The sequence below is a fragment of the Silurus aristotelis genome (assembly GCF_946808225.1).
Source record: "Silurus aristotelis genome assembly, chromosome: 27".
NCBI classification, from domain to species: Eukaryota; Metazoa; Chordata; class Actinopteri; order Siluriformes; family Siluridae; genus Silurus; species Silurus aristotelis.
In genome coordinates, this window is record NC_139600.1 from 9346486 (window position 1) to 9490664 (window position 144179).

The 144179-nt window shown below is 39.6% G+C and overlaps 13 protein-coding genes, 1 long non-coding RNA gene and 1 pseudogene across 18 annotated transcripts in view; 11 read left to right on the forward strand and 4 right to left on the reverse strand.

Moving 5' to 3' along the window:
• The window catches only part of LOC310721221, a 126404-nt gene extending 108018 nt beyond the window's left edge, over positions 1–18386 (forward strand). Inside the window, exon 2 of the long non-coding RNA XR_014531965.1 lies at positions 18177–18386. This is a non-coding gene — a long non-coding RNA (uncharacterized lncRNA). The remainder of the gene's footprint in view (positions 1–18176) is intronic.
• A 36515-nt stretch (positions 18387–54901) lies between these two features.
• Positions 54902–55714, forward strand: LOC310721605 (gamma-crystallin M2-like). Its single transcript, XM_083533393.1, has 3 exons — positions 54902–54977; positions 55071–55316; positions 55393–55714. The coding sequence occupies exons 1-3, from the start codon at positions 54963–54965 to the stop codon at positions 55666–55668; spliced, it is 537 nt and encodes a 178-aa protein (XP_083389519.1). The 5' UTR covers positions 54902–54962; the 3' UTR covers positions 55669–55714.
• Positions 55715–58970: 3256 nt separating this feature from the next.
• On the forward strand, positions 58971–59767 carry LOC310721604 (gamma-crystallin M2-like). Its single transcript, XM_083533392.1, has 3 exons — positions 58971–59048; positions 59144–59389; positions 59490–59767. The coding sequence occupies exons 1-3, from the start codon at positions 59034–59036 to the stop codon at positions 59763–59765; spliced, it is 537 nt and encodes a 178-aa protein (XP_083389518.1). The 5' UTR covers positions 58971–59033; the 3' UTR covers positions 59766–59767.
• A 4655-nt stretch (positions 59768–64422) lies between these two features.
• LOC310721471 (gamma-crystallin M2-like) lies at positions 64423–65184 on the forward strand. The gene is made up of 3 exons (XM_083533193.1): positions 64423–64471; positions 64561–64806; positions 64907–65184. The coding sequence occupies exons 1-3, from the start codon at positions 64457–64459 to the stop codon at positions 65180–65182; spliced, it is 537 nt and encodes a 178-aa protein (XP_083389319.1). The 5' UTR covers positions 64423–64456; the 3' UTR covers positions 65183–65184.
• Positions 65185–69809: 4625 nt separating this feature from the next.
• LOC310721472 (gamma-crystallin M2-like) lies at positions 69810–70473 on the forward strand. Its single transcript, XM_083533194.1, has 2 exons — positions 69810–70061; positions 70162–70473. The coding sequence occupies exons 1-2, from the start codon at positions 69843–69845 to the stop codon at positions 70435–70437; spliced, it is 495 nt and encodes a 164-aa protein (XP_083389320.1). The 5' UTR covers positions 69810–69842; the 3' UTR covers positions 70438–70473.
• Positions 70474–72287: 1814 nt separating this feature from the next.
• LOC310721464 (gamma-crystallin M2-like) lies at positions 72288–73049 on the forward strand. Its single transcript, XM_083533184.1, has 3 exons — positions 72288–72336; positions 72426–72671; positions 72772–73049. The coding sequence occupies exons 1-3, from the start codon at positions 72322–72324 to the stop codon at positions 73045–73047; spliced, it is 537 nt and encodes a 178-aa protein (XP_083389310.1). The 5' UTR covers positions 72288–72321; the 3' UTR covers positions 73048–73049.
• A 1851-nt stretch (positions 73050–74900) lies between these two features.
• LOC310721491 (gamma-crystallin M2-like) lies at positions 74901–75694 on the forward strand. The gene is made up of 3 exons (XM_083533233.1): positions 74901–74947; positions 75037–75282; positions 75383–75694. The coding sequence occupies exons 1-3, from the start codon at positions 74933–74935 to the stop codon at positions 75656–75658; spliced, it is 537 nt and encodes a 178-aa protein (XP_083389359.1). The 5' UTR covers positions 74901–74932; the 3' UTR covers positions 75659–75694.
• A 4075-nt stretch (positions 75695–79769) lies between these two features.
• Positions 79770–80559, forward strand: LOC310721492 (gamma-crystallin M2-like; annotated as a pseudogene). The gene is made up of 3 exons (XR_014538295.1): positions 79770–79816; positions 79906–80151; positions 80248–80559. The product of XR_014538295.1 is annotated as a gamma-crystallin M2-like (transcript).
• Positions 80560–82416: 1857 nt separating this feature from the next.
• On the forward strand, positions 82417–90956 carry LOC310721204 (gamma-crystallin M2-like). 3 transcript variants are annotated; one of them, XM_083532613.1, is made up of 3 exons: positions 82417–82462; positions 89746–89991; positions 90091–90956. In XM_083532613.1, exons 1-3 carry the CDS (start codon positions 82448–82450, stop codon positions 90364–90366), a joined length of 537 nt encoding a protein of 178 aa, XP_083388739.1. In that variant the 5' UTR covers positions 82417–82447; the 3' UTR covers positions 90367–90956. The 3 variants fall into 3 exon arrangements, with proteins under 3 accessions (XP_083388739.1, XP_083388738.1, XP_083388740.1); XM_083532612.1 differs by lacking the exon at positions 82417–82462 and adding an exon at positions 85912–85963; XM_083532614.1 differs by lacking the exon at positions 82417–82462 and adding an exon at positions 89550–89615.
• Positions 85914–86757, forward strand: LOC310721205 (gamma-crystallin M2-like). Its single transcript, XM_083532615.1, has 3 exons — positions 85914–85963; positions 86086–86331; positions 86431–86757. The coding sequence occupies exons 1-3, from the start codon at positions 85949–85951 to the stop codon at positions 86701–86703; spliced, it is 534 nt and encodes a 177-aa protein (XP_083388741.1). The 5' UTR covers positions 85914–85948; the 3' UTR covers positions 86704–86757.
• On the forward strand, positions 89563–93295 carry LOC310721208 (gamma-crystallin M2-like). 2 transcript variants are annotated; one of them, XM_083532622.1, is made up of 3 exons: positions 89563–89615; positions 92650–92895; positions 92972–93295. In XM_083532622.1, the coding sequence occupies exons 1-3, from the start codon at positions 89607–89609 to the stop codon at positions 93245–93247; spliced, it is 531 nt and encodes a 176-aa protein (XP_083388748.1). In that variant the 5' UTR covers positions 89563–89606; the 3' UTR covers positions 93248–93295. The 2 variants fall into 2 exon arrangements, with proteins under 2 accessions (XP_083388748.1, XP_083388747.1); XM_083532621.1 differs by lacking the exon at positions 89563–89615 and adding an exon at positions 92470–92568.
• A 2312-nt stretch (positions 93296–95607) lies between these two features.
• Positions 95608–96382, reverse strand: LOC310721201 (gamma-crystallin M2-like). Its single transcript, XM_083532610.1, has 3 exons — positions 96359–96382; positions 95994–96239; positions 95608–95898 (listed from the first exon to the last, which is right to left on the reverse strand). The coding sequence occupies exons 1-3, from the start codon at positions 96365–96367 to the stop codon at positions 95623–95625; spliced, it is 531 nt and encodes a 176-aa protein (XP_083388736.1). The 5' UTR covers positions 96368–96382; the 3' UTR covers positions 95608–95622.
• A 3758-nt stretch (positions 96383–100140) lies between these two features.
• On the reverse strand, positions 100141–104378 carry LOC310721541 (uncharacterized protein; the record flags this gene model as incomplete). The annotated part of the gene is made up of 6 exons (XM_083533325.1): positions 104302–104378; positions 103890–104135; positions 103504–103778; positions 100946–100988; positions 100511–100756; positions 100141–100416 (listed from the first exon to the last, which is right to left on the reverse strand). Exons 1-6 carry the CDS (start codon positions 104308–104310, stop codon positions 100141–100143), a joined length of 1095 nt encoding a protein of 364 aa, XP_083389451.1. The 5' UTR covers positions 104311–104378.
• Positions 104379–107208: 2830 nt separating this feature from the next.
• Positions 107209–107963, reverse strand: LOC310721617 (gamma-crystallin M2-like). Its single transcript, XM_083533403.1, has 3 exons — positions 107901–107963; positions 107577–107822; positions 107209–107485 (listed from the first exon to the last, which is right to left on the reverse strand). The coding sequence occupies exons 1-3, from the start codon at positions 107913–107915 to the stop codon at positions 107210–107212; spliced, it is 537 nt and encodes a 178-aa protein (XP_083389529.1). The 5' UTR covers positions 107916–107963; the 3' UTR covers position 107209.
• Positions 107964–113778: 5815 nt separating this feature from the next.
• Positions 113779–114603, reverse strand: LOC310721616 (gamma-crystallin M2-like). The gene is made up of 3 exons (XM_083533402.1): positions 114525–114603; positions 114201–114446; positions 113779–114109 (listed from the first exon to the last, which is right to left on the reverse strand). Exons 1-3 carry the CDS (start codon positions 114585–114587, stop codon positions 113834–113836), a joined length of 585 nt encoding a protein of 194 aa, XP_083389528.1. The 5' UTR covers positions 114588–114603; the 3' UTR covers positions 113779–113833.
• Positions 114604–144179: the final 29576 nt, after the last annotated feature.

A 144179-nucleotide genomic window follows, 5' to 3' on the forward strand; every position in this document is an offset into this window, starting at 1 on the left:
TCTCTCTCTCTCTCTCTCTCTCTCTCTCTCTCTCTCTCTCTCTCTCTCAGTCACTCTGTAATTCATTGCATTCCCTGAATATGCAATGAACACCTGCAAAGCAAGATCTGAATTAGGATTCCAGACCATTCCACACACTCTTAATTATGGGAGTTTCACATGCTAATAATGTGCACACCATGGGTGCACATAATGACTAAACCATGGCACAAACATAATTTTTCTGTTTTCCTACGATTTAAAATGTATAATCAGACCCCACCGCCACCCTCTATAACACACTCTTTCTCTTTTTCTTTTACTCTTGCTCTCTTTCTCTCACTCCCCTGCTAGCTTTGGGCACTTAAGTTATGTGACAAGGACACTGATATATGGAATCTCACTATACCCAGTTTATTCTCTCTTATTACCATAGCTATCATAATCTTGCCTGCGTACATCTCAACTTGCAGAGCAGATTTAGCATTATATAGAGCAATTCCATTTTTACGTTGGCTCCTTTTAGCCAGTCCGAGACGCTCATTAAATAGCCCACACCATAGCCGGCAGACCTCCCCATGGGGCAATTTTAAAAGCCTGTCTCGATAAGTCATCAATAATTAACATTAGATTAAGCAAAAATGTTCAGGCTTGAGTATTCAATGCTGAGCTGAGAGACAGCTCAGAAGATGCCTTTAAACCCAGGAAGAGCAGCAACAAACACGAAAGGCAAGCAGTTATGCTTTAAAGTGTAAACCAAATGAGGTTTATCACATAAAATAGCTCCAGTGCATTCCCTAAATTCCCAATGAACACCTGCAAACATATAACCAGAATACAGATATGGGTTTATTCTATCAGGAGATGTCTGACATCTTTAACTTAGCATTAATAGCTGGCTGTAGCTTTAAGATTATAAATGTAATCTTGCTGTGTGTGTGTGTGTGTGTGTGTGTGTGTGTGTGTGTGTGTGTGTGTGTGTGTGTGTGTGTGTGTGTGTGACGGAAAGAGAAAAAAACTGATCAGCTGGATTTACTCAAATGAGAAACAACTGATTTCACTCCACAGGGTTTAGGATAATAACTGCATAATAGCTTTTCTACAGTAAACATTGCAATGAAATACTGGAGGTCCTTCTTAAAACTTTGTCTGTTTAGAGAAAACAACAATGTACAGTTTACATTTACTGTAAACTAATGATGAATAGATTAGATGTAATGTGCCAAACATGTATATTTTAAATATCGCTTAAATTTTAAAAGTAATAATAATGTATGTGTCTGAACTGAATCCACAGATTTTGCTGAGGGAATATTATTTTCAATTTCAATAGCTAAGACGTAGGTGTACAAAATGTAAAGGTGGTCTACACTTTACCTACAACTAGTAGTTTGTTAAGAAAATCAACTGCAAATGCTCTAAGCAAATGAAAATATCCGAAATATGCAGAAATGTGTCATCATTCTCATTATAAATCAAATATAAGATTGTTCAAACAGTTTTTGATACTGTAACACATTTCAAGCTTTATTTTTATTTATTCTACTAGTAAAAAAAAATATCAAGTTTGAAACTACCGTAATTTCCGAAATATTAAGCGCACCCAAATATAAGCCGCACCCACTGAATTTGACAAAGATTTTTATTTTGACCATAAATAAATAAGCCGCAGGTGTCTACTCTGAAACTAATGAACTTTACACAGGCTTTAACAAAAGACAGTGTCTGTTACACGGTGTAACGGGTGAAATATGTTACGACTTTAAGAGTAGAGCGGTATATTGGGAATAGCCTGCCGCTGGATTTTTCCGCTATTACTGCATGTGTGCAAGACAGAGGAATATGTCATTATTTTCTGATGCTCATTTCTAAGTTTCTTTGACTAACTCGTAACGCTTTTGCCAAGAAAAATACGCGTTAAAACGGCTTGTATCGACCAAAAAAGTCATTGTCATTGTTCACTGTTTTCCTCCTTCCTTTCACAACAAAGTTTTTCTTTTGGCATCAAAAGGAAAATTGGCATAAATTAGCCACTTCGTTGTTTAAGCCGCGGGGTTCAAAGAGTGGGAAAAATGTAGCGGCCTATAGTCCGGAAAATACGGTACATGTAGTACAATGTGTAGAAATAGGTTTAATAATTCAGTTGCATTTTTTCAATTCAATTCAATTCAATTCAATTCAATTCAATTCAATTCAATTCAATTCAATTCAATTCAGAATTATTTGCATAGCCTATGGATATTTTCCCAAAGCAGCTTTACAGAGATAAATAGGTTATAACATTGTAATGTATAAGTTAAGCAGCTTTAAGTTTGCTCCTTTTAAGTTTATCCATAATAAGCAAGCCAGTGGTGACAGCGGCAAGGAAAAACTGTCTGAGATGGCAAGAGGAAAAAACCTTGAGTGGACCCAGATTCAGAAAAGAACCCGTCCTTGAGTTTTTCTTCTAAAACACCACTCAGTTTAAGCACAGTGGTACTGTCATGCTAAAACAAGTTTGGGCTTCCGGTGAAGGGAAATTGTAATGTTATAGAATATTAAGACATCCTGTACAATTGTGTGTAGTCCAAATCAAAGTTTTATACCTCATATAATAAAATATATAGTTATGATCTGATCACTTTTAATGTTTATTTTCCACGTTGAATTTCAGGAACTGGGAAAATAAATAGATAGTAGAAACAGTGAACGAATGTACACCAGCACCAGTTATATAAGTGTATATTGGAGAAGTGACACTAATTGGTTTGGCGAATGTCCAGGCAGTGTTCAGGTTCTCAGTTCTTTTTTCAGCTGATTCTTTCCTTTAGGAATTTGCAGTTGACTGCAACTAATGCAATGCATCATTATTTCTCCTTCCATACCCTTTAGTCTACTCCAGGGGGGGTGGGTCGGTCTGTCTGTCTGTCTGTCTGTCTGTCTGTCTGTCTGTCTGTCTGTCTGTCTGTCTATCTATCTATCTATCTATCTATCTATCTATCTATCTATCTATCTATCTATCTATCTATCTATCTATCTATCTGAGGAGAAAACCTTCAGAGGAACCACATTCAAGATTCAACTGTTCACTGCTGGACTTTTGAATGTGAACCTGTTCATGGCTAATTGTAGCACTAAGGCATTGTAGCAGTTTATATTAGTTTATACTGTTTATATTTTAGCACGCTACTCTGCAATAAAAGATAATGCTTATTTTATTTTGTTTATTTATTAAATGTCTCTCACTTGATTATTTACATCCAATGTAAGAAATATTTTACTAATTTGCCGATATAAATTAAAGATTAACCTATCTAAATTTTTTTATTCATTCTCTTCCTGTTTCTATTCTCTATGTCTCTATGTTTTGTGTTTTTAAGCCAAACTGTTTAAATGAATTAAAATCACTTTTTTCATTACAAAAATCCATAAACTGTCTTTATATGTTTATGTCAGAATGCAGATCAAACAGTATACATATCATTTTATTAACTTTTCTCAATATTGATTTATACTTTACATTAAGCCCTAAAAAAAGACCTGTAAAGCTGCTGGAATGACGGCGATGATATTGTAATTAGTCCCTATTGTACGTCTCTCTATCGTCTAAAAAGCCATATGTTCCTAATAGAGCCAATCCATCACATGCTTCCCCCTTGACTGGTGGAGTGTGGACTCTTGTCTCAGTGTTTCTGTGTAGTGCACGGTGTGTAGCATCGATGGTGCCATGTGTGAGGGTGTTTGGTCGGTCAAGATGAACAGAAGAGAAGGGAGCCATTAGAATGGCATATGTCTGCCCCCTCTGCTTGTAACCAGCTTATTAATTAGCTGTCAGGTGGACAGCCTCAGGTGTGGGGAGCAGATGGGGCAGGTAGTGCTTAGTGAGCCGAGAGGGAGGAGATGATGTACACATGCACACACAAACACACACACACACACACACACACACACACACACACACACACACACACACACACACACGCACACACACACACACACGCACACACACACACAGACGCACACACACACACACACACACACACACACACACACACACACACACACACACACACACACACACACACACACACACACACACACACACACACACACTCTAGACACCAGGCCATTTTAGAGTGCTCCAAATAATCGAAGACACAGTATTTTCCAGATGCTCTTTATAATCAACACAAGTGTTTTCCAGAGTGTTTATCAAACACGATTGAATAGCAAAAGACTCTAGACATATGGTACACTTTTAAATGGTAAACACTGCTGGATATTTAATGAATTAAAAAGTCAGCACTGATTCAATATAATAAAAGATTCAAAACAGTTTTAGTGCAATATTTTAGCTAAAGTTTGTATAAAGTTTTTAATTATATATTTAAATTGTTTTCCCTATGTGATTTGTGTGTGTGTGTGTTCATATGAAATCAGACTTTACCCCTACAGAAACACTGCAGCATTAAGTAATTATAATGACTCTTTTCTGCTTGCTTAAGGATTATCTAGTATTAGAACAGTGTGTTTATTTATATATAGTCTGAACACGTTTAGGCACATCAATTTGGGTGAAGTCAGAGATGTATATGAAACAAGAGATCAGAATTTCAGCATTACATTCCTGATATTATGTCCAGAAACTAAAAACATGACACCTTTGGTGGCAGACCACACAGTTTTTTGCTGAACAAATGTATTGAAACAGATCTTAACGTCAACTCATTTATATAACACATGATACCTGTATTTGATTATATATTTCTGACATGATCCCAGATAAGCTTGCAGGTTTTGGATCATAATCAGATACTTTCTTTCTCCAGACTCTGGCCTTTTTATAATTTTGGTAAAGGTTACTCTTCCAAAAGAGTTTTAGACTGATAGTATTCTTAGTCTGTGCCCTAATGATCCAGCATTATTGATGACTTGCTTAAGGGCATTTGCCAAATGCCATAAAGTGAAAAGTTTTAGGACTTGTGTGGCTCATCTGTGTATTTCTTTGTAATATTCAGTTTGGCATTCCGATTCTTCCTGCTGATTAGTGGATTTATAGTTCTGCTCTTGATGTCTTACTTGAATGGTTGTTGGTACACCTACATTTTTCTTCTTTTATCAGCTTCAGAGTAGTTTGTTTTTCTCCCCTAGAGCTTGCTGACGTTCATTTTGGTTGATCTTTTAACGACAAATGCAGTATTCATAGATAAACCTAAAATCAAACCAAAACAAACCAAAGGTATATATTTTCTGAGCTATTGTATTATTTGTTAAATGCTCAATTTAATTTAAGTTTCTATACTGCTTTTAACAATGGACGTTGATTCAAAGCAGCTTTACAGAATGTTTGAATTATAGAACAAAGTTCCCTTATATTTAAATGTATGTGCATTGATCCCTGATGAACAAACCTGTGGTGACTGTGACAAGGAAAAACCTCCTTAGATGGTATCAGAAGGAAATATTGAGAGGAACCAGACACAAAAGTGGAACTCACTCTCAATTGGGTGACACCAAGAGTGTGATTATAAATCATTAAAACATTACAAACAATGTACTTTATACAGTAATGTACATTGTACAGTCTTATAAAGTGAGTTGGAGTTCTGGAACCAGGTGCTTCTGAGCAACTTTAAAATTAGCTCAGCATCTGAGATCATTACAGATTCAACACCAATTCCTCCATGCCAGAGCCTTTAAAAGTTCAATGATGGAGAAACAGCATATGTAGAGTCTAATTTTGAGTAATGATTAAGAGTGTCAGGAAGTAGACTGGGTGAGCGAGTACCCAAATGCAGGATCCAAGTAGGTGTATGATAAAAAAAAAAAAGGTTTTAATGAAGAGCAATAAAGGGCAAAGCAGAAACACAAACCGAAAACCAGTCCAAAAATTTGAGAGCCAGGAGAAAAAAACAAAAATCAGATTCCAACAAACAGTCCAATATCCAAAAGCTAGCAAAGAAGAAAATCAAATCAAAGGCACAGCAAAAACAAAAACACCAAAACAAAACCAAAGTCCAAACCGGTTAAAGGGAGACAGAGCAGAACAGGAAAAGGATCAGAATCAGAATCAGAATCAGAATCAGAATCAGAATCAGAATCAGAAACAGAATCAGAATCAGAAACCAGAAACCATAACAGTCAGTGTGGCAAGAATAAACTAAGGGTTTAGGAAGCCGATAAAATATTCTGGCTCTGAGCTAAAGTCTTAATGCCCTTTATACCGGGTGGCGTCGGAAAAACGGCAAGATGGCCGAAGGTGCGTGCCGCCAAACCGAAAGGTCCTAACAAAGAGGTTGTTTTTTCTTAAAGTTCAACGTTGGTAACTGGAGCTGGGACAATCTTTACATGCCTCAGTATCTTCACAGGGTCGGTATCTTATTTTTTAAGATTTGAAAACTTCATGAGGTGGCGAACAGCTGAAGCTGGCCCAATCCAACAGACAACATCGATAAAACACCTGTAGGTCATGGTTGATCACATGTAAAATTGGGGGTTTAGGGAAGCGAAAAGTGTAAGTTAACCTAACTAAATATATACAGCAAAATAGAAAAGAAATGGATTAATAAAACAAATAAATGTAGGTAAATTTAACATCTTTTGTGAAGACACAAATAAAAATCCACTAAGAAAAAAATTATAATCCAGCCCTGATATTATAAAGGCAAGCAATGGTAACACTGTCTTTACAGGCTGTCCACTTTCCTTGCCAAATCAGAAATATTATGTCTAGGAAACTTTAAGCGGAGAGTCCAACATAGCATGAGGATTTTATTTTGGCAGTTTTGCTAAAAAGAGCTTGAAAAATGGTCAAGGCTTGAACTGTGTCCAATCAGCTGGCAGTCTGATTTCAGCTCATGCTCTCCTAATAAGGGTGCAGTCCCATTTTCAACCATTGATCCCTGACAGTAATACTTTCTATTATTTCCCTTTTCATGTTGAATGTCTATTACATGACACACTGCTAAAATGCACAGTCCAGCAAGCATTTAAATCCCCTCACACTTAGTTCACTTCACTGCTGTGCAGATGAATTTGCCATGTGATATATAATATGCCTTACAAGTAGAAGCTTTCCATCCGATGTGTCACTTTAAGAGACTACATTAAGCATGAAGAGATATACTCATGCTGGGCAGAATGTAAAATCCATCATCAGATCTGAGTTTTCAATTGTGTTGGGTTTTTTTAGTATCGTTTGGTTTTGATTTAATCTGTCATGTTTTTTTGCTTCAGTAGTAGGAAACTAGAGTAAAGCCAAAGAATTTCTGCAAGAAAAATCCTAATACAATATTACAATAATACAATACGTTTTTATAATAACTATGCTCTTTCCCACCTCCAGACTTTTTTTTCCTGGCATTTTACTTTAAGGTAACTACCACTTCCCCCTCTCCTGGTTGTGAAAATAGCACTGGGCGTATTATAACTTTCAATTCCAGTATTGAAGGGGTTTTTGGTGCAGACTAATCAATTCAAAGGAGAGACTTTGAAATATGATACATAACTGAATGCACACGTCAATTGAAAAGCACACTGTTTAAGGCTAAATTATTCAATAAGCCTAGGTAGGTATAATCTGAGAAAGAATTCCAAGAAGTGTATGCTCAGCTTGTGAAAGTTCAACATTCATAGTCTTGCAATTCACATGAGCCTTTTCTTCATTGTTCTCTATTTGAGATCATCTAGAGTAGCAATCATATCAAATGTAAAATTGACAGTGAATACAATACATGTAAGTATTCCTTTAATATAGAGGAACAGAATTTTTATTTTCTAAGCAAATAAATAAAATGGAATCAAGCTTTTGTATTATGCTCGCATTATTAAATATTGCCATGATCGGATGTTGTAGACTAGTTGGCTCATGTTGTGTATTTTGAGATGCTTTTCTGTGCACTTCCGTTTCATGACGGTTTGTTATTTAACTTACTACTGTGTTCCTGTCAGCTCAGACCAGTCTGCCCATTCTCCTTTCAACTTTTTCCACCACTCATTTCTTTTGCTCTCTGGATGTTGTTTTTCACACCATTATGTGTAAACACTAATGACTGAAATAAGTGACAATCCCAATACACAATCGAAATAACTGAAATGATGTTTTTTTATAAATAATAATTGGAATGTCTTACAGTTAATGTGATTGTAAACCTCTTAGAATTTCATGACTATCTGCAAAAACAAAGACAATTTTTCAGGTCTGAATTTCTGAGTAAATTAGGCTCTTATTTCAAAAGGATGAAATCTGTAATGCTAGAAAGTAGTGGTGAAGAATTTCTAGCAACTCATACCACACACACACACACACACACACACACACACACACACACACACACACACACACACACACACACACACACACACATCATACATTAGATATGTCTCCTTCTGACCTGATGACCAACCTTCCAGTTTTTGAAACACACCTTCTATTATATCCTTCAGTCAAAAGCTTGATAAAATATTGTACTGGTATGAAAAAAAGTGGGATTGCAACTAATTAACAACCATCACTGAGACATTCTGAAATGGCTTTCTTTATTCTATTCATTGGCATTACAGTGCACTAATGAAAAAATCCTGTAGATTTTCTGCTAAATCTTTTCTAGAGAGAGTCATGATTACTCTCCTAGCATTGAGCTCAATAACCAATATCTCTCCTCAGGGGTGGCAGAGCTCGGGTAAATGGCGTAGCTGAAATTGGCTTCATCTCTTTCAAATACTTCATTTTATTCTATCTTAAACACATAAAGATGTTGGAGCTGGTGAACTTATAGTTAACCTAAATGCCTTTCTGGCCCTTGCCAGGTGCTATTACACAGGAGACAAAGTCATTGCAGGGCTTTTTAGTAATGATGTCCTGGTTGTTACAGTTTGAAACCTGGACTGTTGCACATCGGGAATGAAGTACAATACATTTCACACAAATAAATCAAATCTCTACTGAAATGTCATATATTCTGAAAGCAATAAAATAACGTATGTAAAACAATTTGAATATTCATAATGTAGAATTTTGCTGACCTAAACAAAAAAAAAGCTATTTTTAAGGCTCTACCATTTGATCAGGTGATCATCTTGATAAATCTGCACACAGTGTGGGACTGAAACTCGACGGGAGACACATGAGATTATGGGTTTTTCTGTTCTGACAGGAAGAAACTTTACTCTATTTTTTTTTCTTTTTTTCCTCTAGAAGTGGGTATAAAGATATTAAAGAGCTGCCTTTTCTGATTTTCTTTTGGGATACAATAATGAGTTACAGATTTTTTGGATTTAATTGCTTTGCCTATTAAGTACAAGCTTAATTAATGTGTACTGTGAATGGAATGCTCACTGATATGCTACGGGACATTCTTTGCCTTGTCTGTGAGATGTTTTGTGGTTTCTGTGCTCTGGGGTCTTTGTGCTTTTGTCTCTTTTCCTTGTTGGTATTTTTAGAACATTCTTGTTAAAAATCATTACACCAAGGCTTAGGTTTCAGAGTAGCTTTTTTTTTCTTTCTCTACATCCTCTTCTCGGCTTTGACTGAAATCAAAGCATGACAGGGAATGAAAAAGAAAAAACCCACACCAAAAACCCAAAAACAAAGAAAATTCTTTCATGTTGTCAGGTTTTCTCGCGAAATTATAGAAGGCGTCTCAAATTATCCGTGACTGAAAAAGCACAGGATTAAGGTCGCTGTTGTGACTCGTGATCTATCATTCTGGAACGGCACAATGACTGAGGGCTGCTCCGCTCTATCGGATTACAAATAATGGCTGTAGATCAGACCGATATTTAAGCACGTCACCGAGTGATTACGGTTTAATTGCTTGTGAGGAAGCAATGGTACAGAATAATAGAGATAACACCACAATAGCAGGAGTAGCTGTGTGAAGGAAGAGGAAGAAAGAGATATTGATATAACAGACGAGACTGACGAAATATAAAGCTTTCATAGACACTGATTACATGAGAGGGGCATTATAAAGACAGACTGCATTGACTGACTAAAGAGGAGCGAAGAAAAAATACAGCTGCTGGTATGAATGTTTTGGAAGACATTGTGTAGCACAGTTTTATGATTTTAAAAATGAATACTGAAGAACTTGACCTTTAATACACTTCTTGAATAAAAATGTATTATATTTCAGTATCTCTTCCTGATTGTTTTGTTCAAGTTTTGTTTTGGCTGGAGGTAACTGTTTGCGAATGATGTTTCATGTTAGCTGCAGTACTCGATTGCAGGTACAATACATTTTTAGTCCTAGAATCCACAATCCATTTGAATGAAAAGTTGTTAGAATTTACCAACACAGTAACACTATTTAAAACAGCAAACTATAAGATAGCTGGCTAGCAATATTATCCAGGTGGACATGTCTCCTGCTATCTTATGACAGCAGTGTTAAGAGAAGCTATGCAGTAAAATCATTTGATTTCCATGAATATTATCCCAGGATACCACGTATACCATGTTTATATCAAACCGTGAAAAAAAACACCTTTAAAGTATTGTCCTGGTTTAAACTTTTATTTTTATGCCTGAATAGTCAGGAATTCTCTTGCGCACCTGAGGTGAGCTTGTGTTTAACACTAAGGTTAAAAAAGGAGCAAGACAGGATTTCAGGTTTACAAAGTGATCCACATCTATCCTCACTTGGTGTTTTTTTTGCTATAGAACTTTTGAACGATCTCTCCCTTGAACCACAATGTAGATAAAATCATCACTAGTCTTTCTCTCTCAGGCCTTCAGTGTAGCATCTATCCTCTCAAGGTCAGAAGTGCTACACCTCGAAAAAACACTCCATGATTGCCTCACTATTGATCATTCAGCCACCCCTACCCTACTCAATTTTCTCTACTTCTCTCTCTCTCACACACACACACACACACACACATACACACACACGAACACACACACACACACACACACACACACACACACACACACACACACACACACACACACACGTCTACCTCGAGTATCAGTTCATCCCTGAACTGATCTAATGACCTTTGTTACTTTTGGTCCTGTTATGATGGATTACAGAGATATAATAGTTAACAGATTATTCTTTGTCCTCCCATTTCTGTATTTAACTATTTTTTAATGAAGCATTAATTAAAACCGTGGTAGGCCTTACTTTAGATGTATGTTTATGATCTTTCTTTCAGCTTCTCCCATTAGGGGTCGCCACAGCGGATCATCCGCATGTTTGATTTGGCACATGTTTTTACGCTGGATGCCCTTCCTAACGCAACCCTCCCCATTTATCCGGGCTTGGGACCGGCACTAAGGCTTGTGCAACCCTAATGGCTGGGGTAGGTTCCTTGGCCAGGGATCGAACCCAGGCTGCAGCGTTGAGAGCGCTGCATCCTAACCACTAGACCACCAGGAAACCTAATTTACTAAAGACATCAACTACATCCTGCTGTACATTCTGTCCTGCCTTCAAGTCACATGTCCATCATTTTACTATAGTCATGTCATCATACACTTGATCACTACACTTAAATATATATCACATGAAGCACAGTGTTAATATGAAGTTGTTTTCTGACATGGTTAATGTGATGTTTCCCTCCACATTATTCATTAATTACATTGTGTAATCACGGTTCACTTCATTAGAATTTTGATATGTTTCACATTTGTTTTCTCATGTAATGGACATCATATGACAGTGTTTTACTTCGATTTATATTCACACACTTGTGATTTTATTACTCCATTCATTTATCATGTAATTATAGCACGATTCACTTACTTTCATGCGTGATTTTATCATGTGACTCCTTTACTTTCACATGTAAACGTCTCACACGATCTATTTTACTTTACGATGTGATTTGTCACGGTTTTATGATTCACTTACTTTCACATGTGATTTGCTGTCACAGATTTTGTTTTCTGATGTACTGCACCTTTTATTTCATAAGGTCATGCGTTAATAATTGACTGCCATTGGTTGATACATGATTTAGTTACTTTTAAATGTGATTTTTCTTCACTATACACTGACAACATAATTTTTTAAAGCACATGATTACTTGATTATGTTTCCATGCGATTTGTCATCATTTATTATGTAAATAACACAAAATCACCTATTGCCCATATGATGCAATACTTAGATTTTACGTGTAATTTCATGTTGAACTGAACTGTTATTCATGTATTCACATAAAACATTCATAGTTTGCAATTTGTGCATTGTAGGGTATATAGTGTATAACTGAAACTAAATAACACAATGTGATCAGTCATTTTTTTCACTCTAATTTATTTACAGTACTGTTTACTTAACATTGTCACCTCTCCCACGTGTGCTGTAAATCCGAAACCAATAGCTCCATTGAGCAAAATGTTTCCTGAGTATATAAATCAATTTTTTTTTCTTTTTCTACTTGCTCTCTGTCTTAACATCCTCAGTAATCGTTTTATAGTTTATTTCTCTTTTTTCCACCAGCCTTCCATGGAGTAGGCACTCATTCCCTTGTGCAATAACTGACAATATTGGTCTGAGAGTGTGTCAAGAGTTCTCCAAGCTATATTGGAGGCCAAAATGTAATAACTTGAAGGGGCTGCACTCGTGAAGACAAGTCTAACAGACAGTCGCCCAAACTGGAAGCTTCCTGGGGTTGTGTACAGACCTATAAGCTTAATTCCAAGTTTATTCCGCAGAGTATTGTACTGTAGCAATTGCATACCTTTTTTTTGCACCTCTTTATGCACATATATTTATATATTTTCATACAATATAGTACATGGTATGAATAGTCATCTTTATTTTTATTTATAAACATTCAGACATATAATAATGTCCTATAATGTTAATTTGCACCCCCAGACATCTACTTTCTTCTAACATAGTGCCCATGAACACTTACTGTGCCTGTTGCTGTCAACTGAAGTGTGAACTGAATTATAGATATCTAATTTCAGCTCAACCTGAGGCCACAAGGCATTTGGTGAACACCATGGATATTTTATCACTGCTCAAGAAATAAATAAAAGCAGCACGGGTTCACACAGAGCAGATATTATGCATTTGTTATGGGACAGAAATGAAAGAACCAAGCTGGGAAAGGAAAAAGCAGAAATTGACTACAATCAGCTTTTAGTCACCAGAATGACAATTACAAAAAAAAAATTCCATTGATTGTAAATATTACTTAATTTTTTTCCCCCCATCGGGGTAAAGCCACCCAGGTCAAGAGTCCACTTGACTGCAGTAACAAACGGCTAGTGAGTGAAAACCTTTGCTCAGACATCGCTAACAGGCTTTGTGGGTTATAAAAAAGACCTTATGCTGAAAGGTTAAAGCAATTTCACACTGTGTGACAGTGAATAGCGTTCCCTTTCTCATCTTGGTTTCCAGCCGAGCTCTCGACATGGGCTATTACCCACTGCATAATGTCAGTACGCTACCGCTAATTAGCCCTCTGCATGAAAACACACCATTAACATACAAATATTTATATTTATCAATAACCAGGACTGCGTGTGTCTGTTGTTGATAATGGCTATGAAAGACCTCTCCTTGAGCAGATGAAGATAAAATTAATTTTAGCTTTGATGATGCCAATCTAAGATGAATTAGCATGAATGATACGGCATTGCAAAAAGAAGTGATCAGCTGTAATGAAGATAATCATGGTGGCATAAAAAAGAGGTGCAGATGAGCAACTGTAAATACAGGAAATGTCTTATAAATAATATTTAAGTTGTTTTTATGCTAATTACAGCAAGAATACCTGATTAGTTTGGGTATTGATAGCTGTTTAATGGCTTATCTGTATTTCTAACACTGCAGATGCTGACATGAACGATTAGAAATTATCTCTTTTGCCTTTTAAGATATAATCATCTCTCTGATGATCGATATCAAGTTTACGACATGCGAGTTGCTTTATACGTCCCCGTGCTCAGGCTAAATGAGGTTTCCGGCTTCAGGTCATAAGCGTAATAGAAATTTCCACAGGATTATCTCATAACTATTATTTTTCAAGTCCGTAGCCTAAGGTAAGTGAGATCAGAAGGCCATTTCCCTACATTAAATGTCCTGTAATATATTTCCTAGAGCAGAATTTAATTTATGAACCCCTAAAAGCAGTTTGTACAAATCTATTAACGTGCATGCTTAAGCACTTTTATGGACCTTATATATGTTCGAGTGTCACAGTGTGACTCGTAACATTTTACAACCCTCTGCAGCTCCTGTCCCATCATCTTGATCACAAACTCACACAACCTCTATTTTCTATTTTCTCTCTTTGTCTCTCTCTCTCTCTCTCTCTCTCTCTCTCTCTCTCTCTCTCTCTCTCTCTCTCTCTCTCTCTCTCTCTCTCTCTCTCTCTCTCTCTTTTCTCTCTCTCTCTCTCTCTCTCTCTCTCTCTCTCTCTCTCTCTCTCTCTCTCTCTCTCTCCTACACATTAGATTATAGAAAAAAATATTGGGACACCTGAACTTTCCAGCATATGATGTTCTTCCCCAAACTGTTGCAGGCTCACAATTGTATAGGATGTCTTTGGATTTGTTAGCATTACATCTTCCCTATATTTAAAATAGGAGACCCAAACCTATTTCAGCAGGATAATGTCCCTGTGCTCAAAGCCAGCTCCATGATGATATGGTTTACATGGGTTAGAGTGAAAGATCTGAAGTGACCTGCTATACAGTAGAGCTCGGATGTCAAAAACACTCCGAAATTTAAAATGAAAGTTTTATCTGCCATAACACATTCATATAGAGTACGACATGTAGTGAAATGCGACTGTGAAAAACTAGAAATAGAATAAAAAAAAGTATAAAAGTATATATAAATATAACAATAAAGTATGAAAATAAGTTTAAGAAAAATATAATATATATACAGAGAGGAAAATAAGTATTTGAACACCCTGCTATTTTGCAAGTTCTCCCACTTAGAAATCATGGAGGGGTCTGAAATTGTCATCGTAGGTGCATGTCCACTGTGAGAGACATAATCTAAAAAAAAATATTCAGAAATCACAATGTATGATTTTTAAACTATTTATTTGTATGATACAGCTGCAAATAAGTATTTGAACACCTGAGAAAGTCAATGTTAATATTTGGTACAGTAGTCAAACGTTTCCTGTAGTTTTTCACCAGGTTTGCACACACTGCAGGAGGGATTTTGGCCCACTCCTTCACACAGATCTTCTCTAGATCAGTCAGGTTTCTGGCCTGTCGCTGAGAAACACGAGTTTAAGCTCCCTCCAAAGATTCTCTATTGGGTTTAGGTCTGGAGACTGGCTATATATACATATACACACACACACACACACACACACACACACACACACACACACACACACACACACACACACACACACACACACACATATATATACAGTGAGGAAAATAAGTATTTGAACACCCTGCTATTTTGCAAGTTCTCCCACTTAGAAATCATGGAGGGGTCTGAAATTGTCATCGTAGGTGCATGTCCACTGTGAGAGACAGAATCTAAAAAAAAAAATCCCCAAAGCATGATCCTACCACCCCCATGCTTCACAGTAGGGATGGTGTTCTTGGGATGGTACTCATCATTCTTCTTCCTCCAAACACGTTTAGTGGAATTATGATCCAAAAGTTCTATTTTGGTCTCATCTGACCACATGACTTTCTCCCATGACTCCTCTGGATCATCCAAATGGTCATTGGTAAACTTAAGACGTGCCTGGACATGTGCTGGTTTAAGCAGGGGAACCTTCCGTGCCATGCATGATTTCAAACCATGACGTCTTAGTGTATTACCAACAGTAACCTTGGAAACGGTGGTACCAGCTCTTTTCAGGTCATTGACCAGCTCCTCTAGTGTAGTTCTGGGCTGATTTCTCACCTTCCTTAGGATCATTGAGACCCCACGAGGTGAGATCTTGCATGGAGCCCCAGTCCGAGGGAGATTGACAGTCATGTTTAGCTTCTTCCATTTTCTAATGATTGCTCCAACAGTGGAACTTTTTTCACCAAGCTGCTTGGCAATTTCCCCGTAGCCCTTTCCAGCCTTGTGGAGGTGTACAATTTTGTCTCTAGTGTCTTTGGACAGCTCTTTGGTCTTGGCCATGTTAGTAGTTGGATTCTTACCGATTGTATGGGGTGGACAGGTGTCTTTATGCAGCTAACGACCTCAAACAGGTGCATCTAATTTAGGATAATAAATGTAGTGGAGGTGGACATTTTAAAGGCAGACTAACAGGTCTTTGAGGGTCAGAATTCTAGCTGATAGACAGGTGTTCAAATACTTATTTGCAGCTGTATCATACAAATAAATATGATACATCATAAAAATCATACATTGTGATTTCTGGATTATTTTTTTTTTATTATGTCTCTCACAGTGGACATGCACCTACAATGACAATTTCAGACCCCTCCATGATTTCTAAGTGAGAGAGAGAGGACCTTCAATTTAGAGGTTAGCGTGGAGGGTGGTGTTAAACTCTGAACTGTAGTCCACAAACAGCATTTTCACATAATTCCTTTTTCTGTAGTCCATGTGGCAGAAAGGGGAATTAATAAATAATCTAGTGGAATATATTCCCAGACGTTTACGACAGCAAATAGGGACTAAACGTGGAATTGGATGTTACTTTATGATAAGCACTTATGATTTGATCAGGCTTCTACAAAGTTTTGTCTATTGGACTTAAGTAATGACAACTTTTTATGCTCAGGTATTATTTCGAGGTATTAAAATTTTATTGAGTATTAATACAATATTTGAACAAAAACCAAACAAAAATTCCGGTTTAAGCTTCTACACTCTACTAAGATCTTAGTACTGATGTTAACATATATGGCATTGGCAGGCATCCATATCCAGAGCAACTTACAATGATCTCATTTATATAACTAAACATTTGAGTGCCTTGTTAATGGGTCTTGCAGTGACAGAAGTCCACTATTTGAGCAAAAGTGTCTTAACCACTGAGCTGCTATATCCCCCTACAATCTACAATCACATCACTTCATCATCTGTGGTGACTTTCTTGTGCTATACAATGTAGTTATCAATACAGCTATCCTAAAAAATATGGATAAAACACTGCAGTGTTGAACTTGATATGATTTTAGTAAAATGTTTAAGTTTGCTGTAGTAAGCAAACGCTTGCATAAAATGAGATTTTCTTTTCCGCATGACAACATGAACTAGATTAATATTAAACATCATAGTTAGGTAAGTCTTTGCCTATTCGCCAAAGTTAAATAGCTGTATTTAACTTAGCTAAAGGCAGATTAGACTGATATTAATTTCAGTAGTTTGCATGAACTGGCAGGGCTGCAAGTAAAATCTGATGGTATTAAATATATTGCTTATTCACTTGATATTTTACCTCTGATCCATTTAATGGCCACCTACATAGCATTAATTATGCATGAAATGTCTTCATGAAAATACTGTATATTACATGGAAACAATATAAATTCACTTAAATACACAGGTTAAAACTTGTCAGTTTTTTTATACCTAAGTAACAACCTATTGAAATTTAATTAAGTATTTTTTGTCTGGATAATTTCTTATATTTATTAATATATTAACACGTTAGGTGTAAGTTTTCCATTTAAAAAAAAATCACCAGTATTTAAAAACAGACTTGATGTAGTTTTTCCTCTGGTTTTTCCAATAGGTAGTATATGCATAGAGTCTGGTGAGTCAGTCTCCTGAGTGGCATCATACCTTGTGGATGTGCATGGCATTTGTGCCGTGCATGTGAATTTGGCAATTTTTGGTCTTCAATCTTCATGGCAGAAGTTAAAGAGCAGAATTGTGATTTTTTGTTTGTTTGTTTTAAAAGCATGCCAGCATAGGACTGTATTGGAAATCTTGCTCTAGTGCAGTCATTGCTTCAGAGCAAAAAAAAAAAAAAAAAGAACAGCATTTTGCACATTTTTTGCACAAATATTTATCTATGGTTTATGCTCAAAGTGAAACTAATAGGATTAGATAAAGCGCCCTAGTGTGCATATGAGACAGAGAAAGAGAGAGGACTCTATGCTGGGAGTCGGCAGTATCTATACAGATCAATACTGAGAGCAAGCACAGAAGAACAGCTAAAGGAAACAGTTATGCTTGCTTGGGACATCATGGCTGCCACAGTTTGTATGCCCCTTTGCTTTTATTGATTGATCTGAAACCCTGCAACTTTATGTGTTTACCTCTGTCTTTTTGTCTCTGTGTCCCTGCCTTTAAAACCAGGTCATACCTAATGGATTTGGAGCAGATTGAGGTGACTGTTCTGATGCCTCTCAGAAAGGAAGGACCAAATGCACATGCACGCAAGAGACACAAAGACAAAGAAAGTGAAAAATCTAATATCTAAAAATGCTGATGAAAAAGATGATCTGATATGAGGATTTAAGGCAGACTTGACATTTTCTCTGAGAAATACAGCATGTTTGCTGAGAAGCTAAATCTGGACATTTGTGGTTGGCAACTCTTTTTCCCTCAGTCTCACATTTCTCTGCACACTTTTACGTTTTCAATGCTCCTTCACACCTTAGTAAATATATAAATAAATGCTGTAGTAATAAATAGATGTTTTAGGTGTTTGTTAAAGGACTAAGTGGTGTGGTATACACTATAAACATAAACAACTCATAAAATATACTTTTTGTGCATAGTGCAAATGTTTTGTCTCAATCTACCAAAAGAAAATCATCAATAAATGTAAGTGCAGGTTAGAAGCACTTCCCATGTCTGTAGCTGTAGTATCTGACAATTTTTTAACATTTTTGTTTGTATTATTGATTGCAATTTTGCAAGCAGTATTGTAGCAGCTTACATCTTTTTGAAGAATAAAATAAAACAGTGATAAAAGAATTGTATGTAGGTGTTTGTGTGTGTGTGTGTGTGGGCAGTTAAAAGAGTTCTAAATATTTAATGTATAAATATCTAATGTGTTTAAAAATAGACAGATGGGAAATGTTGGGCTATTTTATTGGAGTATTGGTATGATTGTATAATTATGTAGCTGTCTTGTTAAATCCTGTGAAAACCGAATGCAATATCAAGGCTTTTATTAAATTTTGAAATTCCATGCACTTAGTGTATAGGTGAGTGTGGGATTGTGTGTGTGTGTGTGTGTGTGTGTGTGTGTGTGTGTGTGTGTGTGTGTGTGTGTGTGAACTTTACAAAAAAGCGAAGCCTGGATTTGGGTTAGACACAGAAATATTCCAATATTATTTATATGGATAGATGATGATGATGATGATTATTATTATTATTACCTTTTTACTATTTGTAACTCATATTAGAGCACCATTATTATTATTATTATTATTATTATTATTATTATTATTATTATTATTATTATAACTCCAACTGAAGCACCATTTAAGCTCATTGTCACCAAGTTCCTCATACTATCATAAACATACTAGTCTGTTTATTAAAGCAGCCTTTAAACCATACAGTAAAAAATTCTTAACTGTTGTGAGAATTTGAAGCCCTTAAAATGGGGTCACGGTACAAGTCATGTTCAGAAACCCTGACCTAGGAGCAACAGAGGACCTACAGTATCAAAGCATGATGAGTGATGCAACAGAAGCAGAACCAGCTGACATAAGGATCTACCATGGTCTGGTGTCCTCTACAGTGCACACTGTATATCCTGTTCTACTGTATGTCTGGCATTTCAAGGAAAATCTTTTACTTAACTCTGTTCTAACATCCATACCTCATTTATATCACATCTACCTCATATGTATCGCATCTGACCTCTGCTATGTCTAATGTCTACTTTTTATTTTTTTATGTGTAATGTTACTCTTACTGTTTCACACTCTATGCACCATGATACGTAGTAACGGTATTTCGTACATTTAGTATCCTGTGTATGTGGAAGAATGACAATAAAGCTTGAGTTGAGTTCTATTTTAGGAAATCACATTTTATGGTTGTATAAGTGAATATATTTCTATACATTTAAGCAATATTCCAGCTGGAAAATATATTTATTTCACACCTCACCACCTCTCTCTCTCTCTCTCTCTCTCTCTCTCTCTCTCTCTCTCTCTCTCTCTCTCTCTCTCTCTCTCTCTTTCTCTCTCTCACTTTCTTCTTGTCTTCTCTAAAAACCTTGGCTGAGGATTAGCAAGTGCCCAGTTTATTTTTAACTCTGTCTGTAGGCATGAGCATGATCTGTGCATGTGTGCAAAATGCTAAACTGTAGTCTGCAAAAACAATGCAATTCTGCCTCAATTAACAGATCAAGTCGTAACCTCTACAGTTTGTTGAATGCCTAATCAAATCATTTATGCTCCATGATTGGTCCAAAAAGGATAAATACAACATATTTGTCCATTTTTGTTTCTATTTTCCAAACCAGTGTTTTGCCTATTCTCCCTGACTGAATTTCTCAGCTTCAGTCCCTGATGATGGATCCAGTAAATGAGGTTCAGAAATCCAGAAATGACCCATCTATCATGTATTCGTAGTGAGCCCTGCAATTCGTACTCAGGATAGAAAGAAAGGTCACCGCGTCTCCCCTGGAAGGTCACAAATGTCACTCGCACAGACTACGTAATGAAAAACCAATGCATATCCACTTACACTCATCAATGTCTCACGAGTGTGTGCATGTGTGCGCTCACATTCTCAGATATCCTAAATACAAAAACCGATGAGTCCGTTAAGTTAACCACATCAGCGCTATGACATGAAGAACAACTCGTGTGCTGATGATCAAATCACCACAAGCTTGTCCTTTCAGCTCTCTAGCTGACATTCAGTGGGTACTGGATCTGACCTGCAGGATGACATTTGTTAAAATATGAATTGAATTTGATATCCGCCTGCTCAAAAGGTGATACAGAAAGTTGACACAGTTTGAAAATCTCTTATTTTCTATTCATTTTCTAACAAATAAATAAATTAGATTTACTCAGCTAAAAAGACTCTTCTGCAAAAATGTGGCTTTAGTGAAGCCTGTAGAGAAAAAGAACACAATGAAGCACACTGCTGTGCATCTGAGAACACTTATATAGCCCAATATAGCCATATAGCCCAAAATAAATAGTTATAAATGATTGTAAATATATAAATCAGTCATATATAAATAAATATACAGTATATATACACACACATTTATATTATTGCTTGCAACTGTGTTCATATGTTTTAAAAGTTGCAACTGCAACTGTCAGTTTTTCCACTTGCAAAGCAAATGAATTGACACAAAGCAGAAATTAAACATGATGTGGATAATGCTTCTCAGATGTACTGTTACCTTGCTAGCTGGGTAGTTATTTTCTTTGAACATAAACATAATAGCTCTAGTCAATTATTTATTGACTAGAAAACAAAAAATATTTTTTTCATTGATTTCCTTTATTATCAGTAATCACTTTGGGTCTCCAGGGGGATCCAGAGACTGTCCTGGGAACACTAGATGTGAGGCTGGAATACACCCTAAGCCAGACGTTTACACACTTATTCACACTCTGGAGCAATTTATAGACACCAGCACATTTGGGGGGGGGGTGAAAGGAAACCAGAGAACCCATAGTAAACCCGTGGGAAGAACATGCAAAACTCCCCTCGGACTGTAACCTGAGACAGTAATGCTGCTCACTGTACAATTATTTTTTTTTACAAATTTCTTTAATGTTATTTTTATTCTTTTAAAACAAATGCTTTTATATGTGTGCAGGGGGCCATGAGTTTCAATTAATTGCTTTGTATTGTAGCAAAAGTGATTTTGCTAAGAAAAGCAGATAAAAAGCTAATATTTCACGTTTTCCAATTTGTTAAGAAAAATATTATTACATCTCAGAGATTTTGAGAATGAGGGTATATTATTATTTTGTACGTGTTTTTTATATTTAGGCAAAATGGTTTAAAAGGTTGTGGTCTTTCAGGGATCCACCAGCCACACCTTGACCAAACTTACCTATCACACTATCATCCTACTAACCACCTGCACCTGGCACTCATCAGCCACCACCCGATGTTTCCCAACTAGCTCATTGTCCGTTCTACAGTTTAGGCTGAAGACCCACGGCGGACTACCCAAGCTACAGAGATCCTGTCCTGTGTTGGATTACTGTTGTTTGCTGGATTTCCTAAGTTCTATGAACTCTCTGCTCTTTGCATTCACCAGGTCTATTTAAACCTGGAGTTTCCGTTTGGTTCACCATTTTCTGCCTTTTGCTTTTCATTAAAACCTTCGTTTTGTTGCACTTCAGTTTCTGGCACTTTCTTCCACCCGACTTGGTCATAATGTCTTTATAGTTCGCTTTTGGATTGATATATGTATATAAATAAAGCAGGTCATGCGCCTATACAAAGTTAACTACAGATCACTGTGCATTTATTTAGAAACATTGTCCTTACTTAAAAGTCTGATAAAATATTCCTTTTTCCCTTTTCCCTATTCAAATATCCATTCATTTAAAACTAATGCTTTGAAAAGCTGCTGGTGTTTTTTTTAACGGCAGGTTGACTGGCAGCTGTTAGTTAAACACTCAACAACATTTGCAAGGCCGTCTGGCATCCTGGTGCTCCTAAAGACCTGTATCGAGTCATGTCCATGTCAGGAAATGACACTCTTTCAGCTACAGTGCGCATCACGTAGGCTCAGTCAGCTCAGTGAAATTGACTGATTTTTAGACATGAATAAATATTTCAGTGCTTGAAATAAATATTCACTCTTATTCTTACAATATCCATTTGCCTTAAGCTACAAGGCATATTGCCTGCTCTGGGTTTTCGATTTCCATTATGGGTCTGTTATTGACATTATCCTTTGATTGAGCTCCAAATCTGGCTTTGATGGAGATTTTCTAAAATCTCGTCTTCTTGCTGTGGCAGCAATGTTTATGACCTCTGTGTGCTTGAAATTTGAAAAGACTCAAAAAAACTCTGTTATATTTTTCCTTACACAGAGCAGAAGGTCTGGGTTGCAAAAGTTCAGAAAACTCCCAGAAAACTTTCACCGGTTGCTTTAAAGAACATTTTTTAAATTTTGAAGGTATGGCTGCTCCCATTGTGAGAGGGGAAAGCCCTGCAGAGAATGGTGAGAACTACCCAATCCTTTACTGCCACCCATCTAACTGCCATTGAGCATCTAAACCAAAGTAGATGTCTGCATACAGTACGTATAATCATCAGTTGTAAACTGTTCTATCCAGAAGGGGATCCATCATGTAATTCTGCTCTAATCTGCACATTCTGTATCATCTCTCCATAATTATAATGTATTTAATTGCAAATTCATAGCATATCCTAGTTTATTTTATATCTGTATACTACTGTGAATTGTCTTGATACCTTGAATACCAATGTACAGTGGGTACGGAAAGTATTCAGACCCCCTTAAATTTTTCACTCTTTTTTATTTTGCAGCCATTTGCTAAAATTATTTAAGTTCATTTCTTTTCCTCATTAATGCACACATAGCACCCTATATTGACAGAAAAACACAGAATTGTTGACACTGTTGCAGATTTATTAAAAAAGAAAAACTAAAATATCACATGGTCCTAAGTATTCAGACCCTTTGCTCAGTATTTAGTAGAAGCCCCCTTTTGATCTAATACAGCCATGAGTCTTTTTGGGAAGGATGCAACAAATTTTTCACACCTGGATTCAGGGATCCTCTGCCATTCCTCCTTGCAGATCCTCTCCAGTTCTGTCAGGTTGGACGGTAAACGTTGGTGGACAGCTATTTTTAGGTCTCTCCAGAGATGCTCAATTGGGTTTAAGTCATTGCTCTGGCTGGGCCATTCAAGAACAGTCACAGAGTTGTTGTGAAGCCACTCCATTGTTATTTTAGCTGTGTGCTTAGGGTCATTGTCTTGTTGGAAGGTAAACCTTCAGCCCAGTCTGAGGTCCAAAGCACTCTGGAGAAGGTTTTCGTCCAGGATATCCCTGTGCTTGGCCGCATTCATCTTTCCCTTGATTGCAACCAGTCGTCCTGTCCCTGCAGCTGAAAAACACCCCCACAGCATGATGCTGCCACCACCATGCTTCATTGTTGAGACTGTACTGGACAGGTGATGAGCAGTGCCTGGTTTTCTCCACACATACCGCTTAGAATTAAGGCCAAAAAGTTCTAACTTGGTCTCATCAGACCAGAGAATCTTATTTCTCACCATCTTGGAGAACTCCATGCAGGTTTTCATGTGTCCTGCACTGAGGAGAGGCTTCCGTCGGGCCACTCTGCTATAAAGCCCCACTGGTGAAGGGCTGCAGTGATGGTTGACTTTCTACAACTTTCTCCCATCTCCCGACTGCATCTCTGGAGCTCAGCCACAGTGATCTTTGGGTTCTTCTTTACCTCTCTCACCAAGGCTCTTCTCCCCCGATAGCTCAGTTTGGCCGGTCGGCCAGCTCTAGGAATGGTTCTGGTCGTCCCAAACGTCTTCCATTTGAGGATTATGGAGGCCACTGTGCTCTTAGGAACCTTAAGTGCAGCAAAAGGTTTTTTTGGAACCTTGGCCAGATCTGTGCCTTGCCACAATTCTGTCTCTGAGCTCTTCAGGCAGTTCCTTTGACCTTAATGATTCTCATTTGCTCTGACATGCATTGTGATCTGAAAGGTCTTATATAAACAGGTGTGTGGCTTTCCTAATTAAGTCCAATCAGTATAATCAAAAATTTCTGGACTCAAATGAAGGTGTAGAACCATCTCAAGGATGATCAGAAGAAATGGAGAGCACCTGAGTTAAATATATGAGTGCCACAGCAAAGGGTCTGAATACTTAGGACCAAGTGATATTTCAGTTTTTCTTTTTTAATAAATCTGCAAAAAGGTCAACAATTCTGTGTTTTTCTGTCAGTATGGGGTGCTATGTGTACATTCATGAGGAAGAAGAATGAACTTAAATGATTTTAGCAAATGGCTGCAATATAACAAAAAGTGAAAAATTTAAGGGGGTCTGAATACTTTCCGTACCCACTGTACATACCTCATATGTACATTTAAGATAGCTTATATAGTTATCTCTCTATCTACAGTGCATCTGGAAAGTATTCACAGCGCTTTACTTTTTCCACATTTTGTTATGTCACAGCCTTATTCCAAAATGGATGTTCATGGAATAAATTCATTATGTTCCTCAAAAGTCTACAAACGATACCTCATAATGACAACATGAAGTGTTTTTGAAATCTTGAAATTCTTTGAAAGTCTGTACATAAGTATTCACAGCTTTTGCTCAATACTTTTTTGAAACACCATTAGCACCAATTACAGACTTCTTAAGCTTCATCAGGTTGGATGTGGAGCGTCAGTGCACAGCCACTTTCAGATCTCTCCAGAGATGTTCTATCGGGTTCAACTCTGGGCTCTGGTGGGGTCACTCAAGGACATTCACAGTGTTTTTCTGTTGACACTCCTTTGTTATCTTAGCTGTGTGCTTATGGTTCTTGTCCTGTTGGAAAATGAAGCGTCTCTCCTGTCTAAGGTCCAGAGCACTCTGAAGAGATTTTTCTTAAGGATTTCTCTGTACATTGCTGCATAACTTTTTCCCTCGATCCTGGCTAGTCTCCTAGTTACTCCAACAGCATGATGCTGCCACCACCATGCTTCACTGTATGGATGGTATTGGCCATGTGATGAGTGGTGACTGGTTTACTCCAGACATGATGCTTGGCATTCAGGCCAAACAGTTCAATCTTTGTTTCTCATAGTCTGAGAGTACTGGGACTTCAACCGGGACCGTGTGTGTTGGTCAGATGAGACTTGGATAGAGCTTTTTGGCAACAAACACTCTAAGTGGGTCTGGTGTAAAACAAAAGATGAGTATGCGGAAAAGCACCTCTTGCCCACAGTGAAATATAGTGGAGGATCTGTGATGCTGTGGGCCTGTTTCTCTTCCAAACGCCATGGGACGCTTGTTAGGGTGCATGGCATCATGAACTCTTTGAAATACCAGGACATTTTAAATCAAAATGTCAAAACCTCATGATGGCCTTTGTCAGAAAGCTAAAGATGGGTCACCATTGGGTCTTTCAGCAGAATAATGTCCAGAAAACATGTGACAAAATCTACACAAAAATGGTTTAGCAGACACAAAATTAAGCTGCTCCCATCGCCATTTCAGGCCCCAGACCTCAACCCAATTTAAAACCTGTGGAGTAAGCTGAATAGGAGAGTGCATAAGAGAGGACCCAGGACCCAGGACCCTGGATGATCTAGAAAGATTGTGCAAAGAGGAATGGTCAAAGATTTCTCACTCTGAATTATTCAATCTTGTGAAATGACAATAATGTGTGAGGTGCCAATAATTGTGGCACACATGATTTCATTCAGGATTTTTCTCTTTTTTTTGCATTGTGGTTCTATATTGTTAAAAAAAATGATTGTGGAGGGCGCTATATATATATATATATATATATATATATATATATATATATATATATATATATATATATATATATATATATATATATATATATTATTGTGTTGTAAATGAACATTCTGTAGGTATGTTTCAGATAGTGCTACCAGGCTTCTAGTTACTACTGACTATTACATAAAGCATAAATCACTGTGTGTGTGTGTGTGTGTGTGTGTGTGTGTGTGTGTGTGTGTGTGTGTGTGTAATCTATAGATGCATAAAATAAATAAATAAATGCATCTTTCTTGTTTTGACCTCAAGGAAACCCATCTCCTGTAGTGGCACACTCAAATATCTTCATTACCTCCTATCAAAACCTGCTGTCTATCTCACCCTTTTATCTCCCCCGAATCTATCCTGCGAATATGGATGTGAGTATAAGTCCTGAGGTTTTTTTTTACACTCACCCTATACATGTCTCACACCTCTAAATGCTACAATTAGATGGCATGCGTTAGCTATTATAAAAAGGAAATAATGTAGAGAAAGCAAAACCTTAAACAAACAAGAGCAAGCGATCAACAAAACATGAAGAATGTATATACAGTGCATTTGCATTGCAAAAAGTTTTCAGAGCACTTTCATTTTTTTCAATTTTGTTATGTTGCAGAATGATACTACAATCACTTTTTCTCTTAATGAGATTTATTTTCTCATTAATTTACACTCAGTATCCCATAATGACAAATTCAAAATACATTTCTAGAAATGTAAATTCTTTTTTTTTTTTTTTTTTTTTTAATACTGGACTATCACATCTACTTAAGAATTTACACCCTTTACTTAGTACTTAATTAGAGCCTCTTTGGCAGCAATTATTGACTTGGATCTTTTTGGGTATAAAACAACAAACTTTGCACACCAGGATTGGTGGATTTTGTGCCATTCATCATGGTAAATCCTCTCAAGGTGTGTCAGGTTGGATGAGCCTGTCGGTGGCCAGACACTTTCTGGTCCCTCCAGAGACGTTCGATAGATTTTAAGTCTGGGATCTGGCTGGGCCACTCTAGGACATTCACAGAGTTGTCTGTAAGCCACTCCTGTGTTGTCCTTGCTGTGAGCTTAGGGTTGTTGTCATGTAGAAAGGTGAACCTTTGGCCCTGATTGAGGTTTTGAGTGCTGTAGAACAGGTTTCTATTAAGGATATCTCCGTACTTTGCTCTATTCAGGTTTCCCTCAACCCTGACCAGTTGCCCAGTCAGTGCTGCAGAACTACTCCCCCACAGTATGATGCTGCCACCATCATTCTTCAATTATGGGCTGGCTTGCAATAATCTTTCATCAATTCAGTCTCTGAGCTCTGCAGGTAATTTATTTTACCTCATGGCTTGGTTTTTGCTCTGATATGCATTGTCCTACTGAGGCATATACCCTTCTGTGGCATATCAGACCTTTTATTTAGGTGTGTACCTTTCCAAACAACGTCCAATCAATAAACTTATTTAACAGGTGGACTATAATGAATGTGTTGAAACATTGCAGTGACTAAGAGAAATGGGAAGCACCCGAGCTCATTTAAAATGCAAAGGGTCTGTAAAAAAATTACAAGACATTTTTAGAATTTCTTTTTCACTCTGCCATTATGGGGTATTAAGTGTATATTAATGAGGGGAAACAATCACTTTGAATGGTTGTAGTACCAGGTTGCAACATAACAAAATAGAAAAATGTATATAGCCTCCACAATCACCCAATCTAAATACAGGTGAAATGGTATGGGATGAGTTGGACCGAATAGTAAAGGAAAAGTCAAGTCAAGTCAAGTCAAGTTTATTTGTATAGCGCTTTTCACAACAGACATTGTCTCAAAGCAGCTTTACACAAATCAACAGTTAAGGTGAATGGTGTGAATTTGTCCCTGATGAGCAAGCCATGGCGACTGTGGCAAGGAAAAACTCCCTTAGATGTTATGAGGAAGAAACCTTGAGAGGAACCAGACTCAAAAGGGGAACCCATCCTCATTTGAGTGACATCAAGAGTTTGATCATAAATCTTTCAACAATACAGAACACTGGAGAGTGAGAACTAACATGATTACTAGAGTATAAGATTATAAGTGATGCTAGTTTTATAAGCTCAGCATTTGTGATCATCACAGATCCAGCATCAGCTTCTCCATGCCAGAGCCTTTAAACACTCCAGGAGGTCCAAAAAGCAGCCAACAAACACTCATCACCTCTGGGAACACCTCAAGATTGTTGGAAAATAATTCCAGATGACTACATCTTGAATCTGATGAGAGAATGCAATGTGTTTGCCAAGCTGAAATTGCTAAAGCTGAAGGTAGCTACTTCGGACAATCTAAAATTCAAATGATATTCTGGTCTATTCACAATTTTTTCGTTAGCTACATAATTCCATGTGTGCTCTTATATAGTTTGGACGTCTTCAAAATAAATCATTCTTAAGAAAAAACACAGAAGAAGATTGTGTGTCCAATACTTTGTTTTATAACAATTTTACATCCTGATGTCAGGGAACCACCAGCTTCTACTCCCCTCAACACCCCGCCTGCACGGAGTGAATCACCATCCTACTATGTACCGGCACCTGACGCTCATTATCTCCAGGCCTATATAAACCTCTCCCTGCCTAAGTGCCATCGTCCGTTCTCACAGGTTATGCTGGAGGAACGCCTTCTGATCCTCCTCGTGCGTTCTCCCGTTTATTCGGACTCAGTGGGCCTCACCATCCCTGGGCGTACCACGGATTACTATCCTTGCTTTCCTCATAGGACAAAATCTGTTCTAGTGACTTTTCCGGTATTACCCTTTCTCTGCTATTTGTTTCAAACTGATTAAACTTTATATATTACTACTACGGCTTTTGTCTGTGTTCGTCTGGCCTGACACCTATTATCTTCTGCTGTATTATGTTAATTTGATTTACAGTTTAAGCAAAATAATATAGGATGGGACAGACAGAGGAAAAGAAACAGAGCAAGGTGTGTTCAAGACAAAAGATAAGGAGAGAAAAAGTAAGAAAGGCAAGTGAGAAGGTACCAACCATGATTCAGTTATAATCAATTCAATCAGAGGCAACAGGAAGCCAGACTGATTTTCTGTAAGAAGCCTAGACACGCTCGCTCCTAAAATCCCTGGGCATCACTAAACATACAGAAACACAATAGAGCTCTCATGACACGTCGATAGGGCATGCACCACAACTCTACATGAAACTCTAAACCCCAGGTTATTAATACCGCCCACCTAATAACCGAGAAACCCAAAAGCACTCTTCTATTTCTCACTCCTTCAAATCTCATGTCCTTTAATGTTCCATAGGGCTAATGATTAAAAGATTATTTCTTTGGTGTATTTGCTTTAGCTAGAGCAAAGGTGAGAACTGCACTGATGTGTAAATGTGTTGCTTATTTTATACTGAAATCATGAACCTGTTCAATGTACAATGGATATAAAAAAGTCTTAAAATCCATACTGATATTTCAATCATAGAAGAACCAAAGAATAAACAGAACCAGAATTTCAGAACCATATTTTCTCTATCTTGACCAGAGAACCAGTCCCAGGTAAAGAGAAGCAGCCCAATAGCATGATGCTGCCATCACCATGCTTCACCATTTGTACTGTATGGTGTTCTTTGGGTGATAGGCTGCTCTGTGTTTGTACCAAACCTACTGTATCTTTCAGAATTATGATTAAAGAAGGCCACACTGATGGTGAAGCATGAAAGACAGTAGATAGTGTCGTGCAAATTGTGTAATTATGCTGCCCAGCATGTCACCCATTTCATATAATAAAAGAATAGCACATATATCTGACTAATAAAACTCATTGCCCAGACAACATGATCAAATTTACTGAGACTTATTCACCAAGTCTTTTCTCTTTTAAAAAAAATGAAGAAAAGAAACAAATAAAAGGAAAAAATTAATAATGAGCATGCTTGACATGAGGATATTTGTCACTAAACCCTCTTACATAAGGACACTCATGCAAGCCAAAATGCTGTAAAAATGAAATTTTGAAAGATGACTATTCATGATTTATATTTAATTTTCATGTCGTGGATCATTTTTAAAAAAATTTTGTTTGTTTTTCTAACAGAGTAAGAGTGTCTGCCTTTGTGTTCCTCTAACTAGCTGTGTGGTAATTTAGTAATTATGTTTAAGTGGAGTCATCATCCCTCTTATAGAAATAGTGCACGTGAGAGAGAGAGAGAGAGAGAGAGAGAGAGAGAGAGAGAGAGAGAGAGAGAGAGAAAGAGAGAGAGCGAGAGAGAGAGAGAGAGAGGGTGATGCAAAGAGTTGGAAGTATATATTCAAAATTGGCAAATTTCTGTTCTCTGTTTTATGTGTTTATCCTGCTAAAAACCATTTAAACGTGTGGGATATTAATTTAAACACAAGCATTATGGTGTTATTCATTTAGGAAGGTTTAGAAATGTAAAGAAAATAAAAGATTTGACAAAAAAAAAAAAAGAAAAAAAAAGGCAACACAATTCTTTTGTGCATCTAATCTACTTTCTACGTTGTAAAATCTACTTTCATACAAATCTCTGGTCTGGGAGAATGCCATGACCCACTTACATAAACCTGACTTAAAGAAATGTGAGTATATATGTGTGTGTGCGTGTGTGTGAGTGTGTGTGTGTGTGTGAGAGGGTTTATGTGTGTGGGCTCGCATTCATTCATGCTGGTGTAAATGTCTCATTCTGACAGGTAAGAAATTTATAATCTCTTCTTCCTGTCAAGGTGACATCTGAAATATCTGACAGGTCCATGAATGCAGCAAATAACGTTCCAAATTATTTCCAAAAACTGGCCTTATTTAGCAATTGTAATTTGCTTTTCAGAAAAAAAGTAATTAAAGCTCTAAATAAGATATTAATTAAAGGAACAATTTCTAAATAACCACTCATAAAAGTAAATAGTAAATAATGCTTGGCATAAGCTTCATGTGTAGCAGAAAAATAATTACATGATTCTAATTAAAGTAAATTAAAAAAAGACATGAAGAGACTGAATTTAGGAGACAGACAATATTCAGCAAGACTATCAGTACTATCATACCAATGTGCTGTCAGACCAGAGGCAATAAAACATGGCAGTTTTTAATTATTTTTCATTAAAACACTAAATTGGAAGCAAATGAGTGGAACTAGTAGATGAGGTTTAACTGTAAAAACTGAATGAACGCAATGAGATTGAGAGTAATGTCTAAATACATTGTTTGTGCATTCATGGTGGATTTGGATGTAACAGTTAGAGCAGAAGGTTAGGCATCTTTATCAATGATACAGAGAGTGTAGTAGCAGTGGTACACCAAACAAAAGCACTAAACTCATCTTTCAAGTTGGACATACCTATTTAGCCATTGTACACTCATATCCAACACCAATCCAATTTATTGTCTATGAAAGATACCGTCTCTAGGTTATGTATGTAACCCTAGTTCCCTTTCAGAAACTTAAGCTGCATCGGACCGCTTTGGGAATGCGTTGTCCATGCTCTGAGTAATGATTCTCATCAGTCAAAATTGAAGACACGGGTAACGTCACAACCAGAGAGTATAAAGCGCACCTGGAGAGAAGACGGCTTCAGCTTCTGTAACCATGAAGGAATCGCTGAATGGGTGCCGGAGAGGTGTGGCTAGAGACACATTGTCTTGTTCCCTCAGGGAACTAGGGTTACATACGTAACCTAGAGACGTTTCCTTTCAGGTACTCGAGCTGCAATGAACACTTTGGGAACAAGAGTCCAATAACACCACACCGACCAATCCCTGACTAGTGTAAATGAGCACAACTGAGTCATCTTGGAGAGACAATCCAGAGGACCAAGCCTTAGAGGCTGCCACACTCCGAGTTGAGTAAGCTCTGACCCCGAATGGAGCAGAGAGACCAGAGGCCCCGTAAGAAGACGCAATAGCGTTAATAACCCACCTCCTGAGCTTCTGCTTATGAGCAGGAAGACCTCTCCTCGGAGGGCCGTAGCAGATGACCAGTTGTTCCAACTTTCTCCAGGGACTCGTACGGTGGACATAACAGTCCAGCGCTCAGACCGGGCACAGCCGGTTCAACCACTCCTGGTCTAGGGTCAGGAATGGAGAAGGGTTGAATGCCTGGAGTCTGACAGGTCATGGGACGACCTAGGGCACCTTGTGGACGTAACTCATTTTAGGGTGCAGGAAGGCACTGGTCATGCCTGGAGTAAACTCCAGGGAAGAGGGGACCACAGAGAGGGCCTGTAAATTCTCACAAATTCTCTCCTCAGAGAGCAGATTGCCGGCAAGAAAGCAGTCTCGATGGACAAGTGCCTCCACGAAGTCATGGCCAAAGGCTCGAAGAGGGACTCGGATAGATCCACCAACACTACAGCCAGGTCCCAACCAGGCACTCTGGGACGCACCGGAGGCCCCAGCCTCTGGATGCCATGGAGAAAATGTGTCAGAAGTGGGTATCTGCCGAGTGAATGCCCAGACACGGGGGCATGATACGCCAAAATGGCGGACCCGTAGACTTTAATGGTGGACAGAGCCAACCCTTTTGCAAACTGCTCCGGCAGAAACTCCAGCACTGAATCAACCGGGCAGTGGACTGGGTTTAATTTGTGCTGAGAGCACCATGCAGTGAACAGACGCTATTTCACGGCATACAACCTTCTCGTGGAGGGAGCTCTGGATTGAAGAATGGCTCCTTCAGGCCTGTTCGGTAACGCGGTTGATTCGGTAGTCGACAGGTTCCAGGAGTCCAAGAGACAATTGGCAGCAGTATTTTTCACGCCGCTGTAGCCAGGCTTTGGTCCTGGAACGAGAAGTAGATACTCTCCTGAGGAAAGAGGCTATCAAGGTGGGCCCTCTGTCAGACAGAGAGTCTGGGTTCTACAGCCGGTACTTCATACTTTATAATTCATACTTCATGAGGCTCTGGTTCAGGATACTGATCCTCAAGCAGGTTGTGTCTCAGATCAGATCCGAGGATTGATTTGTCACAGTAGATCTATTGGATGCGTACTTTCACAAACCCATCCTCCCTTCTCACAGGAAGTTCCTGAGGTTTGCTTTTGGTTTCAAAGCATTGCAATATTGGGTCCTTCCATTCGACCTTGCCCTGTCACCCTGCACCTTAATAAAGTGTGTCAATGCGGATTTGGCTCCCCTGAGACTTCAGAGCATCTGTATCCTCAATTATATTGACGATTAGTTAATATTAGCTAAATCAGAGCAGTTAGCGGTCCGGCATCAAGATGTCATTCTCGCTCACATGAAAAAGCTGGGGTTTAGGCTGAATACCGGAAAAAGTGGGCTTTCTCTGTCACAGAGAACCACCTATCTCTGCGTCATTTGGGATTTGGTGACTATGCGCACGCAGCTTTCCCCTGCCCGCATATCGTCGATCCTCACGGCGGTTAGGAAGGTCAGAGAAGGGCAGTCACTCACTGTCAAGCAGTTCCAGAGACTGCTCGGGCGAATGGCAGCAGCGTCCTATGTCATTCCACTTGGCCTCCTGTTTTCTTGAAAGGGCAATCCCCTCCACATGACCAAGGTCACACGGCAATGCCTACATGCCTTAGATGCGTGGAGAGATCCCGGGTTCCTACTTCAAGGTCCCGTGTTGGGAGTTCCTGGTCGTCGCATTGTGCTTACGATGGATGCAACCCTCACAGGATGGGGAGCGGTCATGAGTGGCTGCTCTGCACAAGGTCTATGGGACAGTGTCCATCTGAGATGGCAGATCATATGCCTAGAAATGCTGGCCTTGCTTCTGGCTTTGAAGCACTTCTTCCCGGGCCGTCCATGGTTCACGGTTGGAGCCTCAATGGGAAATTCCTCTTTCAATCAGGGGGTGCAATAGTTCACCCCCACCCTAAGTTGTAAAATCTGTGGCTGTGGCCCCTGAAGGGGCACAGCTCAGAGGCTCGGGTCTCTCCACCGAGGTGGTAGAGACCATTCTTCAATCCAGAGCTCCCTCCACGAGAAGGTTGTATGCCGTGAAATAGCGTCTGTTCACTGCATGGTGCTCTCAGCACAAATTAAACCCAGTCCACTGCCCGGTTGATTCAGTGCTGGAGTTTCTGCCGGAGCAGTTTGCAAAAGGATTGGCTCTGTCCACCATTAAAGTCTACGGGTCCGCCATTTTGGCGTATCATGCCCCCGTGTCTGGGCATTCACTCGGCAGATACCCACTTCTGACACATTTTCTCCATGGCATCCAGAGGCTGGGGCCTCCGGTGCGTCCCAGAGTGCCTGGTTGGGACTGGCTGTAGTGTTGGTGGATCTATCCGAGTCCCTCTTCGAGCCTTTGGCCATGACTTCGTGGAGGCACTTGTCCATCGAGACCGCTTTCTTGCCGGCAATCTGCTCTCTGAGGAGAGAATTTGTGAGAATTTACAGGCCCTCTCTGTGGTCCCCTCTTCCCTGGAGTTTACTCCAGGCATGACCAGTGCCTTCCTGCACCCTAAAATGAGTTACGTCCACAAGGTGCCCTAGGTCGTCCCATGACCTGTCAGACTCCAGGCATTCAACCCTTCTCCATTCCTGACCCTAGACCAGGAGTGGTTGAACCGGCTGTGCCCGGTCTGAGCGCTGGACTGTTATGTCCACCGTACAAGTCCCTGGAGAAAGTTGGAACAACTGGTCATCTGCTACGGCCCTCCGAGGAGAGGTCTTGATGGGTAATGTCGGTGGTTTTAGGGAAGATGCCACACACAGGGATAGATAGCATGCTAGCGTTTCTTTAACCCATGGGATGACACTATAGCCATAATCCCTAAGCCCTGAGACGTTGGAATAAATCGCAATCTTGGGGCTGAAGGGGCGGGACAAGAAAGGTCGTGGCCAGGACCTGGACACCTTGGTGCAGGTCAAGAAAAAATGACAGCCCCAGGAGGCTGATGTGATGTGATGCTGGGAGCAAAAAACGCTCATCAAGCTTGCCCGAGGGAGGGGCTTTATGCTCACCCGCCGGCCAAGCTATATCGAGCTTTTGAACGGTGCATGTCACAACCTCATGGAGCTTCTTGCTATCAGGTTTGTACGAGCCTGAACCACCCCCGATAGACATATTAGACTCATTACTGAGAGCATGGACAACGTAGTCGCGTTTCCAAGGCGTTCCGACGCAACTGAAGTTCCTGAAGGAAATTATGGAAAAGCAAATGATAATGTTTACTTTGGTCACATGATCAATTCAGGCATCCTGCCAGTGGCTGTGATGCAGGCTGCAGGCTGATCATTAATTAAACATTTGCCAAGACTTGTTAGTTTATCCAATCACCCATCGTTAGACACATTTCAGATGGTCCAAGCTTACACATGTCCAAATCCAATCAGTTTGAAAACAGAATGTGTTTGGTTAACAACACAATGTATACCAAAAAGAGAAACTGGAAAAAAAATTCAAGCACAAGTATTAGGGATGTGCACCTCCATAACTGTTGCAATTTGCATCTCAAATCTGGCTTTGAAGCACTTCTTCCCGGGCCGTCCATGGTTCACGGTTGGAGCCTCAATGGGAAATTCCTCTTTCAATCAGGGGGTGCAATAGTTTACCCCCACCCTAAGTTGTAAAATCTGTGGCTGTGGCCCCTGAAGGGGCACAGCTCAGAGGCTCGGGTCTCTCCACCGAGGTGGTAGAGACCATTCTTCAATCCAGAGCTCCCTCCACGAGAAGGTTGTATGCCGTGAAATAGCGTCTGTTCACTGCATGGTGCTCTCAGCACAAATTAAACCCAGTCCACTGCCCGGTTGATTCAGTGCTGGAGTTTCTGCCGGAGCAGTTTGCAAAAGGGTTGGCTCTGTCCACCATTAAAGTCTACGGGTCCGCCATTTTGGCGTATCATGCCCCCGTGTCTGGGCATTCACTCGGCAGATACCCACTTTTGACACATTTTCTCCATGGCATCCAGAGGCTGGGGCCTCCGGTGCGTCCCAGAGTGCCTGGTTGGGACCTGGCTGTAGTGTTGGTGGATCTATCCGAGTCCCTCTTCGAGCCTTTGGCCATGACTTCGTGGAGGCACTTGTCCATCGAGACCGCTTTCTTGCCGGCAATCTGCTCTCTGAGGAGAGAATTTGTGAGAATTTACAGGCCCTCTCTGTGGTCCCCTCTTCCCTGGAGTTTACTCCAGGCATGACCAGTGCCTTCCTGCACCCTAAAATGAGTTACGTCCACAAGGTGCCCTAGGTCGTCCCATGACCTGTCAGACTCCAGGCATTCAACCCTTCTCCATTCCTGACCCTAGACCAGGAGTGGTTGAACCGGCTGTGCCCGGTCTGAGCGCTGGACTGTTATGTCCACCGTACGAGTCCCTGGAGAAAGTTGGAACAACTGGTCATCTGCTACGGCCCTCCGAGGAGAGGTCTTGATGGGTAATGTCGGGGGTTTTAGGGAAGATGCCACACACAGGGATAGATAGCATGCTAGCGTTTCTTTAACCCATGGGATGACACTATAGCCATAATCCCTAAGCCCTGAGACGTTGGAATAAATCGCAATCTTGGGGCTGAAGGGGCGGGACAAGAAAGGTCGTGGCCAGGACCTGGACACCTTGGTGCAGGTCAAGAAAAAATGACAGCCCCAGGAGGCTGATGTGATGTGATGCTGGGAGCAAAAAACGCTCATCAAGCTTGCCCGAGGGAGGGGCTTTATGCTCACCCGCCGGCCAAGCTATATCGAGCTTTTGAACGGTGCATGTCACAACCTCATGGAGCTTCTTGCTATCAGGTTTGTACGAGCCTGAACCACCCCCGATAGACATATTAGACTCATTACTGAGAGCATGGACAACGTAGTCGCGTTTCCAAGGCGTTCCGACGCAACTGAAGTTCCTGAAGGAAATTATGGAAAAGCAAATGATAATGTTTACTTTGGTCACATGATCAATTCAGGCATCCTGCCAGTGGCTGTGATGCAGGCTGCAGGCTGATCATTAATTAAACATTTGCCAAGACTTGTTAGTTTATCCAATCACCCATCGTTAGACACATTTCAGATGGTCCAAGCTTACACATGTCCAAATTCAATCAGTTTGAAAACAGAATGTGTTTGGTTAACAACACAATGTATACCAAAAAGAGAAACTGGAAAAAAAATTCAAGCACAAGTATTAGGGATGTGCACCTCCATAACTGTTGCAATTTGCATCTCGATTCATAGCCAAGGATACGATACATTAGAGATATATTAAGCAACCGTATTATACTGCAGTGCAATCTGAATTCCATTTGATTCGACACAACATCAGTCAATTCGAGATAATGCATTAGAAAAATATGTTGCTATGCAAATCAATATGGTACTTTTATATTGTTTGATTCAGACAGACAGCAAATTATCAACTTAGTTAAGTGCAATTTAACTTCTAATGCATGGTCTTTGTAGTGCAAAAAAAAACCCTATGAAAAATTATTTAATAAAGCCAGACGTTCTATTCATGTTCTGTCCCAAGATGCAGCTCTACCTCTGCCATGTTAATCTATATTCTACATATAAAATATTGGTCACAAATTATTGGTCACTTCCTAATTAATAAAAGTATAGAACATCTACTTATAATTATATATTAACAAATCATATTTATTAATATGTGATTAAACGATGCATCGGGATACAAATGCCAACTTGTCTCCAATGCACACTTTTAAATTGACGCATCACATCGTTAACTTTTATGCTGATGCACCGATGCGAATTGGTGAACCTGACAATCCCTAACAAATATAGTAGAAGCTATTACAATTTCCATTGTTGCATTTGAAGTGTACATACTACAGTATGTAATTGAATAAATATGCTCAATATGACTAGAAATAGCTTTTTTTCATGCTGATGGAAGACTTTGTAATAAGGTACAAGTGTGCGTGTGCGCGCGCGCGTGTGTGTGTGTGTGTGTGTGTGTGTGAACATGGATAAGTAATGACATGTCTGCTATTGCTCACCACTCAAGCAGAGACACAGATATGTCATCCTCCATTCTTGCATCACACACAGCACATACATATGAACACACTGTTATTCATGCACATCCCAGCCAGTAACACGTTCTGTACCCACTCTAATTGCTAACGTGACAAATTCGTTTCTTAGCAGAGAGAAATTACAGACGCACATATCCATGCTGATGTAAATGGTGCGATATGTAAGTGCAACCCAATTAACCACCCCCATAAAGTAGGCATGTAACTGTATGAATATTTCAGGTGTCAGAACAGAGAACAGAGAACAGTATGGACTTATAAGGGCATGGTATGTTTGTTTCTGTGTGTGTGTGTGTGTGTGTGTGTGTGTGTGTGTGTGTGTGTGTGTGTGTGTGTGTGTGTGTGAAAGCACAGTGTTTTTTTAAACCCAGAGATGAAGCAAGAAGCTTAGTAAGGCTCCCCCAAAGAAAGACTCAGTACCTCCAGTCTTTGCCTCCTGGCTTGGAACTAATTGGTGCAAGATTAAGTTTCTGAGGGATGTAATAACCCAGGGCACAGCTCTGTCCCGGTGCATAAAGAGAAACAAAAAGAAAACACGACTTTGCGTTGCAGCTATACAAATCACTGCAGACATTTAATCAGAACTTTTATAATTCATATCTTTTATATTCAAGCTTCTCAAAATCTTTAAGAATTTGCTAATTTAATGAAAAGATTATTTTTGTGGATTTGCATAAAGAGTCAGGTAGAGCAAATAAAGTGAAATCCATTTTTTTTTCTGGTTTAAAATAATGCATAAATTATGAGCCCTTTCCAAAAAAATGCCTGCCAGCTTAAACAGGTCTGTGTTAGCTAACTTGGATTGTATAATAGAAGTTCTTTTAAAATCTGAATTTAATATTAATATTACCAGAAAAAAAGGCAATAAGATTTGAAGTCTTTACATTTTCTTTCAAATTAGCAAATGTCTTCTCAACAAAGTGCTTAAAAACTAAAAGAGCCGTAGTTCAGGAACAGTATTATCAACCCTAGATGATCCAAATTATGGTCTCCAGCAGAGAAAAATAGATGTTGCTGAGAAACTGTTATAGTACCATGTAACATCAATTCATCCTTTCAAACAATCTCAGCAGTACGCTTAAAAAACCACAAATACCCAGGATAAGTCAGCACACAAGCTTTTTAAAAGATCACATTAATATTTATGAGACAACAGAGCTAAGGTGCTCAACGTTAGTCATATTGCATCAACCTTATCCCCAAACACCTCCATTCCCAACCACACCCACACCTGCCCCATCGCCGTAATAGTCGTGATTCACAGGCACTCATTCTCTCACATTGATGCACATGTGTGAGAGAGACAGAGAGAGAAAGAGAGAGGTGGAGAGACTTGTTTTCTCTCTCTTTTTATATCTCTCACACAAACACACACACACACTCCTTTTGCTGCTTTTTTGTAAGTGTAAAGTGACATCATTTGTATGAGCGCAGTTCATTACAATAAGCTTTAAATCTTTGTTGGTCAAAAACCTTTGTTTTCCACTGTACATTAAAACATCAGAAAGGTTGTTTAAAACCCCCTTGGATTTTCACATACCAAGATATGTCTTTAGTTTACACAGAAAGGTTAAATAAAAATGATAAATAAAATTACCTTTATTAACTATAGTGAAAAGAAATGCATCTTAGATGACACTTGGGCAGAAACAGCATGACGACAGCATCAGGTTCCACTCCTGTGAGCTAAGACAACATTGCTGCAGCAAAATATGGAACTATAATTAAGTAACTATAGGAGGTCTGTCAGACTTGAACAGGAAAAGATATGCGATTAATATTTCGCATTACACATCAAACATCTTTATCTAATGCCCTTATTGCTGACAATTAATGAAGCAAACTTCATCACATCCCCACAAATTATTTTGATTTATATTCTTCCTGTATAACTAATTTGCAACGAAGTTGGACCAGAGTGAATATAAAAGCACTTTCTAGATTTTTGGTGAATTTTAAATACGCATTTAATATTTCAATGAATATTCAGTTTTGTTTGTGGTTCCATCAGCATCAACATTCACCATGTGGACTATATTCTAGTAGAATGCACCAGTGCTTAGATAGTTCTCTAACAGAGGATCTATGCTTTAGTACAGTACCTCACTTCAGGAACACCATCAGTCTCTCAGACTCTACACTCTTCATGTCAGAGTTTAGCTCATATAATTGCTTCTGTTGTCTAAGCAGTTGCATGAGATACGTCTCTACTTTTCCATGCACTGTTAAATGAAAATGCTTAAATGTGGTTGAGGAGAGGAAGTCAAGGATTCATCACTAAAGAAATGGCTTTATGAACTCACTGTGAGCAATGAACATTACTCCTACTTCTTAACGTAAAACATAGGGTTACTTTAAACATGTCTTCTTTTATTACCTTTATACACAAATGTACTATACAACATGTATTTAAAACAAGCAACACAGACAGAAAGGGAAAAAGAGTTTATGTACATCCAAAATGGTTTGAAAAGGTTTTCCATTTGCGAGAAGCTTTCAAATGGAAACTAATAAAAAATATCTTTATATATCAAATAAAAAAAATTCAGGAACATCCAAAAACCATTAGTACTTATAAAAGGTTTAGCTCTTTTCAAATCACTTGAAAGTTATATACCCTATGTAGAATATAATGCTATATAACATATTCCACCCCTTTGTACTGACACAGCTTGAACCACCTCTGTTATGTTGACTCATAACCCAAAAGTAACATCCTGGCAGCTTAAGGGATTCATAAGTTAAAAGAAAATTTATCTGTAACATTATTGGTGAAATGTGTCCTCATTTAGAATGGATGAGGGAGGTGGAGGTTGCTGCTCTTGCCCTAATTCGATGAGAGTCCAGGTGCTGGATGTGGAGCAGACATCCTCACACAGCGATGTACAAATGGAGAGTTAAGCAGGGCCTGGCCGAACGTTTTTAGTCGATTTCCGGTGCCTTGTTTGTCAGCAAGAACATTTGTCAACAGCCATATTGATTTAGCAATATGGCAGAGATTGGCTGGGAGTTAGAGCACTGTAAATCAGGTTACAAATCAAGATAGCTGCGACACGCTGGAGTGCACGCCACTTCGAACGCTCTCACTGAGATGAAGGTTATACGCTAGCACATAATCAGGAACGAGCCTGCGAAGTGCACAGCCTGAGAGTTTATTTAAAAATCATTGGAAAACTTAAAACAAGTTGATTTCTATCTGTTTTTGAATGTATATATGTTGCTGCTAATGGGTTTTGAATATGAATATTTTGTTGACATGTAAAAATACACTGTTAAACACGCATTACTCTAGGGAAATAATTAAAAAAGTTGACAAGTTAAGAAACTTTTATTTGTGTGTGGGGGTTTGCTGATGCGTGTGTGTGTGTGTTTGTGTGTGTGTGTGTGTGTGTGTGTGTGTGTGTGTGTTTGTGTGTGTCTACACTGAAGGCAAAAGACCAATTATATCTGGCATGAGGCTGACAGAATTCACCTGAATGAGAAAAGCACACCTACTCTCCATCTAAGATGACTTCGAGCAGCACAATCAGACGCTCAAACACTACACACGCTTGCGCACTTCACAGAGCCTCTTTTTAGTATACAGATATTATAAGGCGCAAACACATTCAAACACCAGAGATCATTTAGATTCAGGTAGCCGTCGGCATGAAGAAACACATCTCCCATCATCCTGTCTCAGCTTCACACTGTTGGCTAGAAGGCCTTTAAGAGTTTGTCATGTCATGTGAAAGACATACCTCCCACAAATCACATACAAGACCATGTTCGAGAGAACACAGAAGAATTAGCCTGTATAAAATAACAACATTCAAGACAAATTCTAGGAGAATGAAACAACTGGCACAATGGTTGTCCCAGATTGAGTTAAAAAAAGATTGCTGTCCCACAAAAGTGTTAATATTGTTGCAAATATTTCTAAAGCCATACTTTAATGCATAGTATCTACAGTAAGTGCTATATTTAGTAGAAAAACACTGAAGGTTTCAAGTTAGCAAAAAAAAAACCCATGCATCATATCCAGCTTAAACCTAATCATCAGTGTTGACTGAATGTACAGATAACAGACAGACAGGCTGAAATGCTTTCCACAAAATATGCTAGATCATTCACAGCACATCGCTGTCAACATGCACAGGGATGAAAACTGCATTCCATTCAATCTTAATGAAAATCAATAGAAATCTTTTGAATTAGCAATGTTCTGCAATAATAACTTAATGAGTTAGGTAGATCAAAAGCATGCATTCTAGGTTATGTATATAACACTGGTTTCCTGAGGGAACGAGATGCTGCGTCAACAAAAATTTGGGAATGCTTCCATGTGACCATACTTTGAATCACGTGTGTAATCTGTCCAACGGAACAGTAACGTCACATCCAGGAAGCTATAAAAACACATCCGCAAAAGGGCGCGGGAATGCCAGAAGACTCATAGAGATAGCATCTACAATCCACCTGCTGTGGGTCTGCTTGTTTGCAGGGAGTCCCTTTTTATAGCAGACAAACACTGCACACAGCTGGTTAAGCTTTACGTAGTCAGGGGCCTGAAAGGTGGAGGATAAAATGTCTGAAGCAGGACAGGTGTGAGGGAACCAAAAGTACTTTGGCAACATACCCCAGTCTAGGTTAAAGAAAAGCACTGGCCATGCCTGAGGTAAACTCCAAAAGAGACCGGGGCCATGTAGAAGACCTGAAGGTCCCCAAACCTCTTTAGAGAGAAAATGGCCAGAAGAAAGACGGTCTTAACTGTCAAAAATTTTACGGACCCCTCAGTCAAGGGCTTGAAGGGAGGTTTAGACAGGGCCGCCAGAAAGATAAGCAGGTCCCACACAGGCAATCTATGTTCTCAGCCACTGGGTACCACGGTAAAAACGGGTCACTAATGGGTCCTTGCCCAGCGACTGCTCAGCAAGTGAAGCACGATAAGCCACAGTAACAGACACAAAACCTTTCAGGGTGGAAGGATACAACCTTGTAGCGAACTGTTCCTGAAGGAATTCCAGCACTGAACCAATGGGGCAGTTAACTAGATACGATAAGTGAAGTTCACACCATACAGTAAACAGGCCTCCTCATGGAGGTAGCTCTGTGTTGGAGAATGGTCTCTACTCCATCGGCTGAGAGAATAGAGACTAGGAGCGGTTCCCCCTTCAGGGGCTACAGCCACAGCCTCCATGGCTCTGGGTGGGGGTAAAACAGTGTGCCCCCTTGCCTGAGAGAGAAGGTACCTCCCGGGAGGAATCTCACAGAGAGGTTGCACAAGGGGGGCTACCAGGGATTGTTGAACACAGGGTTTGTTGGGTCCAAGCAGAAGTGATGAAAAATGAACAGAGATATTTGCTTTGAAGAGCAAGTAAGTATAAAACATTACAATGAATATGAGTGAACATTTCTTTAGGTAAAATTGCGTGTCTAGTAAATCGTCTCTAGGTTACGTATGTAACCCTAGTTCCCTGAGGGAACAAGAGGCTGCGTCGAAACGCTTTGGGAACGCGCCTGAGTGTTCATGTTCTGAATAACATGTGTAATCAGTCAAAAATTGGACGCTGGCTGTCACCGATGAGGTGACATCACGACCAGGAGTATAAAACGCATATGAGAGAAGCCAGCGGCAGCTTCTGTAAGGGAGAAGGAAGCGCCGCAGGGACGCCGGAGGTGTGGCACAGAGACGCAGCGTCTCGTTCCCTCAGGGAACTAGGGTTACATAAGTAACCTAGAGACGTTCCCTTCCAGGAACTCGAGCTGTGTCAAAATGCTTTGGAAACAAGTGTCCAATCACGCCAGACTGACCAGTCCCTGCCCAGTGTGTATGTGACCACAGCTAGAGGAGGACCGAGGAGCCAGGAGTGGCACTGCGGTCCAGGTTATAGAACCGCACAAAGGTCAGTGGGGCGGACCAACCCGCAGCGTCACATATGTCTTGGAGGGGAACTCCAGAGGACCAAGAATTAGAGGCAGCCACACTCCGGGTGGAGTGAGCTCTGACCCCGAAGGTAGCGGGGCGACCAGAGGACTCATAGGATGATGAGATAGAGTCAACAATCCACCTGCTCAGAGTCTGCTTATTAGCAGGCAAGCCTCTCTTGGGAGGGCCGTAGCAGACAAACAGCTGATAGGACCTTCTCTAAGGACCCGTCCTGCGGACATAAGTGTCCAGAGCACGCACCGGGCAGAGCCGGTTAAGCCTCTCCTGGTCTGGGGCCTGGAATGGAGGAGGATAGAATGCCTGTAGCCTAACGGGCCGTGGGATGACCGAGGGCACCTTGGGGAAGTAACCCATACAGGGGTAAAGGAGGGCACCAGCCATACCTGGGGTAAACTCCAGGAAGGAGGGGGCAACAGAGAGGGCCTGCAGGTCCCCTACTCCTTTTATAGAGCAGATGGCCAACAAGAACGCGGTTTTGATAGAAAGGTGCCTCCAAGATGCCTCGGCTAGAGGCTCGAAGGGGGGCTCAGAAAGGGCCCCCAAAACGACGGCCAGGTCCCACCCAGGCACTCTAGGCCGTAACGGGGGCCTCAGCCTCCGGGTGCCGCGGAGAAAACTTGTTACAAAGGGGTCTCTGCCCAGAGATTGCCTGGCCACAGGGGCATGATTGGCTGAAATGGCAGACGCGTAGACTTTTAGGGTGGACGGAGCCAAGCCCTTGGTGAACTGTCCCTGGAGAAATCCAGCACTGAACCAACTGGGCAGTGGACTGGATCCAGCCAGTGGTGCTCACACCACGAGCAGAACAGACGCCACCTGGTGGCATACAACTTCCTAGCGGAGGGAGCTCTGGAGTGGAGAATGGTCTCTACCACCTCAGTGGAAGGACCAGAACCTCGGAGCCACAGCCTCTGGGCCGGGTGAAATATGGCACCCCCTAGCTGAGAAAGGAGGTCCCTCCTCAGAGGAATCTCCCACGGAGGGTGCTCGAGGTGAGCCACCAAGTCCACAAACCATGGTTTGCGCGGCCACCTTGGAGCTACCAGGAGGAGACTGACTCCATTCCGGCAAACTCTCTCCAGAACTCCCGGAAGCAGCGCGACGGGGGGGAAAAGCGTACAGACGCAGCCTCGGCCACGCCTGAGACATAGCATCCAGAGGGGCCGGAGGTGTAAGGAAGAACCAGAGGGGACAGTGTGACGTCTCTCGAGACGCAAACAGATCCACCTGGGCTCTTCCAAATTTCTCCCAAACCTGCTTCACCACATCGGGGTGGAGCCGCCATTCCCCGGGCCTCAACCCCTGCCTCGACAGGGCGTCTGCTGCCTCGTTCAACCGGCCTGGGATGTAAACCGCCCTCACAGAGAGGAGTTGTGTTGTCCGTACGGACCAACACGTAGTGACCTCTGAGGTCTGAGAGGAAATGCTTCAAAGCTAGACGCACGGCCAGCATCTCTAGGCAATTGATGTGCCACAGTAGATGAGGCCCCTCCCACAGACCTCTGGCGGAGCGACCACTCATGACCGCTCCCCACCCCGTGAGGGATGCATCCGTCGTTAGCATTAAGCAACGACCGGGGACTCCCAGCACAGGGCCTAGAGATAGGAACCGGGGATCTCTCCAAACATCTAAGGCACGTAGGCATCACCGCGTGACCTTGATGGTGCGGAGCAGATTGCCCCTCCGTGAGAACCCGTGGGTCCTGAGCCACCACTGAAGGGGCCTCATGTACAGCAGGCCAAGTGGAATCACACTGGACGCAGCTGCCATAAGCCCTAGCAGTTTCTGGAACTGCTTGACAGTGAGAGGCTGCCCTTCTCTGACCTTCCCGATGGCTGCAAGGATGGCCAAAATGTGGGCAGGAGAAAGCTGCGCACGCAAAGTAGTCGAATCCCATATGACACCGAGATAGGTGGTTCTCTGTAAAGGAGAAAGCACACTCTTCCCGGCGTTCAGCTAAAACCCCAAAGCCTTCATGTGGGCGAGAACGACATCTCGATGCCGGACCGCCAGCTGCTCTGACTGAGCTAGGATCAACCAATTGTCGATGTAGTTGAGGATGCGGATGCCCTGAGACCTCAGGGGAAGCAGAGCCGCATCCACACATTTCGTGAAGGTACGGGGTGAAAGGGCAAGGCCAAATGGAAGAACCTGAAATTGGTAAGCTTTGGCCCCGAAAGTGAACCTCAGGAACCTCCTGTGAGAAGGTAGGACAAACACATGAAAGTATTCGTCTCTTAGATCCACCGTGACAAACCAGTCCTCGGATCTGATTTGAAGCACGACCTGCTTGAGGGTCAGCATCTTGAACCTGAGTCACATGAGAGAGCGGTTCAGCTGACGTAGATCTAAAACGGGGCGTAACCCACCATCCTTCTTGGGAACTATAAAGTACCGGCTGTAGAACCCGGACTCCCGTTCTGATGGAGGGACCACCTCGATGGCCCTCTTCCTCAGGAGAGTATCTACTTCCTGTTCCATGACCAAAGCACCCTGAGACGGTTTTAGGGGAGGCGAGATCTCCCGGACCACAGCGATGCCGGGTGGAGCCCAAGGAGAGAGCTCGCTGGAGCTGGCCGTGCCCTGAAGCACCGAGGGTGGCAGGGTTAATGGACCAGGTCCCTGAGGGGGCTGGGACAGGGCGGGCACTGGAAAAAGCGGTGTGACACCCCCCCCCCCTACAGCCAGATTCCCAGAAAGTTCTGTGTCAGGATCTTTTTGCCGAAGCCTTTTTGTTGGAGATGACAGTCCTCAGATCTGTCACCTCACCAGGCTTCGACGCCGAGCGCCGCGCAGGATTCCTCACAGGGGGAGAGAGAGTCGCGACACTGCGTTTCTGAACCTCCCGATGGGAGACGGAGGGCTGTGGCTGGACCTGAGCCCGCTGAGCAGCCCCCTGTGAGCGGCGTGGGAGGTAATGCTGGAACACCGCCGCTTGTTTCCTATTTTCCTGAAACCTCTCAACCACCGAATGTACGGAATCGCCGAAAAGGCCAGAAGGAGTTAGCAGTGCGTCCAGTATTACAGCCCTGTCCCTATCAGACATGTCTGACAGTGTGAGCCACAGGTGCCTTTCTGTAGACACCAGGGCAGCCATAGACCGGCCCTGTGGTCTCCTTAGTGGCTCTGAGAGCCAGATCTGCCGTACGGCGCAGCTCATCAAAATGGCCATCCACGGCACCCCCCACATCCAATTCACACAGCAGGTCAGCCTGATATGCCTGCAACACCGCCATGGTGTGCAGGGAAGAAGCAGCTCGACCTGCTGAAGCATAGGCTTTATCCAAGAGCGCAGAAGTGCTGCGTAGGGGCTTTGTGGGTAACGTCGGGGTCTTAAGGGAAGAGACGACTCCGGGAGAGAGATAGGTGGCAAGTGTCTCTTCAACCTGAGGCATAGCCTCATAACCATATTCTTTCCGCCCAAATATGTGGGAATACACAGTAGAAGTGGGGGTGAAGGGGCGGGCCGAGTAAGGTTTAACCTACAACCTAGACACCTCGGTGTGTTGATCGGGAAAAAATGGAAGACCCCTGCGCAGAGGTTGTGACACGGGTCATCTAATTTACTGGATAAAAGCACTTCCTGCTCATAAGCCGGCCAAGTTATATCGAGCTTGGCAACGGCACGCGTTACAACCTCCGTAAGCTCCCCGGCTTTCGTATCGCATGCGCTCGCGGCAGGGGGAAGAATCCGCCGAAAGGCGTGCTTCCGAATCCTGCGAGCGAGCGCTAGACAGAGCAGGTGAGGCTGGAGATAGGGAAAAACCTGTCTCGAAACCCTCTGCAAGGTCCATCTGCGAACCCCAGGATCTGGCACGCCGCTCTGCCTCAGCGAGAGCGGGACCAGACCCGGAAGGAGTTAGAGCACCCATTTCATTGAAAAGAGCCGAGCGAGCGCGGAGCGAGCGCAAAGACATGCGAGCACAGTGAACACACTCAGCTCCCTCTTCGAGAACCGATCTCGCATGCTCCGCACCCAAGCAAGCAACACACAAGCTGTGCGAATCCCCCCCGTAATATAGCGGGGGCAAGGAGGAACGCACGGCTGAAAACTGTGCTTAATTTTTCCGCCTGCTTTCATTATTTCTCTGCTTTTTTTTTTTTTTGACAGACAATATGACGAACAATGTCACACAAACACACAAAGAGCTTTCTGAAAACACAGAAGCTGCCGCTGGCTTCTCTCATATGCGTTTTATACTCCTGGTCATGACATCACCTCATCGGTGACGGCCAGCTTCCAATTTTTGACTGATTACACATGTTATTCAGAACATGAACACTCAGGCGCGTTCCCAAAGCGTTTCGACGCAGCTCGAGTTCCTGAAAGGGAATTATATTTGTTGCTGTGTAAATAGTGTATAGTGTATAGTATAGCTGAATAAAAGTCAATTATTTAATTTCCAATTAAATATTTGTATCCTTTTTTGTACTCATGTGCAGCAAAGGAGTTAAAGCTTTTTTTGTCAAATCCAAGGACTAGCGAAGAACAAGCTAAAACAGGGTGCTGCCTCGTTTGAGGCAAAGTCATAATTTACTCCTGAGGTAGCTGTGACCAGTGTTCCTGTTCCTTTCTGCTCCTCTGATCTGCCTGGTTCGTCCCGGCTCTCTGCCTCTGGATGGGGTTTTTCTTCTACAGAAGGCTACTCTGTGCAGATGGGGATGGTTTTGCATCAATGGCTAGTGGATCTTTGAGATTACGGAGCAACACAGGAGCTTTAAGACTGGACTTGGACTGTAGTTAATGTCAACAGTCTGCTACAATGGCTCAGGACCACAGGTTGCATTTAATCATCACTGCAGACCTTAACAATGATTAACTGTAATTAACAATCATTTGGTGCCACCCAGATGATGATAGATTTTTTGAGTCTGATAATGACCCTTTTGTGTCTGGTTCCTCTCAAGGTTTCTTCCTCATGCCATCTCAAGGAGTTTTTCCTTGCCACAATTGTTAATTTCTTGTTAATTAGTGAATTTAATAATTTGTGTCAAAATAAAAGTAAATCCAAGTCAAGATTTATACCTAAAACCATAAAATTCCCTATATCACCAAGTTTTTATTTAAGGCTCATCAATGTCAAAATAACATTTGAAATTCTCCTGACAAATTCACTTCAATATAAAAAATGTGTGGAAACCAGACTAGAGTAAAATGTAAACGATTGTGTGACAACAAAACAGATTTCAACATTGAAGGTTCTAATAAAAGTCAGACAATCCCAACAGGAACATGGAGGTTTCTGAGGAAATCAGAAGTATGTCATAATTTGTCCAAAATTATGTATAGCCTAAGGAACAGGAGTAATAGGATTGCAGATGAATATAAGGAACTCATGACAAACAAACACAACACAACAAAATTAGTGTAGCTTTACAGATCTAACAAAGGCTTATTGTAATAAATGAGGTATAGGGAAAAGTGGAGTAAAGGCAGGATTGATGCAAGAATGAAGAATTTTGACACCTTCCAGCTACTTCAGTGCAAAATCCACGTTTTAAAGCTAAATAACAAACGTGCTACCATCTGCATACTATTATAATAGTAATTCAATTCTGTACTTTAATGCTGCAAAACATATTCAACACCAAGCATAAGATTCTATGATCTATTTCAAGACAGAGAAAGGTGCTTTGCATGATGACATTCTTGTGTAACACAAAACATATTCCACTCTGGATGCTGCTTCTGTAAAATCATGTCGTAGCTTTCTCCAGTACACACATGAGCATGCCAAATACTTTACTATTCTAGGGTTAAAAATAAAAGCAAGGATGAAAAAAGTACACTTTATTTACTCTTAAGAATTGTTCAAATTGAGATTATTTGGGGAAGCGTTTTCTTTTCCATCCTTAGGGTGTGCATTATGTAAGACAAAAGACTGTTATAAATCCCACAGCTGTCATGCTTTGCATTAAAAATAAAATGCTGTTTTGGACTGTTTTCTGATATTATGTAAGGCGCATTTCATCCTCTTGCACAGCATTCAAATAAAACTTTTGTTTGCTATCACACTATTTTTATTCCTATCCAATATACTGCATGTTGTGCCCAAGTTTCTGGAGGCGGAGGCGGAGGTGGAGGCGGTCGGCGTTGTGCTGCTGTTTTATGTGCATTATTTTTCCATTAAAGAAATAGAAGTTGATCCATAAGACACGCGCATTAACAGATGGAAAGCTCTCTGCTTAAGCCTCAAATACACAAACACACCAATTTAGTCATGTTTACTGCGAACAAAAATCCTTGCTCCAACCACACACCTTACTCATCTGCTAAGCATGTGTTTTATCGATCTAAAAGGAAGGGTAATAAATTAACACTGAGATCATCTGTGATGTATTTGCAACTAGCTGTCACAGCTTGATCTTCTGACCTTAGATACACGAACACACCCTTTATTGAATCCTGGCAGGAACAGGTCCTTCTCTAGCCATTCCTGAGGGAATGCAGTGATTATCTTTAAGTCTCTCTGTGTGTCGCTGACTGCTGCCTTTCATCTGCTCTTAACACTCATGTGTCTCCACATGAAGACAGATGAGTGTGTTAAAACGCACAGTCAGACCACCTCGAGGGGAAAAAGCACCACTCGGGGAACAGCTTAACTTACTTAACACTTGACCTTGGTCATTAAAGAGCTGGTGGAAAAAACGGTCATATATCTGAGGAGCTTCCATTGGGACATACACACACCCACACATACACACTGTCGTAACACACGAGCCTATCATGCTAACATTTTATACAGAAGATGTTTTGTCTTTCAGAGGCCATGAATAAATGCTGAGGCTGATGTGCACAACTGTCTCTTTTCATACAGGTATACAAACAATAGATTTTTTGTGTGTGCTTCTGGAATAAGATGATGCTGATTTGTTTCCATCCATCTCACTCAAATTCAGCTTACAGGCTGCTCTGGGCTGTTTACTGTCACTGGACTGCACGGTGGATGATGGAAGGCCAACAAAAATGCTATCGATAGACTAACAAAATGAGCCAAAATTATGACTAAGCCTAAATATGCAAACATACAAATATCTCTCTTGAGGGTTAAATAAATATGATATTGAAAGTCTTGAATGTGACAAATAGATTTTTGATATTAAGTTTATAAAACCAATAAATATTATGCCAGTTTTGCCAGTAAAATATAAAAATTAAAAGTCTTTTAACACAGACTGTATTGTAAACTAATTTTGTTACTGTACTTAAATAATTTTGGGTGCTTTCTAGTATTTGGCTTAAAAAGATACAAAGATACATAGAAGCAACTTTGACTCTTTACTTAACTACATATTTAATTCAATATACACTGACCAGGCATAACTTAATGGCCATCGATCAGGGATAACATTATGACCACCTGCCTAATATTGTGTTGGTTCCATTTTTGCTGATGAGACAGTTTTGACCCATCTAGCATCAACAGCATTAAGTTCTTTAGCAATTTGAGTTACAGAAGCTTGTCTGTTGGATTGGACCCCATTTGCATCAATGAGCTTTGGCCACCCATGACCCTGTTGCCAGTTCACCACTGTTCCTTTCTTTTACCACTTTTAATAGATTCTGACCACTGCACAACAGGATCATCCCACAAATGCTGCAGTTTTGTAGATGCTCTGACCTAGTAGTCTAGCCGTCACAATTTGGCTCTTGTCAAACTCACTCGAATCCTTACGCTTGCCCATTTTTCCTGCATTTAACACATCATCTTTGAGGACAAAATGTTCACTTGCTGCCTAATAAATCCTATTAACTAACAGGTGCCACGATGTAGAGATAATCAGTGTTATTCACTTCAATTGCTAATGTCATAATGTTACAGTGCATCCGGAAAGTATTCACAGCGCTTCATTCTCGAGATGTTTCAACAACTTGATTGGAGTCCACCTGTGGGAAATTCAGTTGATTGGACATGATTTGGAAAGGTACACACCTGTCTATATAAAGTCCTTCAGGAACAGTCTGTAGACCTCAGAGACAGGGTTGTATCAAGGCACAGATCTGGAGAAGGGTACAGAAAATTCTCGGCAGCATTAAAGATCTTAATGAGCATAGTGGCCTGCATTGGCCTGTCATTTGGAACCACCCGGAATCTTTCCAGAACGGGCCACCTGGCTAAACTGAGGTGAGAAGGTGAGAAGAGCCTTAGTCAGGGAGTCTACCAAGAACCCAATGGCCACTCTGAAAGAGCTCCAGCATTTCTCTGTAGAGAGAGGAGAATCGTCCAGAAGAAAAACCATCTCTGCAACACTCCACCAATTAGGCATGTATGGTAGAGTGGCCAAACCGAAGCCACTCCTTAGACACCAGAACTAGAACTAGAAAAACTCTTAGACACTAGAACTCTTTGGCCTGAATGCCAAGCATTATGTCCAGAGGAAAACAGTCACTGCTCATTAACTAGCCAATTCCATCCCTACAGTGAAGCATGGTGGTGGCAGCATCATGCTATGGAGATGCTTTTCAGTGTCTGGAACTGGGAGACTAGTCAGTCTTTTCGAGTAGCTATTAGAGGTAGTGACCCATGCCGTAGCCATGATTGAGATAGATTGGCCGGCCGATCAGCAGAAGCTCACACTTCTTGAAACCCGCGTCGCTGCCTCTACGCCGGGGTCTGCCACTTTTATCAGAACTGCACACCTCGGTGTCCAGGTCTTGGGTGAAGCCTAATTCAGCCTGCCCCTTTAGTCCTAGGGTGTTGGTATATTGGTATATGCTAATGCAGTCAGACTGAAAGAGTAAGGTTATGGGACGGTTGTAGAGACGCTGGCTAGCTATCTCTCCTTAGGTGTTGCGTCATCCCTATAAAAAACCCTGGCACTGTCCTCCAAGCCCCTTCAAACTACCTTGACGCTGGTGTGCAAGACTTATGCCTCAGCAGGTCAAGCTGCTCGCTGTCTGCACACCATGCTTGCAGCAGGCCTATCAGTCTGACCATCAGGAGATCTGAGGGCTCCGCTGTGCAACAGACTTAGCTCTCAGGGCAACTAAAGAGACCGCAAAGGCCATTGGCCAGTGCATGGCCACTCTTGTGTCTACTGAAAGGCACCCGGTATCTCCCATGCCGCTTTTGTGTAGCTGCTCGGCAGGCTCAGCAACAACCACAACCCTGCAAAAAGCAAAGCGTCGTGACTTGCACTTCCCCTTCTAGGAATCCGGTAGCAAGGCCATAGCCTCGTGAGCTGATGGGTCTGAGGACTGTCAACTTTAATAGGGGAGCTTCGGCCAAAAAGTCCTAATATAGAATCATCTGGGTTCTCCCCCAGGAAGGAGCGCAGTGCACCTCAGTATACGTTGCCCGCCCCGCACCGTGCCCTCAGGGAGCTGGTTTGTTAACCCTGCCACTTTCATCGCTTTAGGGCATGGCCAGCTCCATCGAATGCCCTCCTCTGCTCTTAGCTTAATGGTGTATAAACACAGTTTTAACAATTTTAGAAAGTCTATATTATTGATTGCCACAAGAACATTGAGCCCAATATATTATTGATTAATTATCAAGTAAAATGTTTCAGTATTGTAAATCCATCATGCTACAATTACTATAGGCATATATAAAATTATGGATTCACATTTGTGGAGTAACCATAAAATTTAATGCTGGTAATTGTGTGTATAAAAAGTCCTGCAATATCAAATTTGCATGTTGTGTAAATAGGTGTACTACTGCATCAAGAACCATTTAAAATGCTATCAGTTGCTTGTACTTATAAAATTAATGTGTGTTGTGTTAGACTAACAATCCAGTTTATATTCTTATCTTTTAATTTACACAAAAAGTATTATTTCTCTTTTGCTATTTCTTTTTTATTTGTACATTCATAATTTTCTGAGAATTAAACTAGTAATTCCTAATGAAAGGATGGGCAGACTAGCCCCAAGAATGCACTAAAAAACATGACATATTGTGAGGGGGGAAAAGTTTTTTCTATTGCATGCCATCGCATCATGCAGTGCTTATTTTATCCTCATGGAGACAATGCTACTGTACGTCCAAATAAATGCTGAAATGTCTTAGCCCTGAACAGTCAACAGCAAAAGTTTCAATACCAATTCTTCTGTCAAATAATATTAAAGTTGTTGATTGTACTTTTACATGGAATAAAAAGAAAATCTATTTTTTAATTTGAAATGCATGTATATTTTGTTGTAAATAGTATATGTGCTAATAACACTTGTGATAATCAAACAGAGGAGCATTTAATGGATCCATCATATCATAAAGATTATTGTACAATGGTGAGAGTTTAATAAATTTTAAAATAATTTAAAAATAAATAAATGTGCAGCCATGTCTTTTAGCAAAGCAGTTGCGGAAAACAAATCTACACAATGCATTCTGTAATGGATAAATAGCCTTTCTGTGCAAGTGCAATCTTCATGTCATTATCTCTTTATAAGTGTTTCAAAATGGCTTGTACCTCACTATCACTAACAAAAACAAAAAAAAGCTGAGTACCAATGCTATATTTAAAAGCAAAATGGTCATGTCTACATTCAACACTAAATTCTACAACATTTACATGTAAACAAAACAGTCAAATACCTACCGATCCATTGTTCTGAATGTTTCTGGAGCTGTTTTTCTCCTAAAAATGTACTGAAAGCTCTTTAGCTCTCCATGGGCCTCTGGACTGTGTTGCTTGGTCAGGAGTTTTTACAATAGTAGACCTGTCTCATTCTTTAGTCCTGGTCAGGTATAAATTCAAGGGACAAACCGGTCAGGATGTCAGTTCACCAGCTGAAAACTGCTCGAACAAACCAAAACAGCCACCATGACTATGGGCAAGGTGATCATTACAGATAAACTTATTTGTGTTTAAATACTGTGTTTGCTTGAACAATTTTGACTCATAGCCCATTTGATCCTTATATTCAAACAGGTGATCTTCTATGAGGACAGGAACTTCATGGGGCGCTCCTATGAGTGCACCAGTGATTGTTCCGATATGTTCTCCTACATGAGCCGCTGCCACTCCTGCAGGGTGGAGAGCGGCTGCTGGATGGTCTACGACCGCACCAACTACATGGGAAACCAGTATTTCATGAGGAGGGGCGAGTACGCTGACTACATGAACATGTGGGGCTGGGGCAACAACTGCATCAGGTCCTGCCACATGATCCCCATGGTATGTTAATGTGAAAATTTGGGTTTTAAAATATTGTGCATTTCTTAGTTAACTGACTCTTACATTTTCCAAACAGCACAGAGGATCTTACAGAATGAGGATCTATGAGAGGGACAACTTCATGGGACAGATGAATGAGGTGATGGATGACTGTGATTCCTTCATGGATCACTACCACTGGTCCAATGGCTGCATGTCCTGCAATGTGATGGATGGTCACTGGCTCATGTATGAGCATCCCCACTACAGAGGCAGGATGTGGTACTTCAGGCCTGGAGAGTACAGGAGCTTCAGGGACTACGGTGGCATGAGGTTCATGAGCATGAGGCGTATCATGGACTCTTGGTATTAAATGCAAACTATCAGTAAAAGTGTCAATAAACATATTTTTAAAAAAATCCAGCAAGTCAAGTACATCATTTCTTTGCCACCACAGACTGATTTATTTATTTATTTATTCTTAGTAAACACATTGGTCTTGGATCAGAAAATGGAATATAATTTGGTATAAAAATTAAACCTCAGCTAAAATGCAATCCAATTTCAAATTCAACTGAATATTGTATTTCATATTAAAGTATTTAAATTCTAAAAAATCATACCATTTTAGATATCATATTAGAAATTCAACAATATTTTTTAATTGTAAAAAATACTTTGAATATTGATCCTACATCACTACAAATGCTACAAATAAAATATCTGTACTTTTGCTCTACTGGCATTAAAACATGCAAAATGTGCAATCACCACTATATAAATTGCTCATGAATTTAACTATTCTCTATAGACTATTTCATGACAATGCTAATTTTTGTGATTATACTGATCAATCTTGGTTTAGCAACAAACTAATAGTAAAGTACACAGTGCATTGTTCATTGTTAACATGTTTAATAAGCCTTTGTCTCAGCTTGATGTATGTTACATAAAACAATAGCTGGCTAACTCTACTTTTATATTAAATTCTATCCATGATTTCATATACAGTGAGGAAAATAAGTATTTGAACATCCTGCTATTTTGCAAGTTCTCCCACTTAAAAATCATGGAGGGGTCTGAAATTGTCATCGTAGGTGCATGTTCACTGTGAGAGACATAATCTAAAAAAAAAAAAAAAAATCAGAAATCATATATATGATTTTTAAACTATTTATTTGTATGATACAGCTGCAAATAAGTATTTGAACACCTGTCTATCAGCTAGAATTCTGACCCTCAAAGACCTGTTAGTCTGCCTTTTAAATGTCCACCTCCACTACATTTATTATCCCAAATTAGATGCACCTGTTTGAGGTCGTTAGCTGCATAAAGACACCTGTCCACCCCATACAATCAGTAAGAATCCAACTACTAAAATGGCCAAGAACAAAGAGCTGTCCAAAGACACTAGAGACAAAATTGTACACATCCACAAGGCTGGAAAGGGCTACGGGGAAATTGCCAAGCAGCTTGGCTAAACATGACCGTCAATCTCCCTCGGTCTGGGGCTCCATGCAAGATCTCAACTCGTGGGGTCTCAATGATCCTAAGGAAGGTGAGAAATCAGCCCAGAACTACACGGGAGGAGCTGGTCAATGACCTGAAAAGAGCTGGGACCACCGTTTCCAAGGTTACTGTTGGTAATACACTAAGACGTCATGGTTTGACATCATGCATGGCACGGAAGGTTCCCCTGCTTAAACCAGCACATGTCCAGGCACGTCTTAAGTTTGCCAATGACCATTTGGATGATCCAGAGGAGTCATGGGAGAAAGTAATGTGGTCAGATGAATTCCAAAATAAAACTTTTGGGTCATAATTCCACTAAACGTGTTTGGAGGAAGAAGAATGATGAGTACCATCCCAAGAACACCATCCCTACTGTGAAGCATGGGGGTGGTAGCATCATGCTTTGGGGGTGTTTTTCTGCACATGGGACAGGGCGACTGCACTGTATTAAGGAGAGGATGACCGGGGCCATGTATTGTGAGATTTTGGGGAACAACCTCCTTCCCTTAGTTAGAGCATTGAAGATGGGTCGAGGCTGGGTCTTCCAACATGACATGACATGGCTCTGTAAGAAGCATATCAAGGTTCTGGCATGGCCTAGCCAGTCTCCAGACCTAAACCCAATAGAGAATCTTTGGAGGGAGCTCAAACTCCATGTTTCTCAGCGACAGGCCAGAAACCTGACTGATCTAGAGAAGATCTGTGTGGAGGAGTGGGCTAAAATCCCTCCTGCAGTGTGTGCAAACCTGGTGAAAAACTACAGGAAACGTTTGACCTCTGTAATTGAAAACAAAGGCTACTGTATCAAATATTAACATTGACTTTCTCAGGTGTTCAAATACTTATTTGCAGCTGTATCATACAAATAAATAGTTAAAAAATCATACATTGTGATTTCTAGATTTTTTTTTTTAGATTATGTCTCTCACAGTGGACATGCACCTACGATGACAATTTCAGACCCCTTCATGATTTCTAAGTGGGAGAACTTGCAAAATAGCAGGGTGTTCAAAATACTTATTTTCCTCACTGTAAATAAAAATAAAACTGAATAAAGATGGAATGAAATTGTTTTACATTGCTTCACTTTAACTGTTCATTCAAAATTTCTGAACTCCACAATCATGATGGCTATTTCTTGTTACAATGTTAATAATATTTCAAGTCTTGTCACACAAACAGATAACTAACAAACAAAGGAAAGATATATAGAAAGAGTTAGACTCAACAAAAACAATAAAGGCCTACTTGTAAATAATTTTTAATCAACAGCAAATGTTAAAAATGTCTCAAAATTGCACAAATGTAAATATATATGTGTGTGTGTGTCGCTCAGGAAGTGGAGTGTGTGCAGATTAAACTTTACTTACAGAATTCTAATAAAATGTAAATGTTAAATTATATGTGCAATGAGCCTGCTATACGTATATTTATTTTTTACTATCAATTTGATTTCACACATTGTATTTTAGCATGTTAGTGTTACATTTCAACTTTTCATAGGCATTGTCTGCAAATTTAATTTACAAAGCTAAGCCATATTGTCTTTGAAGAACGATTTGATTACACAGGAACGTAGTATAAATGAAGCACTATTTATAGGATTTATTGAAGCACTATTCATAGGATGGTGGACATTTATTTAAAAATAACTACGGTGAAATAATACTAATTCTATTAATATGAATAGTTTTCCTAAAAGCTATTTGCTGTTTATTAAAATAAAACACCAGATGTAAAGCGCTGCAAAATAAAAACATTAATAAACATGTAAATTACTACAAAAAGTCATAATTGCTTGTTTTCATAATTAATTCATTTTCTACATGGTGCAGAATTCTACAATTTTCCACATTGTGAATTCTTGTAAAACAATATGAACTGTTGTCAATTGGCATCATATTTCACAGTTTATTCATTCTAATTTTCCACCCAGCAAAATACAGCAATTAAATAAATTTCAACTGCCACCTCTCCTGCCAGTCTTTTAACCATTTTACAGGATTTATTAATGGTGTATTTTTTATATTTTAAAGGAAAATAACAGCTTTTTGTTGGTTTCTCTGCCTTTTTGTAGACTAACACTGTGCTATGTTGCTTGCTCAGGAGTTTTAACAATAGACTTTCATATTCTTTGATGCCACCCTGGTATAAATACATGAGAGAAAACAGGCAGCATTTCAGTTCACCAGGTAGAAACTGCTTAAACAAACCGAATTAGTCATCATGAGTAGAGGCAAGGTAAGAAAATGAAGTTTTTCGAGTTAACATTTTAATGTTGCTTGGTTTGTATAGAAAATGGTGTTTAATTCATTTTAATACTCAAATCCAAACAGGTTATCTTCTATGAGGACAGGAACTTCATGGGGCGCTCCTATGAGTGCACCAGTGATTGTTCCGATATGTTCTCTTACATGAGCCGCTGCCACTCCTGCAGGGTGGAGAGCGGCTGCTGGATGGTCTACGACCGCACCAACTACATGGGAAACCAGTATTTCATGAGAAGAGGTGATTACGCTGACTACATGAACATGTGGGGCTGGGGCAACAACTACATCAGGTCCTGCCGCATGATCCCCATGGTATGTTATTAGGTCTGAGATATAAATTGAGAACTGATTGTATATGCATGTCAGAAGAAAATAAAAATTATATGTAAATGATGCTTTTCTTCCCAAACAGCACAGAGGATCCTACAGAATGAGGATCTATGAGAGGGACAACTTCATGGGACAGATGAATGAGGTGATGGATGACTGTGATTCCTTCATGGATCGCTACCACTGGTCCAACGGCTGCATGTCCTGCAATGTGATGGACGGTCACTGGCTCATGTATGAACAGCCCCACTACAGAGGCAGGATGTGGTACTTCAGGCCTGGAGAGTACAGGAGCTTCAGGGACTACGGTGGCATGAGGTTCATGAGCATGAGGCGTATCATGGACTCTTGGTATTAAAATGCAACCTGAGTGAGAGTATCAATAAATATATTTTCAATAAAACCCAGAAATGTGTATCATTTTTTTGTCTGTACAACCTCCCAAGCAGCACTGCAAAGTCAGTCACAGATCATAAGTGCATATAATTTGATAAAAAAAATTATAACCCTAACCCTATCAAGCATTGTACAAGCCACATACAATACAAAAGCAAATCTTAGTAAAAAAGAATGAAATTTCCTGAATGTTATGTTAATTGTGCAATTAAACTATCAAATGGTAACTGATAATCTGTCTGTCTTCAACAAACCTGGGCCCAAATTAAACTTGTAAATATTTTGTTGACTTTATGTTGAATTTTATAAGATCAAATCCCCATTTAAAATTTAGAAATCATTTAAAGGCATGTTAAAATTAATGTCTTTTTTCAAGGGGTGAATTTGGTACTTCTAAGAAAATGTGAACGCAGAAAAACCAAATTTACTATCAGAAATGCATTATTTTATGTTTAATGACAAACATCATGTTACCTTTAACTTTATGGCAATTTTAGGCTGCAGTCACATAGCAATGATCATTGTAATTCATTAGAACAAAATCAGGTTCCAGCCTACAATCTTCTAAAACTGTGTTTGGGTTACTAAGATTCTCTATTATTAGAGACACTATTGTGTTTTTATTTTAAACAGTGGGTTAAAAGTCCAGCCTCATATTCAACACCTCCCTGTGACATAAATGTCTTAGTTCACTCAAAAAAATAAAAACAACAATAAATTATTTACCCATACCATATAAAACGTAACATATAAAATGTGAAATTTGAATCAGGTCATGTCATATTCCAAACAAAACTTTATATAATTAAGAAATAACAAAAAGGGTTATTATATTAAAATAAATATCTTATTCAATTATTTAACCCAGCCATTAGGGGGGCACAAGCCAGTGCACTCTTAGTGCCGGTCCCAAGCCCGGGTAAATGGGGAGGGTTGCGTTAGGAAGGGCATCCAGCGTTAAACATGTGCCAAATCAAATATGCGGATCACAAATGAGAATTTCATACCGGATTGGTCGAGGCCCAGGTTAACAACGACCGCCACAGGTATCGTTAGCCGACAGGGTACCGGTGGAAATTGGGCTACGGTTGGCCGAAGGAGGAGAAGGAGAGGAGGAAGACGTCTACAGAGATGGCAGGAAAAGGAGCATTGTAGGAGAGTAGAGGTTCGGGTTGGTACTTTAAATGTTGGTACTATGACGGGTAAAGGGAGAGAGGTAGCTGATATGATGGAGAGAAGAAAGGTAGATATGCTGTGTGTTCAGGAGACCAAGTGGAAAGGGAGTAAGGCCAGGAACATTGGAGGTGGGTTTAAACTGTTTTATCATGGTGTGGATGGGAAGATAAATGGGGTAGGGGTGATTCTGAAGGAAGAGTACAGTAAGAGTGTAGTGGAGGTGAAGACAGTTTCTGATAGGGTGATGATTGTGAAGGTGGAAGTTGAAGGGATGATGACAAATGTCATCAGTGCCTATGCTCCACAAGTTGGCTGTGAGATGGAGGAGAAGGAACGATTCTGGAGTGAATTAGATGAAGTGGTAGATGGTGTACCTAGGAAAGAACGATTGGTGATTGGGGCAGACTTTAATTGGCATGTAGGTGAAGTGAACAGAGGTGATGAGGAGGTGATGGGTAGGTATGGTTTTAAGGAGAGGAATGTGGAAGGGCAGATGGTGGTAGATTTTGCTAAAAGGATGGAAATGGCAGTGGTGAACACGTATTTTAAGAAGAAGGAGGATCATAGGGTGACGTATAAGAGTGGAGGGAGGTGCACACAGGTGGATTATGTTCTTTGTAGGAGATGCAACCTGAAGGAGATTGGAGACTGTAAGGTGTTGGCGGGGGACAGTGTAGCTAGACAGCATCGGATGGTGGTCTGTAGGAAGGTTTTTGGAGGCGAAGAAGAAGAGGAGGAAAGTAAGGATTGAAAGAAGAATAAGATAGTGGAAACTGATGGAGGAAGAGTGTAGTGTTAGGTTTAGGGAAGAGGTCAGACAGGGGCTTGGTGGTGGTGAAGAGGTGCCGGATGATTGGGCAACTACTGCAGGAGTGATCAGGGAGGCAGCTAGAAAAGTACTTGGTGTGACATCTGGAAATAGAAAGCAAGACAAGGAGACGTTGTGGTGGAATGAGGAAGTGCAGGAGAGCATTAGGGGAAAGAGGTTGGCAAAACAGAAGTGGGATCGACAGAGTGATGAGAAAAGTAGGCAGGAGTACAAGGAGATGCGGCAGCAGGTAAAAAGGGATGTGGCGAAAGCCAAGGAAAAGGCATATGAGGAGCTGTATAAGAGGTTGGACACTAAGGAAGGAGAAAAGGATTTATACCGATTGGCCAGGCAGAGGGACCGAGCTGGGAAGGATGTACTGCAAGTTAGAGCAATAAAGGATGGAGAGGGAAATGTGTTGACTAGTGAGGAGAGTGTGTTGAGAAGATGGAGGGAGTATTTTGAGCAGCTGATGAATGAGGAAAATAAGAGAGAGAGAAGGTTGGAGGATGTGGAGTTGGTGAAGCAGGATGTAGATAGGATTAGTAAGGAAGAAGTGAGAGCAGCGATTAAGAGGATGAAGAATGGAAAGTCGGTTGGACCAGATGACATACTGATAGAAGCGTGGAGATGTTTAGGAGAGATGGCAGTGGAGTTTTTGACCAGATTGTTTAACAGGATTCTGGAAGGGGAGAGGATGCCTGAGGAATGGAGAAGGAGTGTGCTGGTACCGATCTTTAAGCATAAGGGAGATGTGCAGACCTGCAGTAACTACAGGGGAATTAAGTTGATCAGTCACACCATGAAGTTATGGGAAAGAGTAGTGGAAGCCAGGCTGAGAGAAGAGGTGACCATCTGTGAGCAACAGTATGGTTTCATGCCGAGGAAGAGCACCACAGATGCCTTATTTGCTTTGAGGATGTTGATGGAGGAATTGCATTTTGTATTTGTGGATTTAGAGAAAGCGTACGACAGGGTGCCGAGAGAGGAGTTGTGGTATTGTATGAGGAAGTCAGGTGTGTCAGAGAAGTATGTGAGGGTGGTGCAGGACATGTATGAGGACAGTGTGACGGCAGTGAAGTGTGCAGTAGGTACGACAGACTGGTTCAGGGTGAAGGTTGGACTGCATCAAGGATCGGCCCTGAGCCCTTTCCTGTTTGCAGTGGTGATAGACAGGTTGACAGACGAGGTCAGACAGGAGTCTCCCTGGACTATGATGTTTGCTGATGATATTGTGATTTGTGGTGAGAGTAGAGAGCAGGTTGAGAAGAGCCTGGAGAGGTGGAGATATGTGCTGGAGAGAAGGGGAATGAAAGTCAGTAGGAGTAAGACAGAGTACATGTGTGTGAATGAGAGGGAGGGCAGTGGAGTGATGCGGTTGCAGGGAGAAGAGGTGGAGAAGGTGGAGGAGTTCAGGTACCTGGGGTCAAAAGTGCAAAGTAATGGAGAGTGTGTTAGAGAAGTAAAGAAAAGAGTGCAGGCAGGGTGGACTGGGTGGAGAAGAGTGACAGGAGTGATTTGTGATAGTAGGGTATCTGCAAGAATGAAAGGGAAAGTTTATAGGACTGTGGTGAGACCCGCGATGTTGTATGGATTAGAGACAGTGGCATTGAGTAAAAGACAGGAGGTGGAGCTGGACGTAGCAGAGCTGAAGATGTTAAGGTTTTCGTTGGGAGTGACAAGGATGGACAAGATTAGAAATGAGTTTATTAGAGGGACAGCACATGTAGAATGTTTTAGTGACAAGGTGAGGGAGGCGAGATTGAGATGGTTTGGACATGTGCAGAGAAGGGACATGAATTATATTGGTAAAAAAATGCTGATGATGGAGCCACCAGGTAGGAGGAAAAGAGGAAGGCCAAGGAGGAGGTTCATAGATGTGGTGAGGGAAGACATGCAGGTAGTTGGTGTGAAAGAGGCAGATGTAGAGGACAGGGTGGTATGGAGACGGATGATCCGCTGTGGCGACCCCTATTGGGAGCAGCCGAAAGAAGAAGAAGAAGAAGATCTTATTCAATTATTTTAATTCAATTCATTTTTTTTGGCACATGTACAATATCAATAATAATAAAAAAGGCTCTTAAATACAACTCTAAGATATCCTTTATTTATTAAACAGCTTACATAGGGGTAAAATAAAAAGTAGGTTTAAACGTTTATATTGTTTTTCCATTACAAATAAAGCCAAAAATATTTAAGTTATTTATTAAGATTTTTTAATTATTAAATTCAGTATGCAGGTCATGTATAAAGAAAAGGTACTACATTATTTTAAATAAATTGTTAAATATGTATTTGTCTTAAAATTTTGTCAAGATGTGTGGTTTGCCCTGCAGGCATTATGCTTTTTTTTCCTAATGTATTTGTGATGAGTACAGTATGAGTATATCTCAATCTTATCAAAGTAGGCAAAGTATAAATTCAGTCTAAAGAACTGAAAAGTATTTATGTGCTGTATTACAATGGAAAGCATTCAAAAGCCTTCTGGCGATAACTGGAATAGCAAAAACTCTTTAGATCTTTTCTGTAGATCCACTGTGCTCGTTTGCTTATTCATGATTTTTCACAATAGGAGTGTCATAGTCTTTAGTCCTGGTCAGGTATAAATGCAAGCGTTAGAGCAGGGAGGACGTCAGTTCATCAACTGGAAACAAACCAAACCAGCCATCATGACTATGGGCAAGGTATCATTATATGGTATAAACATTTGGATTGTACTCTGTTCGCTTGGACAAATATGTCTAACTCACTGTGATCCTCATCACCCAAACAGGTGATCTTCTATGAGGACAGGAACTTCATGGGGCGCTCCTATGAGTGCACCAGTGATTGTTCCGATATGTTCTTCTACATGAGCCGCTGCCACTCCTGCAGGGTGGAGAGCGGCTGCTGGATGGTCTATGACCGCACCAACTACATGGGAAACCAGTATTTCATGAGAAGAGGTGATTATGCTGACTACATGAACATGTGGGGCTGGGGCAACAACTACATCAGGTCCTGCCGCATGATCCCCATGGTATGTTATTAGGTCTGAGATATAAATTGAGAACTGATTGTATACGCATGTCAAAAGAAAATAAAAATTATATGTAAATGATGCTTTTCTTCCCAAACAGCACAGAGGATCCTACAGAATGAGGATCTATGAGAAGGACAACTTCATGGGACAGATGAATGAGGTGATGGATGACTGTGATTCCTTCATGGATCGCTACCACTGGTCCAACGGCTGCATGTCCTGCAATGTGATGGACGGTCACTGGCTTATGTATGAACAGCCCCACTACAGAGGCAGGATGTGGTACTTCAGGCCTGGAGAGTACAGGAGCTTCAGGGACTACGGTGGCATGAGGTTCATGAGCATGAGGCGTATCATGGACTCTTGGTATTAAAATGCAACCTGAGTGAGAGTATCAATAAATATATTTTCAATAAAACCCAGAAATGTGTATCATTTTTTTGTCTGTACAACCTCCCAAGCAGCACTGCAAAGTCAGTCACAGATCATAAGTGCATATAATTTGATAAAAAAAATTATAACCCTAACCCTATCAAGCATTGTACAAGCCACATACAATACAAAAGCAAATCTTAGTAAAAAAGAATGAAATTTCCTGAATGTTATGTTAATTGTGCAATTAAACTATCAAATGGTAACTGATAATCTGTCTGTCTTCAACAAACCTGGGCCCAAATTAAACTTGTAAATATTTTGTTGACTTTATGTTGAATTTTATAAGATCAAATCCCCATTTAAAATTTAGAAATCATTTAAAGGCATGTTAAAATTAATGTCTTTTTTCAAGGGGTGAATTTGGTACTTCTAAGAAAATGTAAACGCAGGAAAAACCAAAATTACTATCAGAAATGCATTATTTCATGTTTAATGACAAACATCATAATATCTTTAACTTTATGGCAATTTTAGGCTGCAGTCACATAGCAATGATCATTTAAACCTCATCGGGCAAGTTGCGGTTGTCCAACAGTAAATGGAGATTGACGCATGTTTTACCAAAATCAATTACATTCATTTATGACCCCAAGTTGCAATGTTAAAAATATAAGGTTACAAATTAACAATGTACTACAGAGGGGTTTTGATGCTGGAAACTCACTAGTCAGTAGCCAACTAAACTGTAGTTTTCATTACCTTAAGTTGTTAAATCAAACAGGGGCAAGTGCAATTTGTTAGTTCAACACCACCTGTATGAAGCATTTATCATTTTTTCACATTTGTTGTTTTCATGGACAGAAAGACATGAAGTGATTTGTGGGGTTTGTAATTCATTAGCACAAAATCAAGTTCCAGCCTACAATCTTCTAAAATTGTGTTTGGGTTACTAAAATTCTCTATTATTAGAGACACTATGCTAAAACAGTGTTTTTATTTTAAACAGTGGGTTAAAAGTGCAGCCTCATATTCAACACCTCCCTGTGCATAAATGTCTTGGTTCACTCAAAAAAATTAAAACAACAATAAATTATTTACCCATAACATATAAAACGTAACATATAAAACGTGAAATGTGAATCAGGTCATGTAATATTCCAAACAAAACATTATATAATTAAGAAATAACAAAAGCGTTATTATATTAAAATAAATATCTTATTTAATTATTTTAATTCAATTCTTTTTTTTTTGGCACATGTACAATATCAATAATAATAAAAAAGGCTTTTAAATACAACTCTAAGATATCCTTTATATATTAAACAGCTTACATAGGGATAAAATAAAAAGTAGGTTTAAACGTTTATATTGTTTTTTCATTACCAATAAAGCGAAAAATATTTAATCCATCCATCCATCCATCTTCTCACGCTTCTTCTCCCGAGGCCGGGTCGCGGGGGCAGCAGTCTAAGCAAAGATGCCCAGACTTCCCTCTCCCTAGCCACTTCTTCCAGCTCTTCCGGTGGACACCAAGGCGTTCCCAGGCCAGCCGTGAGACATAGTCTCTCCAGCGTGTCCTAGGTCTTCCCCGGAATCTCCTCCCAGTGGGACGCACCCGGAACACCTTCCCAGGAGGCATCCGGAACAGATGCCCGAGCCACCTCAGCTGACCCCCCTCGATGTGGAGGAGCAGCGGATCTAATCTGAGCTCCTCCCGAGTGACCGAGCTTCTCACCCTATCTCTAAGGGATCGCCCAGCCACCCTGCGGAGAAAGCTCATTTCGGCCGCCTGTATCCGGGATCTTGTCCTTTCGGTCATGACCCAGAGCTCATGACCATAGGTGAGAGTAGGAACGTAGATTGACCGGTAAATCGAGAGTTTTGCCTTGCGGCTCAGCTCTTTCTTCACCATGACAGACCGGTACATTGACCGCATTACTGCAGAAGCTGCACCGATCCGTCTGTCAATCTCCCGTTCTACCCTTCCCTCACTCGTTTACAAAACCCCAAGATACTTAAACTCCTCCACTTGCGGCAGGAACTCCCCACCAACCTGAAGTGGGCCAGCCACCCTTTTCCGACTGAGGACCATGGCCTCGGATTTGGAGGTGCTGATTCTCATCCCAGCCGCTTCACACTCGGCTGCAAACCGTCCCAGTGCATGCTGAAGGTCCTGGTCTGATGAAGCCAACACGACAACATCATCTGCAAAGAGCAGAGACAAAATCGTGTCGTCACCAAACTGGACACCCTCCGGCCCCTGGCTGCGCCTAGAAATTCTGTCCATAAAAATTATGAACAGAACCGGTGACAAAGGGCAGCCCTGCCGGAGTCCAACATGCACCGGGAACAAGTCTGACTTACTGCCGGCAATGCAAACCAAGCTCCTGCTTCAGTCGTACAGGGACCGGACAGCCCTTAGTAAAGGGCCCTGGACCCCATACTCCCGAAGCACCCTCCACAGGCCGTAGCGAGGAACAAAGTCGAATGCCTTTTCCAAATCCACAAAACACATGTGGACTGGTTGGGCAAACTGCCATGAACCCTCCAGCACCCCGTAGAGGGTATAGAGCTGGTCCAGTGTTCCACGGCCTGGACGAAAACCACACTGTTCCTCCTGAATCCGAGGTTTTATTATCGGCCGTATTCTCCTCTCCAGTACCCTGGCATAGACTTTCCCAGGTAGGCTGAGAAGTGTGATCCCCCTATAGTTGGAACACACCCTCCGGTCCCCCTTCTTAAAAAGAGGCACCACCACCCCGGTCTGCCATTCCAAAGGCACTGTCCCCGACCGCCACGCGATGCTGCAGAGGCGTGTCAGCCAAGACAGCCCCACAACATCCAGAGACTTGAGGTACTCAGGGCGGATCTCATCCACCCCCGGTGCCTTGCCACCGAGGAGTTTCTTTACTACCTCGGTGACTTCAGCTTGGGTGATAGACGAGTCCGCCTCTGAGCCCTCAGCCTCTGCTTCCTCAATGGAAGACGTGACGGCGGGATTGAGGAGATCCTCGAAGTATTCCTTCCACCGTCCAACGACATCCCCAGTTGTGGTCAACAGCTCCCCACCTCTACTGTAAACAGCATTGGTGGGGCACTGCTTCCCTCTTCTGAGGCGCCGGATGGTTTGCCAGAATCTCTTCGAGGCCAGCCGATAGTCCTTCTCCATGGCCTCACCGAACTCCTCCCAGGCCCGAGTTTTTGCCTCGACAACCACCCGGGCTGCAGTTCGCTTGGCCTGCCGGTACCCGTCAGGTACTGCCTCAGGAGTCCCACAAGCCAACCAGGCCCGATAGGACAACTTCTTCAGCTTGACGGCATCCCTTACTTCCGGTTTCCACCACCGGGTTCGGGGATTGCCGCCTCGACAGGCACCGGAGACCTTACGGTCACAGCTCCGAGCGGCCGCTTCGACAATGGAGGTGGAGAACATGGTCCACTCGGACTCAATGTCTCCGGCCCCCCTCGGGATCCGGTCAAAGCTCCGCCGGAGGTGGGAGTTGAAGATCTCTCTGACAGGAGACTCGGGAAAACGTTCCCAGCAGACCCTCACAGTACGCTTGGGTCTGCCAAGTCTGTCCAGCTTCCTCCCCCGCCATCGGATCCAACTCACCACCAGGTGGTGATCAGTTGACAGCTCCGCCCCTCTCTTTACCCGAGTGTCCAAGACATACGGCCGCAGGTCAGATGAAACGACCACAAAGTCGATCATCGACCTACGGCCTAGGGTGTCCTGGTGCCATGTGCACTGATGGACACCCTTATGCTTGAACATGGTGTTTGTTATGGACAAACTGTAACTAGCACAGAACTCCAATAACTGAACACCGCTCGGGATCAGATCAGGGGGGCCGTTCCTCCCAATCACGCCCCTCCAGGTGTCACTGTCGCTGCCCACGTGAGCATTGAAGTCTCCTAGTAGAACAACGGAGTCCCCAGTCGGAGCACTGTCCAGCACCCCTCCCAGAGACCCAAAGAAGGCCGGGTACTCTATACTGCCGTTTGGCCTGTAGGCACACACGACAGTGAGAGACCTCAAAAATATTTAAATTATTTATAAAGATTTTTAAATTATTAAATTCAGTATGCAGGTCATGTATAAAGAAAAGGTACTACATTATTTAAAAAAAAAATTGTTAAATAAGTATTTGTCTTAAAATTTTGTCAAGATGTGTGGTTTGCCCTGCAGGCATTATGCTTTTTTTTCCTAATGTATTTGTGATGAGTACAGTATGAGTATATCTCAATCTTATCAAAGTAGGCAAAAATATAAATTTAGTCTAAAGAACTGAAAAGTATTGATGTGCTGTATTAACAATGGAAAGCATTCAAAAGCCTTCTGGCGATTACTGGAATAGCAAAAACTCTTTAGATCTTTTCTGTAGATCCACTGTGCTCGTTTGCTTATTCATGATTTTTCACAATAGGAGTGTCATAGTCTTTAGTCCTGGTCAGGTATAAATGCAAGTGTTAAAGCAGGGAGGATGTCAGTTCATCAACTGGAAACAAACCAAACCAGCCATCATGACTATTGGCAAGGTAACATTATATGGTATAAACATTTGGATTGTACTCTGTTCGCTTGGACAAATATGTCTAACTCACTGTGATCCTCATAACCCAAACAGGTGATCTTCTATGAGGACAGGAACTTCATGGGGCGCTCCTATGAGTGCACCAGTGATTGTTCCGATATGTTCTCTTACATGAGCCGCTGCCACTCCTGCAGGGTGGAGAGCGGCTGCTGGATGGTCTACGACCGCACCAACTACATGGGAAACCAGTATTTCATGAGAAGAGGTGATTATGCTGACTACATGAACATGTGGGGCTGGGGCAACAACTACATCAGGTCCTGCCGCATGATCCCCATGGTATGTTATTAGGTCTGAGATATAAATTGAGAACTGATTGTATATGCATGCCCTAAGAAAATAAAAATTATATGTAAATGATGCTTTTCTTCCCAAACAGCACAACGGATCCTACAGAATGAGGATCTATGAGAGGGACAACTTCATGGGACAGATGAATGAGGTGATGGATGACTGTGATTCCTTCATGGATCGCTACCACTGGTCCAACGGCTGCATGTCCTGCAATGTGATGGACGGTCACTGGCTCATGTATGAACAGCCCCACTACAGAGGCAGGATATGGTACTTCAGGCCTGGAGAGTACAGGAGCTTCAGGGACTACGGTGGCATGAGGTTTATGAGCATGAGGCGTATCATGGACTCTTGGTATTAAAAGCAAACTGAGTGAGAGTATCAATAAATATATTTTCAATAAAACCCAGAAATGTGTATCATTTTTTTGTCTGTACAACCTCCCAAGCAGCACTGCAAAGTCAGTCACAGATCATAAGTGCATATAATTTTATAAAAAAAAATTATAACCCTAACCCTATCAAGCATTCTACAAGCCTCATACAATACAAAAGAAAATCTTAGTAAAAAAGAATGAAATTTCCTGAATGTTATGTTAATCGTGCAATTAAACTATCAAATGGTAACTGATAATCTGTCTGTCTTCAACAAACCTGGGCCCAAATTAAACTTGTAAATATTTTGTTGACTTTATGTTGCATTTTATAAGATCAAATCCCTATTTAAAATTTAGAAATCATTTAAAGGCATGTTAAAATGAATGTCTTTTTTCAAGGGGTGAATTTGGTACTTCTAAGAAAATGTGAACGCAGAAAAAAAAAATTGACTTTCAGGAATGCATTATTTTATGTTTAATGACAAACATCATGTTACCTTTAACTTTATGGCAATTTTAGGCTGCAGTCACATAGCAATGATCATTTAAACCTCATCGGTCAAGTTGCGGTTGTCCAACAGTAAATGGAGATTGAGGCATGTTTTACCAAAATCAATTACATTCATTTATGACCCCAAGTTGCAATGTTAAAAATATAATGTTACAAATGAACAATGTACTACAGAGGGGTTTTGATGCTGGATACTCACTAGTCAGTAGCCAACTAAACTGTAGTTTTCATTACCTTAAGTTGTTAAATCAAACAGGGGCAAGTGCAATTTGTTAGTTCAACACCACCTGTATGAAGCATTTATCATTTTTTCACATTTGTTGTTTTCATGGACAGAAAGACATGAAGTGATTTGTGGGGTTTGTAATTCATTAGCACAAAATCAAGTTCCAGCCTACAATCTTCTAAAATTGTGTTTGGGTTACTAAAATTCTCTATTATTAGAGACACTATGCTAAAACAGTGTTTTTATTTTAAACAGTGGGTTAAAAGTGCAGCCTCATATTCAACACCTCCCTGTGCATAAATGTCTTGGTTCACTCAAAAAAATAAAAACAACAATAAATTATTTACCCATAACATATAAAACGTAACATATAAAACGTGAAATGTGCATCAGGTCATGTTATATTCCAAACAATTAAGAAATAACAAAAAGGGTTATTAAATTAAAATAAATGTCTTATTCAATTATTTTAAATCAATTCATTATTTTTGGCACATGTACAATATCAATAATAATAATAATTATAAAAAAGGCTCTTAAATACAACTCTAAGATATCCTTTATTTATTAAACAGCTTACATAGGGATAAAGGAAAACGTAGGTTTAAACGTTTATATTGTTTTTTCATTACAAATAAAGCAAAAAATATTTAAATTATTTATAAATATTTTAAAATTATTAAATTCAGTATGCAGGTCATGTATAAAGAAAAGGTACTACATTATTTAAAAAAAAATTTTTTAAATATGTATTTGTCTTAAAATTTTGTCAAGATGTGTGGTTTGCCCTGCAGGCATTATGCTTTTTTTTGTTTCTAATGTATTTGTGATGAGTACAGTATGAGTATATCTCAATCTTATCAAAGTAGGCAAAAATATAAATTCAGTCTAAAGAACTGAAAAGTATTGATGTGCTGTATTAACAATGGAAAGCATTCAAAAGCCTTCTGGCGATAACTGGAATAGCAAAAACTCTTTAGATCTTTTCTGTAGATCCACTGTGCTCGTTTGCTTATTCATGATTTTTCACAATAGAAGTGTCATAGTCTTTAGTCCTGGTCAGGTATAAATGCAAGCGTTAGAGCAGGGAGGACGTCAGTTCATCAACTGGAAACAAACCAAACCAGCCATCATGACTATGGGCAAGGTAACATTATATGGTATAAACATTTGGATTGTACTCTGTTCGCTTGGACAAATATGTCTAACTCACTGTGATCCTCATCACCCAAACAGGTGATCTTCTATGAGGACAGGAACTTCATGGGGCGCTCCTATGAGTGCACCAGTGATTGTTCCGATATGTTCTCTTACATGAGCCGCTGCCACTCCTGCAGGGTAGAGAGCGGCTGCTGGATGGTCTACGACCGCACCAACTACATGGGAAACCAGTATTTCATGAGAAGAGGTGATTACGCTGACTACATGAACATGTGGGGCTGGGGCAACAACTACATCAGGTCCTGCCGCATGATCCCCATGGTATGTTATTAGGTCTGAGATATAAATTGAGAACTGATTGTATATGCATGTCAGAAGAAAAGAAAAATTATATGTAAATGATGCTTTTCTTTCCAAACAGCACAGAGGATCCTACAGAATGAGGATCTATGAGAAGGACAACTTCATGGGACAGATGAATGAGGTGATGGATGACTGTGATTCCTTCATGGATCGCTACCACTGGTCCAACGGCTGCATGTCCTGCAATGTGATGGACGGTCACTGGCTCATGTATGAACAGCCCCACTACAGAGGCAGGATGTGGTACTTCAGGCCTGGAGAGTACAGGAGCTTCAGGGACTACGGTGGCATGAGGTTCATGAGCATGAGGCGTATCATGGACTCTTGGTATTAAAATGCAACCTGAGTGAGAGTATCAATAAATATATTTTCAATAAAACCCAGAAATGTGTATCATTTTTTTGTCTGTACAACCTCCCAAGCAGCACTGCAAAGTCAGTCACAGATCATAAGTGCATATAATTTGATAAAAAAAATTATAACCCTAACCCTATCAAGCATTTGTCAAGCCACATACAATACAAAAGCAAATCTTAGTAAAAAAGAATGAAATTTCCTGAATGTTATGTTAATTGTGCAATTAAACTATCAAATGGTAACTGATAATCTGTCTGTCTTCAACAAACCTGGGCCCAAATTAAACTTGTAAATATTTTGTTGACTTTATGTTGAATTTTATAAGATCAAATCCCCATTTAAAATTTAGAAATCATTTAAAGGCATGTTAAAATTAATGTCTTTTTTCAAGGGGTGAATTTGGTACTTCTAAGAAAATGTAAACGCAGGAAAAACCAACATTACTATCAGAAATGCATTATTTCATGTTTAATGACAAACATCATAATATCTTTAACTTTATGGCAATTTTAGGCTGCAGTCACATAGCAATGATCATTTAAACCTCATCGGTCAAGTTGCGGTTGTCCAACAGTAAATGGAGATTGACGCATGTTTTACCAAAATCAATTATATTCATTTATGACCCCAAGTTGCAATGTTAAAAATATAAGGTTACAAATGAACAATGTACTACAGAGGGGTTTTGATGCTGGATACTCACTAGTCAGTAGCCAACTAAACTGTAGTTTTCATTACCTTAAGTTGTTAAATCAAACAGGGGCAAGTGCAATTTGTTAGTTCAACACCACCTGTATGAAGCATTTATCATTTTTTCACATTTGTTGTTTTCATGGACAGAAAGACATGAAGTGATTTGTGGGGTTTGTAATTCATTAGCACAAAATCAAGTTCCAGCCTACAATCTTCTAAAATTGTGTTTGGGTTACTAAAATTCTCTATTATTAGAGACACTATGCTAAAACAGTGTTTTTATTTTAAACAGTGGGTTAAAAGTGCAGCCTCATATTCAACACCTCCCTGTGCATAAATGTCTTGGTTCACTCAAAAAAATAAAAACAACAATAAATTATTTACCCATAACATATAAAACGTAACATATAAAACGTGAAATGTGCATCAGGTCATGTTATATTCCAAACAATTAAGAAATAACAAAAAGGGTTATTAAATTAAAATAAATGTCTTATTCAATTATTTTAAATCAATTCATTATTTTTGGCACATGTACAATATCAATAATAATAATAATTATAAAAAAGGCTCTTAAATACAACTCTAAGATATCCTTTATTTATTAAACAGCTTACATAGGGATAAAGGAAAACGTAGGTTTAAACGTTTATATTGTTTTTTCATTACAAATAAAGCAAAAAATATTTAAATTATTTATAAATATTTTAAAATTATTAAATTCAGTATGCAGGTCATGTATAAAGAAAAGGTACTACATTATTTAAAAAAAAATTTTTTAAATATGTATTTGTCTTAAAATTTTGTCAAGATGTGTGGTTTGCCCTGCAGGCATTATGCTTTTTTTTGTTTCTAATGTATTTGTGATGAGTACAGTATGAGTATATCTCAATCTTATCAAAGTAGGCAAAAATATAAATTCAGTCTAAAGAACTGAAAAGTATTGATGTGCTGTATTAACAATGGAAAGCATTCAAAAGCCTTCTGGCGATAACTGGAATAGCAAAAACTCTTTAGATCTTTTCTGTAGATCCACTGTGCTCGTTTGCTTATTCATGATTTTTCACAATAGAAGTGTCATAGTCTTTAGTCCTGGTCAGGTATAAATGCAAGCGTTAGAGCAGGGAGGACGTCAGTTCATCAACTGGAAACAAACCAAACCAGCCATCATGACTATGGGCAAGGTAACATTATATGGTATAAACATTTGGATTGTACTCTGTTCGCTTGGACAAATATGTCTAACTCACTGTGATCCTCATCACCCAAACAGGTGATCTTCTATGAGGACAGGAACTTCATGGGGCGCTCCTATGAGTGCACCAGTGATTGTTCCGATATGTTCTCTTACATGAGCCGCTGCCACTCCTGCAGGGTAGAGAGCGGCTGCTGGATGGTCTACGACCGCACCAACTACATGGGAAACCAGTATTTCATGAGAAGAGGTGATTACGCTGACTACATGAACATGTGGGGCTGGGGCAACAACTACATCAGGTCCTGCCGCATGATCCCCATGGTATGTTATTAGGTCTGAGATATAAATTGAGAACTGATTGTACATGCATGTCAGAAGAAAAAAATAATTATATGTAAATGATGCTTTTCTTCCCAAACAGCACAGAGGATCCTACAGAATGAGGATCTATGAGAAGGCCAACTTCATGGGACAGATGAATGAGGTGATGGATGACTGTGAATCCTTCATGGATCGCTACCACTGGTCCAACGGCTGCATGTCCTGCAATGTGATGGACGGTCACTGGCTCATGTATGAGCAGCCCCACTACAGAGGCAGGATGTGGTACTTCAGGCCTGGAGAGTACAGGAGCTTCAGGGACTACGGTGGCATGAGGTTCATGAGCATGAGGCGTATCATGGACTCTTGGTATTAAAAGCAACCTGAGTGAGAGTATCAATAAATATATTTTCAATAAAACCCAGAAATGTGTATCATTTTTTTGTCTGTACAACCTCCCAAGCAGCACTGCAAAGTCAGTCACAGATCATAAGTGCATATAATTTTATAAAAAAAATTATAACCCTAACCCTATCAAGCATTCTACAAGCCTCATACAATACAAAAGCAAATCTTAGTAAAAAAGAATGAAATTTCCTGAATGTTATGTTAATTGTGCAATTGAACTATCAAATGGTAACTGATAATCTGTCTGTCTTCAACAAACCTGGGCCCAAAATAAACTTGTAAATATTTTGTTGACCTTCTGTTGCATTTTATAAGATCAAATCCCCATTTAAAATTTAGAAATCATTTAAAGGCATGTTAAAATTAATGTCTTTTTTCAAGGGGTGAATTTGGTACTTCTAAGAAAATGTAAACGCAGGAAAAACCAAAATTACTATCAGAAATGCATTATTTCATGTTTAATGACAAACATCATAATATCTTTAACTTTATGGCAATTTTAGGCTGCAGTCACATAGCAATGATCATTTAAACCTCATCGGGCAAGTTGCGGTTGTCCAACTGTAAATGGAGGTTGACGCATGTTTTACCAAAATCAATTACATTCATTTATGACCCCAAGTTGCAATGTTAAAAATATAAGGTTACAAATGAACAATGTACTTCAGAGGGGTTTTGATGCTGGAAACTCACTAGTCAGTAGCCAACTAAACTGTAGTTTCATTACCTTAAGTTGTTAAATCAAACAGGGGCAAGTTAATTAAGAAATAACAAAAGCGTTATTATATTAAAATAAATATCTTATTCAATTATTTTAATTCAATTCATTTTTTTGGCACATGTACAATATCAATAATAATAAAAAAGGCTTTTAAATACAACTCTAAGATATTCTTTATATATTAAACAGCTTACATAGGGATAAAATAAAAAGTAGGTTTAAACGTTTATATTGTTTTTTCATTACAAATAAAGCGAAAAATATTTAATCCATCCATCCATTCATCTTCTCCCGCTTATCCGAGGCCGGGTCGCTGGGGCAGCAGTCTAATCAAAGATGCCCAGACTTCCCTCTCCCTAGCCACTTCTTCCAGCTCCAGGGGAGACACCAAGGCGTTCCCAGGCCAGCCGTGAGACATAGTCTCTCCAGCGTGTCCTAGGTCTTCCCCGGGGTCTCCTCCCAGTGGGACGCGCCCGGAACACCTTCCCAGGAAGGCGTCCAGGAGGCATCCGGAACAGATGCCCGAGCCACCTCAGCTGACCCCCCTCGATGTGGAGGAGCAGCGGATCTAATCTGAGCTCCTCCCGAGTGACCGAGCTTCTCACCCTATCTCTAAGGGATCGCCCAGCCACCTTGCGGAGAAAGCTCATTTCGGCCGCCTGTATCCGGGATCTTGTCCTTTCGGTCATGACCCAGAGCTCATGACCATAGGTGAGAGTAGGAACGTAGATTGACCGGTAAATCGAGAGTTTCGCCTTGCGGCTCAGCTCTTTCTTCACCACGACAGACCGGTACATCGACCGCATTACTGCAGGAGCTGCACCGATCCTTCTGTCAATCTCACGTTCCGCCCTTCCCTCACTCGTGAACAAAACCCTAAGATACTTAAACTCCTCCACTTGCGGCAGGAACTCCCCACCAACCTGAAGTGGGCAAGCCACCCTTTTCCGACTGAGGACCATGGCCTCGGATTTGGAGGTGCTGATTCTCATCCCAGCCGCTTCACACTCAGCTGCAAACCGTCCCAGTGCATGCTGAAGGTCCTGGTCTGATGAATCCAACATGACAACATCATCTGCAAAGAGCAGAGACGAAATCGTGTCGTCACCAAACCGGACACCCTCCGGCCCCTGGCTGCGCCTAGAAATTCTGTCCATAAAAATTATGAACAGAACCGGTGACAAAGGGCAGCCCTGCCGGAGTCCAACATGCACCGGGAACAAGTCTGACTTACTGCCGGCAATGCGAACCAAGCTCCTGCTTCGGTCGTACAGGGACCGGACAGCCCTTAGTAAAGGGCCCCGGACCCCATACTCCCGGTGCACCCTCCACAGGCCGCCGAGAGGAACACAGTCGAATGCCTTTTCCAAATCCACAAAACACATGTGGACTGGTTGGGCAAACTCCCATGAACCCTCCAGCACCCCGTAGAGGGTATAGAGCTGGTCCAGTGTTCCACGGCCTGGACGAAAACCACACTGTTCCTCCTGAATCCGAGGTTCTACTATCGGCCGTATTCTCCTCTCCAGTACCCTGGCATAGACTTTCCCAGGTAGGCTGAGAAGTGTGATCCCCCTATAGTTGGACCACACCCTCCGGTCCCCCTTCTCAAAAAGAGGGACCACCACCCCGGTCTGCCATTCCAGAGGCACTGTCCCCGACCGCCACGCGATGCTGCAGAGGCGTGTCAGCCAAGACAGCCCCACAACATCCAGAGACTTGAGGTACTCAGGGCGGATCTCATCCACCCCCGGTGCCTTGCCACCGAGGAGTTTCTTTACTACCTCGGTGACTTCAGCTTGGGTGATGGACGAGTCCGCCTCTGAGCCCTCAGCCTCTGCTTCCTCAATGGAAGACGTGACGGCGGGATTAAGGAGATCCTCGAAGTATTCCTTCCACCGTCCAACGACATCCCCAGTTGAGGTCAACAGCTCCCCACCTCTACTGTAAACAGCATTGGTGGGGCACTGCTTCCCTCTCCTGAGGCGCCGGACGGTTTGCCAGAATCTCTTAGAGGCCAGCCGATAGTCCTTCTCCATGGCCTCACCGAACTCCTCCCAAGCCAGAGTTTTTGCCTCGACAACCACCCGGGCTGCAGTTCGCTTGGCCTGCCGGTACCCGTCAGCTGCCTCAGAAGTCCCACAAGCCAACCAGGCCCGATAGGACACCTTCTTCAGCTTGAAGGCATCCCTTACTTCCGGTTTCCACCACCGGGTTTGGGGATTGCCGCCTCGACAGGCACCGGAGACCTTACGGTCACGGCTCCGAGCGGCCGCTTCGACAATGGAGGTGGAGAACATGGTCCACTCGGACTCAATGTCTCCGGCCTCCCTCGGGATCCGGTCAAAGCTCCGCCGGAGGTGGGAGTTGAAGATCTCTCTGACAGGAGACTCGGCCAAACGTTCCCAGCAGACCCTTACAGTACGCTTGGGTCTGCCGAGTCTGTCCAGCTTCCTTCCCCGCCATTGGATCCAACTCACCACCAGGTGGTGATCAGTTGACAGCTCCGCCCCTCTCTTTACCCGAGTGTCCAAGACATACGGCCACAGGTCAGATGAAACGACCACAAAGTTGATCATCAACCTACGGCCTAGGGTGTCCTGGTGCCATGTGCACTGATGGACACCCTTATGCTTGAACATGGTGTTCGTTATGGACAAACTGTAACTAGCAGAAAAGTCCAATAACTGAACACCGCTCGGGTTCAGATCAGGGGGGCCGTTCCTCCCAATCACGCCCCTCCAGGTGTCACTGTCGCTGCCCACGTGAGCATTGAAGTCTCCTAGTAGAACAAGGGAGTCACCAGTCGGAGCACTGTCCAGCACCCCTCCCAGAGACCCCAAGAAGGCCGGGTACTCTATACTGCCGTTTGGCCCGTAGGCACACACGACAGTAAGAGACCTCAAAAATATTAAAATTATTTATAAAGATTTTTTAATTATTAAATTCAGTATGCAGGTCATGTATAAAGAAAAGGTACTACATTATTTAAAAAAAAATTGTTAAATAAGTATTTGTCTCAAAATTTTGTCAAGATGTGTGGTTTGCCCTGCAGGCATTATGCTTTTTTTTCCTAATGTATTTGTGATGAGTACAGTATGAGTATATCTCAATCTTATCAAAGTAGGCAAAAATATAAATTCAGTCTAAAGAACTGAAAAGTATTGATGTGCTGTATTAACAATGGAAAGCATTCAAAAGCCTTCTGGCGATTACTGGAATAGCAAAAACTCTTTAGATCTTTTCTGTAGATCCATTGTGCTCGTTTGCTTATTCATGATTTTTCACAATAGGAGTGTCATAGTCTTTAGTCCTGGTCAGGTATAAATGCAAGCGTTAAAGCAGGGAGGATGTCAGTTCATCAACTGGAAACAAACCAAACCAGCCATCATGACTATGGGCAAGGTAACATTATATGGTATAAACATTTGGATTGTACTCTGTTCACTTGGACAAATATGTCTAACTCACTGTGATCCTCATCACCCAAACAGGTGATCTTCTATGAGGACAGGAACTTCATGGGGCGCTCCTATGAGTGCACCAGTGATTGTTCCGATATGTTCTCCTACATGAGCCGCTGCCACTCCTGCAGGGTGGAGAGCGGCTGCTGGATGGTCTACGACCGCACCAACTACATGGGAAACCAGTATTTCATGAGAAGAGGTGATTATGCTGACTACATGAACATGTAGGGCTGGGGCAACAACTACATCAGGTCCTGCCGCATGATCCCCATGGTATGTTATTAGGTCTGAGATATAAATTGAGAACTGATTGTATATGCATGTCAGAAGAAAAAAAAAAATGTAAATGATGCTTTTCTTCCCAAACAGCACAGAGGATCCTACAGAATGAGGATCTATGAGAGGGACAACTTCATGGGACAGATGAATGAGGTGATGGATGACTGTGATTCCTTCATGGATCGCTACCACTGGTCCAACGGCTGCATGTCCTGCAATGTGATGGACGGTCACTGGCTCATGTATGAACATCCCCACTACAGAGGCAGGATGTGGTACTTCAGGCCTGGAGAGTTCAGGAGCTTCAGGGACTACAGTGGCATGAGGTTCATGAGCATGAGGCGTATCATGGACTCTTGGTATTAAAAGCAAACTGAGTGAGAGTGTCAATAAATATATTTTCAATAAAACCCAGAAATATGTATCTTTTTTTTGTCTGTACAACCTCCCAAGCAGCACTGCAAAGTCAGTCACAGATCATAAGTGCATATAATTTGATAAAAAAAAAATTATCATCCTAACCCTATCAAGCATTGTACAAGCCTCATACAATACAAAAGCAAATCTTAGTAAAAAAGAATGAAATTTCCTGAATGTTATGTTAATTGTGCAATTAAACTATCAAATGGTAACTGATAAGACATCTGTCTTCAACAAACCTGGGCCCAAATTAAACTTGCTAATATTATGATGACTTTATGTTGAATTTTATAAGATCAAATCCCCATTTAAAATTTAGAATTCATTTAAAGGCATGTTAAAATTAATGTCTTTTTTTAAGGGGTGAATTTGGTACTTCTAAGAAAATGTGAACGCAGAAAAACCTAATTTACTATCAGAAATGCATTATTTTATGTTTAATGACAAACATCATGTTACCTTTAACTTTATGGCAATTTTAGGCTGCAGTCACATAGCAATGATCATTTAAACCTCATTGGGCAAGTTGCGGTTGTCCAACAGTAAATGGAGATTGACGCATGTTTTACCAAAATCAATTACATTCATTTATGACCCCAAGTTGCAATGTTAAAAATATAAGGTTACAAATGAACAATGTACTACAGAGGGGTTTTGATGCTGGGAACTCACTAGTCAGTAACCAACTAAACTGTAGTTTTTATTACCTTGAATTGTTAAATCAAACAGGGGCAAGTGCAATTTGTTAGTTTAACACCACCTGTATGAAGCATTTATCATTTTTTCACATTTGTTGTTTTCATGGACAGAAAGACATGAAGTGATTTGTGGGGTTTGTAATTCACTAGTACAAAAACAAGTTCCAGCCTACAATCTTCTAAAATTGTGTTTGGGTTACTAAGATTCTCTATTATTAGAGACACTATGCTAAAACAGTGTTTTTATTTTAAACAGTGGGTTAAAAGTCCAGCCTCATATTCAACACCTCCCTGTGACATAAATGTCTTAGTTCACTCAAAAAAATAAAAACAACAATAAATTATTTACCCATAACATATAAAACGTAACATATAAAACGTGAAATGTGCATCAGGTCATGTTATATTCCAAACAAAACATTATATAATTAAGAAATAACAAAAAGCGTTATTATATTAAAATAAATATCTTATTCAATTATTTTATTTCAATAATTTTTTTTTTGGCACATGTACAATATTTCAATTCATTTTTTTTTTGGCACATGTACAATATTGATAATAATAAAAAAAGGCTTTTAAATACAACTCTAAGATATACTTTATTTATTAAACAGCTTACATAGGGATAAAATAAAAAGTAGGTTTTAAACGTTTATATTGTTTTTTCATTACAAATAAAGCCAAAAATATTTAAATTATTTATAAAGATTTTTAAATTATTAAATTCAGTATGCAGGTCATGTATAAAGAAAAGGTACTACATTATTTAAAAAAAAATTGTTAAATAAGTATTTGTCTTAAAATTTTTGTCAAGATGTGTGGTTTGCCCTGCAGGCATTATGCTTTTTTTTCCTAATGTATTTGTGATGAGTACAGTATGAGTATATCTCAATCTTATCAAAGTAGGCAAAAATATAAATTCAGTCTGAAGAACTGAAAAGTATTGATGTGCTGTATTAACAATGGAAAGCATTCAAAAGCCTTCTGGCGATAACTGGAATAGCAAAAACTCTTTAGATCTTTTCTGTAGATCCACTGTGCTCGTTTGCTTATTCATGATTTTTCACAATAGGAGTGTCATAGTCTTTAGTCCTGGTCAGGTATAAATGCAAGCGTTAAAGCAGGGAGGATGTCAGTTCATCAACTGGAAACAAACCAAACCAGCCATCATGACTATGGGCAAGGTAACATTATATGGTATAAACATTTGGATTGTACTCTGTTCGCTTGGACAAATATGTCTAACTCACTGTGATCCTCATCACCCAAACAGGTGATCTTCTATGAGGACAGGAACTTCATGGGGCGCTCCTATGAGTGCACCAGTGATTGTTCCGATATGTTCTCTTACATGAGCCGCTGCCACTCCTGCAGGGTGGAGAGCGGCTGCTGGATGGTCTACGACCGCACCAACTACATGGGAAACCAGTATTTCATGAGAAGAGGTGATTACGCTGACTACATGAACATGTGGGGCTGGGGCAACAACTACATCAGGTCCTGCCGCATGATCCCCATGGTATGTTATTAGGTCTGAGATATAAATTGAGAACTGATTGTATATGCATGTCAGAAGAAAAGAAAAATTATATGTAAATGATGCTTTTCTTCCCAAACAGCACAGAGGATCCTACAGAATGAGGATCTATGAGAGAGACAACTTCATGGGACAGATGAATGAGGTGATGGATGACTGTGATTCCTTCATGGATCGCTACCACTGGTCCAACGGCTGCATGTCCTGCAATGTGATGGACGGTCACTGGCTCATGTATGAGCAGCCCCACTACAGAGGCAGGATGTGGTACTTCAGGCCTGGAGAGTACAGGAGCTTCAGGGACTACGGTGGCATGAGGTTCATGAGCATGAGGCGTATCATGGACTCTTGGTATTAGCTAAAATGTGATATAAAGTGACAATAAACACATTTGAAACATTACTCAGTACAAATGAATTGTGCCTTTTGTCCAATTTATTCTTAGCTAATGTTACTTTCTGCCAGAATTGTCAGCCTACTACAGTATATGCTCTTAACAAGTTTTTATTTTTGAAAGGTGAAACAATTGTTCTATTTTAGTTAAAATGGTACTTCAAAATAATTGTTACACTAATGACATCAACACTTATTTCCGATTTGTATTGCCTTTATAAATCCAGTAAGCAGTCCAGACATCCACCGTGCTGCTCTGATTGTTTATCTCACAGTTTGGCTTTTCATTCTTCTTCTGATCACAGCCTGCCCAGCCAGAACTTCATGCTGAGAATGAGTGTTGCAGCTTTTGACTGTGAAAGACCATGGGTCTGTGCTGTTTCTGGAAGCTTTTTTTAGGTTCACAGAGCAGAAGAATAAAGCTAACTGGTGGCAATTGCATGTTAAGGGCAGCTGCCTTCACTGAACCTAGCAAATACATGGTATCAGTACAGTCAATTTGTCATGCACATATGAATTATTTGCAGGGGATATGAAAAGTCTACTGTATATTTAGCTTCACACATCATTTGAAAGTATTAAACTTGGCTTGGAGATTCAGAATCCATTTGTGTCAAGTCCAAAATGTCAGTGGCTCACTCCTTAATAAAGGTGTCATGAACACAAGTATAGCAAGTTGCTCATTCTTTAAAGTATCATCAGTTTGATCTACCAAAACAGAGACAAACCGTCTTCTTTATTTCACATACAGTTTCTTATATTGCAAAAATCGAACTGTTTTGTGGATGAATACTAATCTCAGAATCTTTGGTTTTTGTATTATCTATATCAGCAAGTACCTATGGGATTTTAGAATTGTTTCCTTGATTTTTTGAGTCATCAGTCACATTAGTTTTGAAAATAAATTACCGTATAAAGCGCACCCATATATAAGCCGAAAGCTGAATTTTCAAATATTTTCATTTTGAACATAAATAAGCCGCACCTGTCTATAAGCCGCACTGTCTACACTAATGTACTTTACACAGGCTTTAACGAAAGACACGTTACACACGGTGTAACAGGTGAAATATTTTGCGCTTCCTTTAGGAGCATAGCGGTATTTTGGGAATAGCCTGGCACTGCATTTTTCCGCTATTACTGCATGTGTGCAAGATGAGGATTACGTCCTTATTATTTTCTGATGCTTATTTCTAAGTTTCCTTTAACTAACCCGTAACGCTGTTGCCAAGAAAAATAAAAAAGCACGAGTTTTGGAAACCTGTCTGTGCTTATATGATTTTTGTTGTAACTGGAGTTAGCGAGCTCTCCCTTCACCCAGACTCAACGCGCTACAACGGCTTGTATCTAAACAGTAGCCTACCAAGTAAGTCATTGTTCACCGTCTTCCTCCTTCCTTTCACAACTATTTCTCTGGAGAGTTTATCTTTTGGCATCACCGTGCGTTTAAAAAAAACTTTTTTTTCTCCCGATGCCGTGCAGCTCAGAACACAGGTGAAGTGCGTTTTTTAGTTTCCGTTCGGAAATTTAATTGGTCTAATGTTATGGGGCTCAGTTTTTTGGCTTAAAGTTTGTGAAACCGGGAAAAACCCAGGAAAAATTCACAAATAAGCCCCTTCGTTGTTTAAGCCACGGGGTTCAAATCATGGGAAAAAAGTAACGGCTTATAGTCCGAAAAATACGGTAGTCTTCCATTTAATAGTGCACTTTGTCTAAAATCCGATTTCATTTGAGATAGTGTCAGATTGCAAGACTGAAATAGTCTACAATTAGTCTATGCAAATACTCATTCAAATTCCGATCCACAGCCAAGTTATGGAAACTGCTACATGCTGCCATACTCAAATTACACCTTGGGTTTAAAGTCTGAAAATGTCAAACTGATTCTAAGAATGCATGAGGAGAATATGTCCTGATTTTAAGCTGCATTTAGCATCAAGAAGAACTCACGGTATAGATTCAAATTTGTTTTATTGTACACATTTTATTTTTTATTTCTATCAGAAATTAGATGCTGTCAATCAAACTCACTTCATGAAATAAACATAAGTAATACAACTGTAACTTTATTTTCCTTTTTTTTTTTCATATTTATTTTTCATATTTTTCATAATAAGTCAATTTAATAATGACTATAATAACTTACAGGAACTCTGAGTACCCAAAATTAGGCTGGTAAGTTTATGAGTATGAACTTCAGTTTAAATGTTACCCCCATTTTTTCCCATTAAATTAAATATGTCAGCACATAAAATCTGTAATCAAAGCCAATAATGAATTTAAAAGAAAATAAAAAAAAAATTTAATGCAAGATTTTTGGGATATTTGTGAAAAACCATTAAACCTCAATAAAAGGTACTGAACTGAGAGAACAACTGCAACGACATCACAAAAAAATGGAAGGTCATCTAACCTACTCATTGAGAAACAGTAATTATAGAGCATTTATAACAACTGAAAAAGCAATGAAGTAACGAAGTTAGATATGGTATTTTCTAAAAGGATGACGATGCAAACAAGTGAAAAGTGAATAGTCCTGTATTACAAAAGACAATTGCAAAGTGTTTAGAATAGCATCAAAGCTCCGTATGTCCACAGTGTTCTCTTTTGCTTGCTCCGTAGTTTGCACAGTAGATGTGCCATATGCTTTCGTCCTGTCTAGGTATAAATACAACAGTTGAAACAAGCAGGAGGTGAGTTCACTAGTTGGAAACGGCCTGAACAAACCAAATCAACCATCATGACTATGGGCAAGGTTAGTACCATAAGATTCGTTTGAAATAATTTTTAGATGTAAACTAGAAATGAATAGCTATGCTACTGTGTTTGCTTGAACAAATTTCCCTTAACTAATTTTGTTCCTCATATCCCAAACAGGTGATCTTCTATGAGGACAGGAACTTCATGGGGCGCTCCTATGAGTGCACCAGTGATTGTTCCGATATGTTCTCCTACATGAGCCGCTGCCACTCCTGCAGGGTGGAGAGCGGCTGCTGGATGGTCTACGACCGCAACAACTACACGGGAAACCAGTATTTCATGAGGAGGGGCGAGTACGCTGACTACATGAACATGTGGGGCTGGGGCAACAACTGCATCAGGTCTTGCCGCATGATCCCCATGGTATGTTATCAGATGTAATGTCTGTTTTAGGATACCTACAGTATACCCCAGTAGATGTTTTTACCCTAAAATGACACTGTTTGTTTTCTTCCCAAACAGCACAAAGGATCCTACAGAATGAGGATCTATGAGAAGGACAACTTCATGGGTCAGATGAATGAGGTGATGGATGACTGTGATTCCTTCATGGATCGCTACCAATGGTCCAATGGCTGCATGTCCTGCAATGTGATGGACGGCCACTGGCTCATGTATGAGCAGCCCCACTACAGAGGCAGGATGTGGTACTTCAGGCCTGGAGAGTACAGAAGCTTCAGGGACTACGGTGGCATGAGGTTCATGAGCATGAGGCGTATCATGGACTCTTGGTAATAAAAGCCAATGGAGCTAACAACAAATGCATTGGAAATAAATCCACAAATTGAATGCAATGTATGGTTTCTGATTTTATTTTTTTAAGTACCATATCTTTAAAAATCAACTCAAAATAAAATTTCTTTATACCACACCTGGCAAAACAGGTTGTTAATTTGAAAAAAATGATTTATTCCAAAAGAGCTACTAAAAAATAAAGTGATTCAAGCAGCTGTGAGTTAAAGGCTTTGCTCAAGGGCTCAATTTTGAATAAAAAATTAGTTGACAATTAAACATTTAAATTGGGGAACAAGTTCCAAATCTTTTCAAGGCAGGCAGTTTCAGTTCTTATACTGGGGAACTAATATTGTGTGCTCTGTGTAATTTTCGATTACTTAGGTGAAGCTATAGGGCTAGAATTGCACTTATGTCTTACTCTTTTTTGTTTAAAAGACTAAATGTTCATTAGAGAAATACTTAGTGTAAATATGAATACCATTAACTTTTATAACATGAAAAAACCCTAGAACCAGAGATGGTTAGACATAAGTGTGTGGTCTTTATGTTGTGGATATTTATAGTAAAGTACTGTCAGGGCCTGTGGCTGCAATAGATTGTGAGTGGAAGACTGACAGGTTGAAATCAGTGGCTAAGCTGAAAGCTGAAACAGAATCAGAGACTAAGACAGAGCTGATGATAGAAACTAGAAGGAAGACTAAAGATGACCTACTGTAACAATGATTGGAGGAAATACAGGTTTGGAGACCATGACCAAGCCATGCCAGTACAAAAAAGTAGTCAATTAATAAAGAGTAGTTAAACAGGGACTGAGACTGAGAGTGAGGAGCGAGGACAAAATTAAATTAAGGATCTAGAGAAAATAAGACCCAACAATAACAAGGATAGGAATAAAAGCCAAAGATAATAAATAATCATAAAGGAAATGAGCCAGTAGAAGTTGTTGAGTTATTAACAAAGGGATAAGGAGATTTTGGCGAGAGGTGGTGATTTTGACAATATATTTAAGAAGCTGTGACTCATGACAGGACCAAACTCAATGAAGGTGAACCTACCAAGGAACCACTCTAGAGGATCCTTGCCTAAGACAGGCAATGAAGTAAAATTTGTAAGAATCATGTTTCTCACCTTATCAGTTAAGACTTTAAACTAAATGATGGTTTCCCCGCACAAATAGACAAAGGCACAATGATCAAAGCCACAGGTCTTGAAACAGAGGCTGGGTGGAATATCAAAAATATGTATTGTAGAATAGGTAGCTAAGAGGCGATTTTACAGTCAGGATTCTCTGAGGTGTAGGGGGATCATGGCCTTGGAAAAATTACAGCAGTAAAGGGTTCCTGGAGGCAAGAATTGTTGAAAATTAGTAGCTCCTATATCAAGCACGCCAAATGTTATGGAGTTTCAAGCACATCCTACTATTAAAAGTGGGAAAAAATAAACATGTAAAAGCAAAGGAAGGTGTTTGCCTGTAAACTCTCCTAGTGGGCTGTGAGGGAATATTTGTCACTCAGCTCATGAGCTCACCTATTTTGTACAAACTCTTTAACTTTAAGTATGAATGATCAATGACTAAAGTTTAATGATGAATAATAAATGGTTGGGGAAAGTTCAATTCTAGTTGAATCCAAGTGAATTTAAAGAGCAATGCTCTTTCAAGTGAATTAAAAAGTGTCTGGTTTACCTATAGACCATTGTGATTATGTTTATAAGCCAGAAAGACAGTCTCTTTTTGATATAAAAACTCCACGTCTTTTTCTTCAAATGAAGACGTCCAGCCACTGTCTGGTCTACATACAATAGCACTTTAAGAGAGGATAAGATAAGATAAAATATACCTTTATTCATCCCACAGTGGGAAAATTTCTGTGTTACAGCAGCAAAGAAAAAGAAATGTGCAAATATATAAAAAGTATTATATAAAACATAATACAGTTTATACAACACAATGTATAAATACAATAGCAGAAAAAGAGACCGCCAATAAGTATTTACGCTATCAAAGATATTGCACATAGGTAATATTGCACAGTTTAAAATGATTGTTATTGCACATTTATTGCATATAAAAAAAAATCAATAAATAAAAAATGTTATTTGTGAATTTTACACCCTCGTGAACAGCTTCTATGTCAAGCGATAGTTTAACAAAAGTAGATCTTATTTTTGGCAAGAAAGACCTAAAAATAAATTTTTTACATCCAATTTAACATCCAATTATATGTTTGGTTATCTCTGGAATACTTTCATAATAAACTAATGCTAAACATCTCTTTAGCACAGATACTACTGTTTGCATCTATTCTTTTATACTGGTATATTGTAATGATTTATATTTCCACTATCTGGTGTCATCAGGACAGAATGGTATTAACTTTTGATCCTTGTTCCACTCAAAATTTCTTTAATTAATTATTTTGTGAAGTTTATTTTATTGCCAATGGTGATTTTGACTTAGACAGTTTATTTGACATTTAGTATAAATCTGTTTTAATGCATGAACAAGTGGATAAGATGTGACTTTAGTGAAAATCTTTGGTAAATTTACATAAAAATTTTAAAACCATCAAAGCTAATAGACAGCTGAAAGCAAGATTTACATCTAACAAAAAATTAATTAAAATAAAAGTAAATGGCTCAAAGAGGTACTGTATATAAGATACAATGCCTAAAGTATTAGAATAAAAGTTCTATTGTGGAAGATTCTAAAGACTTCTGGAGACCTGGCAACTTTCAGCTTTTCATGGGACACTCACTGTTGCTTAGTCAGTTGTTTTGTACAATAGAAGGCATATAGTCTTTAGTCCTGCTCAGGTATAAATGCAAGGGTTAAATCAGGCAGGACAGGAATTTAGCAACTGAAAACAGCTGGGACAAACCAAACCAAACCAACCATCATCACCATGGGAAAGGTAACCACTTTGTTTGAAAGGATTTTTAAAAAAATCTTAATTTTGTTGAACAAATTTGCATAGCTGATTTTGACATTTACCCTCCGGTACCCTTTTTTTAATGCTAATTCTGATCCTCAACACTCAACAGGTTATCTTCTATGAGGACAGGAACTTCATGGGGCGCTCCTATGAGTGCACCAGTGATTGTTCTGATATTAACTCTTACATGAGCCGCTGCCACTCCTGCAGGGTGGAGAGCGGCTGCTGGATGGTCTATGACCGCACCAACTACATGGGAAACCAGTATTTCATGAGGAGGGGCGAGTACGCTGACTACATGAACATGTGGGGCTGGGGCAACAACTGCATCAGGTCCTGCCGCATGATCCCCATGGTATGTTATTAGATGTAATGTCTGTTTTAGGATACCTACAGTATACCCCAGTAGATGTTTTTACCCTAAAATGACACTGTTTGTTCTCTTCCCAAACAGCACAGAGGATCCTACAGAATGAGGATCTATGAGAAGGACAACTTCATGGGACAGATGAATGAGGTGATGGATGACTGTGATTCCTTCATGGATCGCTACCACTGGTCCAGCGGCTGCATGTCCTGCAATGTGATGGACGGTCACTGGCTCATGTATGAACAGCCCCACTACAGAGGCAGGATGTGGTACTTCAGGCCTGGAGAGTACAGGAGCTTCAGGGACTACGGTGGCATGAGGTTCATGAGCATGAGGCGTATCATGGACTCTTGGTATTAAAAGCAATTAGGTTTATTCATGTACACTTTGCAAATTGTACACTTAATAAAAAACCTTATCAAAAAAGCTAATCTGTATTATTTTAATTATTTTTTTATTCTTTTTTTAAATGTGGAGAATTCACTTAGATGTGTTCAGAACTAAATCTGGGCAACAGCCAAAAATTATGAAAAGTTGGAATCTGACCAAAAATGAAGTAATTAAGAAACATAATTAAGAAACTTAAACCTACAACTTCAGCAAATCAATTTGGAAATATTTGTATTATTATACTTTCTATTTTCTGCCAAGTCTGCATACAAAATAAAAACCAATTTGATAAAGAGGCAGTTTATCAAACATAATTGTATAAACATTGAGTCTGCCTGAATATTTGCTGGTCTACAGGACAACTATGCTCAGTAGCCATACATACTATGGTGTTAAAATTCTTTAAATATAATCCCAATGCATGCTTAACACAGATTCATTTAGAACACTGAATAGAGAGAAATGGGCAGAAAGAAATTCACACCAGTATGTGTAGTAAATCTGGCAGCTGAGGTTTATTGTATGTACAATGTACCAATAAAAATATTACTTATTTTTAATTGTACTTTCAATGACTAAATGCCCTGCCTGACCTGGTAAATGCAATACTGCACAACTCAAACTGCACAGAAGTACAAACATATACATACAATATTAGTAAGATATGCAGTTTTTATAACACAAAGATTTAACTAGCATGAAGTACAAGAACAATCATTAAAAATGATAAGTCAGTATCTCAATCTTTAACACAGCAAAACACTTTAAATAGTGTAATTACTGACAATATTAAGATACTGTTTATGGAGAGGCATTAATAATAATAATTATAAGTAATATATCATAGTACAGTATAAGATAATTTAAAAAAAAAAGGTTTACCAAAAGTAATTAATAAATGATTATATTTTTAAAATAGAATTTTCAAAATGTTGCTACTGAACATTAAAAAATGCCAAAAATAAATAAGAAATAGAGAAATAAACCTAAATGATTGAGTGTGTAGATTAGTAATTAATTATATGGATCCATGTCTGGTCTAGAAGCCTCAAGAAGTCCGCTACTGAATCCAGTCTGTAGGTTGTATCACCAACCAGCCACCTGATTACTAACCACACCTGTTACCTGTTTAATCATTTTTCATCAGTCTAGCCAGACTTTGGAAGGTATTGAAGCTCTCATATAAATAACACTTAAGCATTCTTTGTGTTTATAGATTCTTGCTTTTCTCCTTAATGTATAATTGTGATTTTCCTGTGGTGTTGTATATTTGCCCAATCGACCCCTGCCTGCTTACTCTTAAGGATTTATATATATATATATATATATTTGCATGTTTAAATAAAGGTCATGCTTCATAACATTGTGTATTGTGACTATAACTCTCATCTTTTGGGAAATGTTATGTTATATTTAGAATACACACTTAGACCTTTGGTAAAATATCTGTTTCTAGATGTTTTTTCCTTAGAATGATTAAAAAGGTTTAACAATAAATAATAAAAAGAAAAATAATAATAATAATAATAAAAATAAAAATCCTTATTACAAAAGACATTTTTGTTTCAGACATACTGTATGTATACATAGAAGGATAAATGTCAGAATATTTGTATTTTTTTAAATTGTACAAATTCTGACAAATACAAATGTTCATTAACCTTTTACTAGTACAGTATGTTGCAGATCCCCCCCCCCCCCCCCCCCCCCGAAAAGAATGAAGTTTGCTTTGGGCTTATTATTACCTTTTATTTGCATGTAATATGTGCAAATAAAAAAGCAATTTTAAAAACATTTTAAAATATGAACAAATTAGTCTTGCATGAAAAAAAGAAAATCCTGGATGTTTGGATGACATTACTTTCAATAGAAGTAACATGTCAAAATAGCTCATATATGTATTGAGGATGAAAGAAAACTAAAGAAAAAAGTACCATATGCTTTTTTTCCAGAAAAGAAATTCTAAAGACTTCTGAATGACCTTTTTACAGGTAAATGGAGCAAAAGCTGTATAGTTACTGATTGGCTTGTGTGACTTGTTGCTTGGTCAGGAGTTTGCATAATAGGAGGCACCTAGCATGTGATCCTGCCCTTGTATAAAAGGCGGGTTTAAACCAGGCAGGATGTCAGTTCACACTTGGGCACTAAACAGCTGTCATAACGATGGGGAAGGTAAAGATTTGTTTGATGTAAAAATAATAGTAACAGATTAAATGTAATATTAAATTCAACTGTTTACTTTTGCTCAAACAGGTGATCTTCTATGAGGACAGGAACTTCATGGGGCGCTCCTATGAGTGCACCAGTGATTGTTCCGATATGTTCTCCTACATGAGCCGCTGCCACTCCTGCAGGGTGGAGAGCGGCTGCTGGATGGTCTACGACCGCACCAACTACATGGGAAACCAGTATTTCATGAGGAGGGGCGAGTACGCTGACTACATGAACATGTGGGGCTGGGGCAACAACTGCATCAGGTCCTGCCGCATGATCCCCATGGTATGTTAATGTGAAAATTTGGGTTTTAAAATATTGTGCATTTCTTAGTTAACTGACTCTTACATTTCCCAAACAGTATAGAGGATCTTACAGAATGAGGATCTATGAGAGGGACAACTTCATGGGACAGATGAATGAGGTGATGGATGACTGTGATTCCTTCATGGATCGCTACCAATGGTCCAACGGCTGCATGTCCTGCAATGTGATGGACGGTCACTGGCTCATGTATGAACAGCCCCACTACAGAGGCAGAATGTGGTACTTCAGGCCTGGAGAGTACAGGAGCTTCAGGGACTACGGTGGCATGAGGTTCATGAGCATGAGGCGTATCATGGACTCTTGGTACTGAAAAACCTTTCACTGAAAATTTTTTAATAAAATTTCCATAATCATAAAATCAGTATTTTTTGTCTGTGTTTTTATTTTCTCACAAAAGCACACTGTTAAAATAAGTATAAAATAGCAGTAATGGGTGTTAAGTTTGTATTAACTATGTGTGCATCATAACCAAAAAACACAGACACTTTTTATTTATTTGTATTTAAGTAGACTTTTTGCAACAAAAATCCTGCAAAAAATATAAAATTTTCTTTAGAATAATTTAAGCAAAAAAAAAAAACTTGAATTTCAGTATTTTATTTATTTGAACAAATTAATGCATATTCAAGCTTCATACTCACCTTTAATTGAAAGCACATGGCATCAACTTGAATAGCCAACATATAAAGTGTCAAATGCTGTCCCTTTCACTCTCTCGAAAAGTCCCCATAACCTAGAAACACATGCTCTAATCACATTTTTCATATTACAGTCCCCAACTTACAATGGATATACATTACAATGACACCATCAAAAATCTAAAATATTTTCCAAAAAAAAAGTGCTTACCTTCCCAAAAATCTTAAAGAATGGTGCTCATTATAGGTTAGTATACTGTAATTTGCTTTTAATTTAACAAATGCCAGTACATATCTTTATCGTAATGTATAAACTTTACAGTGAGTAGTGGAAGCTAGGCTGAGAGAAGAGGTGACCAACTGTGAGCAACAGTATTGTTTCATGCAGACTAAATGCACTACAGACACAATATTTGATTTGAGAATGTTGATAGAGAAGTAAAGAGAAGGTCAGAGGGAGTTGCATTGAGTGTTTGTGGATTTAGAGAAAGCATACGACAGGGTGCCGAGAGGGGAGTTGTGGTACTGTATGAGGAAGTCTGGTGTGGCAGATAAGTATGAGATGGTGGTTCAAGGTGGAGGTTAGACTGCATGAAGGATCGGCTCTGAGCCCTTTCCTGTTTGCAGTGGTGATGGACAGGTTGACGGACGAGGTCAGACAGGAGTCTCAATGGACTATGATGTTTGCGGATAATATTGTGATTTGTGGTGAGAGTAGGGAGCAGGTAGAGAAGAGCACTGAGAGGTAGAGGTATGTGCTGGAGAGAAGGGGAATTAAAATCAGTAGAACTAAGACAGAGTACAAGAGTGTGAATGAGAGGGAGGGCAGTGGAGTGGTGCGGTTGCAGGGAGAAGAGTTGGTGAAGGTGAAGGAGTTTAAGTACCTGGGGTCAACAGTGCTAAGTAATATAAAGTGTGTTAGAAAGTGAAGAAAAGGGTGTGGGAAGGGTAGAGAAGAGTGGCTGGAGTGATTTGTGATAGAAGGGTAAAAGTAAAATGGAAATTTATAGGACTGTGGTGAGACCTGCGATATTGTTGGTTTAGAGACAACGGTGTTGACTAAACGACAGGAGGTGGAGCTGAAGGTAGCAGAGCTGAAGATGTTGAGGTTTTCATTGGAGTCATCAAGTGATGACGATGTACAGGATTATAAATTCGTTTTTTAGAGGGACAGCGCATATAAGGACGTTTTAGGGACAAAGCAAGATAGGCCGATTAAGATGGCTTGGACATGTTCATAGGAGAGACATTGTATATATCGGTAGGAAAATGCTGAGGATGGAGCCACCAGGAAAGAGGTAAAGAGGAATGCCAAGAATCAGGTTTATGTATGTGGTGAAGGAAGACATGCAGTTAGTTGTTTTGAAATAGTACCTCTTTATTGGTTTTGAGTTTTTGCCTGATTCTTTTTATTTTGGATGTTGAAAGCTTTCCTTTTCTCAGTGCTTGGCCATTGGCTAAGATATATCTTCTTATTTTGCTAATAAAATGCTTACTTTTACCAACCCTCTCACTATGTAATTTCTAGAGTAAACCTTATAAAACCTTTTCAGTAGTTACAGTAACTCTACATCTTATGCGGTCGCTAGTAGGACATCTAAAGCCAAACAAATGTTAGTTTGTTAAATGTATGTTAAATGTCTTCTGCTACAGAATAATCTAAATCTACAAAGACCTTTAAGGTTTTCACCAGAAGGGTAACCAAATAATTTTTGAAAAAGCCTTTAGACAGATGACGAATTTAAAAAGCCAATATTATTTGTCTTAGTATGATGTTGTTCACACACTGTCCGAACATCTTTAGAATGCTATAGCAAATAATCTACAATTCTCTATGACTACAAAACATGCCAACAAAATGTCCCCCTACAGCATAACAGTTATTTTGTTTTCGTTTGTGACCCATCAGTACCCATTTAGGGTTTAGACTTAAAGAAAAGATTATTCGAAAGATTTATTTAAGAAGGAAAAACAAAACCATTGATGTAATAATAGATGCACATTTTATTAAAAATAAGCTTGTTGTCACCACCGAAAACCTAAGAAATTAATACCAGGAGTCCATGATACGCCTCATGCTCATGAACCTCATGCCACCGTAGTTCCTGAAGCTCCTGTACTCTCCAGGCCTGAAGTACCACATCCTGCCTCTGTAGTGGGGCTGTTCATACATGAGCCAGTGACCGTCCATCACATTGCAGGACATGCAGCCATTGGACCAGTGGTAGCGATCCATGAAGGAATCACAGTCATCCATCACCTCATTCATCTGTCCCATGAAGTTGTCCCTCTCATAGATCCTCATTCTGTAGGATCCTCTGTGCTGTTTGGGAAGAGAACAAACAGTGTCATTTTAGAGCCAAAACATCTACTGGGATAATATGTATCATAAAATGGATGTTACATCTAATAACATACCATGGGGATCATGCGGCAGGACCTGATGCAGTTGTTGCCCCAGCCCCACATGTTCATGTAGTCAGCGTACTCGCCCCTCCTCATGAAATACTGGTTTCCCATGTAGTTGGTGCGGTCGTAGACCATCCAGCAGCCGCTCTCCACCCTGCAGGAGTGGCAGCGGCTCATGTAAGAGAACATATCGGAACAATCACCAGTGCACTCATAGGAGCGCCCCATGAAGTTCCTGTCCTCATAGAAGATCACCTGTTTTGGTTACATGTGATTCAAAGTTTTATAGCAATGCAGTCCTCAGTGGCCTATTTTCTTACTATTTTAAATGTTTTTTTATACATATAAAAATTGTAATTGTATTCGGTGCTTACCTTGCCCATGATCGCTTGCTTAGCTTTCAAAGAAATTGACATACTGTCTGGTTTAACCTTTGCTTTTATACCTGTCCAGAACCAAAGAGTCTTTGATTCCTATTGTAAAAACTCCTGACCAAGCAACACACCACAGAGGCCCATAAAGAGCTGAAGAGTTCCACATTCTTTACTTCTCCAGAAGTCACCAGAGTGACTAGAAAAGATAATATATGGAAGCTTTACACAAAACGGACATTTTAATGTATATGTTTTTGCAGTGGTGATTAGAAGAATAGGAACTAAAACATTCCATCTATTGGATGTTGATCTAATTAACCAAAGCCTTTTAGAAGTAAAGAAACAATAAAGGAAACTACATGTCTTTGTTAAAAGACTAATAGAATTGCTTGAATAATTGTATGGCTATTAAGTCATAAAGTATATATAAACGTGTTTTTATATTTCAAAATGTATACAATTTTCAGCATTATTATTTAACACACTGTACCAGAACACCTAAATATCTATACTCTGTCACTATTGCAGCACTATGAACAGACACAATGCATATAAACCTTATTGATATTGTTTATAACACGGTTAATAGCAAAGTTTGCAAAGGGTTTTCACCATTACCAAGTTCGTTGAAAGGCAAACTCAGATCTTAGTCTGTTGCAACATGAGTTCAGATGAAGACACTTCAAGACATTCATGCAAACCCAAACCTCTCTCCATAAGCAACATTTATGGAGTTTATTATTTATCAAAAATGTTCAAAGAAAGTTTTTGACTCTCAGTAATTCCACTAGGGTTTGTGGTTAGCAAAGAATGTTTGCATAACCTGTACAAACCATTTAGACATGAAATTCATGCAATAACTTTTGCTCATTTAAAATAAAGAAAATCTTGGTTAAAAGGAATGGCTCAGAGTATTAAGTATCGACATGCAAATTAATAATAATAATTGATAGATAGCAGTTATCCAGTCATGTTTTTTTTAAATGTATTTTAACCAATATAACTTTCTGTTAAACTCACAGAAGCCACAGCTGATGTGATCGCTTCAGTAATCACTGGGGAATTAAAAGATCTTGCGATATTTGTAAAATAAGCTATAAACAGTACATATTTTTACAATACTAACATAAAAAAATCACTCCAGTCCAAATCAGACACAGATCATACTTTCAAATAAACAAGCCAAAATTTATATTCTGTTTTCACTTACTATTAAGCCTTACACACAGAAAGCCAATGAAAACCAAGAGGGATCAGGCTGTTGAACCCCTATCACCTTTACTTCATTTTTATGTTAAGACTCCATAACTAATGTGGGGCACTTGATAGTAGAGTTTGGTAATGGCACAACCTCTGCTGCTGACACCAGAACTGATTACTTGGACCTTCAATGTTATGAGACTGAGCCCGAGTGATTATACTTACAGAACAAAAATAAAGGGTCCTCCTCAATAAGCTCCTTATCCATTGCCTCTTTTGGCAAGATTTTCTGCTTAACCCAGCCATGTATGTTGCTGCCTGGAAGAGTCTTGACAAAATTATTTCTAGTTCAGTATCCTCGGATGGATTGGGTAGGATCTGCTCATTATTTTATTTGAGTAAATATTTTCAGAATGACCCAAAACTCTTGTTCAGGAAAAAATCACTAGTTTACCTTTAATGTGTGGTCAGGCCTTTCGGCCTTGTCCATTAATTTTCTAAAAATGCTTCCCTTGCCATTAGAAATCCAGTTGTGTTTCAGGTTTTGTGACTAAGCATAGGTGGATGAGTGGGCTTTATAAACCATCTATATCAGTAATACTTTAATTTTCCTCTGTTTTTTATTATATTTTGCACTGTTCCTGTTTGTACTGTTTGAATGTCTCTGTTTTATGTAAAGTATTTATGTGAGGTCAATGGACATTCAGATGACTTCCTTCAAAATGTTAGTTAAATGTAAGTTTATATAGGTAGTATTTTTATACAGATCAGGCATAACATTATGACCTCTGACAGGTGAATAGAATTACACTGATTATCGCTTCATCATGGAACCTGTTAGTGGGTGGGATATATTAGGCAGCAAATGAAAATTTTGTCCTCAAAGTTGATGTGATAGAAGTTAGAAGCAAGTTTGACAAGGGCCAATCAAAAGTGGTCCAAGGAAGGAACAGTGGTGATCCGGTGACAGGGTCATGGACGGCTAAGACTCATTGATGCACGTGGGGAGCGAAAGCTAACAGACGAGCTACTTAACCTCAAATAGCTGAAGAAGTTAATGCTTTTAATGCTCGACTGGCCAGGATTGTTTTGCCAGCAAAATGGGGACTAACACGATATTAGGCAGCTGGTCCTTATGTTATGCCTGATTAGTGGCCATAAAGTTATGCCTGATTGGTGTATTTGCAAGTTTATATAGGGTATGTGTTTATATAACCTCTTTATGTTTTATGTTTATATTCTTATGCCTATATACATGCATACCTTTCTCCATATATGGTGGAATGACAATAAACTAAGTTTGAAATCGCAATAATAAATGGTGTAAATTGTGACGCCTTTGTGAGTAAACTTGCATTTATTAAATTTGGCCAAAACTAAACAAAATTGTAAATCAGCTTAACATAGCACAAGTGCACTGGCTACAGACCAGTTAAATCAGAATAAGATGAAGAACTCTTTTCTATGCTTTAGTGGATGTATTCATGTATATTATTATAAATAGTTCAATGCTGGAAAATTCTGTTAAGCCCCTTTTTACCATAAAACTCCAATATATGGTCATACCTTTTGCTCTAAAAATGCCTCCACTTTGCTACCTTTCAGCAAATATAGAATTTCTGACTAGTAATTTTGAGGTGTATGTAACCTGGTGACCTGGTGATGCATTTAATTTAATTGGGCATTGAAAACATCTGTCTAAAAGACGCTTACCTTACATGAAATTTAGCAAAGTGCAAGTGCTTACTATTTTGGGAAAGCACATCCAGCAGGGTCAGGTGTGGGCAGCTGATGTAAAGGTGTTTGCCATTATTTGCTTCCCCTTGTCACATTTGGCTTGTGTTATTATTGTGCTTCTGTACATGCTGCTCAGTGTTGTTTTTAAGGTGGTGGTATTTACTGTGTTTTTATTCATAATTAGGTCGTTTCAGCAATGTTGCAAGAAAAGTTGAGATGTGAAGCTTATTTGCATTTGTTTTGAAACAACCAGATTGAAGACTCTAGTTGTGATGTTTACTTTTCACTATTTTGAGGTTTAACCAGTTGCTTAACAATAGTACAGCAAAAATTGTGGTCTGTACTAATCTGGACCACGTGCATGTTGTGCACCCATGTTTATTTTTTGCTTTTTCAAGTAATTAAACAATAGACTACACCACACAGATGGTAATCCATTCTATTATATTTAGAAAAGATCTTAGGTCTGATTCAGATGGTCTATAACAGGAAAATTATAAAGAGTGTAAAAACTGGATTTGCTTTGTTAGAGCAAAACTTATACTGGCTTTTGCTCCCAACATTAGAGTGAAAACAGCAAGCTTCTGGAATTTTTCTGCCTTTTTGTGCAAACTTGTGCCTTTCTTAAATACTTAACCAATATTCAGCTCATCCTGATTTGTGATTACTGAATCTGCAATGATAAGCACAAACATTTTTTTAGTTTTTTTACCTCAGCATTAAGTTTAGGCTAAGAGTGTAGTATTAATGTTTAATAGCACTTTTTTCAGGGACAAAGTTCACACTTCAGGGATTTCCTTAAATGACTTTATTGGAAATAATATTTTACTTAGATTTGATTATTTTTAATACCAAGAGTCCATGATACGCCTCATGCTCATGAACCTCATGCCACTGTAGTCCCTGAAGCTCCTGTACTCTCCAGTCCTGAAGTACCACATCCTGCCTCTGTAGTGGGGCTGCTCATACATGAGCCAGTGACCGTCCATCACATTGCAGGACATGCAGCCGCTGGACCAGTGGTAGCGATCCATGAAGGAATCACAGTCATCCATCACCTCATTCATCTGACCCATGAAGTTGTCCTTCTCATAGATCCTCATTCTGTAGGATCCTCTGTGCTGTTTAGGAAATAAACAAACAGTGTTATTTTGGCGCTAAAACATCTACTGGGATATATGTTTCATAAAAAGGTTGTTACATCTAATAACATACCATGGGGATCATGCGGCAGGACCTGATGTAGTTGTTGCCCCAGCCCCACATGTTCATGTAGTCAGCGTACTCGCCCCTCCTCATGAAATACTGGTTTCCCATGTAGTTGGTGCGGTCGTAGACCATCCAGCAGCCGCTCTCCACCCTGCAGGAGTGGCAGCGGCTCATGTAAGAGTGAATATCAGAACAATCACTGGTGCACTCATAGGAGCGCCCCATGAAGTTCCTGTCCTCATAGAAGATCACCTGTTTGGGTAGAAAATATAAATATAGTTTCAAAGCAAATTTGTAAATTGTAACTTAGTAGCTTTAAATATATATATATATATATATATATATATATATATATATATATATATATATATATATATATATATATATATATATATATATATATATAATTCACTAGACAACTGTTTAAAATGTGATGCTTACCCTCCCCATGGTTTTGGTGACTTTTTTGGTTTGTCTCTTTCCACTTGTGGTTTGACAACCTGTCTAGCCCTGCTATTTATACCCAATAGTTCCAAACTGACACGTATTGTAAAAAAATCCTGACCAGTAGTAATGTTAAGAGGTGAATAGGGACCATGTCCTATTCTTTGTTTGTCATATACAAAGGACAGTTATTTAAATGGCTTACATTGGCAAGAGAATGCACATGTATTTACACCCTTCAGGAATTTTCCTTATAACAATTTGTGGTTTTGTTTTCTTGTATCAGATCTGTTGTTTATTTGCGAGGCAAAATGTGTTTGCAAAGACAGGATGTTGGGAGCACAAATTAATATTGTTGCCCCCTAAATTTAGTGCTATATTTGAGAATATTGGGTCCTCAGAGTATCAAGCAGCTGATTTTCAAAATTTAAACGATGGACAGTGGAGAGAGAGAGAGACAGAGAGAGAGAGAGAGAGAGAGAGAGAGAGAGAGAGAGAGAGAGAGAGAGAGAGAGAGAGAGAGAGAGAGAGAGAGAGAGAGAGAGAGAGATATTTTAAATGCTGGTTCCTATCTTGTCATTATTCTATTACATTTGAGCTAATCCTGTGTAAATGAAATCCCATGCTACACTTTACAATAGTATCACCCAAACAAATCCTTCTACTGCTACAGTTTTCCTTCATAAAAGAGTAAAGAAACCTTTCTAGAAAACTCGAACACGGCTGAAGTTTCATTCCACTTTAAACGAAATGTGTCAATTATTGATCATAGTGTGTAATCCCACATCATATTAAACAATATATTCTACACTAAAGTTAAAAAAGGGTAGTAGCTCTAGGTCTGTATTGATGGCTGTTCATGCTTGCTGTTAAAGCAGCTATCCAGTGCTTCCAATCAAAATATAGCACCTAAAGGCTGTATATATACCATATATAAAGTGTGTTGCATTGCTTGTGAGATTACCCCAGCCATTATAAATAATGTACTGTAATACTTCATATACTATATATGTGGGGACATCTGTTGTATACTTTTATTGTATTCTGTTTGTCTGCATTGGTTTGAAAATAAATGGGAGAATAACTGCTTCTCTTCTCAAAACCATGTAGCTGAATTACTGTATTTATATTAAGAATAATTTGTTAATGCAGTTGGGGATTTGGTTGTTTGCACCCCAGTCAGTGTCAAAATGGCTGAGAGATGTAGAAATGTTGAATTTTATGCCTATATTAGGTATTACCCTTTATTATTGATCTCGTATATATTTAAAAAAACATATATACCACCTAATAGTAGTTCTAGGTCTGCCTTGGATACTTAGTTCATGGTTTGGTGGCATTTAATGGTTGCTAAGACTGAATAACAGCATGTGCAAATCATGATAAACAAGGACAATCAGTATAGGTACTGTACAGTGTAGAGGATGAATACTGCCTAATGTGTATGTAGCATTCAAGTGCATTATTAATCACTGCTGTCCTAATACCTCAAAAAGAAGGAAATACTAGTTTGTGAAAAACACAAAATAGTAAGAGGCATTTATACATTTATTAACTTCATTCCTAAATCCTGTGACTACTAGTTACATTCCCTGTGGTCTCATTTTCAAAAATCATCTGTTCTTTGTAATTAAAATGTATACAGTATGCTGTGACAAGCAAATTGTTGGCACTTGTGTATTGCTTCCTTTGAATGCATTTTATCCTAGCGAGGATGGAAGTGAATCTAGAACCTATTTTGGTTCATTTAGATGCCTATTTGTATTTTTTAGATATGTAGGATGAAAAATGACCACATTTCTGCTGAAAATTACTTTTGTTATCTTCTTTTATGTTACAATAGGCTGGGAAAACCTTACTGCGAAATTATCTTGGGAAATTATCTAAAAGATTTAACTTGGGAACACAAAAAAGGCATTAAAAATTGACCCATACCCACCTTCATCTCAAACTTTGTCTTATCAGCCAAAGGTATGACCGTATATTGGAGTTTTATGATAAACAGGGGCTTAACAAGATTTTTCAGCATTAAAATATTTACAATAAATACCTGAGTTTTTATTTATTTACACATTTTTTTATATGTGTCAAGAAGCTGATTCTGTACATGTACAGTATTTGTTTTTGATTGATATATTGACAATCCTCTTAGCAAAACATTATGTATTGTACTTGTCGGCACTACTGTCTTCTTGTTTTTCTTCTTCCCCTCCCCTTTTTGCACTAAATGTTGTACATTTGCACTTTGTGTTGTGAGTTTAGAGTTGTGTAGTTCTGTGTTCCCTGTGTTTCTTTTGTTAAAATATGTTGTTTGCTGTTAAACTTTGGTCCTGGGGAAACATTGTTTCTTTCACTGTGTACTGCACTGAATATGGTTAAAATGACAGTAAAGCCTACTTAACTAATTCCTGTACCTGCCTCTGGCTAATGTCAAGAACAGCACACGTTTATCAATTTTAACTTATATGCAAAATATTAAATTCACATCTTTTGAAGAAATCATAGTGTTTATTCAATATTTTATTTAAATATTGTAATTGTTACACCATTTCTTTTAGTACCAGGAGTCCATGATACGCCTCATGCTCATGAACCTCATGCCACCGTAGTCCCTGAAGCTCCTGTACTCTCCAGGCCTGAAGTACCACATCCTGCCTCTGTAGTGGGGATGTTCATACATGAGCCAGTGGCCGTCCATCACATTGCAGGACATGCAGCCGCTGGACCAGTGGTAGCGATCCATGAAGGAATCACAGTCATCCATCACCTCATTCATCTGTCCCATGAAGTTGTCCTTCTCATAGATCCTCATTTTGTAGGCTCCTCTGTACTGTTTAGGAAAGAACAAACTGTGTCATTTAAGGGCCAAAACATCTACTCTTACATAAACATCTACTGGGATATATGTTTCATAAAAAGGATGTTACATCTAATAACATACCATGGGGATCATGCGGCAGGACCTGATGCAGTTGTTGCCCCAACCCCACATGTTCATGTAGTCAGCGTACTCGCCCCTCCTCATGAAATACTGGTTTCCCATGTAGTTGGTGCGGTCGTAGACCATCCAGCAGCCGCTCTCCACCCTGCAGGAGTGGCAGCGGCTCATGTAAGAGAACATATCGGAACAATCACTGGTGCACTCATAGGAGCGCCCCATGAAGTTCCTGTCCTCATAGAAGATCACCTGTTGAGTGTTAAGGGTCAGAATTAGCATTAAAAGAAGGGTACTGGTTCTTTTGGTAGAAAATTATTTTGACCAAATAAAAAATTTGGGACATTTGATCCTACCACTATAGTAGAATAAAAATGTGCAAATAGTTTCAATTAATTGTTGCTTCTGCAGTGCTTACCTTGCCCATGGTTATGTTGACTGGTTTGACTTGTCCAAGCTGCTTTCTCTAGGGAACTGTCCAACTGTCTGCTTTAACCTCTGTATTTATGCCTGACCGTAAACAAAACAACCATTGACCACAGGTGAGCTTTTGTTACATTTCTCTGTGACAGTGTTTCAGTAAACTTTTCAATGACCGTCAATGGCAGCACATATACTGTATATGTTTCACTAGTCAGCTATTTTGGACACTACAATCTATAGAATTTTTTTTTTCCTTTTGTGTCATGTGAATAGCCTGTACCTGCCTTCTTTAAATGCAGTTATTTGTAAAGTTGGCAAAATGATTCCGTAATAACAAAAATGCCTTGTCACTACAAGCAGTATGTTGGTCCCTGAGTTTTGTAGCATAGTCCATTCAGTAGTACAAATGAGGCTTTAGGGTATTATGCAGCAATTGCTCTGAGAAGCTTAGGTAGATGTTTTGGTGTGTCTAAATAGATCTTTATAGCAGTCAAAAAGAAATCTTTCAGAATGAACAAATAAAACAGACAAAACAACTGACATGCTGCTGTTTCCAATTTTAGCGTAACTTTATTCCCTGGTCAGTGGATACCAACAAAGTATCAACATATTCTTTTTTTTTATAATATTGTAATTCTTTTTTATTTTCCACATACTGGCACACAGGGCAAATCCTGTAACACAGATGGTGTTATTTAAGGCCGGATAAAAAGCCCAAAGATATATAATTTGATGTATTTGCCACACCAAGAAACCCTGAAATGTAATCCTATTTATCTCACTACACACCTCAACATCAATTATATAACACCACTACAGTATGTTGAGAGAGAAAGCTAGGTCTGTTTAAACACTGTCACCTGCTATTGTGAAGCTATACTCTGAGCCCACAGTTATATTATAATATTATATTATGAATATTATTCGTATATAACAGTGGCGTAAAGTATTTGAGTACTTAATTCATTTTTTAGTTACTTTCTATTTTTTACTGAATATCCAAGATATAAGAAACTGTTACTCTTTACTCAACTACATTTATGATTCAAGATACGTCCTTTTTACTCCACTATGTTTAAATTGACAGTGACCTGTACCAATTAGTTTTTTGCAATCGTCAGTCTGCTCTGAATATTTGTTTTAACTTTATTATAAAATGATTTACTTTAATTTTATTTGTTTATTGTATACTGATAGTGCTTCTATTTTCTGACACCTTTTCGAAAGATTGCTTTACTACTTTGTCTTTTTTTTTGACTGAATCTTTTGAGCTTTGTTTTATTCTGGCATGTTTAAGAGTCTGTTGTGTTGTGTTGAAATTACATCTCACAAATCAACTGTTTTTGCCATTTCACTAACATGTGCTGTTGTGTTGAGGACACTAGTGCATCTTTGAGCCAGTAATTAATTTGAGTGAATTACTCAAGTAATAGTAAAATCAGATGCTTTAAGATTTTTACTTATTTCATATTGGAATTGGTGACTTTTAACTTGTAATGGATTAAGTTTTGCAGTAAGGTATCTATACTTTTATTAAAGCATAATGTTCAGGTACTATTTACATCTCTGATATATATATATATATATATATATATATAATTCACAAAAAAAATCACAACAGTAATTGCTAACTACTTAATTACTTAAATTTTTTTTTATTTATATATATATATATATATATATATATATATATATATATATATATATATATATATATATATATATATATATATATATAATTATTATTTTTTTATGGTGCACTGAAGTTTTTATTTACAGTTTATATCATACTGGAAGATTTAGCTCAGCATTTCAGTGAGTGTCTGCCACTTGCTATGTTTGACAAATCTTTTAAACAATTTGATGAAAATGGAAATTTTATGCATTCCATTAATCCAGTAAAAACAGATTAGCTGTGAGTATACAATCATATGTATTGGTCTAATAAATGTCCATGTTAATGAAGTTATTTAGCCAAATGATGTCCATATAATATCAAAAGATGACGTGTATTCAAGTATGGATGCATTTTATTAATGTGCAAAACACATGTAACAAAATGAAGCAAAACGCAAGACATGATCATTGAACAACCAACAGAAAAGAGAGACAGGTAGTTTCTAATTGCACAAATCATGCGACATAGTTCATTGGAGTACAGAGCTGGTGGGAAATGTAGTTTCCCACCAGAAATGTAGTGTCTGTAACGCTGACACCTGGAAAGAAACCTAATAACTATGAGTGAGATTTGAGCAGGCTGGTAAAAAGACACTGCTGCTAAACATATACATAGAAAATTTAACTTAGAGAAAAATAACGATCAGAGCCAGCTGTGTTTTTTTTTTTTTTTTAATGCCCTGGTCAAAATAGGATTTGAATCAGCATTTGTAGTGCTGATTATACAATGCAACACTTTATTTTGACAACTTTTCATATTTATTTTAATGTGTTTATGAAATGTCAAAATGAGCTTAATTTAATAAACTGTGTCTTGCAACCAATTTAGAGTTTAAAGGTAAAGAGCTGAAAGGTCATAGTGTGGCTTTATCTCAAAACCTTGAATGATGCATTTTGTTTTACAATATATTGTAAAAACAATGTAAAACAACAATTTAATTACATGCTAAATGTGATGTCATTATTAAAATGTTATAGGATGTCTGACTGTGGAAGTTAACTACCATAACAAATGCTGCACCTTAATCCATGATAGTGCACCTAAGCTTGTGCTAATGGAGTACATACTGCGCTTCAGTACTTCCACATGGAGTGGTTTATAAAATGACATTTTTAAAAACATATTTCTGGAGATATGGTGAGATTATATTGGAGGAAAAACACAAATGTATTTCTGTATTGTAAATAAAAAAAAAAATTTATTGACACTTTTGCTTAGTTTGCATTTAATACCAAGAGTCCATGATACGCCTCATGCTCATGAACCTCATGCCACCGTAGTCCCTGAAGCTCCTGTACTCTCCAGGCCTGAAGTACCACATCCTGCCTCTGTAGTGGGGCTGTTCATACATGAGCCAGTGACCGTCCATCACATTGCAGGACATGCAGCCGCTGGACCAGTGGTAGCGATCCATGAAGGAATCACAGTCATCCATCACCTCATTCATCTGTCCCATGAAGTTGTCTTTCTCGTAGATCCTCATTCTGTAGGATCCTCTGTACTGTTTGGGGAAAAAAAACAATGGCATCAAAATCAAATTTTTTGTTAAAACTTTACTTTCTGAAACTCTATTTGGAGATCCAGTTACACACCATGGGGATCATGCGGCAGGACCTGATGCAGTTGTTGCCCCAGCCCCACATGTTCATGTAGTCAGCGTACTCGCCCCTCCTCATGAAATACTGGTTTCCCATGTAGTGGGTGCGGTCGTAGACCATCCAGCAGCCGCTCTCCACCCTGCAGGAGTGGCAGCGGCTCATGTAAGAGAACATATCGGAACAATCATTGGTGCACTCATAGGAGCGCCCCATGAAGTTCCTGTCCTCATAGAAGATCACCTGTTTGGATATGAGGATCAGAATCAGTTTAGCTTATACAAGTTCAAATACATGAAACAAGTCTTTGGATAATTTTACCTTGCCCATAGTCATGATTACTGGCTTGTCCAAACTGATCCACCTGGTGAACTGACATCCTGCCTGGTTTAACTGTTGTATTTATACCTTGACGGGACTAAAAAATATGCTATGTCTACTGGGAAAATTCACGAATATGCAGCTGAGCACAGAGAGATTTTGTTACTATTTGAATGACACAGACAGTTTTTGAAAGGTTTCTACTAGCAAGACAATACATCTGCTGTACCATGCTATTTTGGTCAGCGCATGCTATAGACCTACCAGAGCCATTTTAATGTTTGTTACTTTTGAATCATAAACGTTTTTTCTTTCTTAAAAATTATTTTAGTTAAAATTAAACAATTACACAAAACAATTCAAATTGTCCACTATAACAATTGTAGAAATGATATAGCTTTCCTCTAAGAAAATATTGTCACCAAAATCATGTGCAAATTATTGACACCTTCAAAAATGACACACCAACCAGGCATAACATTATGGAATTAAAACATTATGAGCGGTAAAGGCACCTGTGAGTAAATGGGATTTATTAAGCAGCAAGTGAACATTTTGTCCTCAAAGTTGATGTTTTTAGAAAGAGAAAAAAATGGGCAAGCGTAAGGATTTAAGAGAGTTTAACAAAGGCCAAATTGTGATGGCTAGACGACTGGGGCAAAGCATCTCCAAAACTGCAGCTCTCGTGGGATGTTGATGGTCTAGCAGTGGTCAGTATTTATAAAAAGTGCTCCAGTGGGGAAGCATAGACAGGGTCATGGGCTGCTAAGGCTCACTGATGCATTTGGTGAGCGAAGGCTGGAGTATGTGGTCCAATCCAATTGACAAACTTCTGTTGCTCAAATGGCTGAGAAAGTTAATGCTGTTAATGCTTGGTGGGTCAGAACTGTTTTGGAAGCAAAAGGGGGACTAACACATTATTAGGCATAAGTGTAAATATAAATAAATAAAATTTTGGAACAGTTGATAATTACAAATAAAGAAGTGGAAGGATGGAATGATAGATGGATGAATAAACAAACAAATTAATAAATAAATACTATGTCAGGTTTAAAACAGTCATGAATTTATTTGTTGTATACAACACTGTAAATAGGAAGAGGTAGGAAGTGGTAGCTCAGTAGTGAAGATGTCTGTTTTTTTGAAAAGAAGGTTATGAGTGCAAATTTCAGCACCACGAGCTACCCAGCTTAGGCCTTGAGCAAGGCCAGTAACTATGAAATATTCAGTTGTATAATGAGATAATTGTAGTTTGCTTTGTGGTGTCTGCTAAATGTCATAAATGTAAAAAGTAAACAAAGCCACTCTTTATTTAGCAGCACAACATACCGAAAACTAGCAACTTAATTGATCGCTGTTTTTCAATTCCAATGTTAACTGACCTTTTTGGTTGTTTTTTAATAAGCTATCATATTGTTTAAAGAAGGAATGCTACTATAGACAAAATATAATCACATGTGTAATCCGGCCAACTGATCCACAATCCACTAACTGAGAGTCTGCATGTTGGCAGGAAACCCTTTTTTATAGGGGCTGTAGCAGACAACCAGCTGCTCTGACTTCAACCACAGTTCTGTCCTGTAGATGTATGTGTCCAGTTGGTTTAGCTTCTACTGGTCAGGGGCTTGAAAAGGAAAAAAATAGAATGTTTGCAGCATGAATGAAAAATTGTAGGGGAACCGAGGGCACTGAGAAAGTCACTTTCAATGCCGCAAGTGAACTCCAGGAGGGACAGGGCCATGTAGAAAGCCTGTAGGTCCCCGATCCTTTTCAGGGAAGATACAGCCAGAAGAAAGGCAGTCTTAACTGACAAATACCTAAGGGCCACGTCAGCCAATGGCTCGAAGGGGGGCTTTAAGAGAGCCTCCAGCACTAAGGCCAAGTCCCACACAGGCACTCTGGGTCTTGTCCCGGGCCTCCGCCTCTGGATGCCGCACAGAAAACGTGTCATCAGGGGGTGTTTACCCTGTAACTGCTCAGCAAGCGGAGCACAATAAGCCGTGAAAGCAGACACTTAACCTTACATGGTCAGTGGAGACAATTTTGAGGCAAACTACTTCTGCAAAAACTCCACAACTGTACCGACCGGGCAGTTAAGGCCTAGAGATGCTAGCCATGCTTCTAGCATTGCAGTGTTCCTCCCAGACCTCAAAGACCACCACGTGCTGTACATTAACCATCAGGGGGTCTGCCCTCATGCCCCTATACAGGCTGGTACACCAGATCCTCCTGTGGGCCCAGGAGAAGCTCCTCTCCTTGAGAGCAGCATACATCCTGGGCCGGTTAAATGAAGCAGCAGATACCCTGTCAAGATAGGGGTTAAGACCCAGGAAATGGCGCCTCCATCCTCATGTGGTGAAGCAGATTAGGAAAAATTCGGCAAGGCTCGAGAGACAAATTCGTCAAGTCTTGCAGGGTCCCCTCTGGTTCTCCCTTACTTCTACAGCGGTCGACCCAAAAAGTTTACGTGTCCACCATTTTGGCATATCATGCCTCCATGGCGGGGCAATCACTGGCCAGAGACCTAGAGGCTAGTGACACATTTTTTCCACGGCACCTAAAACGCCTGTTTGGGACCTGGCCGTTGTGCTGGGGGCTCTGTCTGAGCCCCTCTTCAAGCCTTTGGCCAAGGCAGCTTGGAGACACCTCACAGTTTAGACTTATAGGCCATTTGCTCTCTGAAGAGAGTAGGAGACTTAAAGGCCCTCTCTGTGGCCCCCCTACTTTCTGGAGTTTACTTTAGGTATGGCCTGTGCCTTTTTGTATGCTAGAACTTGTTACATACCCAAGGTGCCCTCGGCCATCCTACGACCTGTTAGGCTACAGGCAATCTATTTTTCTGTGTTTTAGGCCCCAGCCCAGGAGAAGCTAAACCAAGTGTGCCCAGTACGAGCACTGGACACTTACATCCACAGGACGAGTCTCTGGAGGAAGTCAGATCAGCTGCTCGTCTACTAAGGCCCTCTGAGGAGAGGCCTCTCTGCTAACAAGCAGATCCTGATGAAATGGATCATTGATGCTATTGTATCCTCTTATACGTCCTTTGGTCTCCCCACTCCATTCGGGGTCAAAGCTCACTCTACCCGGAGTGTGGCAGCCTCAAAAGCTGGATCCTCTGGAGTGTCCCTCCAAGACATCTGCAATACTGCGGGCTGATCCACCCCGCTGACCTTTGTCAGGTCTTATAACCTTGACCTCAGTGCCACTCCTGGCCCCTCTGTCCTTTCGACCTAGCTTTGCTAATACACATTGTTTAAGGATGGTCAGTCTGGCGGAATTGGATTCTCGTTCCCAAAGCTTTGCGATGCAGCGTCTCGTTCCTTCAGGGAACTAGGGTTACATATGTAACCTAGAGACATTATTTGCTTTTGTCACATCCGCTTGATATTGTCTGGAAAAAGCAATGTGAGATCTGGGCTATTTGGGCAAAAAACACTATTGCTGGAAAAAAGTTACATTTGAAGCAAAAATTTGAAGCATTCTCTCAGTCAGCTACATCTTTTTGAAATAAATGTTTCTCTCAAAATAAATAAGTTTAATATATTATTGGAGTCAGAATTAAAAAATGCTGGTTATACATTGTTGATTATGAATTTTGTTTTCATATTGATTTTAATGTGTTTTTGAAATGTCAAAATGTGCTTGATTAAAATAAAATGCTCTGCAATCAGTTTGGCTTTTGAAGTTAAATAGTTGAAAGGTCATAGTGTGGTTGAAGTGGCTTTATCTTAGAACCTGGAATTAAGTATTTTTATGTGTTTTTAACAACTTTATAAATCATGAATTAATTACAGGACATTTGACTGGCTTTATATATATTGCTGCAAAATAATCACCACAGCAAATCCTTCATCCATGATAATCCATCTAACCTTATAAGGTCATTGGAGGACATAATGTGATTCATTACTCTCACATGGAGTGATTTAAAATGAGTTACTAAAATTTACTTTAGGGAGATTATGTGAGATTATTAGGAACACACAAATGCTGAAGAAAAAACACAAATACACACAAATGCAGACCTGTTGGTAATATTCTCAATGATCAAAGAGCCAGCAGAGACTTTGCAGGCACTGAGCAAATTAGATTGACATGGCAGCACATAGAGGCTAAAATTTGATTGGGCAAAAAATCTAACATTGACATACACGTACTGTAAGCAGTGCAGCCAAAAGAAATGCTACGAACTGAAAAGAATAAACTGTTGGGAATAAATTAATAATTTTTTTGGAACAGATATTAGAATTTAGGCTGTAAATGTAAGTCAGTGTTTCTGATAGTGTTTAGTCCAGCAGAGAAGGCTTTGCTGGCCCTGACCGCCCACCACTAAAGAGAACATATCAGAAAAATCACTGGTGCACTCATAGGAGCACCCCATGAAGTTCCTGTCCTCATAGAAGATAACCTGTTTGGATATGAGTATCAAAATCAGCTGAACTTATACAAGTTAATATACATGAAATAATTACTGGTTTGGCTTGTCCAAACTGATCCACCTGGTGAACTGATATCCTGCCTGATTTAACTGTTTAAGTAGACAGGACTAAAGAATATGCTATGTCCACTGAGTAAATTCATGAATATGCAGTTGAGCACGAAGGCCTACAGAAAAACTTTGTTACTATTTGAATGACAGAAGATTTTTCGAAAGGTTTCCACTGGCAAGACAATACACTCTGCTGTACCATGCTATTTTGGTCAGCGCATGCTATAGACCTACCAGAGCCATTTTTATGTTTGTTTCTACTGTATCATAAACCTTTCTCTTTTTAAAAAAAAATTATTTGTTTCTCTTTTCTGACACTGTCAAAAAAACAGTTTTAGACAGTTTCTTAGACCCTCAAACACTTTATTTCTTTTTAATAATTTTTTTTTTTTATTGCCTTTGTTATTATCACACTGCAGTATCTGAGCATATTTGAGAATTAAGCCGTGTATGTAGTCAGTTTGGATGTGTAAGTTAAGTTAAAATTAATCAATTAAACCAATTACACAGTTTTTTAATTCTACTGTAATCTGACCTTTTTAGTTGTTTTTTAATAAGCTATTATATTGTCTAAAGAAGGAATGCTACTATAGACAAAATATTTGGCAGATTCTTTGGATAAGACAAGAAGTTTCTGAACATCAACAAATTGGCTTGTTTAATATAAAGTTGGTACATTCCCTTAAGACTGAGAGCATCTCAGTTCTTTGCTTTTGGCACATCCGCTTGATATTGTCTGGAAAAAGCAATGTAAGTCAGATCTGGGCTATTTGGCTGAAAAACACTGTTGCTTTTAAAAGTGCTTGAAAAGTTAAATTTAAAGCAAAAATTTGAAGCATTCACTCAGAGTGAGCTACTTTGATCTTTTTCAAAATCAATGTCTCAAAATGAATTAGTTTCAAATATTATTGGAGTCAGAATTTAGAAATGCTGGATATACATTGTTAGTTATGACTTTGTTGGTGATTTTTCTTTGTCATATTGATTTTAATGTGTTTATGAAATGTCAAAATGTGCTTGATTCAATAAAATGCTCTGCAATCAGTTTGGTGTTTGAAGGGAAATAGTTGAAAGGTCATTGTGTGGTTGAAGTGGCTTTATCTTAGAACCTGGAATTAAGTCTTTTTATGCTTTTTTAACAGCTTTATAAATCATGAATTAATAACAGAATATTTGACTGGCTTTATATCTATTGGTGCAAAATAATCACTACAGCAAATCCCTCATCCATGATAATCCATCTAATCTTATGAGGTCATTGGAGGACATAATGTGATTCATTACTCTCACATGGAGTGATTTTTAAAATGAGTTATTAAAATGTACTTTCGGGAGATTATGTAAGATTATAAGGAACAAACAAATGTTGGAGAAAACACACAAATGCTATTTTTGAATTTGTTTTTATTATTTGTTATTTATTGACATTTTGCTCAGTTTGCATTTAATACCAAGAGTCCATGATACGCCTCATGCTCATGAACCTCATGCCACCGTAATCCCTGAAGCTCCTGTACTCTCCAGGCCTGAAGTACCACATCCTGCCTCTGTAGTGGGGCTGTTCATACATGAGCCAGTGACCGTCCATCACATTGCAGGACATGCAGCCGCTGGACCAGTGGTAGCGATCCATGAAGGAATCACAGTCATCCATCACCTCATTCATCTGACCCATTAAGTTGTCTTTCTCGTAGATCCTCATTCTGTAGGATCCTCTGTACTGTTTATTAATAAACAAACTGTCATTTTAGGGCAAAAACATCTACTGGGATATATGTATCATACAAAGGATGTTTCATCTAATAACATACCATGGGGATCATGCGGCAGGACCTGATGCAGTTGTTGCCCCAGCCCCACATGTTCATGTAGTCAGCGTACTCGCCCCTTTTCATGAAATACTGGTTTCCCATGTAGTTGGTGCGGTCGTAGACCATCCAGCAGCCGCTCTCCACCCTGCAGGAGTGGCAGCGGCTCATGTAAGAGAACATATCGGAACAATCACTGGTACACTCATAGGAGCGCCCCATGAAGTTCCTGTCCTCATAGAAGATCACCTGTTTGGATATTAGGATCAGAATCAGTCAAGGTCTTACAAGTTAAAATACATGAAACAAGTCTTTGGATAATTTTACCTTGCCCATTGTCATGATTTCTGGTTTGGCTTGTCCAAACTGATCCACCTGGTGAACTGACATCCTGCCTGGTTTAACTGTTGTATTTATACCTGGACAGGACTAAAGAATATGCTATGTCTACTGGGAAAATTCATGCATATGCAGTTGAGCACAAAAGCCTACAGAGAGATTTTGTTACTTTTTTGTATGACACAGAAGATTTTTGAAAGGTTTCCACTGGCACGACAATACATCTGCTGTACCATGCTATTTTGGTCAGCGCATGCTTTAGACCTACCAGAGCCATTTTAAAGTTTGTTACTTTTGTGTCATAAACCTTTCTCTTTCTCAAAAAATTATTTGTATCTCTCTTCTGAAACTGGCAGAAAACTGTTCTAACCACCCTTAAATACTGTATTTCTTTTTGTTTAACCACAACAGATTAATAATTACTCAATAATTATTTAACTGTAAACAGATATTGTTTATTTAACATCTAGCTGGACTGCATTTCATTAGTTCTGTACTCTGTAAAAAAAAACTAAATTAAGAATCTTATCAATCTAATCTAATCCAGATGGCTTTGCATTTTACTTAAATCTAACTGAAGTGTAACCATGACTTGAGTTCAAGTATAAAAAAAAACAACAATAACAACAACAAAAAAACAGGAGTCTTTGATTTATTTTACCAAAGCTCTTTTAATAGTCTGGTGACTCCAAATGGTAAACAAAATAGTGGAAGTTTAACTTTATAAATCACAAAATAAGAATCAACTTAATTAGCTCGGAACATGATAATACAGCTATCAATTTTTAGCCTTTTTATTATGAATGTAAAAACTTTTTTTTATTATAGGTTAGGTTTAAATCTGTACATCTGTTAAAAAAAAAAAAAAAAAAATAAATAAATAAATAAATAAATAAATAAATAAATAAATAAATAAATATTGTACATTTAATGTTTTTTAATTGGCATTGAATGGTATGAATAGATCTTTAAAATTAGATTTATTGCTCGGCCAAACAGATTACATTCACTCTAATCAGAGCTTTGTTTGTACATGCCATGACAGAATCATGACAAGGTTATCCAAAAAGATATAAATGGCCTTTTTGTCCAAGATGTCTCAATGTGACGATCTGTCTCAATGTGTTCCTGGGCACCATAATGAACATTCAATAGCTCGCTGTCTGGTCTGTCTCAAACTGTTGCCATAAGCTGGCATAATAGAGTGTATAAAGAAAAATGATTCAAGATACAAGACTTTTTAAAACTTTCTGGATAATGTAATAATAATAAAAAAGAATTCTGTTGAAGAATAAATTAGGACGTCCTCACATTTAATCTCATTTAAAAATCACACACAGGTGTATCGCATCAGTTGCACAAGATTAAAACATCGTTACTCAGCTTTTTGAAGGAGGTTTGCCCTATTTAAACCTCAGACTTTTGGTAGATTGGTGTGGTTTGTCCTGACTGTTCAAGTGAGAGTAACCACCATTATGAAATCAAAAGACCTGTATGAGGCCTTTAGAAAGAATATTGTAGCAGCTTATGAGTCTGGTAAGGAATTAAAAAGAAATCTTAAAATAATTTGAAATCAGCCATTCCACTCTACAGAAAATAGTCTACAAGAGGAGGACATTTAAAACGGCTGCCAACATGCCCAGTTCTGGCCGTCCAAACAAGTTAACCATGACAGCAGACCGCAAGATGCTAAAAGTAGTCACTAAAAACCTACTGCAGGCTCTTGCTACTGTTGATGTAAAAGTGCATGCCTCTACAATTATCTAAATACTTTCATGGGAGGTGTGCAAAAAGGAAACCTTTGCTCTCTAAGAAAAACATGAGGTCAGACTAAAGTTTGGACAGAGAACATGTTTGGCATAAATCAAATACAGCATTCCAGTAAAAGAACATCCTACCAACTGTGAAACATGGGAGTGGAAGTGTCCTGGCTTGGGGATGCTTGCTGCAGCAGGATATGGCCAGTTCTCCATCGTAGAATCCACCATGAATTCAGAGGGTGTTTGAGGAAAATGTGAGACCATCTCTAAAAATATTAAAGCTGAGGCAGAACTGGACCCTGCAGCAAAACAATAACTCAAAACACACCAATAAACCTACCAAAGACTGTCTGAACACTAAGAAATAGAGAGTCCTGGAATGGCTGAGTCAAAGCACAGATCTTAATCCCATTGAGATGATGTGGGGTGACTTAAAACGTACATGCAAGAAACCCCTCCAACATCTCACAGCTAAAAGAATTCTGCGTTGAGGAGTGGGGCAAACTTTCCTCAGACTGATGTCTGAGACTGGTAGATGACTACACGAAGCATCTCACTAAAGTTATTTAGCCAAAGGGGGTAACACTAGCTATTAGGGGTGGGTGTCCTAACCTTTTCTTTAGTTAAAATATAACCTTTTTGTTTATCTTTTGTTTAATGAGTAAAACAAGGTTATTTTTTGTTGTTTACCTGGAATTACATCACATTCTTTTCCAAAAAATAAAAACAAGATTAGACATTGATATGGGAAAATTTCTTAATAAAGAACTGATTATTTAATAGGGTGTCCTACTTTTTTCACATGACTGTGAAAACAGACGAGTGCTTCCAGCATTGCTTTAGAGGTTGCAGAAGCGAAAGGTCTGTTTGTCAGTGATCAGTCAATACGCCGCACCCTGCAACAGGCACATGCATGCCCGCATGCCCGTTGTCTCAGAACGAAGCCTTATTTGAAGGTGGCTCACAAAAAAGCCCACCAAAAGTTTGCTGAAGACATCCTATCCAAGAGCATGCTTTACTAGAACTATGTCCTGTTGTCTGATAAGACTAAAATAAACTTGTTTAGCTCAGATGGTGACCAGCATTTGTGGCAACGTCCTGGTGAAGAGTACCAAGAAAATTGTTTACACACAAGCATAGTGGTGGTAGCATCATAGTCTGAGGCTGCATGAGTGCTGCTGGTACTGTGGTTCATTAAGGGAAACATGTGCTGTGACATTCTGTGGAGAACATGGTGTCCTGCCTTTAGAAACTGGGCCGAACGGCAGTTTCCAGACAAAATAACAACCCCAAACATGCTGCCAAGATGACAACTGCCTTGCTGAGGAAGTTGAACGTGAAGGTAATGGAGTGACCGAGTATGTCTCCAGACCTGAACCCTGTGAGCACCTGTGGTGCATCCTCAGGTGGCGTGTGTCTAACATCCAGCAGCTCTGTGATGTCATTATAGAGGAGTGGAAGAGGATCCTAACAACAACCGGGGCAACTTTGGTGAATTCCATGCTCAGGAACATTAAGGCAGTGCTGAATAACAATTGTGCTCACACAAAATATCGACACTTTGGACACAGTTTTGACATGTTCACTTAGGGTGGATTTTTATGGTATTGTCTCTTGAGAAGATATACTAAAATGGTTGCTAAAATGTGAGGGGGAGAAACTGTATATATATATATATATATATATATATATATATATATATATATATATATATATATATATATATATATATATATATATATATATATATATACATGTGTGTATATATTAGTTTTTTATTCCTTGAGTACAACCGAAAGCCAAATCTCCATCACAATGTAACAGCTCCCTTGTCTCTACTATGTGCTATGTGCCAGAAATATCTCCACATCCAAACTTCCTCCCAGCACATCTAATGATGCAACAGCAGGAAACCTGGAGAAAGTGACACCAGCTGCTCGTGGCAAGCACTTACAGCATCTGATTAACAGCAATACATCATGTGTAGGGTTAGTGGGTTATCCGATTTCCTTCTAGCTTACCATCTACACAGGACACTTTGCTAATGGCCGCCTCTAATTGCTCATTCACTGAAGCAGGTTAGTGTTTTTTTTTTAGCCAATGTGCTATTTATAGCTGGCTTCCAAGCCAGTGTAAATATGTTCCCTGTTCTGACAAATAATCAATACCATAACAGGTGAACACACATTGACCTTGTCTGCTAGATTAAAACTGTGTACTGCCAAGCTTTAACTCACCAGGAAATCTTTGTTCAGTGTGCTGAGTGTCGTTTGGGACTATTTTCAGCTGCTTGCCGGTAATATTATCATTTTTAAACATTTTTAATTTTGACAGTTGCAGTCGGAGTAGATTTGAGACACAGCACTATATCGCAGAATGCACCTGATAAAACGTTGGACAGTTGATCATTAAAACTCTAACAAAAATCTTAAGGGAGTTTTCATTTCTATTTTTTGCTGAGTCAGAATCATTTTAGGGTTTTTGCTATCTGGTTAAGTATGGGGAGAGGTGCACATTGCACAAAAATGCATTTAGCTAAGGCTAATGTAGGGCTGAATTGCTACAAAAATTTCCTGCAGTTGATAGTCAAACCTATGCCCAAATTATGTGGTGAAATCACAAAAAATAACCCAAGTGTAGAGAACATGAGGGCAGTTTTGAAAAAAAACGATTATATAATTCTATAATTATATAAATAAATAATGTTTCAGTTTTGTAGCCAGCATTTCTTTTTATTCCTTTTTGCTTTTTGGCCCAAATATTCAGAACACATTTCTTTGAGCTCATAAAAAAATAAATAAAAAGTCTGCATCCCATAATACAGTGTGTCTGCTCTGCTTTTTGCAGTTGAGTCGATTCAATATCGACTTTATCACTTTCTCATTACAAGCAAACCATTCTAAACTGCAATGGGAAGCAAGTTTAGGAAACCCAATAGCAAATGTTGTGTTTTCACCTTTCTAAAGAACACTGAGGAGAAAACACCCTCAGGGTTCAATTCAAATCGACAAAACGTTGCATTTTTCAAAGCCGTTCTCCTGTCATTTCTTACAGTATCACAGTGTTTACATTCAGAACACCACGAGTTTGTTTTGGTGAAATCATGCGAACAATTTGGCCTGTGATATGTGAAAAAAAATCTGCTTAGTTATTGAAAACTTAGAGATGAATTTTGATTTGTATCCAACTAGTTCTCTTCCCCTCTTAAATATGACGGCCGTAGCATGATTTGACAGTTATGTAAACGTGTTAATGCAGACTTCTCACCAATTATGTGGTGTTGGAAGGGTAATTGTAAAGGCCAAAAGTGTTGGTGTGTGTGCCAGAGAGATGAGTCTATGTGTGCATGTAAAAAGGTGTTATAAATGAGTGCTGAGCGCACTTTCACAGTTACTACTGTTTCGTCACTTCTCAGGACAAGTGAAAATCACCTACTGTATATAAAGAGCTTGGAAATACACATAGCACACAGAGACACATACATATTCCTGAGAGTGCCATCGTCTGAGTTTGGTGCTGTACTAGCCTCCAAAAACATAGCAATGTACTGAGTCATAGTCTATAAATAAACACATGCAACAACAACATGCCATGGATTATTTCAACTTCACTGTATGGATTTATATAAAAAAACATCAATCAAATCAATCAAATCAAAATTTTATTCATCACATACACATACATACAGGGTACGACATGTAGTGAAATGTTTTAAACGATGGTCCGGCATGAGGGAATAGGATGGGGGAAAAGAAAAGGAGGCAGATAAATAAGTATAAGGTATAAGAAAACTATATAAAATAAAATAAAAATAAATAGAATAAAATAAAAGAATATAAGGTATAAATATATATAAAAAGATAATGTATGAAACAAATATACATATAAACAGTAAACAATGTGTAGTAAAAAAATGTAAACAATAGGCAATTTGTGGTGGGTTGTCCATAAAGTGTCCGTGTGCGGTATGGTGTGGTGTAAGGGTCCGTAAAGTGTCCATGTGCAATATGGTGTGGTATGAATAAAATAAAAAGCGCACTGTGCTGTGCAAGTCCAGAGTTTAAAGTGTCGTGGTGCGAACGGTGAGATATGTATAAAGTGACGTGGTGCAAAGGTGAAATATGTACAGAGAAGTGTGATGATGGAGAGAGTGGGCCAGTTCTAGATCCTGGGTGTTTCCTGGTTTAAACACCGAATGGCCTGTGGGAAGAAGCTCCTCCTCATTCTCTCTGTGTTCGCTTTCAGGGAGCGGAAGCGTTTTTCTGAACGCAACAGAGAAAAGAGTCCATTGTTGGGATGGCTGAGGTCCTTCATAATCTTCCTAGAACTTGTCCAGCACCGCATGCTATAGATGTCCTGCAGGTTAGGGAGCTCAGTGTGGATGGTACGTTCAGCTGAACGCACCACCCTCTGGAGGGCTCGTCTGTCCTGCATGGTGCTGTTCCCGAACCAGGAAGTGATGCTACCCGTCAGAACGCTCTCAATGGTGCAAGTGTAGAAGGTCTTAAGCACCTGAGAGGGTAGTTTAAAGTCCCTTAAGCGTCTCAGATGGTACAGACGCTGCCGGGCCTTCTTCACCAGGGTGTTGGTGTGACAGGACCAAGACAGATACTGTGTGATGTTAACACCAAGGTACCGGAAACTGTCCACTCTCTCCACTGGGGTCTCGCTGATTATAGGTTGGTATGACCGCTTCCGCTTTGTGCTGAAGTCCACGATCAACTCCTTAGTCTTGCTGACGTTCAGGAGAAGGTTGTTCTCCTGGCACCATCTCTCCAGGTTTTTAACCTCCTGTAGGTAGGCTGTCTCGTCGTTGTTGGAGATCAGACCCACCACAACAGTGTCGTCAGCAAACTTGATGATGGTGGTGGAGTTGGATGTGGCCACACAGTCATGTGTGTACATTGAGTAAAGCAGGGGGCTCAGAACACAACCCTGGGGGGCGCCAGTGCTGAGGGTGAGGGTGGATGAGGTGTGTTTTCCCACCCGTACGGCTTGTGGTCTGTCTGTCAGGAAGTTAGAGATCCATTGACACAGCGGCTGGCTGAGTCCCAGGACCTCCAACTGTAGTGGGTCCAGTGTGTCTGGTAGTGATGCAGTGATGAAGTCTCTGACCAGTCTCTCGAAGCACTTCATCACTACTGAGGTCAAGGCTACAGGGCGGTAGTCGTTAAGGCAGGCAGGCTGGGGTTTCTTTGGGACAGGAACAATGGTGGACTGTTTGAAACATGAGGGGACAACAGACTGTTCCAGTGAGAGGTTGAATATCTCCGTGAACACCGGTGCTAGCTGGTCAGCGCAGGCTTTCAGAACCCGGCCTGTGATGCCATCTGGTCCTGCTGCCTTCCTGGTATTCACTCTCTTGAAAGCCCTCCTCACGTCATGCTCCGAGATGGTGAACGTGTTTACCTCTCCGGCTCTCTCGGCGTGCACACTGGTTGTGCCGCTAGCGTGGTTAGCTGCAGCCTCGAAACAAGCGTAAAAGGTGTTTAGCTCGTCTGCCAGAGAAGCGTCCGCATTCACCATTCTAGAAGATGGTGTTTTATAGTCCGTTATTGTTCTTAGTCCCTGCCACAGGTTCCTAGAGCCACCATGTTGAAACTGTGACTCTAGTTTCCTCCAGTAGCGCCGCTTTGCTTCCTTCACCGCTCTGCGAACACGCTCTGTGAACACTAATGCTCTGCGATGCATTAGTCTTAAGCATCAAGGATTTATAGTCTAGTGTTTAAACCTCACGTCTTTTACACAACACTGTTAATCAGCAGCGTGAAAGAAGACACGTTATAAAAAGATGTTTCTCATGTTTCTACAATTCACTAACAACCAGCATGAGCTCATAATTCAATAAACTATCAAATAATATTATGTATATTCTGAGAATTTTTTAATTCTGCTAAGACAATCCAGACATAAAAGCTTTACTTCCATGTTTTGACTAGATGATTCACTTACCCTAGCATTCATCTACCCCCCCCCCCACCCCATGACCTTCACCTCATTGTTTTTCTCAACATACATCACATTTAGTCCTCTATCTAGCAATTACGCTGATTCATTTTCATTCTTCTGTGCCAGTTAAGCAGATATGGAGTGCACGAATTGTGGGGGGTTAATTATCATGTTCAGAGTAATTACCATAATTTGAGCGCTGTATAAGGCGAAATAACGGTTTCTTTCAAACACGGCCGCTCTTCCAGAACATTCTGTTGTTCACAGTGCCATTAATGCACGCGTATGAGTTTTGATTGAGCGTTCGGTGTGGTCCTATTAATTTGCTAATTGCACAGAAGTGAAACACACCATTGAAAATAGACAAACATTAATATATTCAAGTTCAAACAAATAACACCTGTTAAGGATTAAATTGCAGTATACCCATATGGGCAAAGGCCTGGACTATTAAACAGGGAATTGTCTAGCACTGAATTCATTTAAAAGGTCTACCGCTTTAGCAGCGCATCACACCAATTTCTGACTTCTGATTTTACAACAAATCAGGTTGTACATAAAGCGACACTTGACTTGATAATTATTCCTGACACACACACCGAAGTATTTTCAGTCATGGAGCCGTCCCGTGGGTATGTGCTGGAAACCAAGTGCACAAGAAATCTCAGGATTAGCAGGAGGTATGAGTCAGGCATTCTCCATCCATTTCTCTATTACTCTCAGTTCATCCCTTTTTCACTCATTCTATTCAATCTGCTCTCTCGTTCATCTGATGGCTCCAGGCTGATAATGTCGTTTCAGTGAGTGCGCGGCCATTTCTGTATCGTCCTATCGGCTTTCTCTTTTCATCCGTCCTCGTCTCGTCTCTCTCTCTCTCTCTCTCTCTCTCTCTCTCTCTCTCTCTCTCTCTCTCTCTCTCTCTCTCTCTCTCTCTTTCTCCATTCTCATGTCCTCCCTCTATTGTGAGGCTGAGATTAGAAGGACAGTGAGGTGTGGCGAGGGCAGAGTGGAATCTTATTTGGATTTGGCCGTGAATGGACACGGCGAGATTGCAGGAGATCCATCGGCTCTTTTTCGGGCTCCCATGATGATTCCTGTCTTCCTCTGTCACCAGTGTCTTGCCTTGCATCACAAAAAACAGATTTTGACAGGAGCAAACGGCAGCACAGCTTGTTATCGTGTTGGAGAAGAAGCCTTACTGGGTGATCACGAAGAGGTGAAGTGACACATCTGAGTCAGTACAGATGTTCCACAGCATCATATTAGGGTAACTTTAGATTAGTCTGTTTATGAAACTGTAGGCATTGTAGTTGTAAATTTGTTAATGTTTTTAAAAAATATATATTTTTTTTTGTAAAAAAGAAATACACTTTTGCCCAAAGAGGAGTGAAATTGAAACTGAATACAAATAGCGAATTGAGAGTTAAGGATCCGACAGTGGCTGCTGCCGATGGCAATTTTAGCCGAAATTGGAAAAAATGTAAAAGTTACAATATGCTAGCTGCATAAGTGTCAACACTATTTTATAACTAAGGGTTTGACTATTCAAAATCATTCTGTGTCTGATTCTGATTAGTCCATTTTTAAGATTAGCTGTTCCTTTATCAAAAAACCCATGAAACTAATTATCAGTCAGGCTGCCAAGAGACCTACAGTACAGACACATTAAAGCAGCTGTACAGCTCTAACAAGTGCTGATTAATCACAGTATGACTACAGTCTCTTAATTCTTTGCACATCTGGGCTATGGGGTATGCCATCTAGACACCCCCTTGTTAAAAAACTTTTAAAAATATGTTCGCAAAATGTGTTCCGAGACAAACATGTTCTCAATCCCAACTCGACACATATTGACGTGTTCATCAGGATCCCTTGCCTTCACATTTTGAAGCACTGGGTACCCCTTTAGGAGTAATTTTTTTACGTGCAGGGATTTACACAGACTTCAACCCCTTTGGCGTAATTTTTCAACGTGAAGGGATTCCCATAGTTTTCTATAGAACTTTGAACCGGAGCCTGCAGTGTTGAAATTTGACGTGTTAGGTAAGCAGACTGCCCCGAGGTCATATTTATCCATCTCTCCAACTGATTTATGATTGAAAAATTTGCTTGCTATCTGATATCAAAGTGCCACCTGTGAAACAGCTTTCAGCCACACGTTATAACTCCCAACTAACCTTAACCCTAATTTACTTGGTCTCACTACCCCTAACACTAACACTAACCCTGCACATTGAATAATGATGCCAAAAAAGTAGTACCCAGGGCGTCTGTTAGTGTTAAGATGGTTTTCTCACACACATCACTTTGTCTGTTCAGTGTCTATAGAATATTTATGATGTTAGTCTGTAAGGTAAACATATCCTTATCTGGACTCACACATCTCCGGCTAGTATATCCTCTTGTCTAAACAGGAAACAAGTTTAGAACAGCCTTTTCTCTGTATGTGTATATATACGTTCTGCTACCTGCAATAAACAGAAGAGGAAGAACATGCATTCTGTGTGCTGTGTATTTCTTCTTCCCTGATATCAGAAAGGCACCACGGGCATAACAGGTCGTATGGAAAACCTCTCCAAAAATTAAGTTTCGTTTGGGCATGATAAAAAATCTAACAGCGTCAAAAAAAAGACGCCATGGAATCCTGATGAATGTGTCCAAATGTGATGAGCTGGGACTGAGAATAGCGGAGATCAATTCTAAAATATGTAACTATTCCATCATTCCAATAGGTATGTTTGGCATGCCATCATACCTGTGGTGCAGCATGTTATTGGCAGCATCATGCTTTGAGGCTATTTCATTTCTGTCAGAACTGGGTGTTTTTTTTATTTTTATCAAGGCAGAGGGACTCATAAAGCGCTACAAATGCTAGACAATTTTAATGCCAAAACCCCAAGTGTCTTCTAGTAAACTGAAGATATAACAGTGGTAAAATATTGCAAAATCATGATTTAGCACACTCGATAGACTCTGTAGCTGTAGCTGAAAAGACTAATGTACCAAAAAGATTGAACACACAGATTCTATTAGAATTTTTTTTTTCCCCCACAATTATTTTTATGATTGTTTTTCAAATTGAGGATTTTACTTAATTGTAAGGTAATAGTTAATTGTTTTGCAACACAGAGCCATTTTAGCAAGGGTGTACAGTCTCTATCATACTGTTGTGGGTGAGCTTACATTTTAAGCAATATTTAATGATTACATAATAAAAATATATTATTCTTACCCTCGGAAACCTGTACAGTACCTAAATCTGACAGTGTAGGATGTAATTGCACATTATTTAGGCTTTTCCTGAAATAATTCACAGCAGGATGCCAAGTGCTGGCAGTCAAGATTAATATAGGCAGTTCCATAATATGTAGTCAAAATACAGACAATTAGGAAAGGAAAATAGGAATGTAAGCAGAGTAGGAGACAAGCATGATTCTAGAAAGCATTTAATTTTTACAGTCAAATCGATGCAATGTTGCCTTAAATCCCCCAGTGGGCAAGTCAAGGGCAACAGTGACAAGAGGAAAAACTCTGAGTCTGACGGGTCACTAAAGTTTTCTTTCTATCCAGCACTAGGGATAGTAGTTTCGTTTTTTAATCACAGTCTAAAGTTATTAATGATATGCATGTTATCAGTAAAATTATTATACTATAGATCACAGGTTCCCCCTGGTCCTGTCTTACTTATAGTGTGTTTTTTACACACCTAATCCTATAAAACATCAAAAGAACAGCCCCTCCAGCTGTTTTGCAGGGCAATGGTGTACTTCAAGAGCAGGGCTGGGAACATGTGTGCTTAGATATACAAGACATGATTATAAGTCAGCAAGACACAGCAAAGGCAAGAATCACAGGAATGCAGCAATACCCCCTTCAAATCATTCTTATTCTTGTGATCATTCCTTATGTATTTCCACATCGAACCCTTTCTGTAATTAATACACATTAGAGATTTTAATATTAACAGCTTACAAGTGTTTGTTAGAGTAGATTTGCACTCCTTTAAATCTACGAGTCAATTTTCTAAACACGCACTAATAAATAAACAGCACAACTTCATTCACACTTCTCAACACATTATTATAAACAATTAATGAACTTGCTCCTATCCAGGATGTTTTACTGCCTTGGGCTCAGTGCTCCCATGATAAACTGAGGATCCACCATGACTATTTTCTGGACTAAGTGCTTATGAATGTGAATGAACTATAATCCATTTCTCTGTTTCGTATTAAGGTTTGGTTTTATTGTTTAAAATAGGACTACCAATACCATTTACCACTGTTAAAAATGGAATTGTACTTTTTTAATCAGTTTAAAGTTTATTTTAAAGGCCATGTAGCCAGTTATTAATTTTAATTTATTATTTTCATAACAGCAATGCATACTTATTTTTTTTTCCGGCCTCACATTTTTCATTTTTCTGATGTTATATAAAATGTTACTTAGAAAATGCAAAATTAATCAGCACCTTCTGGCATTTTTGAGACTTCAAGCATGATAATCAGCATTTTATATAGACGTCTAAACATCTGTCTATACTGATTTGTATAGAGGAAAATCATGCACGCACACACAGAGGTTCACTTGTAACCTGTAAAATGAATGAGCCGTTAGAACGCGGTGACTCATTAGAAAAACAACTCAACTTCGAGCTTCATTTTACTTAACTGAAATAAAAGAAACTGTTGAATTCACAGTTCAAATCATGCTCTCTGTAACTAAAATCTGTGTATGTTATAAGACAAAACTTCTAACCCTTTCAACATGAGTCACTGTTCCTCCAGTTTAGCTTCATTAAAGGAGAGCAATCCTGAAACTGGGTTACATTGCCAATTCCCTTTGAGATGTGTTTGTCTCTAATGTTCAAATTTTAATCTGTTTATATTTAGATGTTTCTCTCGTTTATTGAATAATGTATACTCATTTCGTGCAACAACTGCAGAAGAGCGAATAAAAAGAAAAGCAGATAAAACACTCCTCTAGGGACACTTTTGTTTCAACCATGCTAGAGGTAAATGGCACCTAATTTAGATTTTTTAGGAGCTACAAACAAACACTCATGCCAGTCTAGCTAATAAGCTACATTATATCTACCATGATTAGTATGGATCCAAAGAAAAAAAAATCCCTACGACCAAATTAATAATTCTTCAGAAAAAGGGCTTACTCTGTGCTCAATTATTGCTTAAAAGAATTTGTATAGATTCATAGATTAATAATTACCATGGAGGCTTTGAAAGATCAATGTCAATGGCATTAACTGTGCTGGTATAATCTGTTTACTCACGCATTAAGATGATACTGAATAAATCATTTGGGTTTTATCATTGGCTGTGTGTGTTATAAATAAATACAAAATTTAATGGCAATAAATGACTGTAGTCACATTCCACTATATTTTCAAACAAATTGCTATATCAATATTTTAGCGATAGAGAATTAGGTTATGGTCAGGATGGATTATTAATGAAAAATGAAAACATTCTGAGTACAGTCACTCAATGTAGCATATATTTTAGATTGTACAGCTATTATAGTCAATTTAATTCACAACCTAATAAGCAAAAGGAGCAATGACCTTCCATGTTCCAAACAGGTTTATAAGAAAATATAAAAGAGGACACTGAGTGAAAAAGATAAGCTGATATGACATTGTTTGTGATGAAATGTGTCCTTGAAAGCTCTACATTGGAGTTTAAAATTAAAGACTGAGAACTGTTCCTAGATAAAATTTCAAGAAAATGATGTTGTAGCTGGTTTGTAATATAATCACAAACTAATCAGTAACAGGGATATTTATATTAGTGAATTCATGCATATAATATATAGTATTTGTGTCAAATGTTTGTAGTTCACTAAGTAGCACTTTAGTCAACCATAAATGCGTTTGTGGTGCTTGGGTACATAGTGAAGTTTTGGGCTTTATTTTTTTCTAAAAGACTGATTTTTGAGATGATTGATCTTTAATTATAAAATACATGTAAAAGATTATGCACAAAAAAGTTTTGACAGTTTCTTTTTAGGTCTTTTTCATGTCTACTCAAAACAAATCTCTTTAAAATAATAAGAGATGTGTTTATGTACTATTACTGGGACATCAGCTCTCAAGCAATAAGAACAAAAAAAGCAAACCAGGAAAAGTGAGCAAGAGCTGATGTCTGTGAATAAAAATTCTCCTGGTCACATCTGCCATGTTGCACAATTGTGCCACTGTGCCATCATGTGGCGCTGACAGTTTTTGATTGGGCATTCTGATGGCCTACTGATCTGAAATCAGCACTGACACCGAGATGGACTCTGAGACACGTTGGCAGGTTTTTAATGGAAGACGCCGTGAGAGATGAGATCTGTCACTCGCATAATTTGATGTGTATCTCCACTGCCGTTAATTTGGACTTCTTTCCCCCAACAGTGTTGTTTCTGTGATTTTCTGAGTAGCCTTTTGTTTCTCCCTCTCTTTCTGTCTGCTCATCCCTGTTTTCTGTTTTTGCTTTCTCCTTTTTGCTTCTGGAGGTTCTTAATCCTATGCAAATCCTATGCAGCAGCAGCTGTCGCCAATTCCATATCACAGTTCCCTCTCCCTCTGACAGTGCGATGGTGGGAAAAAAACCTTGAAAGACAAAGAAAGAGAGAATGAGGGAGAAAAAAGTGAGAAAGGAAGACATGCATGTGTGAGTATGAAAGCAGTGAAAGTTTCCTCTCTCTATCTAGAGGGTTGGCTCAGTTTTTCTCAAATGAAATATAAGCTGACTCACACCAATGCCAAAGCAGATAGCGTGCTGTGAGATTTAATATCCAGTAGAGAATTCGGTCAATTAAAGCTCGGCCATGAATAAAGAAATCAGACTGACAGCATGTACCTAACACTCAGCCAGCCAAGAGACAGAACCAGCATCCATCTTTTTACCACACAGCTTTTGAATACCTAATTCTGATTGGTTAGAAGGTGTTCATTTCCCACAACACCACAGCTTGTGGTTTCAAAAGGTTGTATTAATGCACTAGTTATAATTTTTCTACACTTTCTACAGTGGTGCTGGTATTAGATGGGGGGGGGGGGGGCGCTAAGATCTATTAATAGCTTAACAATTAACCTATTAATTTTAATCATTAGTTCATTTCCTTCCTGAGTCCCCTGGTGGTCTAGTGGTTAAGATGCAGCGCTCTCACCGCTGCGACCCGGGTTCGATTCCCGGTCAGGGAACCATCCCCAGCCACTCTCAGTGCCGGTCCCAAGCCCGGATAAATTGGGGAGGGTTGCGTTAGGAAGGGCATCCAGCGTAAAACATATGCCAAATCAAACGTGCGGAGGATCCGCTGTGGTGACCCCTAACGGGAGAAGCCGAAAGAAACTTAGTTCATTTCCTTCCTGAGGTCTTAATGATAAGAAAAAAAAACCCCAATGAATTATTTTCACTATCATTATTCATTTCGATTTAGTTCATTGTTATTTGTATAGTGCTTTTTACAATGGACATTGTTTTAAAGCAGCTTTACATGGATAAAGCAGTAATAAAATAATATATAGATTTGCTTATTATAATTGTAAGTTTGTCCCTAATGAGCGAGCCAGTGGTGAATGTGGCAAGTAAAAACTCTCTGAGAAGGCATGAGGAAGAAACCTATCACAGAATTACTATAGTGCTCACCATCATTTGTATGGTGTTTATTAAATGTTAATAATATAAATTAAATTAGGATATTATCATACACTCCCCCAGACACATACACAGTGTGTCATGTAATGTCCAACTGGATTTATGCTACGATTGTGTTTACTCACTGCATAGTAAACAAAGTAACTTGCAAACCAAACCATGTTCAGTTATTGTAAAATAAATAACTTTTGGGTTTTACCACTTACTCCATTTAATCGCATCACTCTGTTGTCGATTATTTTCCTTTAATTGCTACGATGTAATTTTTTATTCCTTACTGGCTAAATTGAAAAGGATGTTACAGAACACCGAGTTGAGAGCGGGTTTGGCAGTCCTAATGAATGATTAAAGAATCTGTAGTGAAGGTAATATAAACGTTGGAAACAGAAGGAGTGTTTGGTGTTTGTGTTTGGTGATGGTGTTGTCTGGATTTGATGTCACTTGACAGCATATGACAAGTATACAGGAAATATGTATGAGGAAATATCACACTGCTAAATGCTTGAAAATATTACAGAACCATGTTTTTTTTCCACACAACGTGTAGCTGGTTTTGTAGAGCATTGTTGCTAAACATAATGCTGATTGCTTACAATTAAATCACGGTTCAAATCACAGTTGAGGTGAATGACCTACAAAGCTGGTTCTGACTGCAGACATGAAATACATAAACATTATTAATTACTGGTTATTACAGGAGGCATCACTCGATAAGGATTTTTGTTAATATATCTTGTGGGTTGTTGTTCATTCATCATTCATTCATTTTCTCCCGCTTATCCGTAATTCGGGTCGCGAGGGCAGCAGTCTAAGCAGGCCCCCGCCTTCGGCTGCTGCCCAATCACAGCACCGTCCCTTACGGTCCCTCCTGCAGGTGGTGAGCCCACGGGAAGGCGGCCCCACGTCATTCCGACGTCATGGACCTTGATATTTTCCTCGTAAGGGACCCCTGGAGCATAGAGGGTTAGGGGCCTTGCTCAAGGGCCCAAGAGTGGCAGCTTGGCGATACCGGGGCTTGAACCCCAGACCTTCCGTTCGGCAACCCAGCGCCTTAACCGCTGGAGCCACCACTCCACCACTAGGTTGTCGTGACACGTCAAATTTCAAAACCAAACCGGCTATTGGAATGTCAGGTCAAAGAAAATACACGTTATTCTGTGATGGCAACATAACTCAGAACATGTTATGACAGTGTCATAAAAACTTTAGAACGACTGTGTTTCGAATGACAGTGACCTTCACATAAAAGCTTGGAAAAATGTGTGTAAATCTGCTGTGTCCTGTAATAGCCATAAGCAGAAATATGACATTCTCTTGATTCTGGGGCCAGAAAATGCACATAACTCTCATTTTTAGTGTGAAGATGTCGTTGGGTAATGCTAGTGTTTCCACCTGGTGTGGAGTTCAGAGAACATTGCTAAGCTTTTTTTTTTATATAACTTTGTTATTATTTAGTTGTTAGTAAAAATGTACATTTTTTTAATTTAGGATAAAAGAATTACAAAAAAAACTGTATGCATTGATTAATAAGGAGATCAATGACAACTGAGGGTCAAATCTAATTTGCATAAATGTGTTCATATCACCAGCATCACAAATTGTCTGTAAAAAAAATTATGCAATGCTTATGAATGTGGTATAAAGACAGTGTGGAGGTACCCCTAAAAAGTCATCCTATTATAAGACCGAGGTAGAACGTCACAATTTTAACATAAATCAGCCATTAAGTGTCAGAAAGCAACCCTATTTCCATGGGTGGCTCATATCAGGGAGTTATATTAAATGGCATGTGATTACAATATGCCACATTTTTAGATGGACATAGTATGTCAACAAAACACAAACATTCTTTACTGGCAAATAAATTTAATAAAAGTCATAAAAACCTTATGTGGGTTTCATGTAGTCCTAATATCACTGTTTAACCCACTAATACGAGGTGGTATCAAAATGTTTGAGACTAGTTTACAAGAAAGTACTTCATTTATCTACGTTTACACACTATCACCTTCAAAATAGTCCCCTTGCACATCAAAACAGCGCTCCCAGTGTTCATCCACTTCTGTAATGTGTCCTAAAAGTCTACTTTTCAAAGACAAGCACCTTCCTCAATTCGCGCTGGCTCTCCGCAATGTTGAAAAAACGACAAACTTTAAGCTGTATCTGCATCTTCAGGAAGAAGGCAAAGTCCACAGAAAACAATCTGGAGAGTAGGGTGGATCTGCATCTTCAGGAAGAAGGCAAAGTCCGCAGGAACCAATCTGGAGAGTAGGGTGGATCTGCATCTTCAGGAAGAAGGAAAAGTCCACAGGGAACCAATCTGGAGAGTAGGGTGGATCTGCATCTTCAGGAAGAAGGCAAAGTCCGCAGGAACCAATCTGGAGAATAGGGTGGATCGGCATCTTCAGGAAGAAGGCAAAGTCGGTAGAAACCAATCTGGAGAGTAGGGTGGATCTGCATCTTCAGGAAGAAGGAAAAGTCTGCAGGAACCAATCTCGAGAATAGGGTGGATCTGCATCTTCAGGAAGAAGGCAAAGTCCACAGGAACCAATCTGGAGAGTAGGGTGGATCTGCATCTTCAGGAAGAAGGCAAAGTCGGCAGGAACCAATCTGGAGAGTAAGGTGGATCTGCATCTTCAGGAAGAAGGAAAAGTCAGCAGGAACCAATCTGGAGCGTAGGGTGGATCTGCATCTTCAGGAAGAAGGCAAAGTCCGCAGGAACCAATCTGGAGAAAAGGGTGGATCTGCATCTTCAGAAAGAAGGCAAAGTCGGCAGAAACCAATCTGGAGAGTAGGGTGGATCTGCATCTTCAGGAAGAAGGCAAAGTCGGCAGAAACCAATCTGGAGAGTAGGGTGGATCTGCATCTTCAGGAAGAAGGAAAAGTCAGCAGGAACCAAATCTTGAGAGTAGGGTTTTGATACCACCTCATATAAAATGCTGAGTTGTACCCTAGCAAATCAATAGAAATGGAAATATAGCGGTTTAGTTGAGCAGTACATTAGGAAACACCACAGTGTGTCCAAGAGACATCTAAACAATAGGATAAACACATCTGAAAAAAAATTTTTATTCACTGTCACTCCAGGTTACTGTGCTACCTGTTCTGATATCAGTTTCAAAATCCAATTCTTGCTATAGTCATCACTGAACTCAACCTGACTCTAATAACCTGTAAATGTTAGAAACATATTTACCATATTTAATTTGTGTCTGTGTTTCTATGTGTGTGTGTTCTGTATGAGGAGACATCCACATTAGCATACAGCTGCTTAGTTCATCTCTGTACACACACACACACACACACACACACACACACACACACACACACACACACACACACACACACACTACTTTTCTATCAGGGCTCATGTCTCCCTTCTAGATTTTTTCCACCACACCTTATTACATGCTTCTCTTCTTTCATTTGTAAGTGTATATTTAAAGGTCAGATATGATAGATCAGATATGATATGATAGATGCTTCACTGTCCTGGGCAGTGATCTAATTCGTACTGAGGCACAAGCTAGACACTCTTACACACACACACATGCACATAAACATTGCACTTTGACATGTGTATTGCTCTCGCGAAATTATTTTCAATTTAACCTCGGCTTTAACTCTGTGTGTGTGTGTGTGTGTGTGTGTGTGTGTGTGTGTGTGTGTGTGTGTGTGTGTGTGTTAGAAGTAGAGTTTTCTGTTAAACTTTCAAAGATGAGGGTGGGCTCTGTGAGAACTCTGTGAAATCGTGCTGTTTCTGTGAAATCTGTCTCTCATGGTGTTCTCAAATTGGCCCAACATTACGGAACTGCAATGGCTGTCGACTCAACGTGCGGATAACGTGTGACAAACAAACACCTGCCGTCTCGATGATAAAGTGTGTGTGCGCGTGTGTGTGCGTGTGTGTGCGTGCACACGTCTGTGCTTTGTACCTGACAAGTGTCGCATGCCACAAAAACAGAACTCCAGACATAAAAAAAATAAAAAATCTTTGAATCTCAAACAGTAGCGTATTTGCAGCACCTATATCTTGACTCCATTCGCTTTGATTTATCTGAAAATAAAAGTCAAGGTGTGATTCTATCTAGTCCTATCTTGTTTTTCTCCAGCTTGACACCAACATCCCACCCTCTTCCAGTCTGACTGACAGGCTCGGTTGCCGTGGCGAAGTGGGGTTGCTGTGATGAGGTCCGATAGACTGATGAGTGTACGGATAGCAATTTAGCCTACAATTTGAGAGAGATGGAGAAAAGAGAAACCAAGAGAGACATAAATACAGAAAGGACGTTAAATAGAAACAGAGAGAGACGTACAAAATCATGCAGACACACACACACACACACACACACACACACACACACACACACACAGACACCATACATCTTATACAAAGTCAATCCATGTGCATACATGTATAAGCGAAAACTAGTAGGAGGAACATTTATGAAAAATCCTATTCCTCTAAATTGAATAATAACTCACGCCCTAGACCTTTAAGTTAGAAATCACTCTAAACACTCTCCACCCTCCCTCCATCCTTCCCTCCTTCCTTCCCTCCCTCTCTTTTTCTCTCTCTCTGAGTGGATGTTTATGGCAGGAGGTGATGACTGTGTGGAGTGCTGTTCCAGTACATTAGTGATTTATTACACCATTAGTTACTCCTCACTCCTCACACACACACACACACACACACACACACACACACACACACACACACACACACACACACACACACAATATAGATGGTATAGCACTCCTCAAGGGGGCCAGGCACCACATTGCTGTTTTACTGCACACTCACATTTTGTGAGCTCTAATTGAAAAATAAATAAATATTTCATACTAGAAATGGGGCTGTATTCAGGTCTAGACTTTTTCTTAGATTTTAGCTCTCGACAACCCTTGATGAATATTCAGATCTTATAACCCTTATTCTAAATGGGTTGGTAGATGATTCTTTTTCTACAACAGCAGCTCAAACAATAGCTACAGCTGTGAGGTGTAAATATAATGTACATGTGTTATTATGTCTGTTTTAACTAAGACTTTTTGTGTGAAAACAAAAATGGCTTATTTTGTTTATTCTGAATTTTTAGAAGTGGTCTTCAGTCTCACCATTGGTAAAAAAAATTTTGTTAATATCTTTAAGGGCGAAAGTGACACCAGTGAGTGAATAGTGAGTGCTATAACATAAGTCATAAACTGACTTGGTTCTTAGATATTCCACAGCTGCCAATATACAGTGAGGAAAATAAGTATTTGAACACCCTGCTATTTTGCAAGTTCTCCCACTTAGAAATCATGGAGGGGTCTGAAATTGTCATCGTAGGTGCATGTCCACTGTGAGAGACATAATCTAAAAAAAAAATCCAGAAATCACAATGTATGATTTTTTTAACAATTTATTTGTATGATACAGCTGCAAATAAGTATTTGAACACCTGAGAAAGTCAATGTTAATATTTGGTACAGTCGCCTTTGTTTGCAATTACAGAGGTCAAACGTTTCCTGTAGTTTTTCACCAGGTTTGCACACACTGCAGGAGGGATTTTGGCCCACTCCTCCACACAGATCTTCTCTAGATCAGTCAGGTTTCTGGCCTGTCGCTGAGAAACACAGAGTTTGAGCTCCCTCCAAAGATTCTCTATTGGGTGTAGGTCTGGAGACTGGCTAGGCCACGCCAGAACCTTGATATGCTTCTTACAGAGCCACTCCTTGGTTATCCTGGCTGTGTGCTTCGGGTCATTGTCATGTTGGAAGACCCAGCCTCGACCCATCTTCAATGCTCTAACTGAGGGAAGAAGGTTGTTCCCAAAAATCTCGCAATACATGGCCCCGGTCATCCTCTCCTTAATACAGTGCAGTCGCCCTGTCCCATGTGCAGAAAAACACCCCCAAAGCATGATGCTACCACCCCCATGCTTCACAGTAGGGATGGTGTTCTTGGGATGGTACTCATCAATCTTCTTCCTCCAAACACGTTTAGTGGAATTATGACCCAAAAGTTCTATTTTGGTCTCATCTGACCACATGACTTTCTCCCATGAGTCCTCTGGATCATCCAAATTGTCATTGGCAAACTTAAGACGTGCCTGGACATGTGCTGGTTTAAGCAGGGAAACCTTCCGTGCTATGCATGATTTCAAACCATGACGTCTTAGTGTATTACCAACAGTAACCTTGGAAACGGTGGTCCCAGCTCTTTTCAGGTCATTGACCAGCTCCTCCCGTGTAGTTCTGGGCTGATTTCTCACCTTCCTTAGGATCATTGAGACCCCACGAGGTGAGATCTTGCATGGAGCCCCAGTCCGAGGGAGATTGACAAGTCATGTTTAGCTACTTCCATTTTCTAATGATTGCTCCAACAGTGGACCTTTTTTCACCAAGCTGCTTGGCAATGTCCCCGTAGCCCTTTCCAGCCTTGTGGAGGTGTACAATTTTGTCTCTAGTGTCTTTGGACAGCTCTTTGGTCTTGGCCATGTTAGTAGTTGGATTCTTACTGATTGTATGGGGTGGACAGGTGTCTTTATGCAGCTAACGACCTCAAACAGGTGCATCTAATTTAGGATAATAAATGTAGTGGAGGTGGACATTTTAAAGGCAGACTAACAGGTCTTTGAGGGTCAGAATTCTAGCCAAAAGACAGGTGTTCAAATACTTATTTGCAGCTGTATCATACAAATAAATAGTTTAAAAATCATATATTGTGATTTCTGGATTTTTTTTTTTTAGATTATGTCTCTCACAGTGGACATGCACCTACGATGAGAATTTCAGACCCCTCCATGATTTCTAAGTGGGAGAACTTGCAAAATAGCAGGGTGTTCAAATACTTATTTTCCTCACTGTAACTATAAATGTGTAAATATACTTGTATATTTTGTTTATCTTTTTAAAAAAAAAAAAGTTTAATTCTGTTGTCAAATTGCTGTGATATGAGGAATAGTATACTTTATGATGTGCTGTTATAGAAAAATAATCAACTGTTCAATTCAATTCAATTCATTTTTATTTGTATAGCGCTTTTAACAATGAACATTGTCTCAAAGCAGCTTTACACAGATAATGTGGTGATTAAACGTAAATATGTTCTTTGTAAGTATGTTTGTCCCTGATAAGCAAATGTGGCAAGGAAAAACTCCCCGAGATGGCATAAGGAAGAAACCTTGAGAGGAACCAGACTCAAGAGGGAACCCATCCTCATCTGGGTTGAGGAAAAATGTCCATTTGAAGCAGATATAAAATGTTGGGCGGTACAGTGATGATGATCAGAAGCAAACTGTATTCCTGAGTCAGTGTAGCAGACTGTTGACATTAACTACAGTCCAATCCATCCTCAAAGCACCCGTTCTACTCCGGAATTACATGGAACCACCCAAGGTGTTGATGAGAGACCGTCCCAAGCTGCTCAAAAGTGTGAAGATCCACAGAGGGAAGAGGGGCAGGAATAGTGGTCACTGGAGCCTCAGGAGCATGATTAACTCGACCGAGAGAGAGAGAGAGAGAGAGAGAGAGAGAGAGAGAGAGAGAGAGAGAGAGAGAGAGAGAGAGAGAGAAGAGGGTGACGGGAAGAGAAGGATATGGATTATTAAGTGTCCCTATTGGTGTATGAAAGTTAATGTCACTGTGCAGTTTGGACTCCGGCAAGACTCGCTATGGCAGCATAACTAAAAGGGAGAACCAGAAGGTAACACAGACATGAGGGATCTCTGGAATAAGAGACGACCCACCACACCACCGTCAACAAACCCGAGTGAACGTGTGAATGTGAGGGGATGACAGCATACAAATATCCCAGTTCACCAAACACTCTATATCCATGCTCCCTCCAGATCTGAGCCTTTACCTAAGAGAAATCTACTGATAAAAGGCTTGACTAAATAAATAAGTTTTCAACCTCGACTTGAACACTGAGACTGTGTCTGAGTCCCGAACACTGGTTGGAAGGCTGTTCCATAACTGTAGGGCTTTATAAGAGAAAGATCTGCCCCCTGCTGTAGTCTTCATTATTTGAGGAACCAACAGATAGCCAGCACCTTTTGATCTAAGTAGTTGTGGAGGATCATACTGGTACAGAAGTTCACTCAGATACTGTGTGAACTGTTAAGACAGTTAAGTGCTTTATATGTCAGTAGTATTTTATAATCAATGCGAGATTTAATTGGGAGCCAGTGTAGACTGATTAAAACAGCGGTGATGTGGTCATATTTCCTAGATCTAGTGAGGTCTCTTGCTGCTGCATTCTGAACTAACTGAAGCTTATTTATGCACTTACTCGCACACCCAGACAGTAAAGCATTACAGTAGTCTAATCTAGAAGTAACAAAAGCATGAACTAGTTTTTCTGCATCCTGTAACGACATTCTAATTTTAGCAATATTTTTAAGGTGAAAGAAGGCGATCCTGGTGATATTATTCACGTGAGACTCAAAGGAAAGACTTGGGTCAATAATCACACCAAGGTCTTTGACTGCTGTACACACTGAGACAGAAAGACCATCCAGAGATGCTACAGAATCGGAAAGTTTACTTCTAGCTGCATGTGGTCCTAGTAAAAGTATTTCCGTCTTATCTGAGTTGAGCAGAAGAAAGTTATTAAGCATCCACTGTCTAATGTCCTTTACACACTTCTCAACATTGTTAAGCTGATCTCGCTCATCTGGCTTTGCTGAAATATACAGCTGTGTGTCATCAGCATAGCAATGGAAGCGAATCCCATGTTTATGAATGATCACCAAGAGGCAGCATATATAAAGGGAAAAGCAGTGTGCCTAAGACAGATCCTTGAGGAACACCAAACTTTACCTCATAGAGTGTGGAGAACTCACCATTTACATCAACAAACTGATAGCGATCAGTCAAATAAGACCTGAACCAAGAGAGAGCTGTTCCCTTTATTCCAACAACGTTCACAAGTCTAGCAAGTAGTATAGTGTGTCAATGGTGTCAAAACTGCACTAAGGTCGAGCAAAACAAGTAAGGAGACAAAACCCTGATCAGAGGCCAATAACAGGTCATTTACCACCTTAACTAGCGCCGTCTCTGTGCTATGATGAGGCCGAAATCCTGACTGATACATTTCAAAAATGTTTTTCATAAGTAGGTGTGAGCATAACTTCTGTGCTACAACCTTTTCTAAAATTTTGGATATAAAGGGGAGATTTGATATTGGTCTGTAGTTGGACAACTGACATGGGTCAAGGTCAGGTTTCTTAATAATAAAGAATGTTAGAGATGATAAGAGTAACTTTCCTTCATCACACCACCCTATTGTTCATTACTCCTATAACAGCAATCCCTAAGTGTTATATTTTACTGTATTACTGTAACAAGTGGTCTAAAAATACTAAATGTTACAGCCAAACTGTAGATATTGACACCTCTGGTTTTTATTATCTAGTCAGATGGAGTCAAATAGTATCTGTTTGCAAAACAAACTCGATGTTTGAGTTCCTATCTGCTTATGTAATTAAAATTAGTGTCAGAATTCATGTAGTCTGCTTTATAGCTCCAGATGTAACCAGAATTTAATGCTGTTCTCTTACTGCAAAGCATGAATGGCTGTTTATGCATTTCTGAGGGGAAAAAAAACTATGTTAATGTTTAAATAACCATCTTTTGACCTGATTTTCCATTGTTTGCATTTAGAATAACAGAAAAAATGTGCTTGTTTGTTATATTTATTATATAAAAAATTTGTGCTTTTAAAGCAGAAAATTGCATTTTCTTTTTGTCAGATGCTTTTAGACAAAGCAATTTACAAGTGTGAAAGCAATCCAAGCACAATGCTAAAACTTCGAAGGTAAAAGGCTTCATCAGAAAAAGCCCACCAGTGGTTCAGTTGCAGTTTAAGCATTTAAACTGAATTAGTGTAGAATAGTTTGACATCCATTCCAGTGTGAAACTAATACAGTAGCGATCCAAACAAACAAACATGTCACAATTATACAGACCTCAGAGGTGTTTTGTGCAGACACCCTTAATACAGATCTCAGCAATCCAAATCCAAGGTCAGTATGCAGGCAAGGCTCAATAGAACACACCATACACAGTGAATAATCTATAAAATTTTAAATAAAAAAACAAAACAAACAGAGGTAAATCGATGATAAGTCAATCAATAATGATCAAAGCTTAAAACTTACACACATGTAGGAATGGCAGGACTTGACACTGAGATCATATATATGAGTTGCTTAAATTAACCAAAATCAGCATATATCCAGGAAGTGATGTCAGGAACTAAAGATCTAAAGTTTGTGTTACAATAGGAACAGTTCCTATGCAGTTTGTAGCATTCTGAGTGCAGTGTCTAAGGATAGATCTACTAGATGTGAAACAAATAATATGGAATCGGTTCAGTTCACACGTCAGAGTAAACAGAGTTTAGAAGACAAACACCTGCAGGGGAGGTGGTTTCTCTACGGCAGGTCTCTAGTCAACACTGAAAGCTAAGAAAACACACCACTTACAAAAGGTGTGTTTTTCCCCCTGTGTTATCTGTCAGTAAACCAACAGTATAAGTCCTGGAGGAGACTCTGGGCCATTGTAGCTCTTCTGTATATCAGGTCAAGGCATAGTCTGAATAAGCGATATAAAGACTCCAGAAATTGGATGAAAGCAATGATCTCAATTAATTGATTCAAAATACGGACTGATGAAAAAACCAAGCTATCAAACACACTCGCATATACAGTAGGCATTTACAATGGTCTAGCATTTATTTCCGTCAGTGCATGTCTTTTAGTTTCACTACAAACTTCATTTTCCCAATATTAATGTAACAGCAGTGTCAATTCATGGATGTCTCTTCTACATCTGCAGGCTTCTGTTAAAATCATTCGACAAGCTTCAACAAAGAATTTTCCCAATGAACTGTTTTCCAGGAACCCACTCTAATATATAAAATAATGGTCTTTAGCGTATAAAAGCATTCACAGATGTTTGATTAATTCCAAGACATTCTCATATTTGTGTGAGAGTGAACTGACTGTGCCTGGAATTAAAGTTCAAAGCCTCAAAAAGATAAATGATTTCACAGAGCTGTGTTTTTTGCATTTGTTGACACTGTAATGGTCACATTTCAATTTACTATTTTTCTATTCGAGAAATCTATTGGAATATAATAAATAATGATGCAATATGCGGGCACTCTAAAGCTAATGTCATTACAGTAAAAAAAAAAAAAAACAGCAAAAAAACCCATAAAATTACAAAAGCAATACATTTAAAAAAAGGTACTTTTAACAGCGTGGAAGTAGAGGACAGTTTTAAACCATGTTAGTACAACAGATTTCAGAATAAGAGGGGGAAAATGTGATCACAGTGATTTGGCATGGCATTGTTATTGCCAAACCAAAGTTCAGAAATCACTGAACCCCTGAAATTTTCAAACACAACAATCTGTAGGGTTTTGTGCAGACTGGTGCACAAAACAAAAAATGTCCGATGAGGAGGAAGTCTGCCTTGCTGATAATAAAAAGCAGAGAAGAAAAGCTAAAAAATAAATAAACTTAGACAATCAAACAGTGGTGAGCAGAAAAGAATAACAATGAATCTTTAGTTGAATGAGCTACAACAACAAAAGAGAACACTGGGTTCCACTTCTAAAAGCCAAAAACGGTAATCTAATGCTATTGGGCACAGGGTCAATAAATCTGGTGTTTACTTCACCTGTGTAGCAAAAAACGTTCCCTGTTTCAGCACTTATGCTAAGGAGCTGATATAGAAGTACAGTTTTTCACATTTTCTTAACATCCATGATTGTTGGCAATTAAAATGTAAATAATCAACGTGTTTAAAAAATGAAGTAGATTAAACTTTCCAGGTTATTTGGTTAAAATTCTGCCAGTATGTTAGTGGTTGATGCTTCTTCTTTTGGCTGCTCCCGTTAGGGGTCGCCACAGCTGATCATCCTTCTCTAAACTACTCCGTCATCACTCTACATCTGCCTCTTTAAAACCAACTACTTGCATGTCTTCCTTTACCACATCTATAAACCCCCTTCTTCTTCGGTTTCTCCTGCCTGGCAGCTCCATCCTCAGCATTCTTCTACCGATATACCCCAGATCCAAACCATCTGAATCACGCCTCCTTTACTTTGTCCCCAAAACGTCCTACATGTGCGGTCCCTATAATAAACTGATTTCAAATCCTGTCCATCCTCATCACTCTGCTACCTCCAGCTCCACCTCCTGTCTTTTACTCAATGCCACTGTCTCTAAACCATACAACATCGCAGGTCTCACCACAGTGCTATAAACTTTCCCTTTCACTCTTGCAGATACTCTTCTATCACAAATCACTACTGCTATTACTCTTCTCCACCCTCTCCACCCTGCCTGCACTCTTTTCTTTACTTCTCTAACACACTCTCCATTACTTTGCACTGTTGACCCCAGGTATCTGAACTCCTCCACCTTCTCCACCTCTTCTCCCTGCAACCGCATCACTCCACTGCCCTCCCTCTCATTCACACACATGTACTCTGTCTTACTCCTACTGACTTTCATTCCCCTTCTCTACAGCACGTACCTCCACCTCTCCAGGCTCTTCCCCACCTGCTTCCTACTCTCACCACAAACCACAATATCATGCGCAAACATCATATTCCATGGAGACTCCTGTCTGACCTCGTCTGTCAATCTGTTCATCATCACTGCAAACAGGAAAGGGTTTAAAGTCAATCCTTGATGCAGTCCCCCTTCCGCCTTGAACCAGTCTGTCGTTCCTACTGCACACTTCACTGCTGTCACACTGTCCTCATACATGTCCTGCACCACTCTCACATACTTCTCTGCCACACCTGACCTCCTCTCTTGACACCCTGTTTTACACTTTCTCTACATCCGCAAACACACAATGCAACTCCTTCTGACCTTCTCTATACTTTTCCATCAACATTCTCAAAGCAAATATTGCATCTGTAGTGCTTTTCCTCTGCATGAAACCATACTGTTGCTCACAGATAAACACCTCTTCTCTCAACCTGGCTTCCACTACTCTTTCCCATAACTTCATGGTGTGACTGATCAAATCTTTTTCCCTGTAGTTACTGCAGGTCTTCACATCTCCCTTATTAAAAAAAAAAATTGTTTGCAGACTTCTTCTCCATTCCTCAGGCATCTTCTCACCTTTCAGAATCTTGTTAAACAAAGTTGTTGAAAATTCCACTGCCATCTCTCCTAAACATGCTTCTACCGGTATGTCATCTGGTCCAACCAACTTTCCATTCTTTATCCTCTTAATTGCTGCTCTCACTTCCTCCTTACTAATCCTATCCACTTCCTGCTTCACCATCTCCACATCATCCAACCTTCTCTTTCTCTCATTTTCCTCATTCATCAGCTGCTCAAAATACTCTTTTCATCTTCTCAACACACTCTCCTCACTAGTCAACACATTTCCATCTCCATCCATTATTGCTCTTACTTGCAGCACATCCTTCCACATCCTGCTTGGTCTCTCTGCCTGGCCAATCGGTAGAAGTCCTTTTCTCTGTCCTTAGTGTCTAACTTCTCATTCAACTCCTAATATGCTTTTTTTTGTTGCTTTTGCCACATCCCTCTTTACTTGCTCCCGCATCTGCTTGTACTCCTGTCTACTTTTCTCATCTTTGAGCCGATCTTAATTGTGTTTTGCCAGCCTCTTTCTCTTTATGCTTTTCTGCACTTTGTCATTCCACCACCACATCTTATCTTCCTTTCTATTTCCAGAAGTCACACCAAGTACCTTTCTAGCTGTCTCCCAATCATCCAGCACCTCTTCACCACCACTTTACCCCTGTCTGACCTCTTCCCTGAATCTCACACAACAGTCTTCCTCCTTCAGTTTCCTCCATCTTATTCTTCTTTCAGTCCTCACTCTCCTCCTCTTCTTTTTCACCTCCAAAGCCATCCCACAGACCACTATCCAATGCTGTCTAGCTACACTGTCCCCTGCCAACACCCTACAGTCTCCAATCTCCTTCAGGTTGCATCTCCTGCATAGAATACAGTCCACCTGTGTGCACCTTGCTCCTCTCTTCTATGTCACCCTATAATCCTCCATCTTTTTAAAATAAGTATTTTACTACTGCCATTTCCATCCTTTTGTCAAAATGTACCACCATCTGTCCTTCCACATTCCTCTCCTTAAAACCATACCTACCCATCACCTCCTCATCACCTCTGTTCACTTCACCAACATGCCCATTAAAGTCTGCCCCAATCACCAATCTTTCAACCTTAGGTACACCTTCTACCACTTCATCTAACTCACTTCAAATCCAA

What these genes read in the sequence shown, in the direction of transcription:
- LOC310721616 (XM_083533402.1), bottom strand. Translation starts at nt 114,587, where the DNA reads ATGTCAGTTCACCAGGTGGATCAGTTTGGACAAGCCAAACCAGAAATC. An exon ending in AAATCATGACAATGGGCAAG is followed by an intron (nt 114,447 to 114,524) that starts GTAAAATTATCC and finishes ATATCCAAACAG; the next exon opens with GTGATCTTCTATGAGGACAG. An exon ending in CCTGCCGCATGATCCCCATG is followed by an intron (nt 114,110 to 114,200) that starts GTATGTTATTAG and finishes ATTAATAAACAG; the next exon opens with TACAGAGGATCCTACAGAAT.
- LOC310721201 (XM_083532610.1), bottom strand. An exon ending in CCTGCCGCATGATCCCCATG is followed by an intron (nt 95,899 to 95,993) that starts GTATGTTATTAG and finishes CTTCCCAAACAG; the next exon opens with CACAGAGGATCCTACAGAAT.
- LOC310721617 (XM_083533403.1), bottom strand. An exon ending in CCTGCCGCATGATCCCCATG is followed by an intron (nt 107,486 to 107,576) that starts GTGTGTAACTGG and finishes TTCCCCAAACAG; the next exon opens with TACAGAGGATCCTACAGAAT.
- LOC310721471 (XM_083533193.1), top strand. An exon ending in CCTGCCGCATGATCCCCATG is followed by an intron (nt 64,807 to 64,906) that starts GTATGTTATTAG and finishes CTTCCCAAACAG; the next exon opens with CACAGAGGATCCTACAGAAT.
- LOC310721464 (XM_083533184.1), top strand. An exon ending in CCTGCCGCATGATCCCCATG is followed by an intron (nt 72,672 to 72,771) that starts GTATGTTATTAG and finishes CTTTCCAAACAG; the next exon opens with CACAGAGGATCCTACAGAAT.
- LOC310721204 (XM_083532613.1), top strand. An exon ending in CCTGCCGCATGATCCCCATG is followed by an intron (nt 89,992 to 90,090) that starts GTATGTTATTAG and finishes CTTCCCAAACAG; the next exon opens with CACAGAGGATCCTACAGAAT.
- LOC310721472 (XM_083533194.1), top strand. Translation starts at nt 69,843, where the DNA reads ATGGGGCGCTCCTATGAGTGCACCAGTGATTGTTCCGATATGTTCTCT. An exon ending in CCTGCCGCATGATCCCCATG is followed by an intron (nt 70,062 to 70,161) that starts GTATGTTATTAG and finishes CTTCCCAAACAG; the next exon opens with CACAACGGATCCTACAGAAT.
- LOC310721205 (XM_083532615.1), top strand. An exon ending in CTTGCCGCATGATCCCCATG is followed by an intron (nt 86,332 to 86,430) that starts GTATGTTATCAG and finishes CTTCCCAAACAG; the next exon opens with CACAAAGGATCCTACAGAAT.
- LOC310721491 (XM_083533233.1), top strand. An exon ending in CCTGCCGCATGATCCCCATG is followed by an intron (nt 75,283 to 75,382) that starts GTATGTTATTAG and finishes CTTCCCAAACAG; the next exon opens with CACAGAGGATCCTACAGAAT.
- LOC310721208 (XM_083532622.1), top strand. An exon ending in CCTGCCGCATGATCCCCATG is followed by an intron (nt 92,896 to 92,971) that starts GTATGTTAATGT and finishes TTTCCCAAACAG; the next exon opens with TATAGAGGATCTTACAGAAT.
- LOC310721605 (XM_083533393.1), top strand. An exon ending in CCTGCCACATGATCCCCATG is followed by an intron (nt 55,317 to 55,392) that starts GTATGTTAATGT and finishes TTTTCCAAACAG; the next exon opens with CACAGAGGATCTTACAGAAT.
- LOC310721604 (XM_083533392.1), top strand. An exon ending in CCTGCCGCATGATCCCCATG is followed by an intron (nt 59,390 to 59,489) that starts GTATGTTATTAG and finishes CTTCCCAAACAG; the next exon opens with CACAGAGGATCCTACAGAAT.